The 144179-nt window shown below is 37.8% G+C and overlaps 1 protein-coding gene and 1 long non-coding RNA gene across 4 annotated transcripts; one reads left to right on the forward strand and one right to left on the reverse strand.

The window, feature by feature from the left end:
* Positions 1-7271: 7271 nt before the first annotated feature.
* On the reverse strand, positions 7272-106737 carry LOC114309877 (receptor kinase-like protein Xa21). 3 transcript variants are annotated; one of them, XM_082920531.1, is made up of 3 exons: positions 103888-106626; positions 7692-8065; positions 7272-7544 (listed from the first exon to the last, which is right to left on the reverse strand). In XM_082920531.1, the coding sequence occupies exons 1-2, from the start codon at positions 106559-106561 to the stop codon at positions 7722-7724; spliced, it is 3018 nt and encodes a 1005-aa protein (XP_082776657.1). In that variant the 5' UTR covers positions 106562-106626; the 3' UTR covers positions 7272-7544; positions 7692-7721. The 3 variants fall into 3 exon arrangements, with proteins under 3 accessions (XP_082776657.1, XP_028111555.2, XP_082776656.1); XM_028255754.2 differs by lacking the exon at positions 103888-106626 and adding an exon at positions 9217-11980; XM_082920530.1 differs by lacking the exons at positions 7272-7544; positions 7692-8065 and adding exons at positions 101873-102129; positions 102265-102638 and having other exon boundaries at positions 103888-106737.
* LOC145821096 (uncharacterized) lies at positions 72745-73398 on the forward strand. The gene is made up of 2 exons (XR_014363138.1): positions 72745-73011; positions 73096-73398. It is a non-coding gene; the product is annotated as an uncharacterized LOC145821096 (long non-coding RNA).
* Positions 106738-144179: the final 37442 nt, after the last annotated feature.

Genomic DNA, 144179 nt, shown 5'->3' on the forward strand with positions numbered 1-144179 from the left:
CTATCTCTGGACTTCAATCTCTTCGGCACACTACTTTCGGTCTCGTGGTAGGCTCGTTTTGATCTCTCTCCATGTGTTGTGTCAAAGCAAAGCACTTGCCCTTGAACATGTCGATGTTCTTTGGGTTCTGGGTCCTTCGTGTGATACGTTCTTCGGGACTCCTCTCGTCCGCCTTCCCTGGAAGGTCGGTGAGAGTGCCTTCCGCTCCTGGTGTACTGAGGGACTTCGGGGATTATTCTTCTTCCTCCCTTCTGGGTGTTAGTTGCTGGCATCGGTGTATCCTGCAGCGGGTATGGTGGCTGCATGACATTGTTTTGCATTATGAAGTTGACCACTGACTGTAGGTCTGCCAACTTGTTTGCCAAGTCTTTTACTTCATCATCCCTCCGTAGGCACCTATCCCTCCATTCCTGAAGGTTATCTTCATTATAATACTTGTTTTGGTCTGTCCTCTTCGAAGCGTCGCCCTCCTGGCCGACGTCTTTCTCTCCGTGGCCCTGGTCATGAGTTTCTGTATTGTTGTTGTCTCCTTCAACGTCAAGGTCAATTGGTCTGCCACTCCCAGCATGAGTGTCGCCCCCAATGTTTTCCCTCTGTCCGTTACTGGCCATCTATTCTTCTAAGTTCCCATAGACGGCGCCAAATTGTGTGAGTGATTTTCTGACCACACTGCCCGCCTAGTAATCAGCTGGAGAGCACCGGCAGAATAGATGGCTTCAGCAAACTTGTAACAGAAAGAAAAGGCTCCGGCGGTGGCTCTTCCACCCGGGGGCACTCCGACGATCAAGTCAGTATATCTCTCAAAGATAATCAAGTGCTAAACTCACTACTCAAAGCATAAAACTGCGTACCTTAGACCCACGGGGGTGCCTCTTTTTTATAGTTTACTCAATCCTAGTCCCACTAGAAGCTTGACTTCTATGGACTCCAATTCTGTACTTACTTTGGATTTCTCAAGAGATAAAGATAAACTCCCTAAGAGCTTTATCCTTATCTTAGCAAAGTCTTCTCTTTACTCTAGGACTCCTGTCCCTTATCTTTTATCCATGTATCTCGGATTCTGATATCTTCGGAGATAACCTCGGCCTTGCCGAGATAACCTCGGCGTCACAACCTGGATACGTGGCATCTCGGCTGACACGTCGGTGTCAACTTGCCACGTGTTGGTATTCAGAAAATACATCCCCACACATATTAATTTATCTCCTACTATCTCATTTAAACAGAAATTTTTTTTTTTAAAAAAATACTTTTTGATCCCAAATTTAAATATATATATATATATATATATTCAAACTCACTTCTCTCTTTCTCTCCCTCATCATTCCCTGAATTACCCAAATCCGTCCTCCTCCATCCTCCCTCGTCATCATCTTCCTCGTCATCATCTTTCCCACCACCACCACCATCAAGAAGCCCTTTGAACAACTGTACTATCTTGCTTTTTTAAATTTTGTTGTCAATATAATTTGGTAAGTTTGAATTACATTATGATATTAATATGGCTAACATATGATATTACAGTATAGTATAGTTTATTATGTAAAAAAAATAAATATATTTTTATAGCTTTCTTAGAAATAAAAATATGAGGTACTGATCAGTGATTAAATGACACTAGTAAGCAAAGTTTTTGGCTATGCCACTGGTTTTAGAATTATGGGCAATGATAGAGACCACTAACAGTGGTGCTATAAAGCAAACCACTAATGACGTGGCATTCACTTTTTTTTTTTTTTTTTAAAAAAATGGTGCTCTAAAGCAACTACTAATGATGTGGCATCCATTTAAAAAAAAAAAAAAAAAAGACACAACAACATTGTGGCATTGGGTTAGTGGTGGCACTAATTAATGCTCTCACTCATTTTCCTAGAATTATATTATTACCTCTAGTACTACCCTATAAAACAAAAAAGGCCCATTCCTATTTGAAAGGTCTAAAACTTCTTACAAAAAGGCCAAGTTAAATTAAAAAGTTCAAAATTTTGGGGTCCAAATTTGTATTTCAAAACATTCGAGACTTAAATTGCAAATATAATAAAACCAAACCTTTTGACTTTAGCTGGTTGGGATAGCGGTGTAAATCTGGCCCACCAATCCACGACCCAACCCGGCTACGCCGAAGCCCAAACCCAGCTCGAGCCCCCTGGCCTTGACCCAGGCCTCTGTTTTGAAGCTCGGCCCATTTGGCTCGAAATTGTTTTGCCTCCTATTGGCCCGGATCGGTCCGACCCGCCACAACGTTCAAATCCCTCCCCCCTAATGGTCAAATTTTTTGAAAACAAAACAAATGGTCATATGACCATTTCTCACAACAGTCTAATTTATTTATTCTTTTATTATAAAAATTTAACCCCTCCCTCCATTACTATAAATACACTACTCTCTCCATTTTATTTTCTCACAAACAAATCATTTCCTCAAATTCTCAACTCTCTCAATTAATTTTTAAGTCTCATTCCTATGTAGCAATTGCAATTGTGTAAGAAGAAATTTTTATCAGAAAAAACTTAATTTTTGTATCATAATCGGCGGTTGATAGCATTAATTATTTGAATTAACATTTATTAGTTACTCATTTTTTTAAACATTAATTGTTTGTTAACATATATTACTTCTTGTTAGTCATATTTGTTAGTTACTCATTATTTTAATTAATTGTTAGTTAATATATATTATTTTATATTATTAATATGTATCATAATATTCTTAATATTTTTGTCGATATTGATGAATATACACAACATGAATTAATTAATATATATTATTTTATATTATTAATATGGATCATAATATTCCTAATATTTTTGTCGATATTGATGAATATATACAACATGAATGTGTTAATTCTCCTTCTACTATGCCTCACGACCCTCTTCCGACAATATCATCGTCATCTAAGGGCACGTCTAGTACTATTTATGAGTATTTTGAAAGAGTATTTGTAGATAATCTTGATGATATAACTATAATTAAAGCAAAATCTAAATATTTTACAAGTTTACTTAGTGTTGTGTCGGTTACTAGTTATCTAAAAAGATATACTCACAAATATTTACAACTAATAGGGTGTGTTTGATTGGACGGACTGGAAAAGAGGGGATTAGAATCCATCGGACTTGAGTCCTAGGACTGTGAATCCCCCGGACTATTTGGTCGGATTGGATATGTATCCTGTGTTTGTTTTTTCATGGGATTAGATGTCTGGATAGGACTATTTTCAGTGAATCCAACGTTTGGTTGGACGGACTGGATAGGATAAATGAACAAAAGACTATTTTACCCTTTTTCAATTGTTTACTAAGTAATAGCAATATTAAACACATCTTTAATATTTTAATTATTTTTAGTAAACATTAAACATACTAATGGTTAAATTTTGTTTAAAGATATTTAAACATACTAATATTGATAAAAAAATTTTGACTGGTACAGATTATTTTTATTTAAACAAATAAAAATTTATTGTTGAAATTAAGCATACTAATGGTTAAATGTTTAAATTTTTATTTAAACAATTAACATTGAAATTATTTTGATGTACAGATTATGTTTAAACAATTAACAATTAACAATTAAATAAATGTTGATGTACAGATTATGTTTAAACAATTAACAAATGTTGATGTAATTAACAATTAACAAATGTAGATGTAATCAAATGTTGACGTATTAAAACATAATTTAATAGATGTTAAATAAATATACATGTTGATGTACAGATGTTGAAATAATTTAATAAACATGTTGATGTACAAATGTTTAAATGTTTAAATAAAACATAATTTAAATAAATGAAATTATTTATTGTTGAAATTAAACATTTAATTGTTTAAATAAAACATCTATTAAAACATCTATTAAATTTAAATAATGAAATTAAATAAAACATAAACAAAATTTTAAAATAAAACATCAATAAAATATCTATAAAAAATTATTTTAAAAAATTAAATAAATAAAACATTAATAAAAAGTTAGATAAAATTATTTTATTTTTAAATTGAGACATTTAAATTTTATTAAATTTTATTAAATATAATACATAATTAAATAGTAGAGGGTCAAAATTGTCATTTTTGCATCTAATCCAAACAGTGATTAGTCCCCCCAAAACAATCCCACCCCCCAGGACAGGATAGTCTCCCATATGGGGGACATGGAGTCCGGCCGGACATGGAGTCCGCCGGACTAAAAAAAAATCAAACGACGGATAAGGAGGGAGGCCGGACATGGAGTCCAAATAGTGGATAGTCCCCCCCCCACCTTATCCTCCCAATCAAACACACCGATGCTTGCACACTTGATGAATAGAAGGGCTAAACTAAACAAATATATCATACCTAAATTTTACTTTTATGTTTTGCCATGATTTTTAATGGTATTCATAGATTTTTAATAATTTTAATTTTACCTTTAAAATTTTTGAATTCATATTAATTTATCTCCTACTATCTCATTTAAACAGAAATTTTAAAAAAAATAAAAAATATACATTTTGATCCCAAATTAAAAAAAATATATATATATATATATTCAAACTCACTTCTCTCTTCCTCTCCCTCATCATTCCTTGAATTACCCAAATCCCTCCTCCTCCATCCTCCTTCGTCATCATCTTCCACACCACCGCCACCATCAAGAAGCCCTTTGCACTGAATACACCAAACAATAAAAATTTCAAACCCATCCAAAAAAAAAAAAAAAAAAAAAGAAAAAGAAAAATCTATTAATCTAATAATGAAAGTAAAACAAGCCCAAATCACTGAATCACAAACCAACGATCAAAGAAGGCCAGAATGTGGACGTTGTTTCAAACCAGAGCTCATTTCTAGTGTACCCACTAACCATTGCATTCCACTGATACAAATTCTTCCTCTGTAATTGATCAAACACCAATCGAGAATCTGAAGGAGACCCACAAATGGAATACATCGTAATGATTCGGGTATTGAGAACAAAGTCGTCTCTGAATCGGGTCGATCTCTGAAGCATCTCGTGGACTTTTCGACCTATTTCAATTTCTTTGTGGTGACCACATGCTTGCAATAACACATTCAATGCCTCGGCTTTTCAAGTCGAATCAACAGAGACATTATCGAAGTTTTGTTGCAACAAGGATAGAGCTTCGACAAGGTTTCCGGCGTGGCAAAGCCTGGTTAGTTGATGGGTTGAAGTATAAGTTGGAGTGAGAGAGTTTTTTGGGGATGCTTGGGTAGAGGGAAAAAGAGATGATTGTGGAATGCAAATTGAATGGATAGAGTTTTTGGCATTTGATTTCTGGGTGATTCTGCGGAAGGGTTGTTGGTGGTGGTGGCGGCGGCGGCGGCCGTGAGATAGGGATGAGAGTGGTGGCGCCACCAGAGCCATGTAGTTTTGTAGCAACTAGTCCCAGACCTTCAGGTACAATTCCGGGCTTCACCTGAGACTTGGAAGAGATGACACCTTCGCCGGAGAGCCACTGCCAGAAGGTTTGGATCGCCGGGGGTGGTGGTAGGTCAGATGCAGGAGAGAGCAGAGAGTTTACAGAGAAAGGAGTTTTGAAATGGAGGGTTTGTTTGTTTCTTGGGAAAGTTGTTTGATTTGGGGGATTTTTGGGAGAGGAAAGAAAAGCAGAGGAAGACGAAGGTAGAGAGAAGAGAGTGGTCATTATGAAATTTCTCAGGAGGAGGAGGAGGAGGAGGAGGAGGGTGGCGGAGGGAGTTGGGTAACTTAGACAATGACGAGAGAAAACAAGAGAGGACGAAGTTGCATCTTTATTTTATAATTTAGGGTTAAAATATAATTTTTTAATTTTTTTTTTTTTTTTTTTGGTTGAAATGTGATGATATGGACGATTTCAAAAATTTTGAAAGTAAGATTAAAATTATTGAAAGTAATATTATGTCATTGAAAGCCGAGGAAAAACATAGAGATAAAAATGAAGACGGCGTTTGATTTTGTTTTGAAAATATAATTCTAAAAAGAAATAATTTAATTTTTTTTTCAAAACTTATAACTAAACACATAATTGAAAAACACATCAAACTCAATTCAAAAACTATTTTTAAAATTTATAATTAAACATATAATTTAAAACTTTTTTTAAAATTCAAAACGAAACTTTTTTTAAAACACTATTTAAAAAAAAATCAAAAAAATAATTTGTATTTTGTTTTTTAAAATTAGTTTTAGAATCATGATTTGAATGTGGAGTGGTATTTTGAGATATGAATTTTAAAAGAAAAATATTTGTTTGGTTATGAGTTTTGAAATGAGTTTTGAGTTGTATTTTGAAATTTTTTGAAGTTATTTTTTTTAAATATTTAAAAATGTTGTTAATTTTATTTTTTTAAGTAAATATTTTATATTTTAAATATTAATTTATTTATTTTAATGTGCATTGTATTTCATACATTTGTGTGCTGTATTTTTTAAAATATTTTAAATATATTTGTTAAATATTAAAAAAATATTTTTTATTTTAAATATATAATTTTCATTTTAAATATTTTTATTTTTTATTTTATAAATATATTTTTAAATATTTTAATTTTTTAGTCATGTGTTTGGTTACGATTTGAGCGTAGAGTTTTGAAAGTAGTGTGAAGTTTTGAGTTATGTGAGTTTTGAAAATAATTCTTGAATTGAGTTTTGAGTTAAGTGTTTGGTTATGATTTAAGTATGGAGTTCTGTTTTGAATTTAAAAAATTAAAATGTTTATAAAATAAAATAAAATATTTAAAATAAAAAAATTAAATAAAAATTATATATTTAAAAGAAAAAAATAAATTTTTCTTAAACATTTTTAAATATTTAAAAAAAATAAATTCAAAAAATTTCAAAATACAACTCAAAATTCAAACACTCAAAACTAAAAATATAACTCAAAACTCTTTTCAAAACTCTTTTCAAAATTCAAAATAAATATATATATATATATATTTTCAAAATTTATAGCCAAACAAATTTTCTTTTTTTAAAACTCAGCTCACAACTCCACATATAAATTACAACTTCATGCTCAAATCATAATTCTAAAACTAAACCAAAAACAACAATAAACACTAAATTTAAATTCAAAATCTATCATAGAAAGGTGAGAAAAATCCACAAGAAAATTGAGTGCTTTTTTTTCCCTTTATTTTCTTGGGTACAATTAATAAATTTGCTGAAAATTGAAAGCATTTTGGCCTTAACAAGTTTTCATCTAGGTGGCTGAAGAACCGCTCAAATTGATGAGAAATTAAAACCAGACAATAATTGAAGCATGGTATCCAGCGAAACCAGACTTTACACTAATGAAATGATGACAAGTTATTCAGCGAACCGCAAAACGTTACACCAGAAAGATCATAAGAAGATAAGGAAAAACACATACACACTTAAAATTAAAGATCCCACATGAGCAAATTTTACATATTCAAATAAGAACTAAAATTGCAGTTATTTATCAAATGCTCAGCGGACGAAGACAATATGAGGACCATAGCAACATAGTCCCCCAATCATCCTCTCGGAGAAAATAGGGTAGTCATAAGAATGCTTTGGTTTACTAGTCTTTCCTGCACAAACAGAATTGAAACCAAAAAAAACAAAAAAACAAAAAACTTATGAGAAATCTAACATAGATTTTTTTAAAGGGGTAATAAATATGTTTTGTCTAGGAGACAAAAAGCTCAATTCTCAAATAGCATTGTTAGGAGACACACCTTTGGAGGTCATGTTTTCTTAGTCCTTGCTCAACCCAGCTTTTCGTAAGCATTTTTTATCTTACACAATTCGTTAACTACATATTGAATCTGCATTCGATCTCTTGGTGATTCCATAGAACACGCAATTCCAATTCTCAACACAGAAACAAGGTTGTCCTTGAGCCAACTTATTGGCTCATCTTCTGAAAGAATGCGAGGATCCACAATCTCCATCACTTGGTCAGGCAAAGCACTCTCAACGAAGCTATGAAGACTTAAACCATCCGTAAATACATTATCGGTAGGTTTTTTACCTGTTAACATCTCCAAGAGAAGAATCCCATAGCTATACACATCGGCTAGTGGGGAAGCTCTATTGCCCGTGGCATACTCTGCAAATTGATTCATGTGTTTGTACACTTTTAGTTTGCAAACTGAAAATCTGATTAATTCACAAAGTTGTAATCCTAAAATAATTTTTAAAATATAACCCAATTGTAGTTGGAAGAAACAATATGGTTGAGGGCATCTATTATGTTTTTCATTTTTTTTTCACATATATTAATTACAAATTTTCTTCTTCTTCTTCTTCTTTTGGTCTGTGCAAGTGAGGTAGGAAGGTCATAACGTCAAGAAAACTGCATGTAATATGTTATATTAGAAAAATGAACACTGTCTTTTGACCAAATCAAACATAAATGGGTCTAGCACAAACAGGTTGTGGTGGTTTACAGGTACAAGTTCAATGAATGGTCGGGATATTGTTTAGTCAAACCACTAGTGGCCTAGAAAAACTAGGGCCCTATTCTGGTAGTTTTACGTAGAAAAAAAAGGTTTTCTTTTTTTTAGGTTGAATATACTCGCAGACTCCTGCGAAATATAGGCAAATGCTCATATAACAAAGCTACAAGGAAATGAATCCATGAGTCTTTTACAAAAAAATCAGATTTTTCAAGGGTGCCTCCCACCCATTTTATGTGTGTGTGAATTTATATTATTGGGCTATTGCCCGCATTTTGAAACAATACAAACCAATTAATGTCCCAACAATAAATGTCTCTCTACACTAGACGATACACCAAATCATCCTAAAATGCCGTATCTTATATGAAACTAACCAGTAAAAATAGTCTGGATGAAACTCGAAATTGATGTTTTTTATGTCTCTGTTATATATGATGTAGGCTGGCAAATGATTAAACTGATTGTAAATCTTCAGGCTTAACTCACAACCTAGCTCAAAGCAGTACTTTCACTAGCTGAAACAACCAAGTCCAATGTCAACTTGAAAATTCAATCCAACAAACACTGTTTTATCAAAGGCATTGCCCATTTTGATTAGGAAGTTATGAGAAAGACATGTTTTGAAGACCAGGTTATACAACACATAAGGGAGCATTCATTGGCTTGTGTTTCAAAGAGCATTTAAAGCAAAAGGATATCAAAACAAATGCACAGCATATAGTAAGCCTGTAGGAAGGGTAATGTTTATTCCAGCGCTTTTGTGGTTGCATGATTATGGGGATTAAAAGTGAACCCATACCTGGAGCAACATAACCTATGGTTCCCCTTACTGCAGTTGAATTGCTCTGGTACTGAACCTCCTCATTTGAAACAGTGGAGATAATTTTTGCTAACCCAAAGTCTCCAACATGAGCAGTCATCTCATCATCCAAGAGAACATTACTTGGCTTCAAATCACCATGAATAATCGTCGAATCGCAATGACAGTGAAGATACTCAATTGCAGAAGCAACATCTATGGCAATGTTTAACCTATGAATAAACTTTAGATTGCTGGATTCTTCTTCCTGCCCTTCATTTTGGACTCCATCTTCATGCAGCCATTTCTCTAAGCTTCCATTGACCATAAACTCATATACCAAAGCCATAAATTCATTACCTTGGAAATCCATACTAGAACAAACGCTCAAAATTTTCAATACATTTCTATGCCGTATGCTTCTTAGTGCTTTGCATTCTGACATGAAGCTCTTAAAAGCTCCTTTGTGCTTGAGACTGAGCACTTTCACTGCCACTACTGTCTGAACCTGATTGAGAATTCCTTTGTAAACAGAACCATAGTTTCCAACACCAATTAGATTGTCCTTAGAAAATCCATCAGTGGCTTTGAGAAGCTCCGCATAAGAAACCCGTAACAGATGGTGCTTGAGCGATGGCATGGAAAAGGCTTTTTTTCTTGAAATGCATCGCGGATGAAGGAATATGAAAAATAAGCAAACCAACATTGTCAAGCATAACACAAGAACAACCACGATGAGTATGACCTTCTTCTTGTGAGAGAACTTATTGCTGTTGGACTTTGAGGACAGGCAAGGAGGAAGACTCAAGAGTGGAATGCCTCCACATAGATCATTATTACCAACCACTGAAATAGCACTTCCATTTTGAAAAACTCCTTTCATTGGAACTTTCCCATGTAGCTTGTTAAAAGATAGATTCAACTTTTCTAAGTGGAGCTCACCTAGATAACTTGGGATCAACCCCGATAAATTGTTGTGTGAAAGATCCAACTCTCGTAAACCCCTTAGCTCTCTCAAGCTTTGAGGTATCATTCCTTGAAATGAATTACCTTCCAAATGAAGCCATTCCAAGCTCAAACAATTGCTCAGAGAGTTTGGGATAGGTCCTGATAATCTATTATTGGACACATCCAAGTCTTCAAGATTTTTCAAAGACCCAACGTCTGATGGAAGACCACCAGTCAATCCGTTGTTAGCTAAGCTAAACAAAATTGAAATGGAGGAGAGTCTCATAATTTCAGTGGGTATTGAACCATTGAGATTATTATGAGAAAGATCTAATACCAACAAGCTATGACAATTGCCGAGACTCGGAGGTATGCTTCCATAGATATTGTTTTGCCCCAAGATGAGAATATTTAACGAAGTTAAGTTCCCCACTGAAGATGGTAGCTGTGTGAAATTGTTTTTGTCAAAAAGAAGGTTATGCAAGTTATAAAGTTTTCCAATGGTGGTAGGAATAGGGCCACTAAGTTGATTCCGTGCCATTTCAAAGACAGCGAGACTAAGAAGGTTCCCAATACCTGAAGGCATGCTGCCATGTATTTGATTGTCTACCATGGCAATGAAGAAAATCGTAGAAGAGAAATTAGCTATGGACTCGGGCATCGGACCTCTGAGAAGATTGACGCTCACGTCAATACTTCGTAGACTCGTGCAATTTGTTAATGACGAAATAAAACTGAGGTCATCTTGCAGCCTATTCTGATAAAGGGTCAAATATCGGAGGCTTAAAAGCCTTCCAAGATCTCTTGGTATTGGCCCCACAAAATCATTCAGATAGAGGGCTATTTGTTGAAGTCTGGATGCATTTGACAATGAAGTAGGAAGTGGCCCTATAAACCGATTCTCTGCAAGAACAAGATTGTTGAGATTGGGAAGGCTTAAGCCTATATCAGAAGGGATGTATCCATGAAGTTGGTTATGGAACATTTCAAACACAGAGATACTAGAGATGTTGTAAATGCCTGCAGGAATTGTACCAGATAGACTGTTTTCGGATAATTGGACAATTGTGAGGCCTTGAAGTTTGGCAATTTCCTTCGGAATATCTCCTTGCAACCCACAGTCTCTTAAAGAGAGTATTGAAAGAACTGAAAGGTTGCCAAGGGAAGGAGGGATGGTTCCTGCTAAAAGGTTGTTACGAGTTAAGCCCAAACCTCTAAGCTTTGACAAAGATCCTAGCTCGGCTGGGATGTTTCCAGTCAAGTTGTTGTCGATCAAGTTAAGGATTTCAAGATTTGAGCATCGGGAAAGGTTGGTGGGTATTTCACCGTTAAATGAATTATTGCTGAGTGTTATGTTTCGAAGCCGAAACAAATGACTAATCTCTTGTGGGATTGGGCCATGGAAGCTATTGTTTTGAAGGACGATGGTTTTGAGGAAGGAGAGGTTTCCAATATGAGGCGAGAGCGATCCTACCAGGCCTTGCGACCTTAGTTCCAACTTCACGACTCTATCAGGATGTCGACGACTGCACCAAATGCCATTCCAATCACAGTAGTGTACTGAATCATTCCAGGATCTCAAGGCCCCAATTGGGTCTTGATCAATTGCAGCTTTGAAAGCAATCAAAGCTAATCTATCTGTCTCATTCACCAAGCAAGTGGCAGGGGTGTTGCTGAAGAAGCACCACCACACACAGGCAGTGTAGAGAACACTAACCCACTTTGCCATTACTTTTTTTCTAATGAATCGAGTATGTTTTTTTAGGATGCTTTATGTAACTAAATAGTTTGGGTAATTCTTTTTATGGTTATTGCCCTTGTGAAATTTGAACCATTAGAAACGTTTGATAAAACAGAGCCATCTGAAAGACTTCGATCAACGTTTGCAACACGGCAGTAAATTGCCTAGACAATAAGCTACTAGACTTAGACCCATTGCTCTCCATGTTTGCTTGATTGCAGGAATTAGGTTGGATGGATTTTGAATATGATAAAATTGAATGGAAAGATTAATAATGTAATAATATTAAATTAAACATGTCAAAAAAAAAGAGGGTTTGTTTGTACACCTTTAAATTAACAGTACAATAATATGTATTATTTTATGATTTTGTGTGTTTTCATATATTTTAAGTGTTTATATAATAAGAGAAAGTCTTCTGTGAATGATCACCATATATATTTATATATATATATATATATATATTATAAAATATAATTTAGAATAGTTTGGATAATTCTTTTTAGGATAAATTATAAATACATCTCTTGAAATTTGTTTAAAATATAAATTACTTCTTGTGATTTAAAAAATTATAAATACTCATTTGTCATAATTTTTTAATTAACAAAATTAATTTAAAAAATAAAATTCATAATTACTCTCCTATATAATAAAATTAACTAAATTATTAATTGAAACATATTTCTTACATCATTAAAAACTGTTAATTGATTTCATGATTTATTATTAAAATAGACAATTTGTTATAAAATTAGAAATCTCAAAAGATATAATATAATTTTCAAAAGAGAAATTTAGCTATAAACCCCTTTTACCTTCCTTTCATTGTTAAAAGGACTAAGAAAAAAATTATACTTTCTAAACCCCCTCATAATTATAAAATCTTACATAAAGGACACAATTTATTATTTAAATATTTTATCAGACTATTATACCCCTCAACTAGATCTTTCTACCTTCTTCGTTCTCTCTCTCTCTGTCTCTAAACCCTAAATTTTTGATTTCACAACTCTGCTCAGAAACCACAAATGAATAACTATTGAATCGTCTCTACAATCTCCAGGTACAATCGATTCAATACCTATCTGGCTATGTTAAATTCACAAATCATTCAAATCTCTTCACATTTCGCGATTTTTGTTGATGTTTCTACATAAATTTATCGACTCTCATCCTTAATTTTGTTGAAATTGAATGAGGATGTCGTTGGAGATTCGAAAGCTAGGGTTTCGGAGTAGATGGGGGAGATTCGGAGTGTGGTGAAGATGGCTCAATTAGAAGCGAAGAAGAAACATGATGAGGTTGTTGATCAGATGCTGGCGATGTTGAATGCGAAGGCTGAAGCTTCGAGATTGAAAGAAGTTGAACAGAAGGTTGGGAATGATGTGGATGAGGAACAGTAGAATATATGTATATATATATATATTTGTGTGCATGAGTGTTGTTGAACACATGTATTCTTTTCATTGAGATTTGTGATTGTTGATTGAGTTTTAGAAGTTTTTCTTCTCAATTAGATATGTTGATTTGTTGATTAATTTGTTTTATTTTTGTTTGTTTGTTTGTTTTTTATTTATTTTTGTTATTTTTTATCTAATTTCATTTGACAGAACCAGAGTAAAATTTTACTCTGGTTCTATTGCTCTGTTTTTTTCATTTGACAGAACCAGAGTAAAATTTTACTTTTATACAGAGTAAAATTTTACTTTTGTGTAGAGTCTAACATTTTACTCATTTTTCAGAGTAAAATTTTACTTTTGTGTAGAGTCTAACATTTTACTAGTTTTTCAGAGTAAAATTTTACTTTTATACAGAGTAAAATTTTATTTTTAGTTTCAGAGTGTAACATTTTACTCTTATTCAGAGTAAAATTTGACTTTTATACAGAGTAAAATTTACTTTCATACAGAGTAAAATTTTACTTTTAGTTTCAGAATGTAAAATTTTACTTTCATACAGAGTAAAATTTTACTTTTAGTTTCAGAATGTAAAATTTTACTTTCATACAGAGTAAAATTTTACTCTGAAATATCTAGTGAAGATGACTTAATAGGAGAGCTGATAGATATGAGGGTAATATAGTAAAAGAAACAAGTTTTAAAATATTAGGGGGTTTTGAAAGTACTTATATAATTCTTGTCCTTTTGAAAGACAAATTAGATAGTGAGGGGGCTATCACCAAATCCCCCTTTTCAAAATCATAAGAGTAATTCATATTAAATCTTATAGGTCATGTTTGATTCACAAGATTAATAGTGAAGTATTAACAATCCTATTAAATTAGTGTAGTATTCACTATCCAATTGGATTAACATCCATTGGATTAATAATCCCACCCCTGCCCCATTACTAATAATCCTACAAATTTGTTTGATTAATTATTCATTGGATTAATAATCCTAAACCAAAATGTTAAAATAAATATAGGATACACTACAAGAAAATCAAGTTTTAGCAGCATTTTTTTTTTTGCAGCGGCCCGAAAAATGCTGCTATAAATGGGCTATTGTGATGGTTGTTGACCGCCATTACAAATAAAACTTTTAGCTACATTTTTTTCTTAAAGCGCTGCCATATATTTTTTTTGTAGTGACGGTTTGAACACAACCGCTACAATAAGCCAAGCAAAATAAAGGCGCCAAACAAATTCTAATTTCGCGCTTATCCGAATTATTTTTTTTGGTGAATAACATATCAGAATCAATCCCAAAAAACCGTTCAACTCCTTGATTTCAATTTTGTGCCCTATAGTCTATCAACACTTCTTTCACGAAGTATCATTGCGCCTTTGTTCATCCTCCACCGATGTATCGACGACGTCAAGCTACAGCACCACTGTGATTTCAAGGTCAGTCTGCTCTCTCTGTTTCTCTTTCTCTACCCCTCTCATTCTTCTGGTCTCTCAGTTTCTCTCTCTACCCATCTCTCTTTCTTCTTGTCTCTCAGATTCTCCTTTTCTGCTTTCACTGTCTTCGAACAAGTTTGGGTACTTGCCATTCCATTTATATTGCTTCTAATATCTCCAAAATTTCTCTATTATGAAGGATTTCGTGAACATGTTGAATGATTTTGATTTGGGAAAATAATTTAGAAAATAGATTGAACATGTTCTGTATTCTGATTATGATATTCACACATACACACACACACACATAATATATATATTTGATCATCTATGACATTCATATTTTAACCAATATAATTAGTGAAGTGAAATCTCATGCTTCTAATTATGAATAGCACTGAGGAATCATTATATATGCTAGGTATTTGACAAAATGCCACAATGGAGTAATAGTGTCTATCCTTTTCTTTATTGGTTTGTTCTGTTTTTGTTTTTGTTGAGAAAATTGTTGTTCATGAATTTAATGCATAGTTTGTAATGTTTTATTGGCTTAATAATGTGATTAGAGGAAATTCAACATTTATGTACGCCATTTTTTTGTTGAATCTAAAGACACAATTCTTGAAGGAAGTTACCAGCCATTCCCATATCACTAAAGACCTCTAGTGCTTCCAATATATGACTATGGCTTCTTTGCATTGCATAAAAAATGTATCAGTATTTACTTGAAACTAACATGAACATGCATACATCCACCTTCTTAAGCTTTAATAGCCAAACTGAAACAACAGAAAGGAAGAGACATTTTCATAATATAGCATTCAAAAATCAAATTATGACATCCATTTTCTGCTGTCTAGGACCTCCATACAAACATTACAAGTCAAAACATTTTATTGAATTACAAGTATCCAAGCCCATGCTCCTCAAAGCATTTGAAGTAAGGAGCATTGTGGCAGTAGTTTCAACTGTAAACATTATGTCCATGTGCTTCCTTTTCAGCAAGAGGAAAATTAAAAAAAAAAAAATTAAAGAGAATAGAGAAAAATATATATATTAGTTGCCAACCTGATACATGCTAAGAAATATATATAGGCCATCCTAAGAAATATTTAAGATTTTTTAGCCTTTTAGGGTATGTTTCCTTTTTACATAAAAGAAGTTTAGAAATTTCTTTAGAACCAATCTCAGATTATTTTCAAAAATTTACATAAAGATCAAAAGTTCATGTTGATGCCAAAAAAAAGTACTTCAGAGCACAAACACACTGGGACTAAATCTTACCATTTATCTATGTGCATGCACAAACACACTGCTGCTATTATGTTTTAGTGTTGCGATGGAATTTTTTGTGACTGAATTTATTGCTGGAACAGAGAAGAAACAGAGCTTGCTTTTATTTTGTACACTGCTATATTTGGCTAGACTTGATTGAGCTAGCCCCCACCTTTCATTCATGTATTGTTGCTGTAATTGTAAGCTTATGATTTATCAATAAAGATCTTTTTCTTTTGCTGATTTAAAAAAAAAAAATGCTCATTTAATTTGATTAATATGTTAGTTTTTTATTTAAAAAAAGTACTATGATGAGACAAAGACAGAAGCACAAAAAGTAGCTACTGCGCCTTTAACGGTTAACCGTGAGCACTATGTTGACCTTGTCGTGTATTGGTTTTCAATGGAAGGACAGGTATGCATAGATGTATGTTTTCTATCAAATAATACAATGTCATTATATCATTTTTTTTAACATACTCCCTAAAAATGGGCCCATTAAATAAATAAATTGAACAAAAATTGATTTCGTGGTTTATGTCAAATTTGATAAAGGATGTTAAATGTCAAATAAGATTTTGATATTTTTCTTAGAGCTTCCAACACTTTCTCACATGTCATTTTAGATTTACATTATCCTTAAACCCTTGAAGATGCTCTAACATTGTAAATAAACTGTTGACTTTTTGTGTTGATGGATAATGATTATTGACTGAATAATTGTTAATAATATAATATAATTGGTTGGAGCATAATGAGATAGATGTCACAAGTAACATCCTTGTCTTGAGTAGTCATCTCTTAAACAGAGGCTGCTGCTATTTATTGAATGATGTTGTTGTCGTATGATTTTTGGGTTCAGGGGGTTTGTGGCCGTAGTTGCATTTTGTTTGGCTCTATAGGGTGGTTTTGTTTATAATGTATTTTTTTTGTGGTTATGTTGGTTGTGATTGTGATGTTTTTGTGTTAGGATTTGTTAGTTAATTGGTTTTGTATTGCAAAATTGGCTGATGATTAGTTTTTGGGTGGTTGGTTTAGCATTTGTTTGGCTTGAGTGTTTCCATCAATTTAGTCGGGATTCGCTAAGCGCTTATGCTATTTTACCTTAGCTTCCTCTTTTGATGTAATTATGTTCTACTCTTTATAACATCAATAACATTTTCCTTTTGCTGAAAAAAAAAAAAAAAAAAAAAGGCTACCAGTGGTTTTCTTAGAGGTGTTAGAAGGTAAAAAACATTGTAGTTCTATATATCAACTCGTGTTTTGTAGTTTAATAATATTGTATTTGGAGACAATGACATATATATACTTCTTTAACATTTTTCATTAGAAGTACTTCACTAAAAACATTGGCCACCAGTGGTTTGTGATTTTGTGTGTCAACTCAACATATCATACCTGGGTTTTGTATTTTTATTCTCTATTTTGACGTGCTTAGGATATATCTTTTGGATTTATGAGTGAAGGAACTTAGTACGACCAATAAGGAAAGCCGGCGAGAGCAAACAAGTGCACAAACAGCAGGATTTAAAATTTATGCACAACATGCATATGATATGGTATTTCAAACTTCATTCCTTGTTTTATATTTTCAATTTGGTTAGTACATTGTATAATGATTTTATTCTCAAATGATATGATTGTTTCATAGGAACAAAAAGATAAGATTGCTCTAGATCGAGCAAAACTATATATACCGCTTCACAAAAGGAAGAATGGGACACTAGTCAACAAAGTGGCAGCTACAAAAATTGTATGCACACCTAATAATTTACATTTTCAAAATTGTAATGTGTTTGTGGCAAATAATCGCTCTCGCTCTTTGTATTCTTCATATTTTTTTTCCCAATTATGTTTTAGAAAACATTAGATGATTTGAAAACACTAGATCTTCAGCCCCTTCCCTGCAGCTGCTAAGTATCAAGTGATGCCCACACACCTGTTATTCATACATGCTCTGTCCTGTTTAGAATATTGCACCCCTTTCAGATTGTACTTTCTCCAAATTGCTATCCTCACTTTGACCAATTCTTTTAATTCATCCCAATCTACTTGCCTACCATTGAATAAGCAGTCATTTCTAGCCCCCAAATTTACCACATCATTGTTAAGGGAACTGTAGACACCCCATTTTTGACCGTCCTCAAGACTTGGACGTCACCGTTTGAACACTCAGTGATCATCCATGTTTGTGTTCGTCTTGAGTTCCCGGAGGTCTCGGCTTGCGCGCCTGGCCTCAGGATCTCTCGACTCGACTGTTTAGTGTCTGGTTTTACACCAAACACTTGTGTTTTGCCTTGGAGGGGCAGGGAATGCCTTTTGAGGCATCCCCACACACCACCGGCCATGGCCGGAGGCCACCGGCTGGTGTTTTGTTGCCATCGGCAATGTATATTGCCGGTCGGCATTGTTTGTTGCCGGTCGGCACTCCATTTTGTCAAAATGGCAATTTTGAGCAGCCGACTACTGTTCATCTACTTTATGTAGATATTTTGTGCCAGCTGTGATAGCTGGCACCCACTCTGTTCCCCTCCATACACGTGTATGGAGGGATTTCCCTCTAAGCAAGCTTGTTGAATAAGCTTTGCAAGAGGGACTTCTATAAGAGGAGGGGTCTTCTCCTTGTTCTAGGTTAGCAATTTTGGAAGCAAAACCAGAGCTCATACATATACATACACACCCTCTCTCTATATTTCCCTCTCTCTCCTCCCTTGTGTGTGTTTTATGGCCTAAAAGTGCATTTGACCTTACTTTTGCACTAATACACACACCATTACACCTTGCTCCGAGATTGAGGGGCTTTGAGGGTTGATTCTTGAGTTTTGGACTGATTTTGATCAAAAGAAGAGGGCTGGACCAATTGTTCTTCAAAGGATCTTCAAGGGTAATCACTTTGCTTTAGTTTCCCCAAACTTGCACTAGTTTTTTACCTATCTTGCTTGCTGATTTAGTTTTTGTGCATAACATAAAAAAGGCTTATATTTTCATGCTTAAGAACTTTCATTAAGGGTCTTTTGCGGTTCGAGTTCAAACTCACCCTCTTAGGCCTTATTTGGCCTTTTTGGTGCTTCCTTTGTGAGGCCTTGTTTGCTTGAGTGTTTTGGTCTTCTCACCACTGAAAACCAGTGGATTTTCAATGGTGAGGAAGGTGGTTTGAAGTCTTGTATAGGGGAGGGACACCCCTCTCCCTTCATTGCCTTATTTTCTTGCCTTTTGGCTAAAAGGGCAACATGTATGCTTGATTGTTTTTGGCCCTATTTCAGAACTTTTTGGGTGTCCTTAGGTCACATATGATCTCTGTTTTTGGTCGGATTTGTGCCCTTTTTCATGTTTAACATACTTGCTTTACATTCCTCTATTTGGCCTAGAAATGCATCTTTTGTTTAGGCCATGATTCTTGCATGTGTTAGCCTAATTTCATGAAGATATTGGCATTATTTCACCATGTTCAAGGTTTGTTGGCCATTTGTTTCAGTCATGCTTGCCATGTTTGGTGTCCTCTCTTTGTGTTTTGGCTTGTGAGCCTTGAGCATATTGGCCTCTAGCATGCGTAGCTTGGACCATCTTCATGATTTGGCATCATTTAGGGTCGTATTTCAGTCCATAAATCATGCTTGTATGCTTACATATGCGACCTCTTTCATGCTTTGAGGATATGCCCTTTTATGCCTAGAAATGAGCCTTGGTGCATGCATCTCATTGGAGCCACTTAAGTTGCCATATTAGTGGATTTTGGAGTCCATTTTTGCATGCTAAAATTCTGTTCTTACTTGTCTAATTCATGCCATGAATGGTCATATTGGTAGAAGTAAAGTGCCCCTTTTTGTGCCTTAGCCTTAGGTCCATTGGCTTGCATGTTGGCATGAGTGTTTGTCCATCATTTTGGGCACTTTTGGCCACTGTTTTGAGGTGGATTGAAGTCTGCCCCTTTACTATTTTAGGCCACCATTGCATGTTTGTCTCATGTTTGTTGCATGGTTGCTTCATGAGGTGTTGTAATATGATGATCCCGTTGCCTAAACCGTTTATGTTTGCATTGCATTTGCATCTTGCATGCCTAGCATTGCATACTTGCCATAATAGTTGTATGGCATTTGGCATGCCTTGGATCTTGATCTCATGTTGCATTTCTTAAGTCATGTTTGCATAACATGCATTGCATTACTTGGTTTGGGGTGTCAAACCAAGTGTGAGGGTTAAAGAGCGTTCATACTATAAGTGATGCAACGTGTCTTAACTCTCGGTCACCGGGGCCTTTGACTTCGACATGATAAGGCCTTGGTCCTCATTTGTGTGTTACATGCATTCTTATATCAAATGGCAAGCTTGATCCCTTGGGTTATCATGCACAACTGATGGCTCGAGGATCGAGGGCCATGCTTCCCTGAGTTCAATACATGATGGGGAACATGAGCATGCTTACATGTGCCTAAAATCCCATGCCATATGTTGTCTGTCCTCTGTTGCTGTCAAAACTGTCTTCTGCAGGAAGTTTCTGCCGACCGGCAGAATTAAGTGCCGACCAGCCATTGGTGAATGGCCGGTGACTCCAAAATCAGCCGACGGAAATTATACATTGCCGGTGGGAATTTACTCCAGCCGATGGTATTCTGCAGTGTGAAAGGAATCTGTCCTAGAACTTTGGAATTTTTCAGAGAAGCAAGACAGTGAAAACAGAGGCAGTAATGGTATGGTACGGGCTTTCCGGACAAGACGGGTTCGAGCATGCATCATTCGCGCATCCCGAGGCAGGGGCCGTGGCTACCTTTCTTTTTTTACATTCATTCTGTTAAGTAAATTAGAAATTCTGTAATAATTTATTTGTTTATTATTCGGACTGTAATATTTATTTGGTCCCTCCGAGTGAGGGCAATTGTGTAATAAGTGTGCGTGAGTGTGTGTATGTCTTCCAACCTCACGTCTTTCTTCCCTTTTATTTACCTGCTTATGATGGTAGATTAGGGCATATTTAAAATTAGCATACCTTATGCTATGCATGCGTGCATTCATGCATTTGTATTGCATGCATCAGGCTCGGTACATCACGCTAACTACATTTGTACTTCAATTCCGATTTGAATACATGCATCAATGGACTGCATTTCACATGCCATGCTTAGGTTAGTTGAGCCTACTCTAATTGCATCCTGTATGTGTTGCATTAGTCAAATTGACATGAACTAGGACCACGCATGTTTGCTAACTAGTTTATTGTTTTGGCACGGAGTACGATATAAGTATTTATGCTTTAGCATCTCGCATGAGTGTGAATGCTATCATGACAGCATGCTCATCATGTGGCTAGATGCTTATGTGATAAACTGTTTGAATGCTTGTGGGTGAAGGTTGGGTTGTTTGAGTTGAAAAACTCGTTGAAATCCGTGTTTTAGCCTACTTGCGAGTAGCAAATTCCAAAATGTTTTTCAAGACAAACGGATATGCAATGTTTATTTCCAAATTAGGCAATCTAGTCTATACTTGTATGCTGTGCGCATCACATAGTAAATCTAGGTTAATAACCGGAATAAGAACGCATAAAGTTTTCAAAACTAGATATCACGGTTAGTAGAGGCCGGTCTTCAGACCGGGCGAGAGGGGGTGCTCATAGCTGACCTTCCCCAATCGTACCCAAGCTCCCGAGCCGAGGCAACTTTGGCAATGACGGGCACGTGCCTTTGGCACCGAGTCAAGGTTTCCTAAATTCCCCATTTTAAAATATTTAGGTGGCGACTCTGTATCTGGCAAAGCAGTCCATGTTTGGCACTCCTTTTCAAAAAATCTGTTTCTCAAAACGATTTGCCGGATTTGGACTCTTTGGTTCAGATTAAGAACCGTGACATAAATCGAGTCCGAACTATAGCACGAGGCCCACGTGGGCGCGTCTACAGTTTCTGGCGACTCCGCTGGGGATTTTAGAGTGCTTGACTCGAACTCGTGATATCCTGTTTTGATTTCATTTATGTGTCTCTTTGCATTGCATGTGCATTGGTGCGCATAGGACACCGTGTTTGCCATCTGCCATTCCTGAATGGTTTGCCGGAGGCTTGTCTTGTCAAGGCATGACCATAAGGCTGACCGGTTATGGGCTCTGACAGCATGGGAACACAAACCCCGATTTTTCCGGGGCACCCTTTTTGACCATTCGACCTAGTGCATATCGAAATCCATAGTGACCATTCCAAGCTAGGACAGGTTGCTTACCCGATGTTAGGTTGTTTGAAAATCGCTGCGTGTGTAGTGAAACCCTAGCTCCTGACAAAATAAGACAGGGAAACCTTACCCCTCCATAGGGGTGTTTTGGCTCTCAATTATCTGTTATGTGTTGTTAGAGTGTGTCTCTACAGGGTGCATATATCAGTTTGCGAGTTTGGGCATCAGGCCTGCGGGCACCAGTTCAGTGTTTTGAGAATCAGTTATCTGCGGATATCAGGTTCAATTTTTGGGGACAGTGATTCTGGGGAACAGTGATCAGTATCAACGAACAGTGTGTTCGGCTTACCAACTGTGTATTATGAATGCCCAACTGTGCGTTGTATGTGTTTATTTTATGCCGTTATGCTGTCCGATTGTTTGTTTATTGCTTTATTTATCTTTTTGCTAGGTAGTTTAGCACCATTGCTTCCAACCCGGTAGATATTCCCCAAGCACTCTGGGTTAGACGTCGTCGGCTCCATCGATCTGAAGATCTGGTAGACGGGCAACCAGTGTACCACTCTCTACCCCCGGTTACTAGACGGAGGACAGCTAGGAAGAGGGCATCAGTTCAACAGTCAGTACAGAGGGCTTTGTCTACCCCACCTGTGTACAGTAGGGATCAGGGTTCTGCTTCACCCACAGAGAGGGAACATATACCGACAATTCAGTCAGAACAAAACAGTATGGCTAGTTTAGAGGAGATGGTGCGCCAACTCCAAGAAAGCATGAAGATGATGCAGCAGGATGCTGTTCGGCAGGCAGAGTTCACCAAGCAGCAGGCCACGGTTGTGAGCGAACAAGCAGAGTTAATCGTGAGGTTACAACAGCAAAACGGAGCATCTGTTTCGCAACAAGTTCCTCCCCCACCAAGGGTTCCGATACCCGAAGAAACACCAAATACCCGGAACGTCCAAGAGGATACCGACCTTCCAACGGGGCCAGCTCCGCCCCCGATTCCGCCACAACTATCCAAGGCACCCACGCCTGTCAATATACCGGACTCTCCTTTTGAGTTCAAAATTGACCCCACAGCCTTAAAATTGAGTAAGTTGGAAAAGATGTTCAAAAGATCCCAGGGAGTCAAGACCATCCCTGACATCGAAGATGGGTATACCGACGCAGCCGTGACGCTGCCTGACAGATTCAAGATGCCGCACATTGATCGATTTGATGGGTCTGGAGACCCCATGGTGCACCTAAGATTGTTTTCAGACATCCTAAGGCCAATGGGCCTCACTAGACTGCAGAAGCTGTCTCTATTTGGCCGGACCCTGTCGGGTGTAGCGGCCATATGGTATGCCAAATTGGAGGATGACGTCATGAGAAGTTGGGATGAGATGGCTGAGGCCTTCATCTTGCAGTACTCATACAATACACAAATCGAGATTACGACCCGGGATCTCGAGACAACGAGGCAAGAACCCAAAAAGAGCTTCTCAGAATTCGTAACCAGATGGCGGGCTAAGGCTTCGATGATGACCTTAAGGCCCACAGACAAAGACCAGATTCGGATAATTGTGCGCAATCTTCAACCGAAGCTAATGCAGAAGATGATTGTACTCCCCTTCCCTACCTTTTCTGACCTACATGAAATGGAGGTGCAGATTGAGGATGCCTTAAAGCAAGGATTGATTGATAATGACTGGGAGCAGCCCCGCAGAACTTTCAACCGTAACACTAATGCAGGCCCGAGTGGCGCTACAACTACCAGGACCTCCGAAGTGAGTATGGTCACCACCAACCCTCCCCCAAGAACCATGGTAGCCGTACCATTCTCCGGTGCGTCCGGAAGCAACCCATAAACAGTCAAATACCCACCCAAAAACACCAGAACCTTCGCTCCACTTTATATGCCCCTGTCCAAAGCTTTGGGGGTCTTAATCAGAAAGGGGCATTTGAAGCCCCTAGAGCCGCGGCCCTTACCAGAAAGACTCTCCGCTACCCACAACCCCTCTAAATATTGTGCATTTCACCAACAGCACGGTTATGACACCGACCTGTTCTTCCGATTGCGTCATGAGATTCAAGATCTCATCCACAACGGGGTGATTTTGCCTCCCGAGAAACCCAATGTTACCACAAACCCTCTCCCCACACATAACCAAACTCCACCACCCAAAAGAGTCAACTTCATCCAAGCCGGGGTTGTGCCTTACAATCCTAGCATCTATATCACTCCTTCCCACCTGCCTAAGCCGGAAGTGTTCCTTCCCGATTGCACCAATTTGTGCATGATGGACATCTCCCTAGCCCAACCTAAGGCAACGGTGGTGACTATTGAGAACAGGAGAGAGAAGACTTCAAGGGAGAAGAGGACTGTTGAGCCAGAGTCTGCGAAATCTGGGAGTGGTGTTGGGAATGCTTATAGTCCGAGTGACTACATTTTGTCAATAGGCCAAGACAGGCCAGATATGGAACTACCAACAGAGGGGGAGCTGTGTGTGATCCAAGGGGACAGTCTGGGATAGGGAACGGATGATGCAACGGCTGTGGAAGAGGACCTCGCCAAGCTCCAATTTTACAGTAACCAAGATCCAGAGGACTTAGCCGTCAACTGGTTCGATTATGAGGAATCAACAGAGGCTACAGGATGGCTAGACAACCAACCAGATGTGGTGGAGGAGTTTCAGCCGCAACAAGGCCCGGCAGGGGGCAAGAATATCAGTGGCAGCCGGAAGGGTTGAAGAACAGAGTGCATCGCCGGAGAGCGCCGGTGCCGAGAATTTCGCTCGGGATTGGAGAATTTCGAGTACGGGGATTATTGGACAGTCGGCTGCATTGACACAGTCGGAACAGGGGAGATTCGAAGATTTCGAGAGAGTCAGGAAGGCAAAAGCCCATGTGGGGATTGAGACTGCTGCGAGTACAGAAAAGGAGAATGCCGCGAGCATAGGAATAGAAGGTGCTGCAAGTATAAGAACAGTCATGCCAAAACCGGACAGGTGCCTGTCAGCAGCAGATGGAATGTGGTGGGAGGATGAGGATCTATGTCTTGCCCACACAGACGAAGATTGGGGGAGTAACCAACCAGATGATACCTGGTATATCGGCGAAGTCGATCACATGACTAGGAGTGGACGGTATTTCAAGCCTCCACACCTAGATCAACCAGAGGCGTCTGGAAAAGATAGGGAGGCAGAAAAGCAAAAGAAAAAACAACTCGAGGACGAGGCCGTATTGAGACAATTGAAGAAAATACAAGCAGACATCTCCATCTGGGGGCTGCTTATGGCTTCTCGAGTACATAGGCCGGCTGTCCTTTCAGCCATGGACAAAGCCAAGCTTTCTATAGACACCACGCCCGAACAGCTGGTGGGCCTAGTCTTTTCGGGAGGAGCTACCCCGATACTGACCTTTTCTGACAAAGAACTACCACCCGAGGGTGCGAACCATAACAAGCCACTCTACATCTCTGTGGAGTGCAGAGATAAATGGATACCCGTGGTGCTTGTCGACACAGGGTCCGCCATCAACGTCTGTCCGGCAAGGACAGCCTACGCGATCGGTCTGAAAATCGCGGACTTTGTGCCAACGGCCCAGGTGATTCGGGCGTATGACAACACAAGCCGGGAAGTAATGGGGACAGTTAAGATTCAAACAAAGGTTGGGCCGGGACAGCATGAGATAGATTTCCATGTCTTGGAGGTTCCTGCAACGTTCAACCTACTTTTGGGGCGGCCGTGGCTGCATCAGGTAAAGGCGGTCTCCTCCACCCTACATCAAGTGGTGAAATACCCCTATGGGAAGGGAGTAGCCATTGTTTTCGGAAAATCATCAATTCATCCGCCGCCGGAGGTATCTACGCCTGTTCTAGAAATCGAGCACGGTATGGAAGATGTGTTCATATCAGGTTTTACCTTGGCTGAGGCTCGGGTTGTACAGGACATTATGGCAGCTAATGAAGGGGTATATGTCAGTGCTCAAGCAGTCTATCTCATGAACAAGCTCTAGCACATCCCCGGGATGGGATTGGGAAAGAGCGGTCGGAAAGGCGTCGCGGCATTGGCCGAAGTGCCACACAACCCTCATACCTTTGGATTGGGTTATCTACCCACCAAAGAGGACTGGATAAGGAAAGGAAAGGAGATGGCCGAAAGAGCCAGAGAGAAACAAATGGGGAAGCCCTTTGACCTAATGCACCGGCCCATTCAGGGTACCCTAAACGGACGCTTCGTCCGGGAGAGGGAGGACTTTCCGTTCTGTGGCTTCCCAGAGCCGTGGCTGAACGCAGAGAGGAAGCGCGTACCGGGGTTTGAGATTTTCTTTGACCTGTAGTTACCTGAGAATGACATCGCCGAAAGGCAAGCAGATCTATCGGCTGAGGCTGAGCAGAGTAAGGAAGTGCAGTCCGAGGACGCTGAAAATGAAATGGGGGTAGCACTAACATGTCTACTTTCAGATCCTCCGATCGAACAGAAGTGCTTGGGGGATAACTCCTCGGTATGCATGATCGGGAATGAAACGGCTGTGGGCCTACCATCAACTATTTTGGATGCATCCATCGCACCCTCTCTCGTTTGGCAATATGAAGAGGGATTTTTATCTAGCAGCACCGGGTCAGGTAGTGAGCCGGAATCTGATTCCACCGAATCTTGTGAGTCGGAATCAGGTTCCAGCTCAACTGAGTCTGAGTCCGGTATTCCTGGGGGTGATAACCCGGATGCCACAGTCCTGTCTAGGTCGTCATTTTCTTTCTCTTTTGAGTCTGTTTTAACAGAAGAATCGGACGGCTTGGAAGTATTTAATGAGAATGAGGTGGATGTGGTTTCTGAGTATTTTTCTGTGCCTTTGATTTATTGCTTAAATCAGGATTTTCAAAATTTTGATGAAAACAACGAGGAAGAAATTCCTCCGATTTTGCAACGATTAATTGATCAAGAGCAGGAAAGATTTGTTAAACCCTTAATGGATGAAATCACTACTGTGAATGTTGGTACTGAGAAGGACCCGTAGCTGGTCCAGATCGGGTCCACGTTGTCTTCAGAGGAACGGGAGCGCTTAGTCGCTTTATTAAAAGATTTCAAAGACGTTTTCGCGTGGTCCTACAAAGACATGCCTGGAATCGATCCTGAGATTGTACAACACCGGATCCCTCTTGACCCCGAGGCCCGACCGATCAAACAGAAGCTTAGAAGGATTCGTCCGGACTGGGCCATCAAAATTAAGGAAGAGGTCACCAAGCAAATTGATGTAAGCTTCCTGTTGGTATCCGAATACCCGACTTGGTTGGCCAACATTGTTCCAGTGCCAAAGAAGGATGGCAAGATCCGAGTATGCGTGGATTTCAGGTATTTGAATAGAGCTAGTCCGAAGGACGACTTTCCCCTGCCGCATATTGATGAGTTGGTGGATTTTACAGCGGGGCATGCTTTGCTTTCATTCATGGATGGCTCCTCAGGTTACAATCAGATAGTGATGGCACTCGAAGACCGGGAGAAGACTGCTTTCACCATTAGTGGATTTTGGTGCATGCATCTCATTGGAGCCACTTAAGTTGCCATATTAGTGGATTTTGGAGTCCATTTTTGCATGCTAAAATTCTGTTCTTACTTGTCTAATTCATGCCATGAATGGTCATATTGGCAGAAGTAAAGTGCCCCTTTTTGTGCCTTAGCCTTAGGTCCATTGGCTTGCATGTTGGCATGAGTGTTTGTCCATCATTTTGGGCACTTTTGGCCACTGTTTTGAGGTGGATTGAAGTCTGCCCCTTTACTATTTTAGGCCACCATTGCATGTTTGTCTCATGTTTGTTGCATGGTTGCTTCATGAGGTGTTGTAATATGATGATCCCATTGCCTAAACCGTTTATGTTTGCATTGCATTTGCATCTTGCATGCCTAGCATTGCATACTTGCCATAGTAGTTGTATGGCATTTGGCATGCCTTGGATCTTGATCTCATGTTGCATTTCTTAAGTCATGTTTGCATAACATGCATTGCATTACTTGGTTTGGGGTGTCAAACCAAGTGTGAGGGTTAAGGAGCGTTCATACTATAAGTGATGCAACGTGTCTTAACTCTCGGTCACCGGGGCCTTTGACTTCGACATGATAAGGCCTTGGTCCTCATTTGTGTGTTACATGCATTCTTATATCAAATGGCAAGCTTGATCCCTTGGGTTATCATACACAACTGATGGCTCGAGGATCGAGGGCCATGCTTCCCTGAGTTCAATACATGATGGGGAACATGAGCATGCTTACATGTGCCTAAAATCCCATGCCATATGCTGTCTGTCCTCTGTTGCTGTCAAAACTGTCTTCTGCAGGAAGTTGCTGCCGACCGGCAGAATTAAGTGCCGACCAGCCATTGGTGAATGGCCGGTGACTCCAAAATCAGCCGACGGAAATTATACACTGCCGGTGGCAATTTACTCCAACCGATGGTATTCTGCAGTGTGAAAGGAATCTGTCCCAGAGCTTTGGAATTTTTCAGAGAAGCAAGACAGTGAAAACAGAGGTAGTAATGGTATGGTACGGGCTTTCCGGACAAGACGGGTTCGAGCATGCATCATTCGCGCATCCCGAGGCAGGGGCCGTGGCTACCTTTTTTTTTTTACATTCATTCTGTTAAGTAAATTAGAAATTCTGTAATAATTTATTTGTTTATTATTCGGACTGTAATATTTATTTGGTCCCTCCGAGTGAGGGCAATTGTGTAATAAGTGCGTGAGTGTGTGTATGTCTTCCAACTTCAAGTCTTTCTTCCCTTTTATTTACCTGCTTATGATGGTAGATTAGGGCATATTTAAAATTAGCATACCTTATGCTATGCATACGTGCATTCATGCATTTGTATTGCATGCATCAGGCTCGGTACATCATGCTAACTACATTTGTACTTCAATTCCGATTTGAATACATGCATCAATGGACTGCATTTCACATGCCATGCTTAGGTTAGCCGAGCCTACTCTAATTGCATCCTGTATGTGTTGCATTAGTCAAATTGACATGAACTAGGACCACGCATGTTTGCTAACTAGTTTATTGTTTTGGCACGGAGTATGATGTAAGTATTTATGCTTTAGCATCTCGCATGAGTGTGAATGCTATCATGACAGCATGCTCATCATGTGGCTAGATGCTTATGTGATAAACTGTTTGAATGCTTGTGGGTGAAGGTTGGGTTGTTTGAGTTGGAAAAACTCGTTGAAATCCGTGTTTTAGCCTACTTGCGAGTAGCAAATTCCAAAATGTTTTTCAAGACAAACGGATGTGCAATGTTTATTTCCAAATTAGGCAATCTAGTCTATACTTGTATGCTGTGCGCATCACATAGTAAATCTAGGCTAATAACCAGAATAAGAACGCATAAAGTTTTCAAAACTAGATATCACGGTTAGTAGAGGCCGATCTTCAGACCGGGCGAGAGGGGGTGCTCATAGCTGACCTTCCCCAATCGTACCCAAGCTCCCGAGCCGAGGCAACTTTGGCAATGACGGACACGTGCCTTTGGCACCGAGTCAGGGTTTCCTAAATTCTCCCATTTTAAAATATTTAGGTGGCGACTCTGTATCTGGCAAAGCAGTCCATGTTTGGCACTCATTTTCAAAAAATCTATTTCTCAAAACGATTTGCCGGATTTGGACTCTTTGGTTCAGATTAAGAACCGTGACACAAATCGAGTCCGAACTATAGCACGAGGCCCACGCGGGCGCGTCTGCAGGAACTAGTTTCCAATTTTTGAGAATCAACTGTTTGAATTTGGTGCCTACCCACCATTGAAGAAGCCCCTCTACAACAATATTTTATATATATGTTTGTACCAGGTAAAAAAGAACTTCATTGATGAGAAAATCATACATAACATATGTTAGTACATCAATAAAAGGGGAGGAGTGTAAAGGGCATCATGTAAGCCAACATTATCGCAACTAGATTGACACCACGAGGCCTACCTAATCATTTGTTAGCACCCCTCAACATTTGTAAGACACCAACAACAGCTACCAAAAAATAGGGAAATAAAACAGAGCTACCACCATCAATGGAGCTTGCACAACTGGTACTAAGCTATCTATCTATATATGCCTTATAGCTTGTTGATTCTATCTGTTACTATATTAAGTTTGGTTCTTGGTAGTGTTGAATAAATTGTTATGTAGTTATGAAGGGTTATCTTAATTTTTTTGGTTAATTCTATTATTGATATTGCTTTTTTAAATGTTTGAATAATCAGAATCATATATATGTTCTAGTTCTTAGATTGAACATAAAATAAATTTGCTATAAAATAATTAATCCCTAGAAGATCAATTTTCATGAGTGTCTAGTGAAAGAGATATGGAGTAATGCTCCAAGACCAACAAATAATCATTCATCTATGTTGTATTATGTGATTTATAGATTTTCAAATTGAAAATGATACTTATGCTCATTCAATCATTTTTATTACAGGAAACAAGACAATATGAAAGCATCAAAATGGAAATCGTTTTTCATTGCAGGAAATAGAACAATATGAAAACATCAAAATGGACGTCATTACTCCATTTGAACATTTTTCATGGAGGTCTTTATAAAATGGCATCTTGAGTAATTCTTTTAAGTACTATTGTCACATGACAACTTTATATGTACCTTTTGGAGTATGGTGTAGCTATTAGTTTATTAGAAACATTTGATCTATTTTGATATGACAAACTTATGTAATGAACCTTTTCATTAAGATGTTTTGAACATTTTGAGATTATGAAATGCAAACTCTTTTACCTTTTAGAATTATTGAGTGTTGAGCTATTAGAATAACATAGTGCATTTATAGATATATAATGGTGATTATGTAAGTAGGGATAAGTGGGAGACAATAATTAACGGTTAGCAAACCATTGAAAATTTCAATCTATATAATATTGGTAATTGAATAGTAAAACATAGCCCATAATTGCGATTAATAACCGCCGCTACAAATAAAATTCAAAAAAATTCTATGGCTATAGTGACAGTGTAAAATTGATGGAATAGAGTCAAAATATGGTAGCAGTGGACAAAATGTCACAAAAGCAAATGTTGTAGCAATAGTCAAACCGTCGCTATAAAGGTATATAAGCAATGGGTAAATTTGAGATATATGGACGTTTACAACTGTCGCTACATCAACCGTCGCAAGAAAAATATTTATACCAGTGGTTGAGAAAAGTGTCACAATAAACCTATGCTGACGGGGCTATTGCGGCAGTTTGGCCGCTGCTATTCAAACCGCTGGTAAAAGTGTGCAAGTTTTTAGCGACACTTTTTAGTACTTCTAGCGGCGGTTTTGGCCGCTGCTATATGTCAATTATTTTGTAGTGATAATTGGATCTACGGATTAATAATCCCAATCACATGCTTTAATCCACCCAATCAAACATGGCCATAGGGTATATTTGTAAGTTACCTTTCTTTTTATGCCGTGTTGTCCTTGTGAAATTTGAACCATTAAAAAGTTATGTAAATTATATACATATCCCATAAGATTTGCTTAAAATATAAATTACCCTTGTGATTTGAAAAATTATAAATATCCCTTATTTAAAAAAAATTATTTAACATAATTAATTAAAAAAATAAAACTCATAATTGCTTTCTTATACAATAATAAAATTACCTAAATTGTTAATTGAAACATATTTCTAACATTATTACAAGCTATTAATTAATTTGATGATTTATTAATAAAATGGGCTATTTGTTATGAAATTAGAAATCTCGGAGGATAGAATGTAATTTTTAGAACTATAAAAGACAATTTATATTTTAATCAAATCTCAAGGAATGTATTTATAATTTACCCTAAAAAGTTATTTGAAAGACCTCAAACAACATTTGCAATACGACAGTAAATAATTTTTTGGAAATTGCTATGGTGTGGGTGCATACCATATGAACCTTACTATAAAATGTATTATTTTATTAAAAAAATTCATAATATCAACATTTTGCAACACGCCTGTTAATTGTCCAGACAATAAGGTACTAGTAGACCCATTGCACTCAATTTTTGTTTGACAGATAAGGTTAAAATGATTATGAGTATGGTGAAATTGAATGGTGAAATTGAATGGTAATATTAAAAGCAAATTGAATTGTGGAATTGTTAATTGAAGACTTCGAACAACGTTTGCAACACGACAGTTAATTGCGCAGATAATAAGGTACTAGTAGACCCATTGCACTCAATTTTTGTTTGACAGATAAGGTTAGATTGATTATGACTATGGTAAAATTGAACAAGAAGATTAATAATAGGGTAAATTACCAATACCCTTCGAGGTTTGACTAAAATATGGATTCCTTTCTAAGGTTTGAGAAATTACATCCCGCCTCCTAAGATTTATGTTTACATAACAAATTGCCCCTTGAGGTCTATATTTGCATAACAAACAATTTGTTATGCAAATATAGACCTCAAGGGGCAATTTATAATTTCCAAAACTTCAGGAGGAATCTGTATTTTAATCAAATCTCGAAGAGGATGTTGGTAATTTGCCCTTAATAATATAGTAGTATTCAAATAAAGATGTAAAATAAAGAGTGTTTGTTTGTACACCTTTAAATTAATAATACTATAATATGTATTATTTTATAATTTTATGTGTTTTTATATATTTTAAGTGTTTATATAAAATTATTATAAATAATATATTATAATTTAACTTACATATATATATTATAATAAGAGAAAGGCTTTAGTGAATGATCACCACACACACACACACACACACACACACATATATATATAATATCAAATTATATATGTTATCCAAAAGACAACCTAAGAGGAGGGGGTGAATTAGGTTTTTACAAAAAAAAATAATAATACTCCAATAAAAATTATGACCAGCACAATAGATAAATATAGTTAATGAAATAAAAATAATTAAAACAAGCATTCTAACAACTATGTCAGTTAATGATTTTATCACAGTGAAAATGTGAAATATAGTTATGGCAATTTAAATAAAATAAAAAGATAAGAGAGAGAGAGGCAAACAAATTTATAGTAATTCAGCTTCAACCCAGCCTACGTCCACTCCTCAAGCTTCACTTGAGATTTTTCACTATACTCTAGCTTCACGGGGTGCTAGCAACCTTTTCATAGATGGAGCAATCTTCCACAGATTTTACACAGACTTTCTAAGTCAAGAACACTGAGTGTACTCTACTCTTACAAGGTTGAAAAGAAAGTGTTTTTGCTTTCACAGAAAGCTACAAGAATTATCTTTTAAAGATAGATGTAAATATGAAGTTCTGATTTTTCTGTAAACCTCACACAGGAAAGATGGGTTTAAAGCTATACGTCTCAGTGTATAATTTCTGAAAGATGATGTAAACAAAAATTGAAGAACACTTCTTAGAAAATTTTTCAGAGAATAGATGTGAGTGATTATAGATCAAAGAATATTTTTCTGATTTTTTTTGTTGTAACTTGTTTACATTAGAGGCTTTGGTATATATAATAAAACTTATAGCCGTTTATAGCCATTTATAGTCGTTATATTCATTTGAATTTATAGCCGTTTATAGCCGTTGTATTCATTTGAATATCTTCCACTCCATCATTACTAATTTGAATATCTTCCACTCCATCATTACAAATTTGAATATCTTCTACTTAAACCTTTTGAGCCTTTTGAACTGCTGCTGTGCTGGGCTGTTTGAACTTTTGTTTTTGGGTTGTTTGAACCTCTATTTTGGGCTGTTTGAACTCTTGATTTAATCAAATATTAAATACATTCTAACAACATTTAGGATAAAGGTTTAGGTGATAAATAATGGGACAAAATAAATTTTGATTCTATTTTTCTCTTTCAAATAAATTAAAACATAATTAAATAAATCATTAAAATAAATATTGATTCTATTTTTCTCTTCCAAATAAATTAAAACATAATTAAATAAATCATCAAAATAAATTTTGATTCAATTTTTCTCTTCCAAATAAATTAAAACATAATTAAACAAATCGTCAAAACAAATAAGTCTAACAATCTCCCCGTTTTTTATGATGGCACACAATGATATTTTGATTTGATTTGGGAGTAAGAAAAGCTCCCCCTCAAGTCATGCTCCCTGAATTCATTTCTAAATACATAGGTTAGCACATGTGTAATAAATAAGCTTTAATTAGAGACATGATATGAGACTAAGATATCAAACTATAAATACATAATCATCATATTAGTTTTCAAATAATACCATAATTTGAAAATAATACCATAATACATAATATCATAACAAAATAATACCATAATACATAACATCATATAATTTCTCCCCTTGTGACATTATCAAAAGGAAATCATAGGTCAGAATCTGGAGGAGGAGGAGGAGGAGGAGGAAAATGATAGTGATAAATGGTATCTATACAATTCAAAACATATATACATATATATATGATTCACGCGCCTCTCTCTTTTCCGTCGAAAATCTTGTCAGACATACGTCCTCGCTTTTGCGTTAGCCGACCGACAAAAGCGAGACGGGTCAATCAACGGCCTCGGCTCTTTCTCCCTTTTGTCTTTTTCTCCTCCGTCTTCTTCTTAATCACTCTCTTCTCCTTCGTCTTTCTCATTCATTTCCGTCTCTTTCTTCTTCTACGTGAGAGAGATAGAACAGAGAGACTGAGCAGAGCAGAAAGGCTGCCAAAAACGACCCTCTTGTCAATTACATCTCTCTCTTCTACTTCATGGCCTTGTCTCGTCCCCTTACTCTCTTTCTAGACCTGAATGATCCCGTAAGCGCCGTTGGGCTGAGTGCCCTGGCTCCTACTATTCCCAACCTTCCTATGATGTCGATTGAGCAAATAATGGTAGCTCAATCAGACATTGAAGCCAATCATTTTACACTGATGTCCTGTATGGAGACGGTGACTACAGTCACAAAATTGGTTCACCGACTGTAGAACAGGACAAGTGAGCTCCACCAGGTCAACGCCCAACTCTCGATGCTCCAACGCATGTACAAGGATGCGTAAGCCGAGATTTGCGCACTGAAGGCTGAAAATAAAGAGCTTAAACAGGAGACCACCTCCATGGCCCGATTTGAAGCAACGTCGTTCTTGGCCTTTGATAGTCAGCGGGGAGTCGTCGCTCTCGACGAAAGCACGGGGGCAGGGCCTTCAAGGGCCTCCTAAGGTGATAAAAAGAGGAAGAAAATGATGGAAGAGACGAGTAAGTAAGATCGGTGTATGGCTGTAAAAAAATGAAGGGTTTTTTTTTTATGTAAATATGTTTATTTTGATCGGTGTATGACTGTAAAAAAATGAAAGGTGTTTTTTTTTTTTTGATGTAAATATTTGTATTTTAATTTGTTTTTGTTTTTATGTTTAAGTACTGAAAAATGAAATTAAAAAGTAGAAAAAAAATAAGAAAATTAAGCCCAAACAAAATATAATAATGAGAAAAAAAATAAAAATAAAAATAAAAGAAATTAAACCTAATAGCAAAATAAAAAAATGAAATAAATTAAAATAAAATAATACCAGTAGAAATTAAACTTAATGAGACATTGGTGTGGCTGGAATGGTAATGCAAAAAAAATACCATGAGGGTTTTAAAAAAAAATCAATGTATGCAAAGTTAATTTTACCTCAAGATGCAGAACCCAAAAAAATTACACAGTTGAGAATAGTAAACTGTTAAGGAGAATAAATATATGAAGGACTTGAGAGCATTCAACTGATATAAATGTTTCCATATCAATGTAGCAATACGCATATATCATTTTAACAAAAATTCAAGTTTCACAGTTATAACAAAATTTTTTAAGTAGAAATCAACATTCCAAGCTTGCCATGAATAAAATTAAAGCAATTCTCGCTTAGGGGTTTTGTGAAAATATTCGCCAATTGCTTGTCAGTGTTTACAACTTCAAATACAATATCCCCCTTTTGAACATGATCTCTTAAAAAATGATGCCGAAATTCAATATGTTTTGTTCATGAGTGTTGAACCGGATTTTTGCTTAAATTGATGGCACTAGTATTATCACATTTGATAGGGATATGATCATAATGCAAATCAAAGTCCTCCAATTGTTGTTTCATCCAAAGTATTTGGGCACAACAACTTCCGGAAGCTATATATTCAGCTTCGGCCGTTGATAAAGTAACAAAATTTTTCTTTTTGCTTAACCAAGATATTAATGAGTTACCAAGAAAGTGACAAGTGCCACTGGTGCTTTTTCTATCAAGTTTGCATTTGGCAAAGTCGGCATCCGAGTAACTAATTAAATCAAATGCAACACCTCTAGGATAAATGAGTCCCAAATTTTGAATGCCAACAAAATATCTAAAAATTCTTTTAACAGCACTAAGTGTGATTCCTTAGGATTTGATTGATATCTAGCACACATATAAATACTAAACATAATATCAGGTCTACTTGCAGTTAAATAAAGAAGTGAGCCGATCATACCTCGATATTTTGTTTGATCAATGGACTTACCTTTTTCATCCTTGTCTAGCTTAATGGATGTGCTCATAGGTGTTCCAGCTATTTTTGAGTCATATATACCAAACTTTTTGAGTAGTTCTTTTGTGTACTTAACTTGGTTGATAAAAATTCCTTCCTTACATTGTTTGATTTGAAGCCCAAGAAAATAATTTAGTTCCCCCATCATGCTCATCTCAAACTCACCTTGCATACACTTAGCAAATTCCTTACACAAGGTTTCATTAGTAGTACCAAATATAATGTCATCCACCTATATTTGCACAATAATTAAATCATCATTTTTAGTTTTAACAAAAAGTGTTGTGTCAATCATTCCTCTAGAAAAATTATTTTCAATCAAAAATTTACTTAATCGTTCGTACCATGCACGAGGTGCTTGTTTCAAACCATATAAAGCTTTTGATAGTTAAAAACATGATTTGGAAAAGCATGATCTTCAAAACCTGGGGGTTGTTTAATATAAACTTCCTCATTTGTAAAACCATTAAGAAAGGCACTTTTTACATCCATTTGATAAAGTTTGAAATCTCTAAAACATGCAAATGCAAGTAACATGCGAATGGCTTCTAATCTAGCAACCGGAGCAAAGGTTTCATCGAAATCAATACCTTCTTCTTGATTGTATCCTTGTGCAACAAGTCTAACCTTGTTTCTTATAATTGTGCCAGATTCATCAAGCTTGTTTCGAAAGATCCATTTGGTACCGATAATGGTATGATCTTTAGGTTTTGGCACAAGTTCCCACACTTTGTTTCTCTCAAATTGGTTAAGCTCTTCATGCGTAGCTATCATCCAATGTTCATCGAATTCGACTTCTTGAAAGTTTTTAGGCTTAATCTGTGAGAGAAAAGCCAAGTTACTACAAATGTTTCTAAGCGAAGAGCGAGTTTCAATACCTTTTGTACGGTCACCTAGGATTAAATCTTTAGGGTGATTATGAACAAACTTCCATTCTCTTGGCAAATCATCATTGTTTCCTCCTTCTTCTTGAGGTGGGAGAATAGGTTGTTCAATCTCTTTGTTCAACTTACATGGTTGGTTCTCTTCTTTGTAGATACTTGAATCTTCCACATTTGGTTCCAAATCTATATTATCACTAACAATTTGCTTTTGAGCAGAGATGTTAGTTTCATCAAATGCCACATGTATAGATTCTTCCACAACAAGAGTTCTTTTATTAAAAACACGATAAGCTTTGCTAGTTAAGGAATAGCCAAGAAAAATTGCTTCATCAGATTTTGAATCAAATTTACCTAAGTTATCCTTACGATTATTATGCACAAAACATTTACAACCAAAAACATGCAAGTGACTAATGTTGGGCTTTCTATCATGCCAAAGTTCATAAGGAGTCTTTTTGAGAATAGGTCTAATTAATGCATAATTTAAAATATAGCATGCGGTGTGAACGACTTTGGCCTAAAAATATTTAGGAAGATTGTTTTCGCAAAACATTGTTCTACTCATCTCTTCTAAAGTTCTATTCTTCCTTTCTACTACACCATTTTGTTGAGGGATTCTAGGTGCTGAAAAATAATGTCCAATACCATACTCATCACAAAACAATTCAAATTTCTCATTTTCAAGTTCTCTACCATGGTCGGTTCGAATATCAGCAAAAAGAAATCCTTTTTCATTTTGAATTCTACGATACAGTTTTGTGAAAGAAGAAAATGTTTCATCTTTGTGTGCTAAAAACATAACCCATGTAAATCTTGAATAATCATCAACAATAACAAGACAATAATGTTTGCCACCTAGACTAGATGTCCTTGAGAGACCAAATAAATCCATATGCAATAGTTGTAAATGTCTAGTTGTGGAAATATGAGATTTTGATTTAAATGATGTTTTAGTTTGTTTTCCTTGTTGACAAGCACTACAAAGATGATCTTTTTCAAATTTAATTTTTGAAAGTCCAATGACCAAATCCTTTCTCAAAAGTTTAGCAATTAAATCCATATGAGCATGACCAAGTCTTCTATGCCATAACCAACTATTTTCATTATTAACATATAAACATTTAACATCACTAGCATAGAGATCATAAAGATGAAAAACATAAACATTATCATGGCGATTACCAACGAATAAAACTTTATGATCATTTGTGCTTTCAATTGTGCAATGTGATTTATCAAAAATAACTTGATTACCTTTATCACATAATTGACTAATACTAAGTAAGTTATGCTTAAGTCCATCGACAAGTAAAACATTTTCAATAGAAGGGTTAGGAGAAATACCGATGCTACCAATACCAATGATTTTTCCTTTCTTGTTGTCTTCAAAAGTAACAAATCCTCCATCTTTCGATGATAGTTTAGTAAAGAATAATTTATCTCCGGTCATGTATCTAGAACATCCACTATCAAGGTATCACTTCCCTTCTTTAGCTTTAGACTTAAAGCAAACCTACAAGATGACAATCAAGTATTGGTTTTTGGTACCCATAGTTTCTTGGGTCCTTCATGGTTAGTTTTGTTAGATCCCTTAATAATCCAAATCTTTTTAATTTCCATGTTCATATTCTTTTTGAATGGACAATAAGATATATAATAGCCTTTCTTTCTATAATAATGACAAGTAATATGAGGGTGTGTCATGAGAGGTGCATTTTAAAAAATTGTATTGAGATTCTTTTGTTTCTTAATAGGGTCATATCCAATACCCGCTTTATCAAAAACACATCTTTAATTTCCCAGAAGCATGTTGAGATTATCTTTACCTTTTACAAAATTTTCAAATATTTTTGTTAAATCATCAACATGTTTTTTAAAGTAGTTTTCTCATTAGATATAGTATCAAAATCATTTTTCAAAATAATTTTTTCTTTCTTTAATTCTTCTACATTAATAGATAAAGATGCAACAGATTTCTTCAACACATTATTTTTGGCACAAACTTTTCAAAATTCATCTTGTAGTTCATGGAATGCATTTTTAAGTTCTTCATAAAGAGTAGTTACCTCATCTTAAGTAGAGTCTTCATCTTCAAGAGCCATGAGACATAAGTTGGCTACTTCATTTTCAATTTCGTCACTTGAGCTTTTCATCTTCACTTTCTCCCCAAGCTGCTACCATGGCCTTTTTGTTTCTTTTGTAGTCTTTTCCATGATTCTTCAATTCTGAACAATCCATCTTCATATGTCCAAGATTTTTGCACTCATAGCAAATAATAGGCTCTTTCTTGTTATCTTTGTTGTACTCTTTCTTGAAAGGTCTTCTTCCTCTATAATTGTTTTTCTTAAAGTGCTTTTTGAGATTTCTACTAAACATGGCATAGCTTTCATCCTCACTGGTGTTTTCATGTTCTTCTTCATTTGATGAGGCTTTGAATGCAATTCCATTTTTCTTTTTGTTTTTAACATCCTTATGTCCTTTCATGGTGATCTCATGAGTCATAAGGGAACCCATAAGCTCATCTAATCCAAGTGTAGAGAGATTTTTGGCTTCTATAATGGCCGTGACCTTTGCTTCCCAATTCTTTGATAAACACCTAAGAATTTTTCTCACAAACTCACTGTTAGTATAAGCTTTGCCAAGAGTTTACAATTTCAGTAAATCTAGTAAACATACTTGAAATAGATTCATCAGAGTTCATTTTAAACAATTCATAACTATGAACAAGCATATCAATACGAGATTCCTTCACTTGGTTTGTACCTTCATACGTTACCTCAAGTTTGTCCCAAATTTCTTTTGCCGAATCACAACTTGAAATTCTATTATACTCCTTAGAGTCTAATCCACAAACAATGGTGAGTTTGGCTTTAACATTGGCTTGCAATAATTTATGATCCCTCTCATCACATTCATCTTCAGTTTTAGGTACACTAATATTGTCTACTAATTTGGTAGGAAATTTTGGGCCTTTGGTGACAATAATCCACATGCCATAATCAGTGGCTTGTAGGTATAGGGTCATCTTCTCCTTCAAATGACTATAGTTGTTTTCGTCAAACAATGGTGGCCTATTTGTGGCGTGTCCTTCAGCTAAGGTTGCCATGGATCGAAACTCCCAGATGGTTAAATCTAAAACAAGAGTCTAGGCTCTGATACCAATTGTTACCCAAAAGACAACCTAAGAGGGGGAGTGAATTAGGTTTTTACAAATAAAAATAATAATACCCTAATAAAAATTATGACTAGCACAATAGATAAATATAGTTAATAAAATAAAAATAATTAAAACAAGTGTTCTAACAACTATGTCAGTTAATGATTTTAGCACAGTGAAAATGTGAAATATAGTTATGGCAATTTAAATAAAATAAAGAGATAATGGAGAGAGAGGCAAACAAATTTATAATGGTTCGGTTTCAACTCGGCTTGCATCCACTCCTCAAGCGTCACTTGAGATTTTCTACTATACTCTAGCTCCACAAGGTGCTAGCAACCTTTTCACAGATGGAGCAATCATCTACATATTTTACACAGACTTTCTAAGTCAAGAACATTAAGTGTACTACACTTTTACAAGGTTGAAAAGAAGATGTTTTTGCTTTCACAGAAAGCTACAAGAATTATCTCTCAAAGATAGATATAAAAATGAAGCTCTGATGTTTCTGTAAACCTCACACAGGAAAGATGGGCTTAAAGCTATACGTCACAGTATATAATTTCTAAAAGAGGATGTAAATAAAAATTGAAGAACACTTTTCAGAGAATTTTTCAGAGAATAGATGTGAGTGATTATAGATTAAAGAATATTTTCTGGTTTTTTTTGTTGTAACTTGTTTACATTAGAGGTTTTGGTATATATAATGAAACTTATAGTCGTTTCTAGCCGTTGTATTCATTTGAATTTATATCCGTTGTATTCGTTTGAATATCTTCCACTCCATCATTACTAATTTGAATATCTTCCACTCCATCATAACAAATTTGAATATCTTTCACTTGAACCTTTTTAACCTTTTGAACTGCTGTTGTGCTGGGTTATTTGAACCTCTGTTTTTGGGCTATTTGAACCTCTGTTTTGGGCTGTTTGAACTCCTGATTTAATAAAATATTAAATACATTCTAACAACATTTAGGATAAAGGTTTAGGTGAGAAATAATGGGACAAAATAAATTTTGATTCTATTTTTCTCTTTCAAATAAATTAAAACATAATTAAATAAATCATCAAAATAAATGTTGATTTTATTTTTCTCTTTTAAATAAATCATTAAAATAAATTTTGATTCTATTTTTCTCTTCCAGATAAATTAAAAAATAATTAAATAAATCATCAAAATAAATTTTGATTCTATTTTTCTCTTCCAAATAAATTAAAACATAATTAAATAAATTATCAAAATAAATTGTGATTCTATTTTTCTCTTCCAAATAAATTAAAACATAATTAAACAAATCATCAAAATAAATAAGTCTAACAATATATATTATAAAATATAATTTAGAATAGTTTGGGTAATTCTTTTCAGGATAAATTATAAATACAACCTTTGAAATTTATTTAAAATACAGATTGTTCCCTATAATTTAAAAAATTACATTTAAAATATAGACTGCTTCCTGTAATTTGAAAAATTACAAATACTCTATTGTTAGAATTTTTTTATTTAACAAAATTAACTAAAAAAATAAAATTCATAATTGCTCTCCTATATAATAATAAAATTAACTAAATTATTAATTGAAATATATTTCTAACATCATTAAAAATTATTGATTGATTTCATGATTTATTAATAAAATTGACAATTTGTTATAAAATTAGAAATCTCAAAAGGTGAAATATAATTTTCAAAACCATGAGAGTGATTTGTATTTTAATTAAATCTCATGGGGTATATTTGTAACCTACCCTTCTTTTTATGGCGTACTATCCTTGTGAAATTCGAACCATTAAAAAGTTTGATGAAACTAGCAATGATACATTTCGTTAATTTTGGAGCTTTAATTGAACTCTAATGATTTGAAAATTCAAAAAAAAAAATCAAAATTAAAATATTATATCAATGGGTGAAGCCGACTCCCTAAAATTCCTTTAAAGCTCCCAAACATTTTTCTTGATGAAACAGAGCCATCTAAAAGACCTCGAACAACGTTTGCAATGCGACAATAAATTGCCTAGAATAAGGTACTAGACATACAATGGCGGAGCCAGAAAATTAAATTAGAGGGGGCACTTATTAATTACAATATTGAAAATTTTTGCAAAAATATATCACGCAAGTTTTTACGATTGATTTCGAGAAATATCAGAAAAATAATGTTATTTGTAACTAGTGTATCATGGATAATACAAAAAAAAATATGGATACTAGTCTTAAAATAAATTATATAATGTTAAAAAAAAATTTATACCAAATTTGATTAAAAATTCAATATAATGGTAATACCACGTCTTCATTGATATGTGATATCACAAACTAATAATACATAAACACATAGAAAGTGAACCTCACATGACAAATGTAACTAACAATACAATAAATATCTTTATAGTGAGATTACTTATACTTGCATGTCAATAATAATGACATCACCGTTACATTCAAAAAATTTCATAAATAATATGGTTTAAGTAGTCTCTTCATTTTCAATCAAAATAACCATTATTGTTCTCATAATTTTTAAAATGTCATTGACATTTCACCCTAATAATATTTTTATAATTTTTTTTATTTAACATATTTTCTTTATGTTTACAAAATTTAAAAAAAAAAAAATTCCCAAAATCTAGGGGGGGCACGTGACCCCCCTAGGCCTTACTTCCCTCCGCCATTGTAGACATAGACCCATTGCTCTATATATTTGTTTGAGATTATTTCATTTTTATCCCTATACTTTGTCATGATTTTCAATGATTCCTTCAGACTACTCTTATTTTCACGCGTACCTCCATACTATTTAAATTACTATCAATTTTCCCCCGGCTGTCAGATTTGAAACAAAAAACGTTAAAAAAAATTACATTTTAGCCCCAAATTTCAAAATAAAGATACAAACTCACATTTTCCTACCAGCAAACCACCACCACCAACCACCACTTCAAGCCCTTCTCTCTCCTTTGTCATAACTCCATTTCATTTCATTTTTACGTCGTTGGATTCAACTCACGGTCTAGTTTACGTATCACATCTCACATGTCTCGTTCTTCCTCTTTTTGCATGCTATCGAAGCTCCGAAAGTTGATAAAAAATAAGACTTGTTTTCTCGTTTTTTACTTTTCTTCGAGTCATCTTTCGGACTTCATATCTTTCTCGATTCTTGACGATTCTACTTCATTCTTTCGCCATTCTCTTCACCTCACTTCCAACTTCGCCTTACACTACCTCGCTTTCTCACTTTTTCGTGTAATGGGCAGCTTTGGTATGCCGAAAGTTGTCTGAAAACTAATTTCGAAAATTCTGAAACATTCATCTTTTGTTTCTTTCTCCTCCATCTTCCTCATTCTTCTTTTTCTTCTTCACTTATAACATGATGTAGAGCATGGTTCTAGGGGGCAACCGACCACCCGAACCACCAACTTCATCAACTTCTCTAACATCAGCACCCAAACCACCAACTTCACCAACATCACCACCCCGAACAAAACACACCAAACGTGACTTTCAATGTACAACCCACCGAAGGCTTGTCATCACAAAGATTTGTCGCAAATGAGGACCTAGTTTTTTGTTGTGATTGTATTGTATGAAATTGGTATTATTGTTTTAAAAGTGATGTTGTAAGTGAAAGTCATGTATTTGTATTCAAGCTTTGAGAAAACTATTTTCTCTCTCATCTATATATAGTTATATATGCTTTTTTTTTTTACTGTAATTTTTTTTTTTCTAATTTTAAATGGTGATTGTCTTGTTCATATATTTATTGACAATAGAGACAGTGATAAATTTTCAATTGAAATTAGAAAAAATATGATATGTTCCATATATTTAACCCACGCGGGTAGCTCAGTGATTAATAGCGTTGAATGTGGTTTTCTAATAATAGATAATTTCTTGAGGTCTCTTGGTCTAGTTTCATGAGGTGCAACACATTCGGACTTAATCATTGGTTGTATAAGATTTGGACCACGTTTGGTATGTTGAAAATTGGAATGGAATGCCAATGCCTACTTTAGTTTTGTATTATCTTCTCATCACTACCCGAACCACCAACTTCATTACCACCATGAGCATCACCATCACCACCACCCTTCAACACCAAACCCACATTTTTTACAAGCAAATTCCATTACTACTACCTTCAAACTCCACGACGACCATCATCGCGAGCACCGTCGCCATCGCCAGACCACCACCACCATCACTAGCTATCTTACCATCTAGAACCATGTTTCACATCATGTTATAAGTGAAGAAGAAGAAGAAGAAGAAGAAGAAGAAGAATAAGAAAGATGAAGTAGAAAGAAACAAAAGATGAATGTTTTGAAATTTTCAAAATTAGTTTTCGGACAACTTTCGGTATACCAAAACCGCCCATTATACGAATAAGTGAGAAAGTGAGGTAATGTAGGGCGAAGTAGGAAGTAAGGTGAGGAGAATGGTGAAAGAATAAAGTAGAACCGTCAAGAATCGAGAAAGATACGAAGTCCGAAAGATGGCTCGAAGAAAAGTCAAAAATGAGAAGACACTACAAGAAAAAACACTTTCCGCGACGAACATGTTTGGTCGCGAAAAGTACCATATTTGGTCGTGTGACAACCCTCACCACTGATTACTGATAAACCACTGATTACTGTTAAACTGAGACTGATTATGATAATTGACTGAATTGACTGAAATCCTGAACTGATTGATTGTTTGTATCTGTTTAAGTGCATTTATATCTGTTTGACTGTTAAACTATCCGTTCACGTTTTATGTTTAAACTGCAAATTGAAGGCCTTATCGGCGGCCGAATCTAAAATTGATTAGTGATACGTGTTAATCATAATTATTGTGATTTTATGGCATACTTTTTTGAAATGTGATTTGGTATGATTAAATTAGATTAAAATAAGTTAAACTACATGAGATGAACTAATTGCCACTTTGCTATGCCTAGTGGCCCACTTCATATAAAACATATTGAGCCTTTATCTCATAGCATTGCACCAGCCATTTTGAGTACATAACCGACCAAGAGTGAGAGAGAGTGAGGGAATTGAGTTCAACTTGATGGTTTGCTTGGAAATTGGAGGAATTGTCAGAGAATTTGCCAAATTGAGCTTCTAGTCTTGTGATTGAAGACCCAAGGTAGGGTATTCAACCTCTCATTGATGTATTTAAGTTAGTTCTTGCATGGTTCATTCTAAATTGAAGAGTTGAGCCTAGAATTGGTCCTAAAATGTTGAATTGTAGCATATATCATGCATGCATGCATGTCTACATTGTTGCATTTTGAGGTTGATTACATGGAATTTTGGTACATGCATGTTCATATTATTGTTATAGTCAATGTTTTCATCTTGTTTTTGGAAGTTGAGGCGCATTTGAGCAAGTAATTGAAGTTTTGAATTGGTTTAAACTCATGCATGTCATGTTTGAGTTATGTTCATGAAAATTGGTTTGAAATTGGATTCAATTGAACCACCTTTGGGCTTTGATTTCTCAAATTAATCTTTGAAACATGTTATATTATGAGTTTACAAGAGTTTTCCAGAAAATTGGCCCAAGAGGATCGAATTTGGTGTTTTAAAACTTGTTTTTGAACTTGAGGTTCAAATCTGGAAATTCCAGATTTTGGACTCACGCTCGAGCGGAGTGATTGGCGCTCGAGCGTGAAATTCTTGCATCCAGCACTTTACGCTGTTTTACAGTCCGCTCGAGCGGGGTATTGGACGCTTGAGCGAGGACTTGTGTTACACGCTTGAGCGGGTATCGAGCGCCCAATCGAGCGTGATTTTCACACATCTAGTACTTTTAGCATGTTTTACAGTTTGCTCAAGCGGGGTAACTCGCGCTCAAGTGGAGTATTGTGTTTGCCTGTACGCTCGAGAGAGTAAAACCACGCTCGAGCGGGACCTCTGTTTTCTGAAAATTTTGAAAATGTTTTTAAAGTACATCTTTGCATCCTCATTCCATTCTAGGCATTCTTAGGCCTAGTTTAAGGCATCTTAATAAGGATATTGATGTAGAACCACACCAAATCAAGATAGGGATTAAGTTATTATTTTTCCCAATTGTGCAGCTTAGTGTGTGTTCACTCTGTAACTGTGTAGGGTTGGCATCCGGAGACGCGCTCTAGCTTATCGGTAGCCCAGAACTCTGTGAGTAACAATGTTGTGAAGATATGTTCGAAAATGAATATTTTCTGAATGATCAACGGAACTGTTTTCTGAACTGTTTACTGTTAACTGAATGAATGTTTGTCCTCTATTCTGAACTGTATTGTGGCATCCTTAGCAACTACTGTTACTGTTACTGCTACTGTTATAGAGATCTCTGTCAGTTCCTATCTTGGAACTTCTGCTTACTGTTCTGATGGCCATCCTTGACTGTTCAGTCTTTCAAGACCTATTGTTTACTGTACTGTTCTGCTAATGAATGTACCACATATGACTGTTATGACTGAATGACTGATACACCGAATCAATTGACTGTTTTCAATACTGAAATGACATTCATTCTTAACCTCTTTACGCATTATATTATTAACTGGGCTTTAGCTCACTGCTCATATATATATATGTAGGTGTACAGGCACCAGACCGGAGCTAGGAGCGTGGGTTAGACTCCCTTTTATCAAAGCCAACCACTGTGCCTCACTGCGAGGTTCCGAGCCTGTCAAGCTAGGGCTTTTGGGGTGTTTTAGTTTTCTCCCTTCTTGATTATGTTCTGTATAGACTGAATGTTTTTGTACTGTACTGTTTTAGATAGAGATTAAGTCCCTGTCCTGAATGATTGTATATATTGTACATGTATATATAGACTGTTCTGTTATGAATGTGTATATATGTGAAAAGTCTTTTTGCATACAGACTGTCACAGCTCATTGAACATCTTTTAATTACTGTTTTGGCTTCCGCCAGCCCCTGTACTCTGTATCACTGTATTACTGTTAAGCAGGCCTTCGATAATCTCGGATTACTGGCCGGTTACGGTGCTAAACCCATAGGGGCGGGTTTGGGACGTGACAGGTCGCTAAAACCTTTTCACGACCAAAATATGTTGGTCGCGAGTTGGTCGCTAAAGCCTTGTGACAGATAGTTTTCTGCGACCAAAAAAGCCTTTGGTCGCTAAAAGTGACCAGTCGTGCCCAACTTTTTTGGCCGTGGAAAGTCCAATTCATATTAGCCAAAAGGGAACTTTTAGCGACCAAAAAAAGTGACCATTGGCGACCAACTTTTTTGGTCGCGGAAAGTCCAATTCATATTAGCCAATAGGGAACTTTTAGCAACGAAAGATAAGTTGGTCGCCAAAAGTCAGCGCCTTGACCCAAAAAAATTAATTCTTTTGCGCTGCCTAGAACTTGAACTCCTAACCAATGAGTCACCATGCACCCAATCCACTCTGCCAATAACATGCTTCTTGTTCTTATTTGGCAGAGAAAATATATAACCCATAAAAATTGGGTTATATATTATTTTATAAAACTTTTAATGCCTAAACAGAAAAATAGCATGTAATTACAGTAGTATCTGTTTTTTTTTTAAAATTTATCCCGCCATAACTTTCCGCGACCAACTTTTTTTTTGGTCACCAAAGGGTAATCTTCCGTGACCAAAAAAGCCTTTGGTCGCCAATAGTATACTTTTCGTAACCAAATTTTTTCTTTGGTCGCCAAAGGGTAATCTTCCGCGACCAAATAAGCCTTTGGTTGCCAATGGGTATACTTTCTGCGACCAACTTTTTTTTTGGTCGCCAAAGGGTATACTTTCCGCGATCAACATTTTTTTGGACACTAAAAGGTATACTCTCCACGACCAAAAAAGCCTTTGGTCGCCAAAGGGTATACTTTCTGCAACCAACATTTTTTTAGTCGCCAAAAGGTGATCTTCCGCGACCAAAAAAGCCTTTGGTCGCCAATAGGTATACTTTTCGCGACTAACTTTTTTTTTTGGTCGCCAAAAGGTGATTTTCCGTGACCAAAAAATTGTGGTCGCCAAAAGTTAGATTTTAGTCGTAGAAAGTAGACTATTTGCGACCAAAAAAAATAGGTGGTCGCCAAAAGTATTTTTTCTTGTAATGAGAAAAGTCTTTTTTTTTTTTATCAACTTTCGGAGCTCCGATAGCATGCAAAAAAAGGAAGAACGAGACGTGTGAGATGTGATACGAAAAATAGACCATGAGTTGAATCCAACAACGTAAAAATGAGGCGAAACGGAGTTATGACGAAAGAGATAGAATGGCTTGAAGTGGTGGTTGGTGGTGGTTGTGGTTTGCTGGTAGGAAATGGTGGGTTTGCATCTTTATTTTGAAATTTGGGGCTAAAATATAATTTATTTAACATTTTTCGTTTCAAATGTGATGGCAGGGGCAAAACTGATAGTAATTTAAATAGTATGGGGGTACGCGTGAAAATAAGAGTAGTCTGGGGGTCATTGAAAATCGTGTAAAAGTATAGGGGTAAAAATGAAATAATCTCTATTTGTTTGATGGATTAGGTTAAATGAATTATGAATATGATAAAATTGAATAAAGAGATTAATTTTTCGTTTCCAAAAATATTTTTTAGAAAATTCTACTTTCTTATTTTCCGTGTTATTTTTTGTTTTTATTGAATTTTTAAAATATTTTAAGCAAATTTTTTTTTTTACTTTTTAGACACCCCTAACATAAATAAACCTAAAAAGTAAAAAAATTGAAAAAAAAAATCTTTTAAAAATTCACTAAATACTAAAAATACAAAAAAAAAAAAAAAAACAATTCAGTACATTTTTTTTTTGTATTTTTATGTATTTATTAATTTTTTAAAATATTTTTTCACAAATTTTTTAATTTTTAAATACATCTAAGTAAGGTGCATGCAAAAAAGTAAAAAAAAAATGTTTAAAATTTTAAAAATATTCACTAAAAACAAAAAAAAAAAACACGAAAACCAAAAAATTCAGTTTTTAAAAAACTTAATTCAGAAAAGTCAAACCAAACACACTGAATAGTTTTTTGAAACAACTCATCAAAAAGGAGGTGAGTATTCATATAAAGGGATTTCACAATTTTTGTAGAGTACCATCAATTATTTTATATATCATTTTTTTGACAAAAATTAATGGGTCCAATAGTTAGATTAACAATAACATATTATTGGAGTTGCTTTTATTTTGTCATTTAAATAGTACATTATTTGATAATTGCTTTTTCTTGTCAATGACTGATGCTTATGTGCTTATAAGTTTGATTTTGACTTTTCTATGAGCATTCTTGTGGATAATTTATAATGTAAAAGTTTTTTTTTTATGTATTGAAAAGTTTTATAATGCTTATGTAAAAGTTTGATTTTTTTTTTTGTATTTATAATACTTATGTGCATAAAAAAATTTTTCTCTGTATTTGAGAATTATTTTATGTATTGAAAAGTTTTTGAAATAATTTAGTTTATTTATTATTTATTATTTGGGTTTACATTGAGGATAATTTGAGAAAGATAATGGGGTGTAATGAGAGTAAAATAAAATTTTAAATAATTAATTAAAGTGTACATAAAAATTAGGAGTACTTAAAATTTTTTTTAATGTAGATAAAATCCCCTAATTATAGACTTGAAACTACAGTCACAATGTTGTCTCAAAGCCTCTTTTTAGGCCCTAAAATTTCGGCCTTAAAAGAAGTTTATTAGCAAATTTATCTTCCTTTTTTCTTTTTTTTTTTGGGCTACATCGGAAATGATTAACAGATTTACCTTGACATTTGAAATCTATTCTCTTTTAACGCCACTCCAAAATTAAATTGATTAAAAATAAATTGATGAAAATAAAATTAAATCCTTAACTATGATCGACTTAATTCTAACTAAGATTTTTTTATTTTTTTATTTATTTATTTTTGACAATAGATTAGAAAGTAATTATAATTATAAAAAATATTTATATTATCAAACAAACTAGTTCACAATAACTAGAGAGTTAAATAAAGCCGAACACAATCAATCTATAAGTCTACCAAGCCCAAAGCCCAATACATACAATCCCCATAATGGAGGAGAAATAGATTTTGATTCTATTTTTTTTTTCAAATAAATTAAAATATAATTAAATAAATCATTAAAATAAATGTTAATTCTATTTTTTCTTTCACCTAAATTATTAAAATAAATTTTGATTCTATTTTTCTCTTCCAAATAAATTAAAACATAATTAAATAAATCATCAAAATAAAATGTGATTCTATTTTTCTCTTCCAAATAAATTAAAACATAATTAAACAAATCATCAAAATAAATAGGTCTAACAATATATATTATAAAATATACTTTAAAATAGTTTGGGTAATTCTTTTTAGGATAAATTATAAATACAACCTTTGAAATTTATTTAAAATACAGATTGTTCTCCATAATTTGAAAAATTACATTTAAAATATAGACTGCTTCCTGTAATTTGAAAAATTACAAATACTCTATTGTTAAAAAAAATTTTATTTAACAAAATTAACTAAAAAAATAAAATTCATAATTGCTCTCCTATATAATAATAAAATTAAATAAATTATTAATTGAAATATATTTCTAACATCATTAAAAATTATTGATTGATTTCATGATTTATTAATAAAATTGATAATTTGTTATAAAATTAGAAACCTCAAAAGGTGAAATATAATTTTCAAAACCATAAGAGTGATTTGTATTTTAATTAAATCTCATGGGGCATATTTGTAACCTACCCATCTTTTTATGGCGTACTATCCTTGTGAAATTCGAACCATTAAAAAGTTTGATGAAACTAGCAATGATACATCTCGTTAATTTTAGAGCTTTAATTGAACTCTAATTATATGAAAATTCAAAAAAAAAAATCAAAATTAAAATATTATATCAATGGGTGAAGCCGACTCCCTAAAATTCCTTTAAAGCTCCCAAACATTTTTCTTGATGAAACAGAACCATCTGAAAGACCTCGAACAACGTTTGCAATGCGGCAATAAATTTCCTAGATAATAAGGTACTAGACATAGACCCATTGCTTTATATATTTGTTTGAGATTATTTCATTTTTATCCCTATACTTTGTCATGATTTTCAATGATCCCTTCAGACTACTCTTATTTTCACGCGTACCTCCATACTATTTAAATTACTATCAATTTTCCCCCAACGGTCAGATTTAAAAAGAAAAACGTTAAAAAAAACTACATTTTAGCCCAAAATTTCAAAATAAAGATACAAACTCACATTTTCCTACCAGCAAACCACCACCACCAACCACCATTTCAAGTCCTATCTCCTTTGTCATAACTCCATTTCATTTCATTTTTACGTCGTTGGATTCAACTCACATTCTAATTTTCATATCACATCTCACATGTCTCGTTCTTTCTCTTTTTGCATGCTATCGGAGCTCCGAAAGTTGATAAAAAATAAGACTTGTCTTCTCGTTTTTGACTTTTCTTCGAGCCATCTTTCGGACTTCATATCTTTCTCGATTCTTGATGATTCTACTTCATTCTTTTTCCATTCTCTTCACCTCACTTCCTACTTCACCTTACACTACCTCGCTTTCTTACTTTTTCGTGTAATTGGCAGCTTTGGTATGCCGAAAGTTGTTTGAAAACTAATTTCAAAAATTCTAAAACATTCATCTTTTGTTTCTTTTTCCTCTATCTTCCTCATTCATCTTTTTCTTCTGCACTTATAACATGATGTAGAGCATGGTTCTAGGGGGTAACCGACCACCCGAACCACCAACTTCATCAACTTCTCTAACATCAGCATCCAAACCACCAACTTCACCAACATCACCACCCCGAACAAAACACACCAAACGTGACTTTCAATGTACAACCCACCGAAGGCTTGTCATCACAAAGATTTGTCGCAAATGAGGACCTAGTTTTTGTTGTGATTGTATTGTATGAAATTGGTATTATTGTTTTAAAAGTGATGTTGTAAGTGAAAGTCATGTATTTGTATTCAAGCTTTGAGAAAACTATTTTCTCTCTCATCTATATATAGTTATATATGCTTTTTTTTTTTTTACTGTAATTTTTTTTTTCTAATTTTAAATGGTGATTGGCTTGTTCATATATTTATTGACAATAGAGATAGTGATAAATTTTCAGTTGAAATTAGAAAAAATATGATATGTTCCATATATTTAACCCACGTGGGTAGCTCAGTGATTAATAGCGTTGAATGTGATTTTCTAATAATAGATAATTTCTTGAGGTCTCTTGGTCTTGTTTCATGAGGTGCAACACATTCGGACTTAATCACTGGTTGTATAAGATTTGGAGCATGTTTGGTATGTTGAAAATTGGAATGGAATGCCAATGCCTATTTTAGTTTTGTATTATCTTCTCATCACCACCCGAACCACCAACTTCATTACCACCATGAGCATCACCATCACCATCACCATCAGCACTACCCTTCAACACCAAACACACCTTTTTTACAAGCAAATTCCATTACTACTACCTTCAAACTCCACGACCACCATCATCGCGAGCGCCGTCGCCATCGCCAGACCACCACCACCACCACCACCATCACTAGCTATGTTACCACCTAGAACAATGTTTCACATCATGTTATAAGTGAAGAAGAAGAAGAAGAAGAAGAAGAAGAAGAAGGAGAATGAGGAAGATGAAGAATAAAGAAACAAAAGATGAATGTTTTGAAAATTTTGAAATTAGTTTTCGGTCAACTTTCGATATACCAAAACCGCTCATTACACGAAGAAGTGAGAAAGCGAGGTAATATAGGGCGAAGTAGGAAGTGAGGTGAGGAGAATGGTGAAAGAATGAAGTAGAACCATCAAGTATCGAGAAAGATTTGAAGTCCGAAAGATGGCTCGAAGAAAAGTAAAAAATGAGAAGAAAAGTCTTTTTTTTTTATATCAATTTTTGGAGCTCCGATAGCATGCAAAAAGAGGAAGAACGAGACGTGTGAGATGTGATACGAAAAATAGACCGTAAGTTGAATCCAACAACGTAAAAATGAGGCGAAATGGAGTTATGACGAAGGAGATAGAAGGGCTTGAAGTGGTGGTTGGTGGTGGTTGTGGTTTGCTGGTAGGAAATGGTGGGTTTGCATCTTTATTTTGAAATTTAGGGCTAAAATATAATTTTTTTAACGTTTTTCGTTTCAAATGTGATGCCAGGGGAAAAACTTATAGTAATTTAAATAGTATGGGGGTACGCGTGAAAATAAGAGTAGTCTGGGGTCATTGAAAATCGTGTAAAAGTATAGGGGTAAAAATGAAATAATCTCTATTTGTTTGATGGATTAGGTTAAATGAATTATGAATATGATAAAATTGAATAAAGAGATTAATTTTTCGTTTCCAAAAATATTTTTTAGAAAATTCTACTTTCTTATTTTCCGTATTTTTTTGTTTTTACTGAATTTTTAAAATATTTTAAGCAATTTTTTTTACTTGTTAGACACACCTAACATAAATACATCTAAAAAGTAAAAAAATTGAAAAAAAAAAATCTTTTAAAAATTCACTATATACCAAAAATACAAAAAAAAAAAAAAAACAAAAAAAAATACAAAAATTGAGTACATTTTTTTTTTATTTTTATGTATTTATTAATTTTTTAAAATACTTTTTCACAAAATTTTTAATTTTTAAATACATCTAAGTAAGGTGCATGCAAAAAAGTAAAAAAAAAATGTTTAAAATTTTAAAAATATTCACTAAAAACAAAAAAAAAAAACACGAAAATCAAAAATTTCAGTTTTCAAAAAACTTAATTCAGAAAACTCAAACCAAACACACTGAATAGTTTTTTGAAACAACCCATCAAAAAGGAGGTAAGTATTCATATAAAGGGATTTCACAATTTTTGTTTAGTACCATCAATTATTTTATATATCATTTTTTTGAGAAAAATTAATGGGTCCAATAGTTAGATTAACAATAACATATTATTGGAGTTGCTCTTATTTTGTCATTTAAATAGTACATTATTTGAAAATTACTCTTTCTTGTCAATGACTGATGCTTATTTGCTTATAAGTTTGGTTTTGACTTTTCTATGAGCATTCTTGTGGATAATTTATAATGTAAAAGTTTTTTTTTATGTATTGAAAAGTTTTATAATGCTTATATAAAAGTTTGGTTTTTTTGTATTTATAATACTTATGTGCATATAATTTTTTTTTCTCTCTATTTGAGAATTATTTTATGTATTGAAAAGTTTTTGAAATAATTTAGTTTTTTTAGTTTATTTATTATTTATTATTTGGGTTTACATTGAGGATAATTTGAGAAAAATAATAGGGTGTAATGAGAGTAAAATAAAATTTTAAATAATTAAACAAAGTGTACTTAAAAATTGGGAGTACTTAATAATTTTTTTAATGTAGATAAAATCCCCTAATTATAGACTTGAAACTACAGTCACAATGTTGTCTCAAAGCCTCTTTTTAGGCCCTAAAATTTCAGGCTTAAAAGAAGTTTATTAGCAAATTTATCTTCCTTTTTTTTTTTTTGGGTTACATCGGAAATGATGGAAGTGGGGACACTGCTGCGTAGCCCACGCAGCAGCGTCTGCTGTGCGGTGATTTGGGCCCATTTCGGGGTCCATTTTGATAATTCGAACCGTTCACATTTTAGAATACGTTAAATAGAATATGCCTTTAAAAAATCAAGTTAATCGGATATCGTTATCCATTCATCCACTCACATTTGAATCTACAAAAATAAATACAAATGAATTTTAACTTAATTAAAATGAATACAAATGTAAGTGGATGAATAGGTAAACGATATCCGATTAACTTGATTTTTTGCAGACATGTTCTACTTGACGTATTCTAAAATGTGAACGGTTCGAATTATCAAAATGGACCCCGAAATGGGCCCAAATCACCGCACAACAGACGCTGCTGCTACGCAAGCGTCCCCACTTCCGGAAATGATTAGCAAATTTATCTTGACATTTGAAATCTAGTCTCTTTAATGCCACTCCAAAATTAAATTGATTAAAAATAAATTGGTGAAAATAAAATTAAATCCTTAACTATGATCGACTTAATTCTAACTAAGATTTTTTATTTATTTATTTATTTATTTTTGTCAATAGATAAGAAAGTAATTATAATTATGAAAAATATTTATATTATCAAACAAACTAGTTCACAATAACTAGAAAGTTAAATAAAGCCTAAGACAATCAATCTACAAGTCCACCAAGCCCAAAGCCCAATACATACAATCCCCATAATGGCAGAGAAATAGACTGCCACTGCAAAATATATCATTATCCTCTTCGTAAAAGTTGAACCCGAAATCTCACACCACAAAAAGGATGTTACACAATCACTAGGCCACAAAGGGTGTTAAGAGCTAATTACCGACTTGAATATTACTACAACAAATTATACTTTTGGCAAATAAATTTATTAACTAAAATAATTTAGTTGCCAAAAGTTCCACAATAGGCAACTGAAAAAATGACTGGTTGGCATTAGTTTAGGGTTTAGGGTACTAAATATTTTTTAGTAGTGTTATAATATATTTTACCCACTAAAAAAAAAAGTTAGTCACCAAAGTGCCACAATAGGTGACAAAAAAAAACTATTGGTCGACATTAGTTTCGGATTTAGGCTACTGTTTTAGTTATGGTATATTAATTTTTGCCAACTAAAAAAAATTAGTCACCAGAAAATTTCACTTTTAATCTTTGGAGACCAAAAATTTGGTCACTAAATATGTTTTTTTGGTGATAAAAACAGTTGGTCGGCAATGGTGTCAAATTTTTCAGATTATCGCCCAATTTTTTCCCCAACTAAAATATTGTCTAAGCCTCGTTTGGGGACTTAAGATTTTAGCCAAAAAATCACTATAAGTTATATCACTCTCTCTACTTTTCTGCACATATTTTCATAAAAAAAAGTAAAAAACTAATTAAAATAGCTATTTCCCAAACGAAGTTTAATTATGTTTTATTTTTTTATTTTTCTAGTCTCTCTACTACACCCAAAAACCAGCAAATGTTAAACTCCTGGCCCCAAAGGCCCAAATTATGCACTTGAAACTACAGTGAAAGAATTGGGTTTACGGTCGCACATCGTTACATCGCCACCACCGCTCACCTAGCCTCAACATTGAGGTTTTTCGCTCTCAATGTCCCTCTTCCTCTCTCTCTTTGTTTCTCTGTCTCCTTTTTACTATTTCCCCATTTCATTCTGGCTCTAGGATTTATTTATTTATTTATTTATTTATTTATTTTGGCTTTAGGGTTTTGATTTATGTGAGATATGTAAATGAGTAAATGGGTTTTAATTTATGTGAAATGAGTAGATGGGTTTCATCAATGAACCAATGATTGAAAGAACATGTAATTTATTTATTTATTTTTTTAGTTTGTTTTATTACAAAAAATGGTATGACTCTACTAGAAGTAAGCATCTAGAAAATTGAAATACCTTCCTGGATGACAGATGGAAGTGTTTCAGCTCCCACTGTATATTGTTCAACTTTGGGTTTGGGTTGGCTTGGCTGCTGGCTCATGCAACTCAGATAGCTGGGTTGGGCTGGCTGTTTTTGTCCTGTTTTTAGGCCTATGTTGAGGTTTTTGGTTGCCGGGTTTTCGGCTGTCTATTATTGCCAGAGTGTATTGTTCACCTTTGAATTGGAATCTCTCCAATTTCTCTTCCTTTGTTTTGGGCAAATAACTTTTGAAATGCAATGGGATACAATAGAACAATGTTTTCAACTACTTAACTAACATTTACTGACATTGTAGCTGCTTGATAAATAGCATGCTTTCTTGGATGTTCCCTTCTAGTTGATTAAGGAGTGTTGATCTCTAAGAACAAAGTTTCCATGGTTTAGAGATCAGAGATTTGTCTTGATTTTTGAAGGATAGGTCGCAGGATTTGTTAGATACAGTGAAATAGAAGTTCATAAACAGAAGGTTTTGTAGGTGTGAAATTTAAGGCCATAAGGTAAGAAAAGGGGCTAGGGTTAATTTGGCTTGATCAGGTAGAGTTTTATGGTAGAAATCAGGACTGTTTTGAGGCTGTGAACCGTAATTTAAGAACAAAAAATTTATTGAAGAGAAAGGAATAAGAAGAATCTAAAAATATCAGTTTTAAAAAAAATACTAATAATAAATTACCCCTAAGGTAAAGTTGCATAAAAAGGGCACACAAAGCTCAAAAGCTTCACACTAAATTTCAAACTTGAACTCCACTATATTTAGTTTTTTCAATTTGTGTTGTGCAATATTATCACTGGACATATTTATTTACATGTCAATATATTCGAATTTGTGGTTGTGCGTGATACCAAAAAAAAAAAAAGCATGTAGCCATTTAAAGAGGTTTTTTTTAAAATTTTTAATTTTTATAATTATTGAGTATTTTAAAGAAAATTGAGTTTAGAAGATGATTGTAAAAGAGAGAAGAGGACAAATGAAGCATGTAGTACAGCGAAATCTTGCATACTCTTCTTTTTCATTGTACTTGATTTGTACATTGTTTTGATAAAAAAGAGTTAATAATTTACAAAATATCTAATACTAAAGACATATCTCGTGTCTCAACAAGGATTCCTATCCCATATTGTGTAATAGAAATGAGTAGCTTATAACAAAAATGTAAGAGACATAAGAGAACAAGTGAAGCATCTAGTGAAGAGTAATGTTGCATACTTGGTTCCCACCTCTTCCTTTTTTATTGTACTTGTTCTGATTATTAAGAGTTAACAATTTGACAAGGCATCTAATACTAAGTAGGCATATCTATACTTCAAAGGTAATTCATGTCCCATATTGTATGATCGCAATGAGTTACTCTAACTCTGATTGTGATATAGGAAGGGATTCTCTTTCGTGATATAGAAAGGTGATTCCTGTCTCATGTATGTAGGTAACTTATTACATTAAATTCAGTCATAAAATATAATTTTGATCTAAGAACTACAATTAACTTGATTTCAGTTTAAAGCCAAAACAAAAACTATTATTGACTTGATTTTTGTCTAAACTTGTTTTTGATTCCATTCAGACTTATTGCGTAAGTAACCCATTACATTGCTACAATCACATAATCAAATAATTTTCAACTTTCAAATTCAATTGATTTCTAATTCCATTCCAACCTATTGGCATAGATAAATAGGCAACTAATTCCATTGTTGCAGTCATATTTTTTATTGAACCTAAATGTTCATTCAAATAAAATGTTTGGTCATGCATCCATTAAAATCAAACCCACAATAATAAAGAGTCATCAACCTATTAAAAATAAAATAGAAATAAATTTTCAAACAGATGGGTTATATACCCATCATACTTGAAATTAAATTTATATTCAATTATTTTTTTTTATTTTTTTTATTTTTTTTTATTTTTGAACTGAAAACATAACAACAGAGCTTACAAGAGCTCAGAAGGAGCATCAACAAATGAAAGAAACCTCAAATGGGTAGTAGATGGCATAGACACCCAATCTAATCCTAAAGATCCTCTAAGGTAGTTCATTGCTGTCCAGTGGGCAGCCTGATTAGCAACCCTTGGAGTCCAGATGAACTTGTGACCTCTCACACTTGCCATGTTTCTAATATCCTGAACAATCACAGCTGATTCCCGTGGAGGGGCATCATCTGGCACACACAGAGGGATAGTTATCACCTTCAACCTCCACTCTTGAAAGATTGAAAGTATCTGCTAACAAGAAAGCCATTCTAATAGCATAAAGTTTCCCCCTGGACCACAGATGAAATTGAAATCTTCTTTGTGGACCCATCAATCAATCTTCCATTCTCATCCAGTAGAACTGCAACCACGGCAACCATGTTTGAGCATTTCGAAGTTGCACATCACAATTGAACTAGAAAGATCTTGGTGCCGGTGGTAGCCAACGAACTGAGGGGAGTGCAGCGAAGCAACAAATTCTGCCCATGCTTGGTGGATTAGATTGAGTGGAATTATGAGCACCGTGAGATTGAGTGAATAAATTATTAGTGTGATAGTATTAGATCGGAGATGTAAGATAAAATGTGTTTGTTTGTATACTAGTATAGTAGTATTAGTTAATTAGAATCAAATCTATTAAATTATATAAAAGTTCTCATTATATGAAAATTAACTTTGTTGTTTTTGTAATGTGGGAGCAAAATTGTCCTTTTATACCCCGATCTCATGGGATTTGATCAGCGATCTCACCCCTCCTATGGCAAAGTTAATCCCACCATGTGGGGAGATTCAGTCCCATGGGACTGCTAGTCCCATTCTATTTTTATTAACCAAACAAGAGTTATGTAGGGCTTACAAAATTGTTATTTCAATTTTATCATCTCTGTGCTAGTCTCATTCTATTTTTATTAACCAAACAAGAGTTATGTAGGGCTCACAAAATTGTTATTTCAACTCTATCATCTATGGTACGAAACGAACATGACATATTTGATTTGATCCCGTAATATTGTTACCTAGCTAGCTTATATAAATAATTTGAAATCGTCTCTAAAATAAAATGCAGAAAAAAAAAAAAAATGTCATGCCTGGTTTAATTAAACATGTGATATTAAGATGTTGGAAATAAAGTAATTCTCTTAAAATAAAAAAATAAAATAACAATTTGCATAGTTAGAACATTTCTAATGGTGTTGTTAAAATTATTCGTGAAAATGTGTTTTATGATAAAAAGAGTAAAAAGTAACACCCATTTATATGTGTCAAGGGTTTGTTAATTTTGGTCTCGTTTAGGAAGTAATAGTTTTAGTCTAAAAGTCAAAAAAATATTTTAAAAAATAAAAAATCTATAATTTATATAAAAAAGTTAAAGATTTATTTATTTTTTCATTTTTTGCACATCTTTTGATAAAAAATTAAAAAATCATTCTAAGCATATAAATTTTTTTTACTTCATATTTTAACTAAAAAATTAAAAAGGGATTTTTATTGATAAGTCCAATTTAGAAGTGTTTTAACCCAAGAAGTCCATGAAGGAATTTTTTAACCCATTTAGTCCCATGTATGTATAGTTTTATTCCATAAAGTCCATTTTCTTGATTTACACTATTTTCTTGGACATTTATGCCCTTATATTTAATTTTGATGCCCTTATAAATATTTTTTGAACGATCAGCAATTTAATGATGTGAACATTTATATTTTAAAATTCACATTGGTAGGAATGTAAAATTGGCCCGTGGGCGGCCCGAAACCCGGCCGCGAGCCGGGGCGGGCCCGGCCCATTGACAATGTGAATATTCACATTGACATATTAACATTCACATTAATATAAGTGTAAAATTGACCCCCGTCCCATGGCGGCGCGAAACCTACCCGCGACCCATGGTCGGCCCGGGGCGGTCCTGGTCCGGCCTGTCGACAATGTGAATATTCACATTGACATGTTAACATTCACATTGATAAGAGCATAAAATTAGGCCGCGGCCCATGGGCGGCCAAAAGCCCGCCCGCGGCCTGGGGCGGGCCCGGCCCGGCTCGTTGACAATGTGAATATTCACATTGACATGTTAACATTCACATTGATAGGAGTATAAAATTAGCCCGCGCCTCGTGGCTGCCCAAAACCCGCCCACGGCCCGTGGGCGGGCCCGGCCCGGCCTGTTGACAATGTGAATGTTCACATTGACATGTTAACATTCACATTGATAAGAGTATAAAACTGGACAGCAGCCCAGGGCGGGCCCGACCCGGCTCGGCCCGTTGACAATGTGAATATTCACATTGACATATAAACATTCACATTAATAGGAGTGTAAAATTGGCCCCCGTCCCGTGACGGCGCGAAACTCGCCCGCGGCCCATGGGCGGCCCGGGGCGGGCCCGGTCCGGCCCATTGACAATGTGAATATTCACATTGACATGTTAACATTCACATTGATAAGAGTATAAAATTGGGCCGCGGCCCATGGGTGGCCAAAAGCCCGCCCACAGCCCGAGGCGGGCCCGGCCCGGCCCGTTGACAATGTGAATATTCACATTGACATGTTAACATTCACATTGATAGGAGTGTAAAATTAGCCCGCACCTCATGGCAGCCCGAAATCCGTCCACGGGCCGTGGGCGGGCCCGGCCCTGCCTGTTGACAATGTGAATGTTCACATTGACATGTTAACATTCACATTGATAAGAGTATAAAACTAGACAGCGGTCCAGGGCGGGCCGACCCGGCCCGGCCCGTTGACAATGTGAATATTCACATTGGCATGTTAACATTCACATTAATAGGAGTGTAAAATTGGCCCCCGTCCCATGGTGGCGCGAAACCCGCCCGCGGCCCATGGGCGGCCCGGGACGAGCCCGGTCCGGCCCGTTGACAATGTGAATGTGCACATTGACATGTTAACATTCACATTGATAAGAGTATAAAATTGGCCTGCGGCCCATGGACGGCCAAAAGCCCGCCTGCTGCCCGAAGCGGGCCCGGCCCGGCCCAGCCTGTTGACAATGTGAATATTCACATTGACATGTTAACATTCACATTGATAAGAGTGTAAAATTGGCCCGCAGCCCGTGGGCGGCCCGAAGCTCGACCTCAGCCCGAGGCGGGCTTGGCCCGACTCGTGACAATGTGAATATTTATATTGACATGTTAACATGCACATTGATAGGAGTGTAAAATTAGCCCGCGCCCCGTGGCTGCCCGAAACCCGCCCACGGCCCGTGGGTGGCCCGGGGCGGGCCCGGCCCGGCCTGTTGACAATGTGAATATTTACATTGACATGTTAACATTCACATTGATAAGTGTGTACAATTGGCCCGTGACCCGTGTGCAGCCCGAAGCCTGACCTCAGGCCGGGGCGGGCCCGGCTCGTTGGCAATGTGAATATTCACATTGACATGTTAACATTCACATTAATAGGAGTGTAAAATTGGTCCGCAACCCGTGGGCGGCTCGAAGCCTGATCGCAGCCCGAGGCGGGCTTGGCCCGACCCGTGACAATGTGAATATTCACATTGACGTATTAACATTAACATTGATAGGAGTGTAAAATTTGTCCGCTGCCCGAAGCTCGCCCGCGGCCCGGGGTAGGCCCGGACCCATACCCGGGCCGCCCACGGGCTTCAGGCCGCCCGTGGGACGAGAGTCAATTTTACATTCTTATCAATGTGAATGTTAACATGTCAATGTGCATATTCACATTGTCAACAGGCTGGGCCAGGCCCGCCTCGGGCCGCTCCACGGGCCGTGGGCGTATTTCGAGCAGCCACGGGGCACGGGCTAATGTTACACTCTTATCAATGTGAATGTTAATATGTCAATGTAAATATTCACGTTGTCAACGGGCCGGGCCCGCTCCCGACCCGAGGTCGGGCTTCGGGCTGCTCACGGGTCACGGGCCAATTTTACACTCTTATCAATGTTAATGTTAATATGTCAATGTGAATATTCACATTGTCAACGAGCCGGGCTGGGCCCGCCCTAGGCAGCGGGCGGGTTTCGGGCCACGGGCCAATTTTACACTCCTATCAATGTGAATGTTAATATGTCAATGTGAATATTCACATTGTCAACGGGCCGGACCGGGCTCGCCCCGCGCCGCCCACGGGCTTCGTGCCGCCCATGGGACGCGAGTCAATTTTACACTCTTATCAATGTGAATGTTAACATGTCAATGTGAATATTCACATTGTCAACAGGCCGGGCCAGGCCCACCACGGGCCGCCCACGGGCCGTGGGCTAGTTTCGAGCAGCCACGGGGCGCGGGCTAATTTTATACTCTTATCAATGTGAATGTTAACATGTCAATGTGAATATTCACATTATCCACGAGTCGGGCCGGGCCCGCCCAGGGCAGCCCATGAGTCGCGAGCGGGTTTCGGGCCGGCCACAGGCCGCGGGCTAATTTTACACTCTTATCATTGTGAATGTTAACATATCAATGTGAATATTCACATTGTCAACGGGCCGAGACCCGCCCCGACCCGGGCCCGGGCTTCGGGCTGCCCACGGGTCATGGGCTAATTTTACACTCTTGTTAATGTTAATATGTCAATGTGAATATTCACATTGTGAACGGGCCGGTCCGGGCCCGCCCCGAGCGGCGGGCTGGTTTCGGGCCGCCCACGGGCTGCAGGCCAATTTTACACTCCTATCAATGTGAATGTTAACTTGTCAATGTGAATATTCATATTATTAACAGGCCGAGCCGGGCCTATTTTTTTGGCCTGTGGGCCGGCCCGGCCCGACTCGAATTTTTTCGGGCACCCACGAGGATCTACATGGGCCGGGCCCCTACACATTGACGATATGAACATTTACGTTGACGGTGTGAACATTCACATTAAGGGTATTTTGGTAATTATGTCACCCATAGGACTTATTGAAATATAAGAAAATAATGTGAACTAAATGGAACATAAGTAGATGAAAAGTGTATTTTGGTCTTCTTATCTCAAATTGGACCTAATGGAATAGTCAAAAAGAATATGGGTTAGATGGAATAAAACTCTTAGAAAATGAATTTATCAAAAAAGCTCCCAATTAAAAAATTACTAAAATATTGTATTTCCAAAATAAAATCACGTACTATACTACTTTGGTGTCCCAACCTCTGTCCCACGCCTTTTACACGATGCAGGGAATTTGAATATAAGTTTAACACTGTTAGTTAACAGAGTTATGAACATTAATTAAAATTCTTAATAATTTGAAAAACCCTACTGTGATTAAAACTCTCAATCGGAGAAGACTATTACAATTCAGTCTTTTCGTTGTATAGATGATCTGAAGCCATCCCACAACTCCTTCGATTCATTCCGAAATCACAGTCCAATATATATAAAAGCACAAACTGCATATATATATATATATATATATATATCTGCTACGTGATCAGAAGGAAGACTACAGATGATTAATCTGATAGATTTTACATCAGGCATGGAATTGAAGCTCTTGTTTTCACCGAGTTCGACGTCTATTTCGTGACATAGATGATCAATTGCTTCTCTTTCAACCTCTTGGCCTCTACCCTAGGTAATAAATGTTGGCTATGTTATTATCATCCCATGTGAGTGGCTAACCCACCTTAGAGAGAGTGGGGTGGTTGGAGACCACTTTAGAGAGAGTGGGAGTGGCACCTCCCCACTAACCAATCCACTCACCATTGCTGTCCAGCTTCCTTCCCTCATGATATGTATAAATAGAGGTTGAGAGGAGAGTAGACAATAGAGAGAGAACCAAGTGAGGAAGAAAACCGTGAACCAAAGAGTGCGAGAGATGTGAGGCGGAGAGACCGTCTCCCTCGGTGTGAGCGAGGGAGACGGGTGAGTGGCTGAGTGAGGAGAGTGTGAGCTCCTCCTCTATTGTAATCTTTCTGTAATCTCCTCATTGGTATAGTGATAACCGGTTACTCTCCCGTGGACGTAGGCATTGGGCCGAACCACGTAAAATATTGTGTCTCCTTGTGTGTGGGTGTGTTTTTCTGCTTGTTTTGATTTCTATAAGGTCTTGGGCGGGATCCCAGATCCCAACAAGTGGTATCAGAGCCTCGTCGGTGGCGTTTCGGAACAAAAACAGCGTGTTGTTTGAAACTGCCCAGAAATCAAGTTGCTCGAAATCAGGTTTTGAGCATACCAGGAGCAAGGTCTCGAGAAGAGGAGTCCAACCATATAAAGCAGACACCCAGAGGAGGCTCCACGCGCCCTCACGCCCCACCTGAAGAAGGCGCGTGAGGCCCAGTCTCGGCACGCGCCTCCACGCGCCAGTGAAGACAGTCGGCGCGTCGGCCCAGTCTCAGGCACGCGCCACACGCGCGGCGAGAGGAAGAAGGTGACTGAGCAGACGCGCGTCCAAGACACGCGCCAGGCCCACGCGCACGCCATGTGGACCCACGTCGGCAGCGACGTGTCATACTCTCCGCCACGTGTCATCCACGTGGCTGCCACGTGTCTGCCACGTCAGCAGTGGTGTTGACCAGTCAACCAGAGGCAGGGAGGGATCCAGTGCTACGCGGCAATGGTGCAGCCGCAGGAGGAAGGATCCAGTGCTTCGCGGCTACGGTGCAGCCGCAGATCTGAGGCGTACAAAATGTTTTGGCTAGATCGAAGCCATTTGGAGTCCGTTTTTGGTGATCCAATAGTGGTTTCCGACTATTTGGAGTATTCCGGACACATCCGTTCGGTCAGATTTTGGAGATGGAGTTTCTGTAAAAGGAAGGCAGATTAAAGTGGCAGACGGCGTCAGGGGCAGTGTACGGAATATTCTGTTGGTACACGGAATATTCCCTGAACTTCTGAAAATTGTAATTTGGCCCAGAATTTTCAGAAAATTGTGGTGTGGCCCAGCTTTCGGGGATAATTTTCAGTGAGGTCCCCGGAAATGCAACGAAGGTTGGTTCTAGCTAAATGGACCGCTCCGGACGCAACCGCGAGGTCAAAATAGTGAAATTCTGAACGGTTTGGAAAGATTGTCAAAACATGGGTGTTTGCCATCTTCAATACTCGAAGGAAGGTTGCCGGATATTATGGAATGTTGCGGATTCACTGAAGAGGTTAGAATGGGCAGATTCTGACCAGATTGGACAACCAGATACAGATTAAGATAGATCATAGAAGACCAGAGGAGATCAGGCTTGATCAAATGGCAGATCGAGGGAGATCAGGATTGGTCAGGGGCGATCAGAGGATTGCAGACATGATTATCTCAAAGGTCTAGGAAAGTTCTGTCAAAAAGACACTGTCTAAGGAGACTGGTTCTTAAGTGGGACCGGTTGTGACCCCACCAGTCTTTCCTGGGAACTTTCCTGGTTGTTGAAGTGATCGGAGGATCTGGTTCAATCAAAAGAGAAGACCATTCATCGACGGATAGATGGTTTGGCAACTAGTACAGGCTCAGGGAAATACTGTGGCTGTTGGAGCTACTGTATACGAGTAGGTACTAATGGTAAGTGGACATGTAGAACAATAGTTGCAGAGGAACATCCTAAGCGCAGAAGTTTTTAATTGCAGACATGCAACAGTGCAAGGGTACGCTAGAGTGTCGTACAGAGGCGCGAGAAGAGTGTGTAGCAGCGGGTTGTTGACAGTTCACAGGAACTTTCAGACAGAGAAATTGAGACAGGTAAAACGCAGGAGTGCGTGCCAAGGAGTGGCAAGTCTTATTTCTCTATGGTGGTTTCTTTAGTTCCATGGCAGCAGATGATAGAGTTGATGCAGATCTCTCAAGCAAGCTTGACGCAGGGAGACCAGAAGCCATGGGTGCGAGCACTATGCACGGAGTTGCATAGTGGTAACTTGTACAGAGCGGTGGAAGTTGTCTTGGCAAAAGGGCTAACTGTCAAACATCAGTACGGACGTACAAGTGAGACAGAACTGAACATCAGGGATTGCAGCACAGACAACGGGCGTATGAGATCGCTGGGAAGTTGTTCTGAAGTGCAGAAAGCAAAGGCTGGTTGTTCAGAAATAAGCTCCGAGCAAGGAAAATTGAGGATGTTGATGTGTCAAACTCTGAAGTTTTCTAGTTGCTCCAGTGTTCATCATGCAAGGAGTTGCACGGTAATGCAAGGGTATCCCGAGCAGGGGGTGCAGGACATCCAATCAGGGGGTGTCAAGATATCTTGGTTGCGCAAGTTCAAGCATAGCAAGTGAAGATATCCGAGACAGGAAGCGTGGAAGAGATTTGTGGGAGATAGGAGCAGAGGCTCTCTCCAAATCAGAGAGTGGTGTGAGTTGAGTTGAGGATGTAGGATTCCCTCCTCTTCTTGTATCTCTGGTGTATTATCTCTAGCTTCAGGGGATGTAGCGTCTCAATGAGGAGATGAAGATTCTGTTGAAATTTGGGCGTGACAAGATTAGCAGCAGTGTGTGCAGTTTATCACCTCACATGGGTTGAGGGGGTGATTTGTTGGCTATGTTATTATCATCCCATGTGAGTGGCTAACCCACCTTAGAGAGAGTGGGGTGGTTGGAGACCACTTTAGAGAGAGTGGGAGTGGCACCTCCCCACTAACCAATCCACTTACCATTGCTGTCCAGCTTCCTTCCCTCATGATATGTATAAATAGAGGTTGAGAGGAGAGTAGACAATAGAGAGAGAACCAAGTGAGGAAGAAAACCGTGAACCAAAGAGTGCGAGAGATGTGAGGCGGAGAGACCGTCTCCCTCGGTGTGAGCGAGGGAGACGGGTGAGTGGCTGAGTGAGGAGAGTGTGAGCTCCTCCTCTATTGTAATCTTTCTGTAATCTCCTCATTGGTATAGTGATAACCGGTTACTCTCCCGTGGACGTAGGCATTGGGCCGAACCACGTAAAATATTGTGTCTCCTTGTGTGTGGGTGTGTTTTTTTGCTTGTTTTGATTTCTATAAGGTCTTGGGCGGGATCCCAGATCCCAACAATAAATTCCTACCTGAACAATTTGATCTCTTCTTCTTGTACTTCAGAACCATTTCATTTAAATATGTTTGGTTTTGCTGTTAAAATCATAAAGAATAATTTATGTTATTAACCTTTTCTCTCTATTATTAAATTGCCTTCCATATTAATTTCAAGTTTAGAGTTTGTATCTATATTTCAAGTTTAGGAAATAAATCTACTTCATTGCAGATAGAATTTTCTATGGACTAATTTTCGTGTATGTCTAGTTTCAATTTTTCTGTTGATAAACAATATGGGCACAAATTTGTATGAAAAAGGAATTTGCTTATAAGAAGATGAAAATCTTCTCATCTTTTTTGTAGGTTGTTTTGTGTTCAAATTGAGTTATGACAAAATGTTAATTATTAAACGATGATTAATCTTTGCATAAAGGGGGTTTCAATGTTTTTCTTTTTCCTTTTTTTGCTCTGTTCTTTGTTTCTATTGGTATGCTTGAATTTTCCTTGTGGTGAGGCCACTGCCTTTGTCTCTCTTATATTATATTGGAGCCATTAGTGTATTCTATTTATCAAACTGCAATAAAGTATTACAAGAGAGAGGGAAGAGAAAGCCACAGCTTTGTATCTCTTGTATAATAGTTGGACCCAACCAACAAAAATAAAAGGAATACAACCACAAAGCCACAAACCACTCTGTTCTACATGCTCTAATCTTCCAATAATTGATGTATAGAAAAGAACATCAAAGAAGTTCTCACAAGCATCTTTTCTGAGCCTTCATATAATTGATTCCACTCAAGCATGGAATAAAGTAGACACATAAAAGTCATTGAACTATATTATATAATGTTACAATGTATGTATTAGTGTCAATTCTTTTGAATGGTCTTTTTGAATTTCTAAGATCAAGATCTTTGTTAAAGTTCATAAAATTCCTTAACGTATTGTTCTCAATTTGTGTTAGTTAATATATTTGCATAAAATAGCTCTAATATTATTTTTATATATATATATATATATATATAAATTTGGCCCGTGTTTAGATATGACATTTCTCCTATGATTATCAAATCGTTCGGCAAATTCACAAATTTGATCATGATATATATTAGCTGTTCGATGCACTACAGATTGGGAAGTAGCTAATGTGTGACGAGGCAAGGAACTTTATTGACATTACTCTCGCAAGAAATACAAGTACACTAATTTTGTTTATGATTCATCAAATTCTTTATTGCTTCACAAGCACAAGCTGTCTTCCACCCACAACAAACATGGGAAATGGGCATAGCAACCCAGCCATTAAGAGGACTTGATCAAAAGGTCTCGCTTAATTGAAGGATTTCAATTGTATTTGTTCTTCTTCTTTATTTCAACAATAATGCAAGAATATGTAAGACTAGTGCTTCTATATCCTAGTGTTGATTCTTTTATATATATTTTTCATTTTGTTAGAAACACATTACATATCTTGTTGGACTGGCCTCGTTTGGGATGCTTCTGTTTTAGCCAAAAAGCCAAAAAGTTACCAAAAAAGCCAAAAAGTCACCCTAAAAACCTATATACACTAGCTGCACGTGAAGGCTGCCAGCTGTAGTGTAAAATGACGGTTTTGCCCCTTTTTCATTTTGTTTATCTCGTTTTCACCCCTGCCTTTATGTCAAACATTGATGGGGATATCAGAAGACCTACTCTCCCACAGGGTATAGTAGCTACGGCTGTGCAGCTACATCAAACGGTGAAGGTGAAGATGAAGATGACCCTTCGTTCAAGGCTGGATCATAGTAGAAGCTCTGATCTGAAGAGAAAGAGGAACCAAGAGACGACGATAGTCCGCCAAGGCAAACGGAAAAGCAATCCCTCCTCAGACGATCCCCCCAACTGCAAGTATGCTCTCTCTCTCTCTCTTCAGCCTCTCTTGTTTCTATTTCGCTATGGCTTCCCAACCATCGTACGCTGCTTTTGGTTTGTATGTATGTATGAATTCTCTCTCTCTCTCTCTCGCATGCTCTCTCTGTCTGTGTGTGTGTGTCTGTCGCTCTGTTTGACCATTGTCGTTCTCCAATTTCTCTTCAACATTCGAGTTGGGTAAATTTTTTCAGAAACTGGCCTATTATGTTGGGGGTTTTAGGGTTTCTTTCACATACCGGAAATAGACAATATTGCGGGTTGTCCGTTGGTGGGGGGGGGTGTGGATCTCATAACCATGACTTCTCTACTCTGGTTTTTGTATATGTGAACAGTCTGCCCTCTCTCCCTCTCGCTCTCTGTTTGTCTTTGTCGCTGTGTGTGTGTATCAACCGTTGCCTCTTTCATACGCATTACGTGTTCTAAAACCAAAAATTACAACGCTTTTTTGGGGGGGATTAACAACAAAGTCCCCTAAATACGATGAAGTATTATGATTAATTTTCCCCTAACAAGAAAGCCTCCTAAATAGGACGAAGTAGTCTGTATTAATAGAACAAGTTGGAAGTATTCTGTCTATCTCTGTGGTTATAATTGTGCAATACGTTGACATGAAATTTTCATTTATACGATTCCTATAAATTTGGTGAAATTAGCTACAAATGCCACCATTGTGATTTCTACGAACACATCACAATAAAGTTGGTGAATAATTGGTCATTTTCTTTTGTTTATGTGGCAGTCTGGTTGTCCCTGTTAATCTTTTGAGTAAGGTGGATTCAATCCCTATAATGAAAAAGGAGGGGGGAGAAAAAAGAAAATTTGTCACTAGAAAACAACGAATCATACGAATTTCCACAACAAACTCATCTTCCATATGTCTAAGTGTTTAAACAATGTACTTCAGCAAAAGATTTTTAATCTGTTCAAGGTAATGTTGATTTTTATGTGTTTAAAATTTTCACAAATGTTTAATCTGTTTCAAATTTTTAAACTGTTTAAGATTTCTGTTTAAGGTCATCTGTTTAAGGTAAGGTAATGTATGCATTTGATGGAGCCATATTTTTAGGTAATCTGTTTAAGGTTTTTAATCTGTTTAAAATTTGTAATCTGTTTGCATGCGTTTAAGATTTTTAATCTATTTAAGGTTATCTGTTTAAGGTAAGGTCATGGAGCTGTATTTTAAATTCACAAAATAGTTTAAAGGTCTTCATTTTTTTGCTTGACGCTTTCTTATTTTTCATTTTTCTGCTTCACGCTTGCCTCATAGTGTTCATGGAAATGTGATACGATTGTTAGAAAGTGCTAAATAGATGGAACATAGACATGAATTCAGTAGCTGTATAACTGTGAAGTTGGTGAGCATGATTTCCATGATCCGGATGTTTGTGTAACATCTATTCAAGTACTTTTTGTAGATCTTTATGCATATAAATATGCATGAATATAGTCTATTTCTTTCTAATCTAATACACATGTACATACATATATATGTAAATGTGCATATGTTTTAACATGACATAACATTCTATTTCTTTCTAATCTAATACACAAGTTTGTAGTTTCAAAAAAATCCTGGTATGAGTTTGACATTCCGTTGAGTTGCTTCAGTCTTTAGTAATCGCCATGTTCGTTGATGCAAACCATTGTGCTGCTTGGTACATAGTTGCCTTAATATATTGACCTCAAAATCGCGTTGGCTTTGCTTAACTACTGTATTTCCTGACAAATATTAGTTGGCTTCTTGTGGTTATGCCTTAATTAACATTGTCCTAAATACAATACAACTGCTAATCCAAGGATGACTTTGACTTGTAATGCTATCAATATATGGTTAATGCTGTGGTGGGATCTTACGTTATTATGTTGCCTTCATACCTAGCTAGTTTTTTGAGACTGCAAATTTTAATGTTGCCCAGATAGATGCCTCGGCACAATGTTTCCTAAAGTGATAGATTAATTGCATCAGTATGTGTGCATGGCCATTCCAGCGTGATGAATGGTTGTCTTTATGCATGGTAATTGATTGAGGATTTTTCATTTCTCCCATTTCAAAGAGGTTAATTGCATCAGTATGTGTGCATGGCTATCAAAGAGGTTTCTTCTGATGTGTGTCATGTGCTATTTTGGTATTATTGGTTTGCCATGATTCTGTTTTTTTTTTTTTTACTTTGATTTTCAAGCTCTTTGCTTGTTGTATGGTGAATCATGATTAATATTTTAATTTCTCGGTTTTAAATCTGTCATAACAAAGCACAAGTGTAAATCATGTTCAAATTATGAAAGGCAAAGAAAAGTCTGACACACTTGAAAACTCAATCAACTTATGAAGTACTGACACTTCAAAATAGATGTGTTTGTGTCAATGTATGGGGCACCAACATGCTAGGGATACATCTCTGTGTTGGACACATCACGTGGAATGAATTATTTGTTTTTTTTAACTAGACAGTTCACAGATACGTGTCTCCTATGTTTAAACATGCCTCAAATCATATTTGTGATATTTTTTATTTGATTTAGAAAGATGCATTAAGATCAAACTAAAATATATAAAAACAAAGAGTATTCACTGAGAAAGTAAAAATACACCTACATACATTAATGTTGTTTACATCAGTGTCTCCTACATTTATATTTATATACATAGCAATAGAAATTTAAAAAAAAAAACTAACAGATTTTTTTGGCTGTATTTCTATCTTGTCTTGCCGGTATCTTAGTTTTTTACAAAATTCCTGTCTCTGCCTCCGCGCTTCTTAGCATTCAACCACTTGCACCTAAATGACTAGGGAAACAATCCTATTCAAAATGGAAGAATATATGTTCCCTTTTGTAAATATAATGTTGTGTTTTGTTTACACAATACACTTATCCCATACCGTAAGTGTCACACCCGTTTACCTGTTTTGTTGTGTTTGTCATGTCATCGAACACGTCATCACAGACTACATGGCCTCGTTTATGTCCACTGCGACATCAACACAACGAGGCCCTATGTGTGCTTGTGGGTACGGGCACTGTGTGGTCAAGATTTCTCGGTCCGCCAAAAATCCAGGACGTGCGTACTACCAATGCCCTCGTGGAGTGGTAAGTACAAGCACCTTCACCTTCTTTGGGATTATTACCTTGTCAATCCGTCACTAATAATTTCATAACTTTTTTCAACCTCAGCCATGTGTTAATTGGATTGGGTGGTGTGACGAATATGGCCGACAAACGGCTGCTGAGAATGACAGAGACAATGTTCGTCGTTTTGAGGCGCGTTTGATTGACATTGAACAGAGTCTGCGTGTACTTAAAGTTGTCACATGTTTTTTGTCCATCATCGTCGCTATCGTGTTGTTCCGTATGTAATATATGTATCAGTGTTTAGATGGTTACTGTACTATGGTTTCCGTATGTGATATATGTATCCGCGTGTTGCTTGTTACCGTACTATGCTTTCCTTATGTAATATATTACTTATCCGTGTCATTCTACTATTGCATTTGTGTTGGACAAACATAATAACATATGGTTAACACAACTACAAGTAATGCACACAACAAACTAATAAGTAATGCAAATTATAATGTTCTATAGTTGCATGGCTTCAACTCGATCCGGCTCTTGTACCCCTTCCGGGAAAGGGAAGGGCCCAAAACCTTATCACAAAGCCAATTGGGACTGGGAGAACACACGTATCTACTTGGAACTTGTTGTCAAGGAAATAGACGCAGGTAACAGGCCGCACATGTCAATAAATCCGAATGGGTACCAGTCTTTGGCTAAGACTTTTGAGGCAGCGACTAGGTTGACACATAGCATGAAACAACTGAAAAATAGGTACAACCAACTAAAGGCGGAGTGGCGTGCATGGTTGAAGCTAATGGATAGCCGCAAAGGCCCCACTGGAATTGGGTTCGACCAAGAGACTGGCTTCATCAATGCGTCGGATGAATGGTGGGCTACAATGGAGAAGGTAACGACTTGAACTCATGTTTACATAATTTTGTGTTTCATGATGTCGTTGAAATTGAATCTGCTGCAATTCAAGTATTCATACAGACATGTTGAATTCAAATACATTTGATTATACGCCTTAAGTAGGCATACCAAACAAGACTATTTACATCTGAAGTGCTAAACTGCATACTTTCGGGAACCTTGTACCAGATATATGTACAGTTCAATGTTGATTGAGGGAATATAATGATGCTCACTTTGTGGTTACACTAGTTTTGGCATGACATGTCATGTGTTTTTTGTAAAACCTTTGTTTGATCTTCTTGAAAACTTTCCTCAGCATCTCAGTAATGTTGAAATGTATAATTGTCAAGAGTTGATTTCACTTTTTACTTTGTGGTTGCCTAGACCGTCTCAGATTTCTACCTTAATTTTTCTTTCACAATTGGATCTATCATCATGTGTTTTTCTGTTTCACTGCTTTCTCCATTTTCTGTCATTGATGTAATGAACTCCAGCAATGTGTAATGAATGATGACAAGATATGCTTCTATTTTTTTAAGCCTATACTGTAAGATCCTGGGAATTACAATTTCACTTTGCTATCATATAATAATCTGTCCAAAAAAATAACAATCTGTTACAATAATCTGTCCAGTAAAATTTTCCTAGACAGATTATATGAACCCTTATCTGTCCACTACAACCCTCTTATATCACCTTGTTGGTTTTATTGGTTCTTCTTGGGGGGGGGGGGGTTTAGGCCTTGTCTCATCTTGGTTTGTCTCATTTCTGGATTTGGTAAATGGGTTATCTGAGAATTCAGAATAGTATTGATGGTTTTGGCACTTTGAATTATGGGTTTTTATTAATTTGTTACTTTTTGGGATTGCGTATATGCAATTTTGATCATTTCTGTGGATTAGATCTTCCATTAGGTATGCCCTATTATGAATATTATTTTTACATTGCTGTGTTGAACATTGTTCCTGGACAGATTATATCAAAATATGTCTGGACAGATTATATCAAAAATATGTCTGGACAGATTATATTCCTGGACAGATTATATCAAAAATATGTCTGGACAGATAATCCCTGTCGGACAGATTGTATCAGATTTGATTTAATAAAATTAAATTACCTATTAGCAATGTGTAATCATAGAATCGCCCAGACAGTTGGACAGATCTGTTATTAGGCAGGACTGTCCAGACAAATCTATTGTTCATAATGCCTGATTAATACTTGCTGAATGTTGGTAGTTTAAAATTTTTTTGGTTCATTCATAATGCACAGATTCCCAGATTCATAAGTTATTCATTTTGGTAATGGTGTACTCCCATTGTATTGTATTACAAGTTGACAGAGTGTTGCAAGTTTAGAACAAAGAGGTTGGATCATGAGGAATTAATGCGTCGTGTTTTCACGGGGGCTGCGGCAACGGGAAAAAATGCTTGGACGCCTGGTGAGATGCGGAACCAGCTGGAGGTGGAAGGGGAGTCCGATAGTGCAGACTTCTCTATGGACAGCAACAAATTGGGTGCCTCTAAAACTGCAAACTTGATGAAATCTGCAAACATTACCGCATCCGGTAGTGGCAGCAAAAGGAGGCACTCATCTGTCACAGCCGTGCAGAAGAAGCGAATCACCGGGGCAGAAGCATTGGCAACAAGCATGGATGATTTGGTGAATTCGGTGAAGACACAAAGTAAGGAACTCACTGTTAACCATGTTGTCGGTGGATAAAGTGTCGCTATGGCCGAAGCTGTGGGACGTCTTTATGAAATTCAAGGACTTGAACAAACTAATCCACTGCTCCATTTCGGTATTTCCCTTATGGAGGTACCCAATAATAGGGAGATGGTTATGAGTATTCCTTCTGATGAAGGCATTATCGGCTGGCTCCAGGTGAAGCAACAAGACAAAGAGAGGACGACAGCAGCTCCAACTCTTGCAAGCACATTGCGTAATCAAGGACTTCGTTTCTAACTATGCTTTGTGTTGGACTTCTTATGCGTTATGTGTTGGACTTCTTTTCGCTTATGCGTTGGACTTCGCTTATATTTGCTAAAGGGCTGCGTTTTAATGAAATGCTTTGTGTTGGACTTCTTTTCGCTTATGTTCGTTTTGTATTTGCTAATGACATGATGTTTTCAACTATGCTTTGTAAGGAGAATTGGTAGGGAGATGGTTATGTGATTCCTTTTCTTTGCCTGGTTTTCTAATTATGGATGTGCATTGGTTGGGCATGGGCTATGGATTTTACAATTTTAAATTTCAATAAACCATGAATCTGATTACACTCTTCCAATTTGTAGCTTCATAGTTATGTAAACAGTGGTTGTAAATCAATTGTGCTGGACCATTTGAACAAAAGCATTGCTACTTGTAGAGAGACATGTCCAGTTTACTGAAGCCTTCAACTTAAAAACTGGAAGTTAGACCCGTTGTAAGGTACTAAAAAAACAAAATAATTTAAGTTATTATTTTTGTATATTTTAATTTAACATTGTGTTTTTGTATATCTCATTGCAATTTCTGTATTGCTTATTAGTCAGAAAAAGGAAAAATTAATTTTTGCTTATTTATACATCAAGTAAATGTCTTCACCATTTCACCATTGCTAACAGAACTACTTTAATACAATAGAAGGTCTCAGAAGAATTTATGCAAATGAAATAAATTGATTATTTATGCATTATACTCTTGTTATTGACAGCCTTTACAGTTGACCAAACAAAAATTAATTTTTGCATGTTTAATTTTGGCAGAGTAGTAGTCTGTCATGTTATGCTTCTGATTTTATTTGAAGTTATGTGATTTAGGCATGGAAAGCGACGATGACACCGATGCACGGATGCAGGCAATGTGTGATGATGTCGCGGCGCTCGCAATCGAGTGGCAGACTGAAATGAATAATAATTATGTTGAAGCGTACAGAATTGCCTCTGACTACTACAGGGCGCACGTGCTTAAAGTTCCATGTCGGACGTCCATCTTGACGGGGAGGGCATGGATTTTGGAAATGTATAATGGACATAGTGGCAGATTTCGCTATGAACTGTGCATGCCCAAAGTCGTTTTTACCCGTTTATGTGCCACACTAGTGAATGACTTCGGGTTGCATGTACCTGAGCGGGACCACGGCTTGCACGTTGAGGAGAGTGTTGCAATCTTCATTCATGTTCTAAAAAACTTGCCTAACCGCGAGCTTCAAGAAAGATTCCAACACTCTGGTGAAACAATATCACGCCATTTTCATAATGTTCTGAAAGCAATGAAAAAGTTTACCGTCGCGCACTGTCGGCCGCCCACAGATTTCCAAAACAGGAGGGATCCCCACCTGCAGACCCAACCACAGTATTTGCCGTTTAAGGTGAGAAAAAAATGCAACAATTCGAGTTTTTTTTCCGCAAAATTCTACGAAGATGTGACTTCAAAAAATTGCGCGGCTATAATGCATGTCATCATGGTACTAATACGTTGCCTACTTGTTCGAATTGTGCAGGATTGTTTAGGTGCCTTGGATGGGACACACGTGTCAGCGTGCATAAAGGAGTCGGAAGCATCCCCGTATTTTAGCCGAAAGGGTTGCCACACTCAAAATATTTTGGCAGTGTGTGATTTCAATATGTGTTTTGTCTTTGTGTCATGTGGTTGGGAGGGTAGCATGCATGACAGCCGGATTTTAAACATTGTCACCGAGGATCCGCAATATAATTTTCCAACTGCAGTGGATGGTACGTACGCACAGTTTATTTGTTCAATGCCATAACTTGTTAAATTTGTTTGCCCACACGTGAAACAAATATGTATTAATATGCACACATTCACAGGTCGCTATTATCTAGTGGATAGTGGATACAGTAATAAGAAGGGATTTCTCGCACCATATAAGGGCAGCCACTATCACCAACCACACTTTCAATGTCACAAGCCAAGGAATCGTGATGAGTTGTTCAACTGTGCCCACTCTTTATTGCGGAGTGTGATTGAGCGAACATTTGGTGCTTGGAAGTCGCGGTGGAGATTCTTGCACAACATGCCTCGGTTGACTTTCGTAGAGTCCAGATGCCGTTGGTGGTTGCATCTATGGCATTACACAATTTCATACGCAGAAACTGCGAGGATGATGCGACCATTGCTGCTGTCAGAAATGCGGCAGAGTACACGTATGCCGATATTCCCGATCGCGCATATTTGGCTGCCCTAGACGAAGCCGTCATGGCTACGGACGAGGACATTGAAATGGCAGAGGTGCGTCATCGGATAAGGGCTGAGTTATACCAAATTTGGCGCAATGGTAGGTAGTCGGACAGTGTTGTTTAGCATGACTGCTTTTAAATGTTTTTTGTAGTATGTGTTTTGTGAAAACCGTCACTAATGTCTTGTTTTGTACTTTTGTATGCATAACGTACAAAACTGTTTAGATATTTGAAAATGTACGAATTTAAAAAAAAAAACTTTCGAAATCGTCGTACTTTGCATGCGTGTATGGGTAATGCAAAATCCCTATTTCACGGATTGTCATAACGAATTTCGTCGCACATATTACATGCATTAACTGTAAAGTCTATAATTGTGCCCAATTATATCACGTAAAAAACATGGCACAAAATTGTCTTCAACCAACTAAAATAAAAATTAGTATTTCAGAAATAAAATCAAAAAATTAATGTATTTGAAAAATCTTCAAATAAACTACTTTCAATATTGGAAATTGACAATAATTAAAATTTTATTTTCCAAGTTTCATCTATAACACCACAAACATTACCAACGAAAGTGTCAATGTTATTCATTACGAAATTTGTTTTCAAAAATGTTATGGACATCAAAGAAATTACCATGTGTGTGGACCGGACATCTATGTCAAATTTTTTTTAAAAAAAATTTGAAAATTTACCAAGTTTACAAAATTGAGAATTTTTGAAAGTATGGGTGTGTGTGGTTTGGTTTTGGGAGATAAATTTATAAAAAAAGAAAAAAAAATTGGGAAAAGCATTTACAAATTTTTTGGGTTTGCTTGGTTGTATATTTTGGAAATAATTTCTCAGTGTGGGAATTTAAAAAGATTGTGTACTTGAGTGGATGTGTGTGAGAGACAAAAGTGATTTAGAAGGAAAGCGGAGAATAAAAAAATGATTGATTTATGTGTAGGACATAGAAAATGATTTTGAATTTTTTTTTCAAAACCAGTAAACCAAATACTATTTGTAGATTATTTTCCCTATATTTCTTTTCCAATTTTCAACCAAACAAGGCCTACATGTTGCATATGTGTTGGTGTCAAAATCCTGAAATTAAAAAAAAAAAACAAAAACCCAAAAACAAAGAACACAAAAAAAAAAAAAAAAATTAATTAAACAATACATCACAATAGAAACCCAGAAATCTAATTTTCCAATTACATATGTGGCCACGTGTGATACTTTGACATTGGTTGCACATGAGTGAAAAAGTGTACAGTACTTTGTCATATAAAAAAAAATAAAAATAAATAAATATTGGTCAAAAGTTCCAACGGACGCTGCATCTGTCTCCATTTCCCAGGCTTTGATTTCCGTGCAAGGGCAAAAATGTCAAGTTTCAAACTTTTATTTTTTTATATTACTTCTTTACACATTTTTTTCGTAAAAAGTCAAAAAGTTCATCCCAAACAACTTAGTTTTTTTTAGCTTATATTTTAACTAAAATGAGCATTGTTTTATTATATGAACTGATAAAATTCTTGTACTTTTGCAATTAAACAGGTTCTTAAAACTGTTACTTAGCGCGCGCACACACAGAATATATATATATATATATATTTGAAACTATTTGGAATAATAATGGATTCAAAGAGCAAAAAGTCTGCTTGTCATTGTATAAAAAATTCAAAACATAAATTTTTTCACTAACATAAAAGTAGAAGTCACTCATCTTCCCAAACTTATCAACTTTTTAGATTCTTAAAAAAAAAAAAATTGTAATTTCAAATGGCTAAGTTTGGCTAAAAGGTATATAATAATTGGAAATAAGTTTTATTTTTAATGTTTTCTTAAAATTTCAATGGCCTGTGATAATGTATTTATTAAAGAAAATAATGGCACATAAACAAAATCTATGGTTTTTAACTTTGTTATATGGCTTATAAAAATTACACATCTAGTTGAACTTTTAATGAATTTTTTGATGCACTCACTATGTATGAGCTTAAACTCCAAGCTTCACAGCTTATTCACAAAATATATCAGAACAAAGTCTCTTAGACAAGAAGAAGGTATAGAAGGAAAAATTCAGTATTGAAAAATATAATAGCACCAATCCAAAGATTAAAAAATTAATAAAGCTAGTGTTCATTTTCAAACAAAATGTAACAAATATGTTTCAACATAGCCAAAAGAAAAATAAAAAAAATAATAAAAAAAAAATCCAAAACTTTCCACAACTTGAGCATCCCAATATAAAGGCTTTGACTCCATGAAGTCCAACTTCTCCACTATCTTAAACTACTCCATGGGACAACATTGCATAAATTACTCCTTTTCTTGACCTTTGTACTGATAATTTTTGAAGCAAAATTCATCATATCCATGAGGTGATACTTGTGCTTCTATAATGTGATAACCTAACCCATATTATGTTTAATTATGCATATAATTATGTGTTTGATATGAATTTGTAATTTTAAATATATGAATTATGTGAATTTAGAATAATATCTGTTGAATATATCTGTTGCAATTGGAACTTTGAATTGAAAATTGAAAGTCTTAGAGGTGTGACAAGCCAAAACCGACATCATATTTGTGATTAGCACGATTTATAGAGCTTACGGTGAAATTTTGAAAAATTATGATTTGTAATGTTTTAATTAGCCTAAATTATATATCTCTAACTTCTTGGGTTCTTCATTTTGTTGAGAAACTTGCTAGATAGTGAGTTAGAGAGAGAGGAAGAGGAGAAGCTAGGATTTTACAAGGGATTCAAGGGGCAAACCCTAGATTTGAACTAAGGTATGATAATCTACTTATAATCTTTGCATATAGTTCATCTTTTGCTTGAAATCAAGAAGAAATTGGGAATTTTGAGCTAGGATTTTAGGTTGTGTAATGGATTGAACTAAATGCAAGAAATCTCTTCATATTTGTTTGATTTGAGTCCAATCTTGTGATTAATGCATGAAATGAGCTCTAGATTGTGCATACAACAAAGATTTGTTGAAGGATCATCCATGTTTTTTTTATTTTATTTTATGTGTTTGAGCTTGATCATGAAATTCATGAAGTTATGAAAAAGATGAGACCTTGATTTTGTTATTGACTCAAGATTGATGTGTTTGAGATGTAATTACCCTTGAATCATGTTAGTATATCATGTTTTTGGGTTAGTTTTTCATGTATTTGGGGTTGATAATGAGCTTGGGAAGTTTGCATTTTTGTGTCATTTTCGGACTGTTTGATTTTGCCTAGACTGCACGAGCGGCGACGGGCACCGCACGAGCGGCCACAAGCTTCGAACGAGTGGAACATGAACAAAAATAGGGAACTGCATTCTTCTTAACACACCGCTCGAGCGGCCAAGACCACCGCTCAAGCGGCCCAGTTGCCACACGAGCGGTCAAATTGGGCGCACGTGTGGCCAGCCCTGTTTTAGCTTATACTTGGTAACTTCAAATAGGTATATCTCACACATCCGGACTCCGTTTTAGACGATTCTTGAGCTTAAATTCAAGCCCCAGAAGTCTAGTTTCCAATGATGGTAGTCCCACATCTAAATTCAAAGTACACAAATGGATATGCTCAAATTAGTGAATATTGTTTATTTTCTTTTAACCGATTCATGCCATTTCCTACCCTAACTAAGTTTCATTTCGCTTCTTGCTATTTCCTTAAACCTTAAATATGTAAACATGATAATTTCAAAGAAAAACATATGAAATTGTTGTAGGATACATTAATTTAAGTCATGAACAGTTAGGGCCGTTTAAAGTACATCTTTGACACAAGCTTTATATGTGAATCACATGTAGAGAAGTTTAGCATTAAACACTTGAAAGGGATTAAAGAATGGGGAACGATTGAACGGTTATGTAATGAATAAATCGATTGAGTGAATTGAAGGCAATGTGTTTTGAAATGTTATGCTTGATTATGTTTTTGCAGGCTGAGTCGTTAAGGAGCATCATCTGACCAAGCACTGTGAGTAATTTCTTTGTAACGATATTTTCATGTGAAATACTTTGGAATTATGAAACTTATGCTTTGTATAAATTATGTGCCTTGATGAGTGTTTCTGAAATGATAAATATGCTTGAAATCTTCAGAGTAATTATGTTATGGCAAGTTTCTGAAAGAATGTTTTGATAAGAATGAATGAGCTTCCTTTTGAGCAACGATTATGATAAATTGGGAAAATGTATTTTGACCCTTAGTAACTGTTATTTGTCTATGATCCGTCTTGGACGTTTTGTATGAACTAATGATTCATTACTAACGTTCTGTGTGATGTCAATCTTTAATGATTGTTTTGTATAGCTTCGATAGTAATCGTTTTGAATGAGCCATCAATGTGATGTTCTATAAAAGCCATATAAATTATGTTCTGCACGAATATGGCTGTTTCGAATGAGGTCATTCTATATGAATGTTTTGTATGGTAAATTCAACAAGTTAAATAAGGCCTTCGGGTACTCCGCTACGACTTGGAGTTATGAAAGGATTGATAAGCAATGTTTGATACTTTGTGATTTGAAATAAGCTTTAATGTGATTTGGAATTAGACTTAAATGTACCATTTGATTGAAATGAAGGAACTTCATTAATATTATATGACATGTGCAATGTGGACCTAAGGTCGTTCTGTTTCCGCTTGTTATATGATTGGGCCTGAGGCCGCTTGTTATATGATTGGGCCCGACGCCGCTTGTTGTCTTATTAGGGCCCAACTTGTTATCTGAATGGGCCCGAGGCCACTTGTTATATGATTGAACCCGAGGCTGTTTGTTATTTGATTGGGCTCGAGGCCGCATGTTATCTAATTGGGCTCAAGGCCGCTTGTTATACGATTAGGCCCAAGGCTGCTTGTTATCTGATTGGGCCCGAGGCCGCTTGTTACCTAATTAGGCCCGAGGCCACTTGTTATATGATTAGGCCCAAGACCACTTGTTATGTGTTGGGCCCGAGGTCGCTTGTTATCTGACTGGGCCCGAGGCCGCTTGTTAAATGATTGGGCCCGAGGCCGTTTGTTATCTGATTAGGCCCGTGGTCGCTTGTTATATGATTGGGCCCGAGGCCCCTTGTTATCTGATTAGGCCTAAGGTCGCCTGTTATATGATTGGGCCCGAGCCACTTGTTATCTAATTGGGCCTGAGGTCGCTTGTTATCTGATTGGGCCCGAGACCACTTGTTATATGATTGGGCTCGAAGTCGCTTGTTATTTGATTGGGCCCGAGGCTGCTTGTTATCTGATTGGGCCCGAGGTCGCTTGTTGTATGATTGGGCCTGAGGCCACTTTTTATATGATTTGGCCCGAGGCCACTTGTTATTTGATTGGGCCCGCGGCCGCTTGTTATCTGATTGGGCCCGAGGCCGCTTGTTATATGATTGGGCCCAATGCCACTTGTCATATGATTATGGCTATTTTGAGAACCTTATGATCATCTATTTACATTGCTTTGCTGTATTATTACTCATTGAGCTTCGCTCACCCAATATTGTGTATTCATGTAGGTGATCAGCAGCATGGAGCACACCCCTAGAGTCAGTTTCAGGAGCCATTTTGTGACCCAATTAAGTCATGCTTTCGAGATGGAGTTTTGTTTATGACTCACTCCACACCTTGACCTTATTTTTTTTTTTTTTTTTGCCATTATGGTCTTGGGTTTGTGAACAATATGTGTAAATTTCTTGTGGCACTTATATTTTTGCTTGGGTATGTAAATGTGTTAATGTGTTATGAGGTTATCTTCATAATTTTTGCTCATGATTGGCACAGCTCAATGGACTTCTCTTTATTATACGCTTCCATTTATGGCCTCATTAGCATAAATATTATGTATGATCGTTTGAGGCCTTTGGTAATCTATGGGTTATTGGCCGGTTATGACCTAAACTTTTAGGGGCGGGTTCAGGTCACAATAGAGTGGTATCAGAGCACGAGTTATATCTCACACACGTGTCCATTTGAACTATAAGAGTTGTAGAACGGAATTGAGGATTGCATTCATCTGTTAAATGTTCATTTATCTAATAAGTATTCATTGTGCAATATCTGACAAGCATACAATCATCTGTTACGTATGCATTATTTGGTACGTGTTCTGTATGTTACTATCTATCAAGGATATGATCAATTACGCACCCAAGATATGTGAAATTTGAATATGAGAGCATGTGCTTATGTGTAAATATGCCTGTTTGTATGCGTAACTTTCTGTATCTGTTAGAAAATAGTGAGAACAAGAGGGGACGAACTAGAGAAGTCAACCTCCTTAAGACTAGACAAAATAGAAAGACTAATACATGAGATGGCAGAAAGTTTGGAACGACAACAACAACGGCAACAACCGCTGCCTCTAACCCCAATGCCAATACCGTCTATGCATGAACATCAAGCGGATGACTGAATTATCATATTGACAAAAGAGGTCAAGAAAATGAAACCACCGCTTTTCCATGGAGGACTCCGAAACTCAATCCAAGAGAAAGCTAATGCGTTGAAATTAACAAAATACGTTGAGGTGTTAGATCGGGCATTGATGTTTGAAGTTAATATTAACCGATCTTCTATATGGAAGGAAAAAAGACAAAGTACTGATGAGAACGAGGAATTTTTAAAGACTAAGAAATTGATGTTAGGAATGTCAAGCCAAGATGAACTCGCCCAAAGAAATGGTTCAGCATCGATTTGTTCTGAATGTGGAAAAAAGCACCGGGGAATCTATTATTGAATTTATGGAGCTTGTTATAGGTGTGGTAAGATGGGCCATACAGTGGGAATTGTCCTCAGGCTGGACAGACTATGAATAGACCTACCGCTAGCTCAGCTGGATTAGTGCCAATGATGAGACTTGTTACTACAAGACTGAATACTAATCAAGGTACTTTTATTGATGTGAATGATTACCTATGTGTTACTTAATTTTGGACTGATATATTTACACCTTTCCTCGGAATGATTGTTATGTTACTTATTCCTATTGACTAGACTATCGAAACTATAATTCTATGATGATTATGCGACTTGGTTGAATATCTCGGATAGTAAACTCCATGCTATACTTAATTGTGAACCTGCACGCCTACTTGTGGACTTATTTGAGAACTATTATATTGAATACGATATGATACCCATTGATATGACTTTGAGATGATATGAACCATCATGATATGACTATGATATAATTGTGAGAATTGATAAACTTAAAACAAATTGTGAGACTGCCCATTCGTTTATCTAGATGATTTGATTATGACCTTTGGGACAAAACTTTGTTTGAGAATGATGGGATATAACTGCATTTGATCTAATTACGTTACAAGGGAACTATGAATTGTTTATAAATGAATGGCCAGGTTATGTCTACTAAGGGAAATGATAAACCGATAACTTGAATCTGTTTTGAAGACTTTATTCGGACTTGCCAATAATAGACTATCCGATATGAACAATATATAAACCCATACCTCCGATTGATTGGGAACATATCTTAATACCATGGGTTTGATGGTTTTAGAGAATGGTTGCATCCAGGTCACTGTACTTTAAATCTGATGTCGGGGGAATTGTTAACAACGAATTATATTGAAAGTGAACACTATTTGGGATCAAAAACCTCAACTACGTGGGAGTATATGGACTTAATATGTTTTACTAACGACTACTTTAGTACTACCGCACTATACAATTGATTCTATGGGATATTGGGATATAATACATCAAATATGTGTATTGGTTGATCATTGTGTATGATAAGCATTTTAATACATTGTATATGTATATTATTTTGGAGGAGATAGGGGATGGACTCTACTGATACAGCAAATTTGTGTATCAATTGAAGTATGAAAGTGTTTTTATATGAGCGGTAGTCTCATGGAATTTGGTTGGCTAGATAATGCACCATGTTTATGATTTTAAATTGATTGAGTAAAGGACGGTGGAATGAAATTGCAAAATCATGAATTTCTTGTGCCTTATGTATTGATAGCAAAGTGTTTATTTCTATTAACTATCATTATAGAAATGTTATGTTATGTGTTGGTTGTGGCATCGCCGTGTGAGTGATGGATGTTGCTAGTGTTATCTTAAAAAGGAATGGACAATAAATTCTTCCTAGTTGTTATGGTCTTTTAAGGGCATTGTCAAAAGGAAAATGTTGAGGATTTGATTTAATTTGAATGATATGAGAATTTCCAAACAAGTAGTTTTTGGCAAATAAACTGGGAAGGATTATATTTTATGGGTGGCATCGTGTTTGTGACAAATGCTTACAAAACTTTTGAGTTTCACTTGGAAAGTACAAAATTTATTTCGGAATGTCAACGTTGAAAATTTGACTATCTCGGAGAAATGTCTCATGAACAAGAAAATGATTTTTCTTATATTTATACAAAAGATTTGCTTTGGTTGCCTTTTTGGGAATTATGTTGTTGAGTAGTGACTTAGCTTGAAACGCTAGTCGGATGTTGGTGAATTGTTTTGTGAAAGGTTTGGCTTTGTTAAAACTTTTTGTGCCTGAGTGTTGTCTTTTGGAACGGGTTTCCTTGGTAAGCCTTTCTATTGGTGAGAGCTAACCGGAGGTTTGTTGCGAGAATAGTTTATTTCCTAGTACTCGGGTGTTGGGTGCTGTGTGATCTGTTGGCCTTGTGCTTTTGGCGTGTTCTTAATTTCGGGGACGAAATTCTTTAAGGGGGGGAGGTTATAGTGATCCCGGTTTTTCCTCTCATGTTTACTGTTTTCCGGACTCAGTTCCGTTGATAGCTGTTGTTGTTTGTATTTCATTTCCGTCCCTTAACTCTTTGTATTTGAGTTTAGAATTGTCTTGGGCGTGTTTCGAACAGGTTGGTTGAGCTTTTGTCCTAATTCTTGTTGCCCAGGTTTTTAGTGATCCGCTCGAGCGGATCGCTTCGCGCTCGAGCGGAGTTTGTATCCTTTCAGCATTTTGTGCGTTTGCAAAAGTACTGCAGGTTTGTTTTTCACGCTCGAGCGGAGTTCCTTACGCTCGAGCGGGCTTTTTTACACTTGAGCAGGTGTTCAATGTCTGTAAATATACTAGAAGAGGGTAATCTACGCTCGAGCGGGTTTCCCTTTGCGCTCGAGCGGGTGTGTTTTGTAGTTGTGTCTTGGCGCTCGAGAGGGTATTCTTGAGCTCGAGCGGGTCCAGTTTTTGTGCTTGACGCTCAAGCGTCCTATTATTCGCTCGAGCAGACTAGTTGTATATCAGATGGTAGCCGGGTGATTTTAAATCACTTTTCACACTTTCTTTCTCTCTCTTACTTTTCAAAACCTCTATTGGAGAGCACCTCACTCTAAAACTCTAACTTCTCTCTAGGGTTTGATCTAGTAGGAGTGATCTTCTATCCTTGGGCCTTTGTAAAAAGTGTGGAGCTTGTTGGGGCTTTGTTTTGATCCAAAAAACTTTGGGATTGGAGCACTTCTGAGTTTGGCTCTTCTTCCCCTTGGGTTCTCCTTTTGAGGTAGGGATTCTCCTTGTTCTTTTTCAATACTCTGTCTATAGATAGACATGTGGTAGTTTTGTATTGCATGGAAATCATATCATGTTGAATTTCTTTAAAAACCATGTGAGGGAACCTAGGGTTGGTTGTTTGAGAATGATTATTTTATCATTAATAGTTCTTTGGGCTAATTGGAGTGTAAATTAGCATGTCATTGTGGAAAGAAGAAAAAGCCCTAAATTATGTTTTGATTTGGTAAATTAAATTGGAGGGTGCTTGATTAATGTTTATAAGCCTCTATTGTTAATATGAGTTGGGTGAAGGTGTTAATGCTTAAGGGATTAACTATGGCTTTGGGGTTGTTTTGAAAAGAATGTATTAAATCGAGTCAAGTTATGGCTTATTAATGAATGGAAATGGGTTTTGTGAAATGAAAAAGGGGTTTTGGAATTGGAAAATCCTGGAAGTTGATCTTAGAAATGGGAAATGAAATGTTAACTCTACGTGAGTTTTAGAAAATAAATATGAGAATTGGATTATTGCATTATGAGTGTTGAATACACACATTTGGGGGTTTTACCCTTACCTATTGTACTAGTGTCATTGTTGGGTTTAAAATCTCACGAGAGTTGAGTCCTTATAATCGATGTATTAAAATCATGCATCTAGAGGTTTTGTCCTTGGTCATCGGTGGAGGATGACATGGTTGTGTTGAATTATCATGTATGCATTACACCTGTGTTGATTGAACATTGTATGTAATGAAGTGCTATGATACATTATATAGGTATAATTGTTAGGGAGGAGATAGGTGATGTACTCCAGTGTGTGGGAGGAGATAGGGGATGTACTCCACACATACCTATGTATTCATATACTTTAACACATTGCTTATGTATCTTGATAGTTTATGTGTATGTATTACACTTGTTGGTTATACTCTGCTGTATTGTGATTATTGGTGTTATACCCTGCGCTTACAATCAGAGGTACCGTTACCGTCCAGCTAGCGCCTGGTAAAATGGCATACTGTTGTGAGAGTTGCATCCTTGGCTTCCTGTGCATATAGCCGGTAGAGCAGAGCTTTATTATTTTGTCTCAGTGTATCTGAGTATATCATGAATTGCGATGATTACAGTTTTGGAGGGCCGAGTTGCCTCATTTGTTGATTATATACATGTTGATGATTTGTTATCTCCTTTCTATTAAGGGCATGCATGTATAGATATGAATGTATTGGGAATAAACCAAAATGCCATTTTGAGATTTTGGGAAAATGTGAAGGAAATCGAGTATTTTGAAAATATGTTTTGAAAAGGGGACACCTGTTGTAAGTATGGAAAACGGGAGGAAAGTAATGGGCTTAGAGAAATTGTTTTTCTAAGTTGTTATTGTTATGAAAGTTTGGGAACAAGGGGTAATGAAATGAAAAGAAAGATGAATCGCTTATAGCGTTGAATGAAATGGATGTTTTCGAGAAAAGTTCATACTTATGTATATTTTGTATAAACTTCCACATTACTATTCTAGTATGAGATTGAGCATTCATGATCATAGCTATCTGTAAGTTGTTATTGTTGAGGGCCATGTTGAGATCCCTACTAGACTATATGTTCATCCCACGTTGTTGAATCTTTTTCAAGTGTTAAGCAGGATGTGCTACAGGATATGGATCTTCTTATTTGTTGCCCACGGGGCCTCTTTGTGTTGGCGGAATGCCATATATGTAAAAGGGTTACACCCTTCTTCTTGATTCTTTAATGATGTAAGCCTTCGGGCATTTTATTCAGTATGCTCATGTTGTATTTAATTTGCATTCGGATGAGAGAATTGTTATTTATTTCTACTCATGGGACTAAAGAATTTATTTCCGCATGTTATCTCTGAACTTGAATTAAGTAAATGAATTTGGTAATGACTTCGAGAAATAAAAAGTGGAGCGTGACACCCTCCCAAGCCTGACCCAAGCCCAAGCCCAAGCCCAAACCCAGGCCCACCGGCCCAGCCCGAGGCCCGAATACCCCTTAGGCCTGGGCCTAATTTTCTGGCTCATTGGCCGGCCTGAATTTTGGCAGGAGACCGCAAGGCCCCCACATTGGTCGGGCCAAATTTACACCCCTATTTATGTCTAATGCACAAGGAAAATAAAAATTTTAAGATCAGGCTTTTTTTCGATTTGAGATTGGACGGGAGCGTGTTGTCAAATCAGATTTTTATCAATAGTAAATATATTTTTTAAAATAAATTATTGACAAAAATCTAATCTGATCAAGTAGTCATCGATATCCGATCAATGTGATTTTTTTTATAAGAATAAATATTCGACGAGCTCTATACATTATACGGTTAAGATTATTAAAACAGAACCTGTGATGGGTTTCATAGGTCCAACAATATCGTTCAATCTACAAAATAAACTAAAAACAAACATGATCCAAAATTTTAAGAAAGCACAAAGATCTAAAAAATTTAGAAAAAAAAGAAAAAGAAAAAAGGGAATCTAGAAGGAACAAAAACAACTAATAGATGCTTGCACAATTTTACTTTTATATTTTGCCTCAATTTTTATTGATTTTCATAGATTTTTAACATCAGTAATGATGTCATTGACTTACATCGGCGATGCCCTCAGCACACGTCAGACAGTGCTTTCATCAGTGCGCATGTCAGTACGTCAGTCCACGTGTAGAAGCATGTGGCTTTAGCTATCAGTGCGTGGGGCCCATGTGCCACCTCTCGAACTCAATTTCAGCTTGATTTTGGCATTATTTAACTCGATTGTTCAAGAGGAATCCAATGATGGGCTCAGTTTTTTATTTTGATGAGTCTAAAATAGGAAGTGTAATTCATTCTCTCTTTAGTGAGAGTCAGAGTGCAGCTTCTCTGCACTTCATCTTCTACAATGAACCACCAAGAATACAAAAATGAACCACTCTTAGGGTTTATGTTTTCTCTCAATTCGTAAGTAGAAAACATGCAAATAATATATGGTTTTGAAGGTCTCAAAAGAAGGAACCCAAATATATAAGTTTCATATCATGAAAACGAAACATGTTAAAACAACATGTAATTAAAGTTTCGAAAATACAAAATGGGTCTTCATTTTTCTCAAAATTTGACCACATGATTTCAATGAAACTTTGCAAATATGCTCTACGTGATATGAACTACAACATATATGAATTTCAAGACGATCGGAGATAGTTTGAAAATCATCAATTTTCTTGCATGAAGCATACATATACATATTTTAATGATTATATATATAGTTTAAATCATATTTTATGCATAAAAACACGAAAACACTCAAGATGGCTTTGATACCAATGTAGAAATATCAATACGCAGTGGATTAACGGATTCAATACATACTTGAATATCTTGAATCTGAAAAGAATGAACCTGATGAGTGAATCACGTGGCTCCAAATCACTGACTGAAATCCCAATAGTGGAGTGATACTACAAAGCGAGCAACACCCACACAGTTACAATACAAGGGCTTGTGTCTAGTTCTCTAGTGGCAGAGAGATTGAGAGAGCTCAAATATTTTATGCACAAAATATTACATTCTGCTTATTATTCCCACTCCCATAATAATTCGTATATAGTATCAAAATATCATCATTTAGTTGAGATGAGTAACCACTCATCCTTATCCTACATAAGATGGGATGATGTGCTATCCTTGTCGATTAGGATAGTTCTGAATTTAAATTCACATAGGTCTCTTATGGGACATGGGTACTGAGAGGGAGATTAATGATATGGACTTTGTGCCAGACAGATTTGGGCCGGACAGAGTTGTGCCGGACAGATTTGGGCCGGGCAGAGTTGTGCCGGACAGATTTGGGCCGGGCAGAGTTTGGACTGAGTGTGTGCCACCCCGGACCGAACAGAAACTGCTCGGCCAGGAAGTGACCGGTCGGACCAGGATGCTCGGTCCGAGGATGGTCGAAGCTAGACAGACCGAGTGACCGGCGCCCGGAAAGGCGTGGTCAGCCGAGGTAGTTGATTGACCGGCAGGAAGGCCGACCAAAGGAGGTACCCGGGCTAGGCTTTGCCGGGATGCCGCCTAGCCCGGTCCTCCATGTGTTTGTCCGGTTAGGTGCATGGGTATGAAGCATGGCATGGCCGTGGTAGAGCAGCTCGGCTGCCGAGCTCCAGCTGTGAAGTCAGGCAGTTGAGATTAGGTGATGTTCAGCAAGGTCTATGCTGACAGATGGGATAGCAGAGCCACGTGTCAGGAGATGACTGGGAGTGGGTAAGGGGCTCAGAAGGTATATAGGCATGTCTGCGCCCCCCATACGCGAGACACGAACACTCTGTAAGGAATTTCTTACACTCAAACACTCTCTCCCTTCTCTCTATCCATCCTAAGGTGTGTGCTAACTTGATCGTCGGAGGGTTTTTCCGGCCACACACCGCCGGGTAGCTCACCGTTACTTGCTCGCAGGTGATCGGACATCGACGGAGCTCGGAAGAAAGGAATACGGGCTTGCCGGAATATTTGCTCCCCGTACAATTGGCGCCGTCTGTGGGAAGCTTGACAGACAAAACCTTGTCTTCCAGGTTCATCTGATCGCCGTCCATGGGGAACAACGACGAGTTTCCGTTGTCCGCCATCGACGGAGCCACCCCGGAGTATACCCGAAGGAGAGAGGGACCTCCTGCTGTCCACCCAATGGCTGACTTGGGAACGCCCACTGGCGGACAGTCGGGAGACGCGCGGGATAAGCACGGAAGAAGTCATGGTCATTCACGGAGTCCAGACGGTCACCGGCGGAGGAGAGACTCACACGCCAGACGTCTGGAAAATAAGTTGAGGGACCAAGACGGTGTCATCCGGCGAATGGCGGCGGAGATGGAGGATCTGAAGCGGCATGTCAAAGGGAAAGGTGAAGCTAGAGTGGGTAACCACAGTGAGCGCACCCCATCCCGCCGTTCAGGCAGTCAGAGGCAGCGACGCATTCCATCCATTTCTATTACCAGAAGTTACCAGGTTGGTGATTCCGACGTGCATGCAGAGAAGTCTAGCGCGCAAGACAGCATCTACCGGCCCTCACGTCCGGTGACGACTTCGAGGTACTCTTACTCCGCTCATTCAGAGGATTTGCGGGCGGTCTTAAAGGAGCGGGTTCGGCGGCGCGAAGCTCAGAGGATACCGGCATTCCAGCGGCTATCCTACGGGGTTCACGCCAGCGAAGAGGTCGGAATGCCTCCACCCCGCCAAGCAGCGCCACTCCTAGTGGATTCAGATTTGGCCAGGTTGAGTGCCACCCCTTTCTCCCTGGAAATAGAAACTACACCGCTTCCGGCAGGCTTCCACCAGCCAAAGTTCGCGCTTTACGACGGGAAAACCGATCCTTACTTGCATGTGAGCCACTTCCGACAGGTTATGGCCGGACATAGGCGAAATGACGGACTTATGTGCCTGATCTTCCCGTCAAGTTTAGGCGAGCTGGGATTGAAGTGGTTCGAGAGGTTGCCGGAAGGGAGCATACAACGATGGCATCAGTTGGCCGAAGCCTTTGTGACGCGCTTCAAAACCAACACAAAAACACCAAAGGAAGTCGATCATTTACTTAGTGTCAAGATGGAACCGAGCGACACACTGAAGGCATACAACTCGAGGTATTGGGAAACCTTCAACGAGATCTTGGATTGCCCGGTCAACCTTGCAATCACGCAATACAAGCGCGGTCTCCCGCTCGGACATAGGCTGAGGGATTCGCTTACAATGAACCAGCAGACATCCATGTGGCACCTAATACAGCGCATCAATGAGCACATCCGAGTAGAGGATGATGCGGCGACGTCCACCGCGGAGACAACCTCGATGGCAACGAGCAAATGGGCGACTGGGTTTTAAGGAAGGTCATGGGCAACGCACTAGTGCCGGGTGATGGCAAGCTAGCAAACTAGGAGGAGCCTTACAAGATAACCGGGCAAGGGGGCATACAACTTAGAAGATTTGGATGGCAAAGGCGTACCCCGGCCATGGAATGCGGCCTTATGTAATTTTTTGAGGGGCTTGTTTCCCCTACACTTCTGAATGCAAATACTCTTTTTGTCAATGTAATAGAAGTGAATTACTTTTGCTGAAGAGCTTTGTTGTGTCCGAAATAATAGTGGATAAGGGGCCTACTCTTCTGTTCCAGCCGAGATGTTTTACTCCGGCTGAAGAGTTGATGATTTGCTCAACTGCGAGGTTCCAGCCGAGATGATTTACTCCGGCTGAAGAGTTGATGATTTGTTCAACTGCGAGGTTCCGGCCGAGATGATTTACTCCGGCTGAAGAGTTGATGATTTGTTCAACTGCGAGGTTCCGGCTGAGATGATTTACTCCGGCTGAAGAGTTGATGATTTGTTCAACTGCGAGGTTCCAGCCGAGATGTTTTACTCCGGCTGAAGAGTTGATGATTTGTTCAACTGCGAGGTTCCAGCCGAGATGATTTACTCCGGCTGAAGAGTTGATGATTTGTTCAACTGCGAGGTTCCAGCCGAGATGTTTTACTCCGGCTGAAGAGTTGATGATTTGCTCAACTGCGAGGTTCCAGCCGAGATGTTTTACTCCGGCTGAAGAGTTGATGATTTGCTCAACTGCGAGGTTCCAGCCGAGATGATTTACACCGGCTGACGGGTTGATGATTTGCTCAACTGCGAGGTTCCAGCCGAGATGTTTTACTCCGGCTGAAGAGTTGATGATTTGATCAACTGCGAGGTTCCAGCCGAGATGTTTTACTTCGGCTGAAGAGTTGATGATTTGCTCAACTGCGAGGTTCCAGCCGAGATGATTTACACTGGCTGACGGGTTGATGATTTGCTCAACTGCGAGGTTCCAGCCGAGATGTTTTACTCCGGCTGGTGAGTTGATGATTTGCTCAACTCCGAGGGTCCAGCCGAGCTGTTGTTGCTCACCAAGAAGCAAGTCGCGGAGCGGACCTTGCTCGCTGACCTTGGAAGTTCCTTGCCGAGCTGTTTTTGCTCGCCAAGAAGGAAGTCGCGGAGCGGACCTTGCTCGCCTTCCTCGGAGTTCCTTGACCGAGCTGATGTTGCTCGCCAAGAAGCAAGTCGCGGAGCGGACCTTGCTCGCCGACCTTGGAAGTTCCTTGACCGAGCTGATGTTGCTCGCCAAGAAGCAAGTCGCGGAGCGGACCTTGCTCGCCGACCTTGGAAGTTCTTTGCCGAGCTGTTGTTGCTCGCCAAGAAGCAAGTCGCGGAGCGGACCTTGCTCGCTGACCTTGGAAGTTCCTTGACCGAGCTGATGTTGCTCGCCAAGAAGCATGTCGCGGAGCGGACCTTGCTCGCCGGCCTTGGAAGTTCTTTGCCGAGCTGTTGTTGCTCGCCAAGAAGCAAGTCGTGGAGCGGACCTTGCTCGCTGACCTTGGAAGTTCCTTGACCGAGCTGATGTTGCTCGCCAAGAAGGAAGTCGTGGAGCGGACCTTGCTCGCTTTCTTAGTGCGGTCACCATCTTGCATATTGAGGACTGAGGAAGTATTACCCCGATCAGGATAGGTAATCCCAGTCACGCTTCAGCGGACGGAATTAAGGGGCAATTGAGAGGGAGATTAATGATATGGACTTTGTGCCAGACAGATTTGGGCCGGACAGAGTTGTGCCGTACAGATTTGGGCCGGGCAGAGTTGTGCCGGACAGATTTGGGCCGGACAGATTTGGGCCGGGCAGAGTTTGGACTGAGTGTGTGCCACCCCAGACCGAACAGAAACTGCTCGGCCAGGAAGTGACCGGTCGGACCAGGATGCTCGGTCCGAGGATGGTCGAAGCCAGACAGACCGAGTGACCGGTGCCCGGAAAGGCGTGGTCAGCCGAGGTAGTTGATTGACCGGCAGGAAGGCCGACCAAAGGAGGTACCCGGGCTAGGCTTTGCCAGGATACCGCCTAGCCCGGTCCTCCATGTGTTTGTCCGGTTAGGTGCATGGGTATGAAGCATGGCATGGCCGTGGTAGAGCAGCTCGGCTGTCGAGCTCCAGCTGTGAAGTCAGGCAGTTGAGATTAGGTGATGTTCAGCAAGGTCTATGCTGACAGATGGGATAGCAGAGCCACGTGTCAGGAGATGACTGGGAGTGGGTAAGGGGCTCAGAAGGTATATAGGCATGTCTGCGCCCCCCATACGCGAGACACGAACACTCTGTAAGGAATTTCTTACACTCAAACACTCTCTCCCTTCTCTCTATCCATCCTAAGGTGTGTGCTAACTTGATCGTCGGAGGGTTTTTCCGGCCACACACCGCCGGGTAGCTCACCGTTACTTGCTCGCAGGTGATCGGACATCGACGGAGCTCGGAAGAAAGGAATACGGGCTTGCCGGAATATTTGCTCCCCGTACAGGTACCTAAACCTGGGTCCGAAACCCGACCCATTTACCAACAAATAAGACTCATGCAACACATTAGATGTCAAACAAAATATTGTATAAAAATGTAGTAAATGTACCATTATTGACATAATAAGCATGATGGTGTCATATTTTTATTTTTAGAAGCAAAATTATTATTTTTCTCCTTATGTGGAGACTCATATCCTCCTTGTGTATCTTCCTTGTGCGAATTTTCTCTTTATCCCTATTGAGATTTGTAATGAGTTGAATCCAATTAAATTTGCCCTTATTATAATCATTGTTATAGTTGTGGTATCGTGAACCATTTTATTTAAATTGGTGAAAACAAATTATATTACTTATTGATTTCGATTCCGTAAGGCCCACTTCGCAATTTTTTTTATTTATTTTTTAGTTTTAATTATTCTTGGGTCTTGAGTATTAAATAAGATGTAAATTTAATTTTTGAAGCTTATTTGATTAGCCCAATTATATTGTTTTAGTTCATATTTAATTTGTTAATGGTGTGGACCACCTTGAAACTATTTAAATTATTTTATTCTTTAATCTCAATTAGAGATTGATTCTAAATTATTAAATTGCAATCATTTTGGACTCAATTGATTGAATTATGACTCATTTGTAACCATCTATTATTATTATTATTGTTGTTGTTGTTGTTGTTGTTATTATTATTATTAGAGAGTTACGAATGTTTAAAACGTACACCATTAAACGAAATATATTTGTGGTGAGAAAACAATTATATCATTATATTGTTTATGTTACAAAATATTACAGTGTTCCTAAAATACACCTTTATATATATATATATATATATATGGGTGTACATTGATTAAAAAAAAGACTGAGGCAGCAAGCCCACATGGAAGGGCTGCCCCATCCCAATCAACTTCACTTCTTTCCAATTGTAGAGCTCTCTCTCTCTCTCTCTCTCTCTCTGATTTTTTTTTTTCTTTTTACATTTATCATGTAAAATCTTTGATCCACCAAAATCTATTAGGTTTTAGAGCTTAGTTCTTGAGGCCAAAGTGAAGAGCTTGGCGAAAGCAACGTTTTGATCGATGGATATCGAAATCCGACAATGTCAAAATTTGGGATTTTTGCTTCTTCTTCATTCTACCTATTGAGGTAGGGATTTTCTAAACATTGTGTATGTATTTTAACTTTATTATGCGTTATTTTAATAGTGTGATGTTTGAAAATATTAGGGTTAGGGTTTTGTTAATGGTATATTAAATGCATGAAAATGGGGAAGTTCTCAACTTTTATATTTTTGAAAATCTCTTGTTAGTTAAGTGTGATTAATTGTATAACTCATGGATTTTGAGGAATGTATTTTTTATTTTTTATTTTTTTATGAGAAATCCCCAAATTTTAGTAAAACCTTAGAAATTTAAAATGCTAAGATTAAGATTTTTGGCTAAATTTGTGAAAAGCTAATAAGAGTTAAGAACATATTTTTATTTGAACAAATGAGAATTTGAAAGAGGTTCAAATGGATGAGATTGATGACAATGTTGTTGGGAATTTTGGAAACCATTGAGGTTCTTTTTAGAAATTGTTTAATTCGAAATTATTGAACTCTTGATAAATATGAAAATTATTTATCATGTTGAGGTATTGAGAAATGTCGGAAAAAAATTATGTTATTTTTAGCATTTTGAATATTCTTGGTGAATTATTGAGTTTGAATAAAAAGTAAAGATTGATGAAATTTTTGGAAGTATATTATGATTCTTGATTGAGTTGGGAAAAATGATATTGAACATGTGATTGTTACTCCTATATTGAAATTATTGAAGATATGAGATTATGAGTTATATTTGTCTCTTAAAATTTATATTGTATATAGAAATAATTATTTGGGCAACCAGTGCAAGGTTGTATTGATTGTTATAGAAATTACATGTGAATTAGGCAAATTGAAATATTTGCAATTCATACATGGCATTAAACATTGCATACTCATAATTTAATCCTTGCATTGGATTTGAGAAATTGATTTTCAAATTGATTCATTGAGAATATTTGAAATGTGTTGAGTTACGGGGTCAATACGTTTGGTAAGTCTGGATAGAAGGTGTAGATTGGTATTGTTTAAATTGGCCTGAGTGTCCAGGGTGATAGACCGAAAATACGCGCAGAGTAGGTACTATGGGCCTTTCGGTTAGGAGCCGGTAAAGTGGAGATTGGTAATGCTAGTTTTGCCTACTTACAGACACCAACCTAGTGATTACCAATATCATATTTACTGCCTATTGTTTTATCAAATGGATGATTGAATTGGTTATGTTTTTCGAACAAGTGCATGGCACGAGAATTCCAAAATGAGAAATGATTTTTGGTATTGGCATCTCGTAAGCATTGCACCTCATGATATTGTTAAACTGTATGCACTTTATTTAGATTATCTCTATTGGGCTTTATGCTTATCCCTTAGTGCAAACCATTTTTCAGGTGATTGTGGTGTGCCTCCACTAAAGTGAAGGCGTGGAGGATTTTTTTGGAGCGCAAAGCTCGGTTGTTCATTTGTTTTGATTTTGCAAACCAAGGGCTATCTATGTATGAGTTTGAAAACCACTTTGTTGTAACCGAACAAAACCTTGGAACTTGTAGCCATTAAAGCATAAATTTGTATTTAGATTGTTTTAACTTACTGCTATCACATGCTATAGATTCATATCTTAGGAATGATGAAAATATTAATGCAAGCAGTCACTCTTCTCGTTAATTCTCATGTTGAATATTACTAAGAGAAAAATGAGAATTTAGTATGAATATTAATCATTGAAATGCTTATAATACTCAATGTTTATGTATGTAAATAATTGGAAGTAATGGGGTTTAGACTACGTATACGAGTTAATCTAAATCTATCGGATGTCAATATTTTCGGGGCGTTACAAGATTTATTTTGTACTATCAAATGTGCAATGTATTAAAGTCTCGTGTTTTTCCATAAATAAATATAAAAAATAGAATTTAGTTGAGAGTTACATTTTTTCTAAGTATGGAATTTTTAGAAGACTTTATTTATTTATTTATCTATTTATTTTACCACGTGTTTTTGTCTATTTCACTCTTTTTAATAATCTAATAATGAAAGTAATAATGAAAGTAAAACAAGCCCAAATCACTGAATCACAAACCAACAATCAAAGAAAATGTGGACGTAGTTTCAAACCAGAGCTCATTTCTAGTGTACCCACTAACCATTGCATTCCACTGATACAAATTCTTCCTCCGTAATTGATCAAACACCAATCGAGAATCTGAAGGAGACCCACAAATGGAATACATCGTAATGATTCGGGTATTGGGAACAAAGTCATCTCTGAATCGGGTCGATCTCTGAAGCATCTCGGGGACTTTTCGACCTATTTCAATTTCTTTGTGGTGACCACATGCTTGCAATAACACATTCAATGCCTCGGCTTTTCGAGTCGAATCAACAGAGACATTATCGAAGTTTTGTTGCAACAAGGATAGAGCTTCGGCAAGGTTTCCGGCGTGGCAAAGCCTGGTTAGTTGATGGGTTGAAGTATAAGTTGGAGTGAGAGAGTTTTTTGGGGATGTTTGGGTAGAGGGAAAAAGAGATGATTGTGGGATGCAAATTGAATGGAGAGAATTTATGGAGTTTGATTTCTGGGTGATTCTGCGGAAGGGATGTTGGTGGCGGCGGCGGCCGTGAGATAGGGATGAGAGTGGTGGCGCCACCAGAGTCATGTAGTTTGTAGCAACAAGTCCCAGACCTTCAGGTACAATTCCGGGCTTCACCTGAGACTTGGAAGAGATGACAAGTTCGCCGGAGAGCCACTGCCAGAAGGTTTGGATCGCCGGGGGTGGTGGTAGGTCAGATTCAGGAGAGCGCAGAGAGTTTACAGAGAGATGGGTTTTGAAATGGAGGGTTTGTTTGTTTCTTGGGAAAGTTGTTTGATTTGGGGGATTTTTGGGAGAGGAAAGAAAAGCAGAGGAAGACGAAGGTAGAGAGAAGAGAGTGGTCATTATGAAATTTCTCAATCGGACGAGGGAGAAGGAGGAGGAGCAGGAGGGTGGCGGAGGGATTTGGGTAATTTAGACAATGACGAGAGTAAAGAAGAGAGGACGAAGTTGCATCTTTATTTTATAATTTAGGATTAAAATATAATTTTTAAATTTATTTTATTTATTTATTTATTTTTATTTTTATTTTTATTTTTTATTTTTTTGGTTGAAATGTGATGGTATGGACGATTTCAAAAATTTTGAAAGTAATATTAAAATTATTGAAAGTATGTTACTCCACCGTCCCAAAATATTAGTCCCTCATTCTAATTTTCATTATCTCAAAATATTAGTCCCTCTTCAAAAATCAAGTTTAAAAATAATACAAATTTCCTATTTTGTCATTCTTTTAAATTAATAAACAATATAAAAAGAACAATTATGATATTGATATTCTCAAAAAAATGTACTATTAAAAGGGTAATTTTGAAAAATTAACATTTTTAAAGTGCAATAATTGTACTATAAAAAAAAGTTAGATTCCCCAAAATGGACCATTATTTTAGGACATAGGGAGTATGTGATTGAAAATCGAGAAAAAATATATAGATAAAAATGAAGACCACGTTCAATTTTGTTTGGAAAATATAATTCTAAAAAGAAACAATTTAATTTAATTTTTTTAAAAAAAAACTTATAATTAAACACACATTTGAAAAACACATCAAACTCAATTTAAAAATTATTTTCAAAACTCATAATCAAATATACAATTTAATTTTTTTTTAAAACTCAAAACTAAACTCTTTTCAAAACACTATTAAAAAAAAATCAAAAAAATATTTTTTATTTTGTTTTTTAAAATTAATTTTGGAATCATGATTTGAGTATGGAGTGATATTTTGAGATATGAATTTTAAAAGGAAAAAATTTGTTTGGTTATGAGTTTTGAAATGAGTTTTGAGTTGTATTTTGAAATTTTTTAGATATATATATTTTTTAATATTTAAGAATTTTGTTAATTTTATTTTTTTTAAGTAAATATTTTATATTTTAAATATTAATTTATTTATTTTAATGTGCATTGTATTTCATACATTTGTGTGTTGCATTTTTTTAAATATTTTAAATATATTTGTTAAATATTAAAAAAATTTATTTTTTATTTTAAATATATAATTTTCATTTTAAATATTTTTATTTTTTATTTTAAATAATTTATTTTATTTTATAAATATATTTTTAAATATTTTAATTTTTTAGTTATGTGTTTGGTTACAATTTGAGTGTAAAGTTTTAAAAGTAATGTAGAGTTTTGAATTATGTGTTTGGTCATGAGCTTTGAAAATAATTTTTGAATTGAGTTTTGAGTTAAGTGTTTGGTTATGATTTAAGTGTGGAGTTGTGTTTTGAGTTTAAAATATTAAAAAAAATTAAAATGTTTACAAAATAAAATAAAATATTTAAAATTAAAAAAATAAATAAAAATTATATATTTAAAAGAAAAAAATAAAATTTTCTTAAACATTTTTAAATATTTAAAAAAAATAAATTCAAGAAAATTTCAAAATACAACTCAAAATTCAAAAAATCAAAACTAAAAATATAACCCAAAACTCTTTTCAAAACCCAAAACTCTTTTCAAAATTCAAAATAATTTTTTTTTTTTTTTTTTCAAAACTTATAACCAAACAAATTTTTTTTTTTTTAAAACTCAACTCACAACTCCACATTTAAATCTCAATTTCATGGTCAAATCATAATTCTAAAACTAAACCAAAAACAACAATAAACACTAAATTTAAATTCAAAATCTATCATAGAAAGGTGAGAAAAATCCACAAGAAAATTGAGTGTTTTTTTTATTTTTTATTTTCTTGGGTACAATTAATAAATTTGCTGAAAATTGAAAGCATTTTGGCCTTAACAAGTTTTCATCTAGGTTGCTGAAGAACCGCTCAAATTGATGAGAAATTAAAACCAGACAATAATTGAAGCACGGTATCTAGCGTTTGAATTTAAGAACCACAAAAGAAACCAGACTTACACTAATGAAATGATCAAAACGTTACACCAGAAAGATCCCACAAGAGCAAATTTTACATATTTAAATAAAGAACTAAAATTGCAGTTATTTATTAAATGCTCAGCCGACGAAGACAATATGAGGACCATAGCAACATAGTTCCCCAAGCATCCTCGGAGAAAATAGGGTAGTCATAAGAATGCTTTGGTTTACTAGTCTTTCCTGCACAAACAGAATTGAAACCAAAAAGAAAAACCTATGAGAAATCTAGCATAGATTTTTCGGAAGGGGTAATAAATATGTTTGGTCTAGGAGACACGAAGCTCAATTCCCAAATAGCATTGTTAGGAGACACACCTTTGGATATCATGTTTTCCTAGTCCTTGCTCAACCCAGCTTTTCGTAAGCATTTTTTATCTTACACAATTCGTTAACTACATATTGAATCTGCATTCGATCTCTTGGTGATTCCATGGAACATGCAATTCCAACTCTCAACACAGAAACCAGGTTGTCCTTGAGCCAAATTATTGGCTCATCTTCTGAAAGAATGCGAGGATCCACAATCTCCATCACTTGGTCAGGCAAAGCACTCTCAACGAAGCTATGAAGACTTAGATCATCGGTAAATACATTATCGGTAGGTTTTTTACCTGTCAACATCTCCAAGAGAAGAATCCCATAGCTATACACATCAGCTAGTGGGGAAGCTCTATTGCCCATGGCATACTCTGCAAATTGATTCATGTGATAGTACACTTCAGTTTGCAAACTGAAAATCTGATTAATTCACAAAGTTGTAATCCTAAAATAATTTTTAAAATATAACCCAATTGTAGTTGGAAGAAACAATATGGTTGAGGGTATCTATTATGCTGTTTTTTTTCACATATATTATTAATTACAATTTTTCTTTTTCTTTTTCTTTTTCTTTTTTTTTGTCTGTGCAAGTGAGGTAGGAAGGTCATAACGTCAAGAAAACTGCATGCAATATGTTATATTGAGAAAAATGAACACTTTCTTATGACCAAATCAAACATAAATGGGTCGAGCACAAACAGGTTGTGGTGGTTTACAGGTAGTTTCTCTACAAGTTCAATGAATGGTCGGGATACTGTTTAGTCAAACCACTAGTGTCCTAGAAAAACTAGGGCCCTATTCTGGTAGTTTTATGTAGAAAAAAAAGTTTTTTTTAGGTTGGATATACTCTCACGACTGCTGCGAAATATAGGCAAATGCTCATATAACAAAGCTACAAGGAAATGAATCCACGAGTCTTTTACAAAAAAATCAGATTTTTCAAGGGTGCCTCCCACCCATTTTATGTGTGTGCGAATTTATATTATTGGGCTACTGCCCGCATTTTGAAACAATACAAACCAATGTCCCAACAATAAATCTCTCTACACTAGACGATACACCAAATCATCTTAAAATGCCGTGTCTTATATGAAACTAACCAGTAAAAATAATCTGGATGAAACTTGAAATTGATATTTTTTAGGTCTCTGTTATATATGATGTAGGTTGGCAAATGATTAAACTGATTGTAAATCGTTAGGCTTAACTCACAACCTAGCTCAAAGCAGTACTTTCACTAGCTGAAACAACCAAGTCCAATGTCAACATGAAAATACAATCCAACAAACACTGTTTTATCAAAGGCATTGCCCAAGTTTAGTAAATTTATCCCTATCTAGTTTAAGAATTTCTATTTCTTAATCAGCAGAGTCTAGAATTAAGATAAACTGAGTTAGCTTTGGAATATGTTTTAATTAGGAAGTTACGAGAAAGACATGTTTTGAAGACCAGGTTATACAACACATAAGGGAGCATTCATTGGCTTGTGTTTCAAAAAGTATTTATAGCAAAAGGATATCAAAACAAATGCACAGCATGCAGTAAGCCTGTAGGAAGGGTAATGTTTATTCCAGCGCTTTTGTGGTTGCATGATTATGGGGATTAAAAGTGAACCCAAACCTGGAGCAACATAGCCTATGGTTCCCCTTACTGCAGTTGAATTGCTCTGGTACTGAACCTCCTCACTTGAAACAGTGGAGATAATTTTTGCTAACCCAAAGTCTCCAACATGAGCAGTCATCTCATCATCCAAGAGAACATTACTTGGCTTCAAATCACCATGAATAATTGTCGAATCACAATGACAGTGAAGATACTCAATTGCAGAAGCAACATCTATGGCAATGTTCAGCCTATGAATAAACTTTAAATTGCTGGATTCTTCTTCCTGCCCTTCATTTTGGGCTCCATCTTTGTGCAGCCATTTCTCTAAGCTTCCATTGACCATAAACTCATATACCAAAGCCATAAATTCATTACCTTGGAAGTCCATACTAGAACAAACGCTCAAAATTTTCAATACATTTCTATGCCGTATGGTTCTTAGTGCTTTGCATTCTGACATGAAGCTCTTAGAAGCTCCTCTGTGCTCGAGACTGAGCACTTTCACTGCCACTACTGTCTGAACCTGATTGAGAATTCCTTTGTAAACAGAACCATAGTTTCCAACACCAATTAGATTGTCCTTTGAAAATCCATCAGTGGCTTTGAGAAGCTCTGCATAAGAAACCCATAACAGATGGTGCTTGAGTGATGGCATGGAAAAGGCTTTTTTTCTTGAAATGCATCGCGGATGAAGGAATATGAAAAATAAGCAAACCAACATTGTTAAGCATAACACAAGAACAACCACGATGAGTATGACTTTCTTCTTGTGAGAGAACTTATTGCTGTTGGACTTTGAGGACAGGCAAGGAGGAAGATTCAAGGGTGGAATGCCTCCACATAGATCATTATTACCAACCACTGAAACAGCACTTCCATTTTGAAAAACTCCGTTCATTGGAACTTCCCCATGTAGCTTGTTAAAAGATAGATTCAACTTTTCTAAGTGGAGCTCACCTAGATAACTTGGGATCAACCCCGACAAATTGTTGTGTGAAAGATCCAACTCTCGTAAACCCCTTAGCTCTCTCAAACTTTGAGGTATCATTCCTTGAAATGAATTACCTTCCAAATGAAGCCATTCCAAGCTCTCACAATTGCTCAGAGAGTTTGGAATAGGTCCTGATAATCTATTATTGGACACATCCAATTCTGCAAGATTTTTCAAAGACCCAACGTCTGATGGAAGACCACCAGTCAATCCATTGTTAGCTAAGCTAAAGAAAATTGAAATGGAGGAGAGTCTCATAATTTCAGTGGGTATTGAACCATTGAGATTATTATGAGAGAGATCTAATACCAACAAGCTATGACAATTGCCGAGACTCGGAGGTATGCTTCCATAGATATTGTTTTGCCTCAAGCTGAGAATATTTAACAAAGTTAAGTTCCCTAATGACGATGGTAGCTGTGTGAAATTGTTTTTGTCAAAATTAAGTCTATGCAAATTATAAAGTTTTCCAATGGTGGTAGGAATAGGGCCACTAAGTTGATTCTGTGCCATTTCAAAGTTGGCGAGACTAAGAAGGTTCCCAATACCTGAAGGCATGCTGCCATGTATTTGATTGTCTGCCATGTCAATAAAGATCGCAGAAGAGAGATTAGCTATGGACTCGGGCATCGGACCTCTGAGAAGATTGGTTTGCATGTTAATAAATTGTAAATTCGTGCAATTTGTTAATGACGAAATAAAACTGAGGTCATCTTGCAGCCTATTCCCACCAAGGAGCAAAGTTTGGAGGCGTAAAAGTCTTCCAAGATCTCTTGGTATTGGCCCCACAAAATCATTCACATAGAGGCCTATTTCTTGAAGTCCGGATGCATTTGACAATGAAGTAGGAAGTGGCCCTATAAACCGATTCTCTCCAAGATAGAGATTGTTGAGATTGGGAAGGGTTAAGCCTATATCAGAAGGGACGTATCCATGAAGTTGGTTATGGAACAATTCAAACACAGATATACTAGAGATGTTGTAAATGCCTGCAGGAATTGTACCAGATAGACTGTTTAGGGATAATTGGACAAATGTGAGGCCTTGAAGTAGGGCAATTTCCTTCGGAATATCTCCTTGCAACCCGCAGTCGGCTAAAGAAAGTATTGAAAGAACTGAAAGGTTGCCAAGGGAAGGAGGGATGGTTCCTGCTAAAAGGTTGTTATAACTTAAGCCTAAACCTTTAAGCTTTGACAAAGATCCTAGCTCGGCCGGGATGTTTCCAGTCAAGTTGTTGTCGATCAAGTTAAGGATTTCAAGATTTGAGCATCGGGAAAGGTTGGTGGGTATTTCACCGTTAAATGAATTATTGCTGAGTATTATGCTTCGAAGCCGAAACAAATGACTAATCTCTTGTGGGATTGGGCCATGGAAGCTATTGTTTTGAAGGACGATGGTTTTGAGAAAGGAGAGGTTTCCAATATGAGGTGAGAGCGATCCTACCAGGCCTTGCGAGCTTAGATTCAACTTCACGACTCTATCAGGATGTCGACGACTGCACCAAATGCCATTCCAATCACAGTAGTGCACTGAATCATTCCAGGATCTCAAGGCCCCAAATGGATCTTGATCAATTGCAGTCTTGAAAGTAATCAAAGCTAATCTTTCTGTCTCATTCACCAAGCAAGTGGCAGGGGTGTTGCTGAAGAAGCACCACCACACACAGGCAGTGTAGAGAACACTAACCCACTTTGCCATTACTTTGTTTCTAATGAATCGAGTATGTTTTTCTAGGCTGCTTTATGTAATTTAGAATAGTTTGGGTAACTCTTTTTATGGTTATTGTCACTTGTGAAATTTGAACCATTAAAAAGTTTGGTGAAACAGAGCCATCTGAAAGACTTCTGAAAGACTTAGAACAAGGCTTCTGAAACACTTAGAACAACAGTTAATTGCGTAGACAATTAGGTACTAGTAGACCCATCGCTCTCTATTTTTGTTTGGCAGGTTGGATGGGTAATGATTATGATAAAATTGAGTAAGAAGATTAATAATATAGTAGTATTAAATTAAAGATGTAAAATAAAAAGTGTTTGTTTGTATATCTTTAAATTAATAATAGGATAATATTTTATATATTTTAAGTGTTTATATAAAATTATTATGAATAATATATTATAATAAGAGAAAGTCTTCCGTGAATGATCACCGTATATGTATTATATATATTATTAAATATAATTTAGAATAGTTTGGGTAATTTTTTTTAGAATAAATTATAAATACATCTTTTGAAATTTGTTTAAAACACAATTTGTTCCTTGCGATTTGAAAAATTATAAATACTCCATTGTCAGAATTTTTTATTTAGCAAAATTAATTAAAAAAATAAAATTCACAATTGCTCTCTTATATAATAATAAAATTAACTAAATTATTAATTAAAATATATTTCTAACATCATTAAAAATCATTAATTGATTTCATGATTTATTAATAAAAGGAACAATTTATTATAAAATAAAAAATTTCAAATGATACAATGTAAATTTTAAAATCATAAAAATTATTTATATTTTAATTAAATCTGATAAGTATATTTATAATTTATCCTTCATTTTGTGGCGTATTGCCCTTGTGCAATTTGAACCATTAAAAAGTTCTATGAAACAGAGTCACATGAAAGAGTTCTATGAAACAGAGTCACGTGAAAGACCTCGAGCACGTTTGCAACACGGCAATAAATTGCCGAGACAATATAAGGTACTAGACTTAGACCCATTGCTCTTTATGTTTATTTAGATTAGGTTGGATGGGTTATGATTGTAGTAAAATTGAATAAGAAGATTAATATTATAGTAATATTAAGGTCTCGTTTGGGAAGTGGCTATTTTAGAGGTTTTTTAGCTTTTTGACTATTTTAGTACGCTATTTTAGTTTTTGTGTTTGGGAAGATGAGATGAATTTTTATTTGAGTTGTTGTATTGAAAAATGTGTTGAAATGATATTTAAATTTAAAATGACAAATTTCTCCCTAAGATTATAATTTTTTAAATTGATATAAAGGGGCAAAATCGTAAATAACCAAGTGATGGAACATTTTGTCAATGTGACAGTGTAGGCTGTCCAGCAGCTGCCCCTATTTTTTTTTTTTTTTTAATAAAAGGGTTGATTTGGGGGCTTTTTGGCTTATTTTTAATTTGAGGCTATATTAGCCTCAAACCCATCTTCCCAAACACCCCCTAAATTAGATATGTATATGTTGGTTTTTTGGCTTTTGAAGGTTATTTTTGTAATTGTGAGTGTGCCAGCAAGGATCAGTCAGTCCTTACAGAATATTAATTGCCAACCAATTATCAAACGATTGTATTTTAGTTCTTACAGCCTCAATGAAGAGGACTTTTACTGGTGACTTTGTTTAGGAGAATTAAGCAAATAATGATTAAATTAAGAATAATTGTAGCATTTCATTAAGCAAAATGAAAGACTTACAAAGATCCAAATCAGCCTTGTAGAGGTTTACAGCAACAAGCTACTTGAAAACTACTCCTATGAACGAAATGCAGTGCAGGAATTTGAAGTACAGAAATGTAAAGAAGAAGAAATATAAAACTGGAAAGGAAATAAAGTAAAATAAAACTAATTTTTTGGATCTGAGTCTGGGGGGATTTTTTGCGGCCTTCTCTGCTATTTATACTTCTCAATGACAACCATCGAACTGCACTTCTAACCGTCGAACCGCTCCTCCATGATCGCTGATCATGTTGCCTTATAGCTAGCTCCACTATGCCAATACCTACAGTTAGGCTTCCCTCCTGATTTTGAATTTAAATATGAGTAACCGTTGAAGCCACATCACTTTGCATCTCTTTGCTGATCCAGTGCTACGTAGATCTTATGAAAAACCAATACTAACTGCCACGTGTACGATCACGATCGAAGATTTGAATTGTTTTCCCGTATTACCCTCAACCTGCCACATGTTGAACTGTGATTGGCTTTATACAAAATATGTAGCCAACATTACCCCCCGCACTAATATACCCAATACTTGGTGATATTAGTGGATCAAGGTATTTTTTACCCACGTCTTAGAACGTGCATGGGCTTTGTATTTTTCAGAAATGCAACCATCATTCATCCATGAAACATTTGCATTAAATTTACTTCTAACCCTTGAACACTCCCACTATCTCAGAATTCGAAAAGACTAGCTCAGCTCTCATGGCTAAATAGACCTTTTCTTATCTCGATCAAGCATATGAAGAGTTGTTTGATGATGCTATTCGTCCTTGAAAGAATCTTCATGCATTGATTAGCCATCTTTACCCACCTTCCTATATTTAATTCATGGAAGCTTTTGCAAACTATCGACCTTTGGACTATGGACCTGTCATTCACAATTCCTTAACCCAAAATTATGCAAACATGGATATTGGAAGCTCTTCTTCCAACCCAAAACCTTCTGCATGGGATGAAACTGCTGCTCCTTCTTCTTCTGGGGCTTCTGGTTGGAGAAGCTGGCCAGAACCTAAGGAGTCTAAGTTAAGGGAACAAATCAATCATCATTTTGTCGAATTCGTTAATCCTCTCACTTTCCCTCCCTTTGCTCGGAGTTCGGTGGTTTACCCATATGTACCCATCGACCGCTGACACTGTTTAGAAGATAACTTACTCGTAGCATGGTACACGTCTTCCGTGCCTACGAAGATAGTTTAAGCCACCCCTCGTCCAGAAGAGGCCCAAAGATACAGCCCGTTATTCTTAGCTCAAAGGGCTAAACTTTGCTCTTCTGACTGGCTTGACATTGTTAACAACCGCCAATTTCCTCCTTCTTTCGAGATGGAAGCCCCTGCGCTTCCTCTCCCGCAAAACGCTCACTGGATAGAGGAACTAAGACTTACTCTCTTTGAGGACCAGTTTCTCCTCTCTTATCATCCTCCATCTCCACTTACCAAACATCAGCGACAGCAAGCCCAACTTCTGCTTGCGGCCTTTTCTCACTTGCCTTTCAGTGTTCTTGAGGACAATGTTTCTCTCAAGAACTTTCGATGGGCTTGTGATGTTATGACCCGGGGTCATGTCCTCAACCCTATTGCCCAAGCAGAGCTTCAAATGTTTTTAGACCAGCTCCCATCATTTCTTCATTGGTACCACATTTTTGTGGCCACCACTCGATCCTTGGATCAAATCTCAGCCCGTCAAGTTCATACCCAGTTTGAAGCAGAAAACCTCATCGATGAATATAATGATTTCAAGAATAAAGACTCTGCATACTAGGATGACTTGGACATGGATGAGATGGAACAAGGGTTAAGGGAAACAAAATTCGAAATAAAGGCTGAGAAACTATTTTATCAAGTTCGAGCATATCAACTTCATAAGCCCAGCCTGGAGAAGATAGAAGATAGAATAAAGAAAGAATAGAAGTTCATTGACCACAGTTGGAGCAAATTTTATGACCTTGTTATTTATTCTATTTCTTATTTTTATGAGCTTGAATATGTAGCCAAAGAAGGCCTATGATGTAATTGCTCTTATTTTAATAAAGCCAAGATGTTTTCTTTTTAATTGGCATGGTCTAATTTTACCCTATTTGTAAAAGTCAAACAAACTTAGGGCTTCGAAGTCAACAATTTCATCCTTCGAATCTCATTTCGATCATTCCCAATGGCAATACTGACAAACCAACTTGAACTTTTCCAACTTATGGAGTGTAATTAGCAACTTTTACCGGTTTCCTTTTAGAATAAAAGCTCCGAATTCACCAATTTTGCGTTTCGAAATTTGATTTGATCATATCCAATTCCCCAACATATGGTTAACACAACCAAGGACTTTCAAATCAATTTTGTTTCGAGCAAACAGTCTATATTTTCCAAAGTATGGAAACCTTTGCTAAGTACTGCACTATTTTATTTGGAAAGAGTAATTTCTTCTATATACTATCAAACCAACTATTGGTTTGAAACTTAGAACAAACAATTTCTAACCGAAAAGTGTTTCAAGTTTTGCTTTGAAAAATTTTACTCTCATTTGGAAACCTACAAACAGGCCCGTAATCCTTTTGAAGCAAACAAATACCTAAGCACTCTTTCACCGTGAGGCATGGAATGTGCTTCGAAGTCGGCTTCCTATTTTCGAAGCCGTTTATCATTTCATTTTGGCACCAAAATTTGGCTTCGAAGCCAAATGTTTTATTTCGAAGCTGACATTAGTATTTGAGATGTGTTTCCCTCAATAACTATCAATATAGAAAGAAACTTTTCTCATCTATAACTTTAGTACTTCTTTGTGAATTCCGTCCGTGCAACACGACTGGGTATATATTTTTCAGATACAAAAGTTTTAAAACCCTTTTATTTCGTGCTTTGAATTCACCTATTTGCCTATCACATAAACCCTTTATCTCTACTGACCTTCCTTTTTCCTCTACTCTCCTTTCCAACTTCGTCTCCTGAGAGAACTCTTCTATCAATGGCTTCTTCTTCTCTGAAAATACCGGTCATGGAGCGTGCGAGTCCATCTGTGACCTTGAAAATGATTATTGACGCAGAGTGTGAGAAGTACAAAGCCGGTGAGAAAAGTGCCATAGACGGACGCATCTTCATTTCTCATCGTCATGAGCAGCAAGAGTATGTGCTTGGGCCCATCTTCAGGGAGATTCCTATTGAGCTTCTAGCTCTATATCCACGTCTAGAAAACCATTGTCTCCTTTACGAAGGTGGTCTTGACTGGGGAAGCTGGAGGATGAATCACCCCCATCGCTGCTGGCCCACAGTGAGACCAGAGTGGCAAGAATGGTTTGATCGGGTTGTCCCTGATAGGATTCTGGATCTTCAAGAACTCTGCTTTTTCGACGTCCTCTAATTATCCAGGTTCACCATTTCAGAGGACCCTTTCTTAATACCTGCTGCCCTTTGCTTTTGGAATTCTGCTTTTAGTTTCTTTCAATTCAGATATGGGATGATGCCCCCTACTGTTCTTGATATCTGCCATCTATTAGGATTGTCCACTATTGGTCCAGATTATCCTGACCTCAAAACCCCTTTTTCCCTCTCCTCTCTTAACTCATCCTATAGTGACTTTGTCAAGACTGAGAATAAAAGAGACGGCCCTGTGACTGATAGGGAATTCTTTTCTTTTATATTATATTGGCTTTGCAAGTTCCTTTTCTGCACCTCTTCTTAGAGGATCATGCCTAAATTCGCCCCTCTTGCCAAAGCTCTTGTTTTACAAAGAAAGGTGGCCTTAGCTCCATATGTCTTAGGTCATGTATATAGAGCTTGTTCCCTTTTTTGTGAGAAACCCTTGGATGCCAATCAAGGAGGTTCATTTTGGATACTTCAGCTTTGGCTTTTTACATATTTTATTGAGCTAGAATCTAAATGCCTAAAGTTTTTAGAGCCAAACCCTACTACTCATGGCATGAGGTTAGCCAATGTTTCACTCTATCCTTCCACCTTCGCTTTTTACTTTTCTTTCTTCCACCAACTCCCAGCCTCTCTTTCTTCCCACAGCTTCCGTCTCTTCGAACCTACCAACATTGGCCCATCCTGGTTGAGATCCTTTCTGAGTGATAGGTTCTGCTCTTCACCCCAACACAAGAACATATGGGCCTCTATTCTGATCCTTACAGAGTTATTCATTGGGACTATGAACCCCAGAGCTTACAAATGCATTGCTGAGCCCTATTGTCCTGCCCAATTTGCTAGGTAGTTTGGTTTCTCACAAAGGGTCCCAATACCTCTCTGCAGCCAGACCAATTTAAGTCTTACCAGCAGGGACTTAAAGGTTTGAATATCCATATTAGAAGAAGAAACTTCTAAATTCATCCAGGACTTGATTGACTTTGAGTACTTCCCTTTCATTCCTCAAAGTAACATATTGAAAAGGTGCCAGAACTGGTGGGTGACCAATATGGAGGTACACTTGGCCATTCCTCCCCAAGACCTATTAATGGTACTGGACATACCTCAAGCCAAATCGAAAGGGGCTGGAGTTGTTATTTCTTCCATTGCTCCTACTACTATAGTTCGTGTACCTGTCACCACAGAGCCTATTCCTGCTGCCTCAACTCATCCCAGAGTTACTCGAGCTGCCTCGAAGAAAGGTGTATACCCTTGTTTCTTTTCTCTTCTTCTCCTTTATAATGCTCTTACCCTTACTTGTAATTCATTCTTTGGTGTAGGTGGTGCAGATGCTTCATAGGGAGATTCTCCCCCAAAAGGTCCAAGCTTTAAATATTTTCAGGAGCAAACAGCAACAAAAGAAAAGAAAGCTTTTACTTGACCCTGAAGAGGAGGCACCTGGAGTTCACGCAGCAGAAGCAGAAGAGGCAGAACAAGAGCAAGAAACACCCTTAAAAAGAAGAAAGAAGATGGCTGTCTCTCCTGCTGATTTCATTGGAGATCCCATCCACGAAGCATCTGCTAAAGCAGTGCAAGCAGAGCATTCCAAAGAGCTCATTGTATTCCAAAGGGCTGAGAAGAGGAAGCAATAGCAAATGCTCAGGAATGAAGCCACCACCGCTGATGCACTCCAAAAAGAGGTTGCAAGAAAAAAACAAGCTGCTGGACACTACACTCTTCGCAGCTTTCCAATCATAACCACTACTTCTGAAACCAGTAAGTTCCTTTGTACTTCTATTCATCTTTCTCAAATTCTCAATACTGAGGCTTGACATTGTTTTGTATTTCTTCTTTTGCAGCAGCAACTACTTTGCCTATTCTTCCAATAAGGATTCCTTCAGTTTTAGTTGAAGTTGAACAACCTCAAGATGTGAAGCCTATTCAAATAACACTCTTATTTCTTGGCCCTATATTTTCCATACCCTTCTTGAGGCCAAGTATTCCTACATCTCTTTCTTCTGGCTTAATTCCATATTTCCCTCATTTATCTTTCAATTCTTCTCAATTTGATTTCCCTTCAAGTCTTGCTTCTCCTTCCTCTCCTAAAGAAATTCCAGCTGTTACTTTACATTTAATGATGGCTGATTCCTATAGAAAGGGTACTGGTAACTCTCCAACTCACGGTCCATTATCCTTGCCTAGCTCCAGTCCCTCTTCTCTCGACCTACTGGTAGCCAAAACTATAGAGACTGTTAAGGATACTCCACCTTCTTCTCCTATTCCTATGCAGTCATTTCTTCCTTCTACCAGAGCTCTTTCTGTACCCTCCATGTCCATGGATGAGGTGGGCATCTTCGAAGCTAGGCTAGCTAGTCTCTTTGACATACCTTTCACCTCTCCAATGGCTAGCAATGAGACTGAGCCATTAGTTCTAGCTGATTCTCTGCTAGAAATTTTTAAGAGCTCTTCCTCCTGTGGTAAAACTTCCTTGTCTTCAATAGACTTGGACAGCTGTCTGGAGCTGCTGACATCCTTTTTGAGGATTCCTTTCGAAGCCTTACAAAGGCCTATAATAAAAAATGGCTTCCTCTAGTGTTGCAAGATTATTGAACAATCCAGCATGACTGTCTCAAGTCATTTATCTCAGGCGGCAGCCACTATTGATTTTTACATCAACATTTGTCATGCTGCCAAGGCTGCAGAGGAGAAATTGCTGAGAGATCAGAGTTTTGTTTCCAAAATACACGCTGAAGTATCAGAACTGAAAGAGCAACATTCCTCTGTCTCCCAATTTCAAGCCCAACTGTTGGAAAAGAAGGCCCAACTTGAGGAAGAGTTATCAGTAACCAACCAAGCTTTAGATAGAACTACCACCAAGTTGCAAATTATTAATCAAGAGCTAGCTGATTGAAAGCAAGAGATGACCACAGCTATTCAGTTGTTCCCATCCCTAAAGAATAGAGCATCTATTGTAAAAGAACAACTGAAACATTGTACTGACTTTTGGGCCAATCTATGGCTAAATGTACTTAACTCATTATGAAATAAAATCCTTATTCATTATTTGAGTGTTTTCATGTTCTTTTACTTAGCATTTATTTTATTCCTTGTGTTTCCCATATAGTTGGAAAATAAGGCTTCAAATATCTGCCATTAATCCTCTTGGGATGTACATATCCATTCAAAATTTTCAAATGATATGCTCTCGAAGGCAAGACTCTATGAATTTGATATGGTCCTTCCCAGTTAGGTGACCATTTGCCAAACTTGTGGCTTTTAACCCCTATTGGGAGTATTGTCTTTCATACCAAATCACCTTCATCAAAGCTAATGTACTTGACCTTCTTATTATAGTTTTTGGCTGCTTTCTTTTTTTGGAAAATAATGTTATTTAATGTCAGAATTCTAGCTTCATCTATACTTTCTAATTCTAAGCACATACTCTGATGGTATTGCTCAAAATCTAACTGATCCTGGCATCTCACCCTCAAGGACTTAACATTAATTTCCACAGGTAACACCGCATCATGCCCATATACTAAGGCATAAGGAGTGATTCCTGTACTTGAACTTGGAGAAGTTCTATAAGCCCACAATACATCCAACAACAATTTATGCCAATCCCTAGGATTGTCTTCCACAACTTTCTGTATTCCTTTTTTCAAAGACTTATTGGATGATTTAGCTTGACCATTGGGTTGTGCATAATAGGGGGTAGAATTAACAAGGCTAATTCCAAACTCTGCCACAAAAGACTTTACCATTTTTCCATCAAATACAGTCCCATTATCAACAGTTATAGTCTGTGGGATGCCAAATCTGTGAATCAGTTCTTTGATGAATCCAATCACTTCGATCTGGTCTACAGCCTTGTGTGGCTTAGCTTCGACCCACTTAGTGAAGTAATCTGTGGCCACTAAGATAAAACAATGATGCTTTGAAGAGGATGTGTGTATTTTCCCCATCATATCCATGGCCCATCCTCTAAATGGCCAAGGCTTCACAACTGCATGCAGGTCAGTTATGGGCACGTGCCTTATTGTGCCATGCTTTTGGCATGCCTGGCAACCTCTAGCATATTCTATGCAGTCTTTAGGGATAGTTGGCCAATAGTAGGAATGTCTTCGAAGCGGCCATCTCATCTTCACACCAGGCTGATGAGCACCACAGATGCCTTCATGAACCTTAGCCATAGCTATCAATGCTTCCTTTGGACCTAAACATTCCAACAATAACCCATCTCCTCCCCTTTTGTAGAGAGCATTACCATACATTATGTATTGCATAGACTGCAATTTAATTTTTCTACTGGCTTTCGAAGATGAGCCATCCAGATACTGCATTATTGGATGCCTCCAATCTTGTTCTTGTAAGTCATTATGATTGACTTCCAGGACCACATTCCTTTTATTTAACGGTGGTATTACTTTCTGATACATTGTTTGGCTTATGTCCCTTTGAGCATTATCCCTTCTCTTGAAATTCTAAACTTTCTGAGCCACATCATTAGCTTTATTATTCAAGAATCTTGGAACATAAGTTACATTTGCTATCTAAAATTGAGAAAGCAGATGTAATGCAACAATATAGTATGGCAACATGTTTATACTTTGACATTTGAAAATCCCTTTCACCTGGTTAACCACCAATTGAGAATCTCCAAATATATCAACTACATGAGCTTGTAATATAATAAGTATTTCCAGTCCCATTATTAAGGCTTCATATTCAGCTTGATTATTGGAACAAGTATTTTCATCAACTCTGAAACCATATGTGGTTTCTACTCCTTGTGGTGACTTAATTACTACACCAATTCCAGTTAAACCATTGGCTTTTGATCCATCGAATCACATTTGCCATGGTTCAACATTAGCCACACCAAGTTCCATCATCTCTTGGCTTTCTATTTGACATGGATGTTCTGCCAAAAAATTAGCTAAAACTTGTCCTTTTACTACCTTTTAGGGGACATATTCTAAATGAAATTCTGATAAAGCTAGTATCCATTTATTAATTTTTCCCCTCAACATGGGTCTAGATAACATATATTTAACCAAATCTATGGTTGCAATTACCAAGACAGTTGTAGGCAAAAGATAGTATCTTAATTTCATTGTAGCAAAATACAATGCAAGGCACAGCTTTTCTACAGCTGAATATTTACATTCACAAGAATTTAGAAACCTACTAAGGTAATAAACAGCTTGCTCCTTGCCTTCTTCATTGTCTTGGGCTAGGAAAACTCCCAGCAAATCTTCTGCTGCAGCTATATACAACTTCAAAGGCTTATCACCCTTTGCTGGCATCAACACTGGAGGATTGGCCAAATAGGCTTTGATTCATTCGAAAGCAGTTTGATGCTCTGCTGTCCACACAAATTCCTCTTCATTTTTCGACCTTAATAAGGAAGAAAATACTTTAGTTTTCCCTGCAGTATTAGAAATAAATCTTTGAAGAAAATTAACATGCCCAAGGAATTTTTGTACTTCTTTCTTACTTGATGGAGGTCTGGCTTCGATGATAGCTTTGGCTTTGTTCTGATCAATCTGTATTCCCTTTTTGTGTACTACATAGCCTAAGAGGTTTCCAGCTGATACACCAAAAGCACATTTGAGAGGATTAAGCTTCAATTTAAGCTTCCTCATTCTTTCAAAAGCTACTTCCAAGTGAAACAAATGTTCCTCCATGGATTGGGATTTTACTACAATATCATCAATGTAGCACTCTAAGTATCCTCCAATGAGGTCATGAAAGATAGTGTTCATAGCTCTTTGATATGTAGCCCCAGCATTCTTTAGACCAAATGACATTTTAACCCATTCGAAGGTGCCAATGTTCCCAGGACATCTGAATGCTGTCTTACGGATATCCTCTTCTGCAATGCAGATTTGGTTATAACCAGAGTGCCATCCATCATTGATAAAATTTGATGCCCTGCTGAACTGTCTACCAATAAATCTACTATGGGCATAGGATACTCATCCTTTGGAGTTGCTAGATTCAGATTTCTGAAATCAATGCATACCCTTATTTTACCATTCTTCTTGATTATAGGCACAATATTGGATAGCTATTCAACATACCTGACTGTCTTAATAAAGCCTGCCTTAAGGAGCCTAAGGATTTCTTTCTTGACCTTCTGAATCACTTCAGGACTCATCCTTCTTGGTTTTTGCTTGTATGGCTTGAAATTAGGCCTCATAAGGAGCCTATGTTCTACTAATGATCTATCCAATCCTGGTAGCTCATTATAAGACCATGCAAAACAATCTTTATATCTCTTCAAGACCACCAACAACTGGTCCCTGTCAAGAGCATTCAACCAAGCACTCATATAGGTGGGCTACTGTATAGAACATTCCCCTAAGTTCACTTCCTCAAAAGGGTCTTGCATCTGAGGACTTACTGATGCTTCTTTTTTTATTTCTTTTACCTTCGAAGCAATCTCCTTGCTTTGTCCTGCCTCCAGTTTCTTTGTTTCAACATCTTTGCCCTCCTCCTTATAGACAAAATCTGTCCACAAGGCCTCTTCTTCTTGTATCTCCTAGAATTTTGTTTCAATGTCCAATGCGCAGTATTTTCCCAAAGCCAATACTTTGACCTGTTGCTACTCCTTCTTATAGCCAATTACTATGGCTTTTTCCTCTTGCTCTTGTATCTTCTGGACTATTGATTTTATGTCCAATACTGAGAACTTAATTACCGCCAAAGACCTGGCCTCCTGGGTTCCATCCTTTTGCCTACAACCAGGCATCATTGTCATCTTTGATGACAAACTCCTCATTGGCACTTTCTTGGACTAAGTGATTCAGGTGTGCTAATTCCTCATCAGCCGTCACTTCGGCTGATCCATCAGGTTTCCTCAGTACACTGAGTGGTGCCACTCCTTCAGTATACAATTTGGCCTCTGCAAAATCTGCACAAGCTATGAAGGGTTGAGGGTCTACATTGATCTCCTCTATTTCTCCACTGCCCAAGCCATCATAATTTTCTGATGTAGAGAGGAAGGCACACACTTGTTGGTGTGAATCCAATCCCTACCAAGTAGAGCATTGTATTTAGCATTGTTGTCGATAACGAAGAATGCAGTCATACAGTCCCTGGTTCCCACACTCAGGTTGATGGGAAAAATGCCTTGAGCCATCTGTTTGTCTCTAGCGTAACCAGCAATGGTTGTACTAGTTGGGATTAGTCTGGGGTTCCTCTTTCCTAGTTTCTTCAAAGAAGATTTTGGAAGCAGGTTTACTGCTGCCCCATTATCTACCAACACTCAATTCATTTGTATCCCATCGAAGAAGGCCTTGATATACAAGGGTTTGACATGTTGTGTCATAGATGTCGTGGGATACTCAAAAGGGTATGAGAGGTTAATACTCACCTCTTCCTTACTCTCATCTCCAGTTTCCATTGGTATGGCCACTTCGGATTCATTTTGCACCATACTCACTTGTGAGTCTTCACTGGAAACTGGAATTGGATTAATTTCTTGACCTTCTTGGTTCTCATATTCAGCTTGGAATTCTTGTGGTAGTATGTGTACCATATTCACTGATACTGGAGGAAACGAGCCAAATTGGATGACTGATTGTACCTGTTTCTCTTCCTGGTCAACTTGTTCAATTATTTCAGAAGCATCTTCCATGATGCATTCTGGTACTTCAGTACTCGTAAATTCCTTCGAATGATCTGTTTCTGCTGGTTTTTCAATCAAAAATATTTGTTCAGTCATGACGGCTTCAAACATTTCTTCTTCAATTGTCTCCTTCCTTTGGCCTAGGCCAACTTCTTCCTCTGTCTCACTATTACTTTCCATCAAAGCCTTTTCCAGTCCTGCCAATCTGGATCTCTCTGTTGCTTTCAGTTCGGAATGAACTTTGGCCAATTGCTCTCTGCTGCAACTCCTCTTGTCTTGAAGAGTTGATTTTGAATTATGATATGACTTTAAACTTTTTTCTCTTGCTGCTTGGCCCTTTGGCTAAACTAATGAAGAGCTTTCTCCACTTTCTTTCTGATCCTTTTGGTACTGAGTGTACCTTCATTGGATCTTCCTCCTTTGGGATCTAGAGATCACTGGGACCATGTCTGGTTCCTTTGTTTTTGGATGCTTTAGTAACACCAAATTATGTGGAGCTACCAAAAAGGGTTTAACCATCCTGCCCTGATCTCCAACAACATTTCTTTGGGTAGGTATTTCCCTTGGTTTGTTCTGCATGACAAAGCAATCTGGAACTCCAGGTACCCATAAACCTACTGACCCAGTTGTCGAACTACCTCTTTCTTCCTTCGAAGCCAATTTCGAAGCTGGCAGTGAAGACCACTGCTTGGCTCTAAACCCTTGTTTTAGGCCTAATTCAAGCCTCCCATGAAGGTGGCCATTTTCCTTTTTTGTATGAGGTTGGTCTAGGGGGCCAATCTCTGGATTTGATCCCATGACCTTAGCCCATTTCAGGCCTCCTTTCAGGATGATTGCCCTTTATTTTGTAATAGTTGGGTGGTCTGAATTCATGTACAGGTCTCTTGCCCTTGGACTGCATTCTCGTGGCTGCTGGCTCAGTCATGAATGGCTGCTGTCTAGTACCACTTGGATATGATCTCTTATTATAGGCATTGGTTGGTTTAGGACGCCACTGCACATCCTTGTAATATTGCTTCCTATCAATCGGAAGCCTTTTCAACCACTTGTAGCTCAACCTACACCTGGGACACATTCTTTGCATGACAGCTACCTCAAAAGAATCATCATCCAGTGGCTCTTCATCAGAGTCTTCTTTCTGACCTGCAAAGCCTTGCCCAACAGCTGGTAAACTTCTAGCATCTGTTTTGACAGTAGTTTGGCTGGCAACATGCATTTGCACATTGACCTCTTCCAATTCTTTTAAGGACAAGTTCTGCAAGTCTGACACAATAACATTGGCTGCCATTTCTCCGATTTCTGGGAATGGATTAGTGTCAATCCCCATGGCCTTTTCTGCTTTAGCTGGGAATTTTAAACTCCCTTTTCGAATCTGCTCTTGGATCCTGTCTCGAAAAATAATGTAGTTTTTAGTTGAGTGAGACCAAGAATTATGCCATTTACAGTACACTTTTCCTTTAAGTTCCTCTGGAGACGGAATTTTGACTCCTTTTGGTAACTTCAGAAAGTTGGCCGCAAGCAGATGATCAAAAATGTCATCTTCCTTTGTTAAATCGAAAAAAGTATTTCCTATGAAGGTCTTTTTTTTTAAACTACTGGTCAATTGTTGTGTCTTTATGAATTAATGCTTCAGAAAGCATAGGTTCTTTTCCTACAATCTCTGCTGCATCAATCTCATAATTAGGATCTCTATAATACGTCTTGTATGATGCATTACTTCGATCTTGCTCTTCCTCTAGTAATGCTTCATACCTAGACACCTTATAGGTTAGTTCCACCAAGTCTTTAAACTTAGTTCAGTCAAATTTTTTTTGAAGCCTAAACTCTAGACCATTTGAGCCAACCTCACGAATTCAGGCTCTGGTAAGATGATCCTATATTTGTTTCATGCTCTTTTGAATCTGGCAATAAACTGAGTAGCCTTCTCATCAAGCCTTTGACTCAATCTTGCCAAGTCTGCCATAGACACTTCTGGCTCTATTTGGAAGAATTGGGCATGAAATGCCTCCTCCATTTGTTGCCAAGTTTGGATAGAGCCAGGTGTAAGGTTAATATACCATACAAAGGCTTCCCTAGTTAGAGAATTTGGGAATAATCTTAACTTCATATAGTCATTATTAGTAAATTCACCGCACTGAGCAGCGAACCTAGCAATATGCTCAACTGTTGACTGGTTTCCATTCCTATAAAAAAGGGCAAAGTCTGGTATCCTGAAACCTCTTGGGTATTCATGTACCCTATCTACCTATTCTGGGTATGGTTTCATGTACACAGGAGTCTGAACCCTCTAAGCCATTGGTCTACACATCTCTCTAACAATATCAACAATTTAGTCCCTAGGGACCATATTTTGTGCTCGTTGAACCACTACTGGAGGAACAAACACAGGATTTGGTGGACAACCTTGTGCCTGGGGTCCTCTTGGTCCATAGGGTGGTATGTTTGGGATTGGTTGTCCCTGTGGTGCTGGCTGCTGTTGAGGGTATAGGTGACCTCTCTGAGCCTGTCGTGCGAAAGGACCTGGGAAAAGTGTTGGAACAGGTGTTGTGTTTCTTCCAGTTGTAGGAAACCCTTCCAACCCCCCGGGTATAAATTCGAAAGAGGCTCATACCAAGACTGAGGTGATGGTCTTTCATAGTTTTGGTTACTAGTTTGACCATTAGTATGTCCATTACTCTGCATAGCCTGTTTATCTCTAGCCAATCTTTGTTGAAGGACATTTGTAACTTCCTCTGTATGCCTTGCGTTAGTTGGTTGATGAGTGTTCATTCGATCCAAAAAAGATGTTGCCCATCTTTCTATGGTGTTCATTAACTGCTGTCCCATAGCATCTACTAAGCCTCTCCATGGATTCATTGGCTGAGTAGATGGAGTAGTGGCTGGTCCAATTCCTTGGCTTCGTCCAATACTCTGAAGATGTGGTACTTGCTCCGAAGTGCTGGTCTGTTCGACCATAGGTTCTGATAACACAGGTGTAGACGTCCCCGAACGTCCCGGGAGAAATCCCGTTTTGTTCATTTGGGCTTACTACAGTTCAGGACTCAATGTCACGGTCCTGTATCTAATCTCGCAGAGTGCAATGCAAGACCAATGAATCATCAAAGAGTCCAAATTCGGCAAATCGTTTTGGAAAACTGATTTTTAGAAAGAAGTGCCAAATATGGACTGCTTTGCCAAATACAGAGTCGCCACCTAAATATTTTATTTTGGGAGAATTTAGAAAACCCTGACTCGTGCCTAAGGCCACGTATCCGTCATCACCAAAGTTGCCTCAGCTCGGGAACTTGGGTACGATTGGAGAAGGTCAGCTATGAGCACCCCCACTCGCCCGATCAAAGATCGGCCACTACTAAGCATGATATCGAGTTTTGAAAACATATGTGCTCTTATTCTGGTTATTAGCCTAGAATTACTATGTGATGCGCACAGCATACAAGTATAGACTGGGTTGCCTGAATTGGAACAAAACATCTCATGTTCGTTTTGAAAAACAGTTTGAAGGTGCTACTCGCAAGTAGGCTAAGACGTGCATTTTGCCATCCTCAGGTGGGCTTAGAAAACATGATTTTGCCACTCTCAAATAGGCTTAAAACTCTCATTCAATGCATTGTTCCGATTCAAATAACCTAACCTCCACCCACAAGCATTCAGGCAATTATATCACATAAGCAAATAGCCTCATGGTAAGCATGCTATCATGGCAGTCACTCACATGCATGCAAGGATGCTAAAGCATAAACACTCACCGAGTACTCCAAGTCAAAACAGAAACTAGTTAGTAATCAATGTATGATCCTAGTTTATGTTAAGATGGCTAATGCAACACATGCAAAATGCAACTCAAATAGGCTTGGCTATTCTAAACATGGCATATGAAATGCAACAGATAACATGTATTCAACTTGGAATTGAAATACAATACAGTTAGTATGATGCGCCGAGCCCGGTGCATGCAAGACAGATGAATGGATGCAAACATGCGAGCATATAGATGCTAATTGAAGCATGCCCTAAAACTAACCATCATAAGCTGGTAAATAAAAGGGAGAAAGATGTGGGGTTGGAAGACATACATCACACACACGCACACTTATTACAACATTGCCCTTCTCGGAGGGTCCGAATAAATTTTACACAACCAAAATGAATAACTAATTATTACACAACACTAGCTAATTAACAAATTAACTAAGAAAGCGAGTAAACTAGCATGCAATGCTACATGAAGTAGATTGCCTCAGCTCTGTTCGGAATGATAAAAGATGCATGCATGCTCGAGTCGCCTTGTCGGGAAATCCATCGCGATGCCCCAATTTGCCTCTGTTTACAATTGACCCCGGAACACTGTACACAACTCCATGGGAACTTGTAGGGATACTGCTGACCAGTTTTTACTGCTGGCTTCCGGTTTGTTGCAACAGAGAGCAAGAAAGGGGCATGGCAAAGTATTTTCGACATATGTATGCACAACCACTCTCCCCGTCATTGCACGAGCTCTAGGGAGTGTAGTCCTCGATCCTCGTGCCACCAATCATGCATCTCGATGCATGGTGGCTGAGGAGTCGAATTGCATGACTCGATGTAAAATGAATGCACATATAAACACAACAAGGCCCAAGCTCCATCATGGGTAATCCAGAGTGTCGGCGACCGAGAATCGAGGCACGTTTCGTCACTTGGAGTACGAAACGTCCCTCGTTTCCCGTGTTTGGGCTAAACCCTACTCCAAACACAATGCAATACACATGGCATACATGAATGCAACTCTAACATGCAACCTAAACACAATGCCACTAAATGATGCAAACATGCAAATGATGATATGCAAACACGCTACTAACATACACAATGCTATGGAATAATCGATGGCATACTTAATGCACACGAAAACTATATGGCATACGCAATGCACACATAGAGACTAACAATGAAATGATCAAGGCATACATAATGCAATGGTCAATCATGCAACAACATGGACTAAATGGCATATACAATGCGAGATGGACTTAAACCACGATAAGTGAGCCTCAGCCACACCCAAATCAGTGGCCAAACATGATGAAATTGAAGCAACAACACACATGTAAACATGCACAAATGCAAGGGACCAAACCTAAGGCACAAAGTGCAACCCCACCAAAGCATGGTAAGCATGAAATATGGCATACAATCACATATTTTCTAGCTCTGAAATGACATGCAAGATGGTCCCGAATCATGCAAACACCTCACACAATGCATGCTAGATGGTCTGGATACTGAAACTAGTGAAGTGCATTACACTAGAGGTACACAAAGCAATGCTCAAATGGAAAAACCAGCCCCAAACAGACCCTAGGTAGGTCCAAGACAGTGGGAATATGGTCTAAAATGATGGCTCAAAAGGCATGGAAATGAAGCTCATGTAATGGTCCAAAAACGAGGCATTTATGCACAACTCTCAAACGCATTTAAAGAGTGGAAAACATGGGAATATGGCATACATATAAGCTCTGAAATATGATGCACAATGCCCCCAAATCATGGAAACACCTCAACACAAGCATGCAATAGGCTCCAAAACTCAAAACTAGGCAAGGGTATTGAACTATAACCATACATAGCAAGCATCATTCTACCATGAGGCATAAAAACAGAGTTAAGGCAGTCCAAAACATGCACAAAATCAGTTTAGGGCATGGCCAAAAAGTGCTAGAATCAAGGACCAAAATAACATGCAATACAAGCTAGTGAAGAGGGTTTACACTACAAGTATATAAAGCCTTCAAGAGGCCACTAAACCAGCAAAATTCAGGGGTATGACATGCCAAATAAAGCCCGAAAACCCACTGAAATATGGTCTATGCATGCAAGAATGATAGGATCCTTTGATAGGCTATGAAAGGGATTGCTCTACACATGCAAGAGGCAAGAAAAAAGGGGACCAAACCAGCCATGGAGAGAGGCTAGGCAGGTCCCAAAAGTCACCAAAAAGTGCCTGAAATAGGCCTCCAAATGATACAAACATATGCTCCCTTGATATGCTATGAAGATGGTTGTTCTACACATGCAAGATAGACACCTAATATAGAAAAATGGGCTCTGGGCAGAGCCTATGCAGGTCCTAAAACCCACCAAAAATGGCCTGAAACATGCTCAAGAAGTGTACAAATAAGGGCTCCTTTGTTAGGCCAAATATGCTAGTAAACAAGACAAGGGGTGAGAGGGTCACCCCTCTCTGATTTTGGTGCTCAAAATAGCATGCTAGCCACTGAAAATCCACTGGATTTCAGTGTCTAAGAGGCCAAACAAAGGCCAATGCAAAGGCTTAAGTGCATGGCTCAAAACAAGGTGAAAACAAGCATGCAAGGGGGTAGATGACCCCCAACAGAAAAATGACCTTAAAGAAACATGCAAAGGACCTCAACATAAGACTTTTTTTTAGTTTATGACAAAGCTCAAAAATGCTTTCAAGTAAGGCTAAAAGATGAAGCAAAATAAAGCCTTAAAGAGGGAATAGGGTGTTACCCTTGTAGCTCAGCAACTCCAGCAGCTTCTGGACCAAAAATGCAACCCCTTAGCCTTTGAAAACAACCTCCAAGAACCTCCAAGCAATGGTGGAAGGGTTAGGCTGTGGAGTTGTATGCAAAAGGGTCAAGAACTTCACTCTTTAGGGCTCAAAGTAGAGAGATACAAAGAGAGATATGGTGTATGCCTCTCAACAATTTCTGAACCAAGGCCAAGGAGGGGAAGGCCCTCCTTTATAGGCAAACAAGTCTAAAGCTTCTCAAAGAAGCTTCATACCAAGGGAAAAAATCCTCCATACATGTGTATGGAGGATCCAGTCTGTGCCCTCCAGATGGCACAACTGGAATCAACTCACAAAGACAAAACTGAGGGAGGCAGGCCGACTAGTTCAAGTGGTCGGCCGACCACTTTCCCTGGTCGGCCAACCAGGTCAAAAGGTCCAAGGTGGTCGGACATCCCCTATGATGAAGCCCCAGAAGTTAGCTTTTCCATGGCGCCAGCCTTGCATTAAAATTCCAACTGTGTAAAAAGTTATGCCTGTTTTGGTGAAGCCACGCAGATTTAGTCCAACCGGATTGATGCACTACTTCAACTAACTATATCTCCCCCGTCCGGACTTGGCTTTAGGTGATTCTTGAGTGCAAAATGAAGCCCCAGAAGTAAGCTTTCTAATGGTGGTGGCCTCATAGCTGAAATCCAAGTATGTAAATGAATAGGCCTGATTTAGCGAGGACTGCTTGTCCCTCTCTTAGCGATTCATGTCCATTTCTCCCCCAACTGGGTTTTTTCTCTCTTCTCTTCTTTTCTTCAACTCCAAATTTTTCAGAGATTTCATCTCTCTTTCGTTCATTTCTACTTTTCCCTTGCTCGGTTTACTGAAATGCGCGACATTTAACAAAATGCGAGCATCAGAACATCGTAGAACTTTATTTCAAAACATTTTGAATGAGAGGTTTCAAGTCTAAAATATTTTGGTCAAGATTGTTTTGGTCCAAAAAAAAAAAAGGGTATAAAGTTGAGATTTGACTCTCTCCTTACTGAAGAAACTAAACCTTTCCCCTGCACACCTTTCTCCACCAAGTAAACCATCAGTAGTGCCTAAGTCTTAAGGGCGGTCAAAAATGGGGGGTCTACAACAGGTACTTCCACAAGATGTGTTATCACATTATCCTCTGGATTAGGTATTTCTATCTCTCTTTCTACGCCTTCTTCCAAGTGTTCATTTTCTCCTTGTCTCCTACGTCTAGCCATTTTAATTAGTCCCACTGGGCGTGCCAAAAATATATGTTGGCTTTTTGGCTTTCGAAGGTTATTTTTGTAATTATGAGTGTGCCAGCAAGGATCAATCAGTCCTTACAGAATATTAATTGCCAACCAATTATCAGAGGATTGTGTTTTACTTCTTTCAGCCTCAATGAATAGGACTTTTACTAGTGGCTTTATTTAGGAGAATTAAGCAAATAATGATTAAATGAAGAATAATTGTAGCATTTCATTAAACAAAATGAAAGACTTACAAAGATCCAAATCAGCCTCGTAGAGGTTTATAGCAACAAGCTATTTGAAAACTACTCCTATGAACGAAATGCAGTGCAGGAATTTGAATTACAGAAATGTAAAGAACAAGAAATATAAAACTGGAAAGGAAATAAAGTAGAATAAAACTGATTTTTTGGATCTAAGTCCGGGGGGATTTTCTGGGGCCTTCTCTGCTATTTATACTTCTCAATGACAACCATCGAACTGCACTTCTAACCGTCGAACCGCTCCTCCATGATCACTAATCATGTTGCCTTATAGCTAGCTCCACTATGCCAATACCTACAGTTAGACTTCCCTCCTAATTTTGAATTTAAATATGAGTAACCGTTGGAGGCACATCACTTTGCATCTCTTTGTTGATCCAGTGCTACGCAGATCCTATGAAAAACCAATACTAACTGCCACGTGTACGATCACGATCAAATATTTGAATTGTTTTCCCGTATTACCCTCAACCTGCCACGTGTTGAACTGTGATTGGCTTTATACAAAATATGTAGCCAACAATATGTAAGATAAATATTTGGTTCTTTATTTCTACTGTTCGGCCGCTCTCTTATAATTTGGTATTAGTGCCACGTTTGTTTCTAATTTCGCTATTTCTTTGTAATTCTTCTCTATTTCGTTCTCTGCCAATTGATTCAAGTCTTCTTATCTTGTCTTACATATCTCCTGTAGCTCGGCCAGGCATTAGTTCGTGTCTGGCCGGTCTTCTGCTTGGCGGCGTGCGGTTCGTCATGATCGGCGTTATCGTAACTCGGCCGTACTAACGGGCAAATCTCCCCTCTCAATTGCCCCTTAACCCCATCCGACCTAGTCGTGACTGGGGTTACCATGGTGACCGAGCTAACCGATGAGTTGCGCCATCACCAAGCCGAGCATGATTGGGGGCATATCTATTGCCGAGCTATCCTGTTTGGTCGGCCATTTTCTCCGCAGTCTCATCAAAGGTCGTACAGCCGTACTGACAGCCGCGTTTCCAGTGTCACATGGCTTCACGCCATTGGGTCGCGCAGCCAGCTGTCCTGCATGCGCAGAATTCAAACGGCGCAGCCGTTTGGGGTTCGTTTCCCCCTCTTTTGTATTCCAACAAAGGGCTTACAACCCTTCACTTTTCACCTTCTCTTCCGCACAAATCCTAAACCACTCAAACCTTCGAACCCCCCAGACCTACTGCCATTGCTGTCTCAGTGCTACATCCTCCATTTCATATCCTTTCGAAGGCCACGATCAAGCTCTCGAGGTCGCGTTAAACCTCGCATCTGTCCCCCTGGTAAGCTACACTACCTTCCCTTGCATTTTCTGTTTCTGTTTCTCGAAATTCATTATACATGTTCTTCGATTCCGTGCCAGTGTACTTTGTGCGTTTTTTTTTTTTGTGACCACCAGAGTCCCCTTTCTTTGCTTAGAACCTGCAGACCCTAGGGCAAATGGGAACTTTGAGAATGGAAGGGGCCTCTGAGCCCCCTATTCCACCTTGGTTCAAACGAGTTCGCCCCACTTCTGGGATGAACAGTTTAAATCTGGGTAGAACCGAGCTAAACGCTCATTTAGATCCATAGGTAGAGCTATAGCCGAGCAAAAATTGGTTTGTGGCTTCTTACCGAGGTCGCAACCGAACTGAATACTTTAATTAGATTGGTAAATAGGAACGCACCGAGCTGAAAACCCTAGCCGAGCTGAATACTCCATTAGATCTACAAATAGGAATGAACCGAGCTAGGGAATCGACAAAGTGGTCTAGCCGAGGTAGGGGTCGAACCGGCCAAACACTAGTGACCCTTTCATTGAGCTAGTTGCAATAAGAGCCACGCAAGTTTTGCCGTGCTAACCCTTCGAAATTATTTTTAATAATGCAGAACACACTAGGACCGTCCAGGCCAGTCCAGAACCATCATTGGTGGAGCTCAAGGTCTGAGCAAATACACCATCCTTTTTTACCGAGATAGTCAATAAACCAAATAAAACCGAGATAAATGGGGAAGTACCGATTTATGGTTAGCTCGCCCGGCGCGATGGCGGAGTTTCGAAGGGAGTACAACATCCCCGATGACGTCGTCTTAGAGCTCGCCTAAAAGGGAGACACCCCTTGGGGGGACCTAGACCGGTGCCCCTTTACCGTCGTATCAATAGTAGAGGGAGGGCTCCGCTTCCCGGTCCAGCCTTTGATCTGCGAGTTTTTGAGGCAGACAAGGCTTTGCCCGACCCAAGTTTCAAATAACACTTACAAAATAATAAACGGGGTCGCCGAACTGAACCGGAGGCTCGGTCTCAATCTCGGTCTGGCTGAAATTTTCCATCAGTATAGTCTTAGTAGAAATAAGAGCGGGTTATGCTGGTACCTCAAAGTGAAGAAGGGCCGAGCAAAATTAATAGAGGGTAACCCGGACAAGGAGACCAACGACGACTTCTTGTGGGTGTCTGGTCGCTATGAGGACACCGAGGCACCCATACCGGGATGGTATATTAGAAAGGATGGTATATTAGTTGCTCGGCTGACCGCGCTATTTTCATTATGCATTAATTACTTTCCGCGCCGATCTAACACTTGTCTTTTTTTTTTTGCAGATAAGCACCTAGCAGTAGACTACCACCAGGCCAACCAAGAGGCCATCAGAGCCCTGCTGCGCCATCCTACCGAGGAGAGGGAGGCTTCGAAACTGCTCGGCTTCGAACAGACCTACAACTACACCGCACCGCGCAAGAGCCGGGTTACCGACTTTCTGCGTGAGCCATCTCCAGAGCCAGATCCAAACCTACCACCGATCAGGCTTGTTCCCCTCACCGCCGAGCAAGAAATGGCGAAGATTAGGGCAATCAAGTCCATGATTACTGGTGAAGAGGGCGAGTCCCAAATACCGGAGGCAACCGGGGGGACGTCCTCCACACCCGCCGGGCAACAAGAAGGGGCAGTTCTGGCACTTGCCAGCGAGCAACCGGCTGGTCGGTCCAAGAAGCGGCAGAGGAAGGAGCAAACCGGGCCACGTCTGGCAGATGAAGATTCTACCGATCGCGTCTCCACCGAGCTCGGGGACCAGACCGAGCAACCGCAAACTGGCAGATCCAAGGGTCCGACCACCCCCCCGGTCTGGGCACCCGAGTTCAAATATCATGGCCGAGTAGTTTCTGCTGAAGACTCGGTCTACGCGGATAAGGACTACTCGCTTGGTTTCAATTTGACCAAGGGGTTGATCTTGCCCGCTGATATGAAAAAACATGACGAGCTTTCCGACCTCAAGGTCCTCCGTTCGGCGGCAAAATCCATAGTGCTGGTAAGTTCTCCACTCTTTGCTTCGACTGTTTGCTCGGTGATTGCTCGATTTTTCGAATATTGACGATCTCTCGCTTGTTTTCAGGACGCACAAAAGAACTATTTGGCCCACGACCGAATGATCAAAGTGTGGCAGAGCCTGCGGGATGCCATAGCTGAGAATAAGGAACAAAAGGCCAAGATAGCGAAGCTTAAAGCTGTGCAGGAGGCAGTCAAGGCCGAGCGAGATATCCTGAGCCAAAAGGTTGACCGAGCTAACGAGGACAAACTTTGGGCCGTGAAGTCGACGAAGGATCGATATCTCGCCGAGTTAAGGAAATTGCACAATGCGCACAAAGCCGAGAAGGACAAGGCCGTAGATGATGCAGAAGACCGGGGATACGTGCAGGGCGAGAAGACCTACGAACGGCAGGTCCAAGCGACCAAGGACATCTTTTTCCAGTACGGCTGGAAAGCTGCCGTGGAGAAAGTTGGTCTTGGTCAGGATTCTGACATGTTCATTAATCCGCCTGCTGCCTATATCCCAGTCTACATGCAGGCACACTCCAAGGCCACCCAAAACTGGTTCATCGCGGAGGCAAGGAAAGAGGCCGAGGAAGAAGCTGCCGCCGCGAAACAAGCCGAGCAAAATCCTCCCGAAGCATCTCCAGATGCGGAGGAAGAGGCTGATCGGGATGTTGCCGTGGTGGAAGGCACTGACGATGACGCCGAAGAAAACCTGCCCGAGCACAATGTGGAGGCCAAGCAAACTGTGCAGGTTGCCGAACAAACGGTTGACGTAGAGTTGGATTGACCATGTCTTTTTTTTTTTTTTTTTGTGTGTAACCAGGCTCTGCCCCCCGTCCTGTACTTAAATTTCCTTTATCAATGAAAATTTCCGACTTTTTGCTCGCTCATCTTCTATTTCTGTTCGGTTTGCATCTGCATGGATTCCTCGATTCAATTGTTGTCAATTCACAACTGCCAAGTCGGCTGTGCCGTACAGTTTGCCGAGCTAAAATCCCCTCAAACGTTTTCTAACCAGAACTAGTAGTTCGGTTCCATGAACTTTCAAATGAACTGACATTTTAACTCTTCCGAGCAAAATCTGCTCGGCCTTAATTCGTTTGTAATTTTCATGTAATTTCGATGTGATCGAGCAAATTCAGCTCGCCTTTTAAGTTGGGTAAGCCGCCAACATTTCTTTTAGGCCGAGCAAATTCAGGTCGGCTTCTTATTGGTTGGACAAAACTCCAACATTCTGAATTCTGCCGAGCAAACTCCGCTCGTTTTCCATATTGGGCAAGACACCAATACGTCCACTGGGCCGAGCAAAATCAGCTCGGCCCTCACACTGGGCAAAACACCAATGTTTCAGTTGAGTTGGTCATGATGCCAACATTTCAACTGGGCGAGCAAAACCAGCTCGGCCCTAATGCGAATGGGGCCATACGCCAACTACATCGTCGGACAATGCACCAACTGTTTGTGCGGTCTGCATTCATTCCGGCGAGAGGAAATCAGTCCGGTCCCATTCAGGTTGGTCTCTTGCCCCTGGTATTCATAATTGCCTTGCGTCCTTGCGAATCCATTGTACAAAGACGTAATTCCAAACAACAAGAGGGCTATTTTTCATTACAAAAGCATTGTTATCCTTTACATTAAGTGCCAAAAGGCTAAAGGTCTAAAAAAGCTAAACAACACAAGCAAATTACATCTTAAAAGTAAAAGACCTCAAGGTTGGCCGTATTCCATGGTCGGGGGACAGCCTTGCCATCTATATCTTCCAGATGGTATGCCCCTTTACTAGCAAGACCAATCACCTTGTATGGTCCTTCCCAATTTGCACCGAGATTTCCTTCGCCAGGGACCACTGTGTTGCCAAGCACCTTTCTTAATACCCAGTCCCCAATCTTGAACATCCTGGGGTGCACAGCCTTGTTGTACTTTTTGGAGAGTTCTTGTTGATAAGCCGCTATGTGGATCAATGCTCGCTCCCTCCTTTCTTCAGCAAGGTCCAACTCCAATGCCACCGTTTCACTATTCAGATCTGGCTGGAAACTTTCAGAGCGGATGGTTGGCATGCCAATTTCCAATGGGATGACGGCCTCCATGCCGTAGGCCAAAGCAAATGGTGTTTCTTCGGTTGACCGCCTTGGCGTAGTGCGGTATGCCCAGAGCACATTAGGGAGTTCTTCAGCCCGCTTGCCCTTAGCCTTCTCAAGCCGCTTCTTCAGCCCGTCCAGGATGGTCTTGTTTGAGGCCTCTGCTTGACCATTTGACTGAGTATAGGCCGGCGTCGAATTGTAGAACTCGATCTTCAACTCTTCGCAAAATCCGCGAAAGAGTTTACCATCAAATTGAGCGCCATTATCCGAGATGAGGGCCTTGGATATACCGAAACGGGTGATCACGTTTTTCCACACAAACTTCTTCACGTCCTTTTCCCTTATGGTCGCTAGTGAGTCAGCCTCAACCCACTTGGTGAAATAGTCGGTGGCGGCGATGAAGAACTTACGGTTGCCTGGTGCAACATAATAAAATTACCTAAATTGTTAATTGTAACATATTTCTAACATCATTAAAAATTGTTAATTAATTTGATAATTTATGAATAAAATGGGTGATTTGTTATGAAATTAGAAATCTTGAGGGATAAAATGTAATTTTTTTAATAATAAAGGAAAATTTATATTTTAATCAAATCTCAAGAGATATATTTATAATTTATTCTAAAAAGTTATTTGAAAGACCTCAAACAACGTTTGCAACACGACACTAAATTGCCTAAACAATAAGGTACTAGACTTAAACCTATTGTTTGACATATTAGATTAGATGGATTATGAATATAATAAAATTGAATAAATAGATTAATAATATAATGGTATTAAAATTAGATATATAAGATAAAAAAGTATTTATTTGTACACTTCTAAATTAATAATGCAATAATATGTATTATTTTACGATTTTATATATTTTTATATATTTTAAATGTTTATATAAAATTATTATAAATAATATATTATAATTGAACTTTATAATATATATAATATTATTATAATAAGAGAGTTTTCGGTGAATGATCACTGTATATATATATTAGTGGGTTGGTTTGAGAAGTGGGTTGGCTTTTTGGTTTTTTTGGCTATTTTAGCCTGAGCTAAAAAGCTTGGTTTGGGAAGGGCTTTTTAACTTTTTGATTTTTTTGACTTTTTTTGTGAGAGAAGAGTGTAATGATTATGGGTTGGATGTGATGTTTTGTTTGTTGTGGTTAAAATAGTCTATTTTGTCTTTTGTGGCTAAAATAGCAAAAAAAGTCCACAAAATCCCTTTCCAAACGGTGCCAGTGTTTGTTCGTACCGGAAGGCACGATATAATTAATAATGAGATTAAAATATAAATCAAAATAAAATTATTAAATTAAATCCATTTAAGAAACATAATATTAAGATTAATCTGGATAAATTACATTAAATTGGATAAATTACATTTTAAGATCAAGTATTATATACACATTTATTATTACAGAACATTTACAAATGGTAATATTAAAAGCAAATTGAATTGTGGAATTGTTAATTGCCCAGACAATAACGTACTAGTAGACCCATTGCACTCAAATTTTGTCTAACAGATAGGTTAAATCGATTATGACTATGGTAAAATTGAATAAGAAGATTAATAATAGGGTAAATTATTAATACTTTTTTGAGGTTTGATTAAAATATATATATTTTTTTTGAGGTTTAAGAAATTACATCTCGCCTTGTGAGGTTTATGTTTACATAACGAATTGTCTCATGAGGTTTGTGGGGACAATTTGTTATACAAATATAAACCTCATGAGACAATTTGTTATGTAAATATAAACCTCAAGAGACAATTTGTAATTCTTCAAACCTCAAGAAGAATCAGTATTTTAGTCAAACCTTGAAGGGTATTGGTAATTTGTCCTTAATAATATAGTGGTATTAAAATAAAGATGTAAAATAAAGATGTAAAATAAAGAGTGTTTGTTTGTACACCTTTAAATTAATAATATAATAATATGTATTATGTTATGATTTTATGCGTTTTTATATATTTTAAGTATTTATATAAAATAATTATAAATAATATATTATAATTTAACTTAAGAGAAAGTCTTCAGTGAAAGATCACCATATATATATATATTATAAAATATAATTTAGAATAGTTTGGGTAATTCTTTTTAGGGTAAATTATAAATACATTTCTTAAATTTTTTTTAAAATACAGATTGCTCCCTATAATTTGAAAAATTACAAATACTCTCTTGTCAGAATTTTTTTATTTAACAAAACTAACTAAAAAAATAAAATTCATAATTGCTCTCCTATATACTAATAAAATTAACTAAATTATTAATTGAAACATATTTCTAATATTATTAAAAACTGTTGATTGATTTCATGATTTATTAATAAAATTAGGGATTTGTTATAAAATTAAAAACCTCAGAAGGTGAAATATAATTTTCAAAACCATAAGAGTGATTTGTATTTTAATTAAATCTCATGGGGTATATTCGTAATTTATCCTTCTTTTTATGCCGTACTATCCTTGTGAAATTTGAACCATTAAAAAGTTTAATGAAACTAGTAACGATACATCTTTTTAATTTTGAAGTTCTAATTGAGTTTTAATGACGTGAAAATTTTTTTAAAAAAAAAAAAAAAAAAAAACCAAATTCAAAATATCATATCAATGGGTGGAGCCCACCCTAAGATTCCTTTAAAGCTTCCAAACATTTTTCTTGATGAAACAGAGCCATCTGAAAGACCTCGAACAACGTTTGCAACACGGCAATAAATTACCTAAACAGTAAGGTATTAGACATAGACCCATTGCTCTCTGGCCCCGTTTGTTTTGGAGCGTAAAGAATGGAATGGGATTAGAATAGAAATGAGACTATTTAGTGTTGTATTTGTTTGTAGAATTGGAAAAAGAATTAGGATGAAAGAGGGGATTAAGATGGAGGTTGGAGGGGGGATTGAAATGAAAGAGGTGGAGGTAGTATTAGAAAAATAGTGAGGGGATTATAAATTTTTTTAATTTTTTAATGTTTTACATATTGGGAATTTTTTTTGAACATTAATGTTTAATTTTTTGTATTTGTTTTATTATTTTATATAAAAATAATTTAACAATTCCTACACTAACAACTATCATCAAAACAAATATAATTTTATTTAATCCACTTACTATGAATCCCCTCTATTCTATTTCTGAAAACAAACAGGGCATCTATATTTATTTGATGGATTAGGTTAAATGAATTATGAATATGATAAAATTGAATAAAGAGATTAATAATGTAATAGTATTAAATTAGACATTGTTTATATAAAATTATTATAAATATTATATATATTATAATTTAACTTTATAATATATATATACACATATAATATTATTATAATAAGAGAGTCTTCCGTGAATGATTACCATAAATATATTATTATATACTAAATTATATATATTATAAAATATAATTTAGAGTAGTTTGGATAATTCTTTTTATGGCGCATTGCTCTTGTGAAACTTGAACCATTAAAAAATTTGATGAATAAGAGCCATGTGAAAGACCTCGAACAACAACGTTTGCAACTAGACAGTAAATTGCCTAGACAAAAATGTGCTTAGACTTACACCCATTGCTCTCTATGTTTATTTAACAAATTAGGTTAGATGGTTATGATTGTACTAAAATTGAGTGAGGAGATTAATAATATAATTGTATGAAATTAGATATATAAGATAAAAAAGTATTTATTTGTACACTTATAAATTAATAATACAATAATATGTATTATTTTATGATTTTATATATTTTAAATATTTATATAAAATTATTATAAATAATATATTATAATTGAACTTTATAATATATATATATAATATTATTATAATAAGAGAGTCTTCGGTGAATGATCACCGTGTATATATATATATATATATTAGTGTATGTTCGTACCTAAAGGCACGATGTAATTAATAATGAGATTAAAATATAAATCAAAATAAAATTATTAAATTAAATCAATTTAAGAAACATAATGTTAAGATTAATCTGGATAAATTACATTAAATTGGATAAATTACATTTTAAGATCAAGTATTATATACACATTTATTGTTACTGAACATTTAAAGATTCATTTAAAGCTTCCAAACATTTTTCTTGATGAAACAGAGCCATCTGAAAGACCTTGAACAACGTTTGCAAGACGGCAATAAATTGCCTAGGCAGTAAGGTACTAGACATAGACCCATTGCTCTCTGGCCCCGTTTGTTTTGGAGCGTAAAGAATGGAATGGGATTAGGATAGAAATGAGACTATTTAGTGTTGTATTTGTTTGTAGAGTTGGAAAAAGAATTAGGATGGAAGAGGGGATTAAGATGGAGGTTAGAAGGGGGATTGAAATGAAGGAGGTGGAGGTAGTATTAGAAAAATAGTGAGGGGATTAGAAATTTTTTTAATTTTTTAATTTTTTACATATTGGGAATTCTTTTTGAACATTAATGTTTAATTTTTTGTATTTGTTTTATTATTTTATATAAAAATAATTTAACAATTCCTACACTAACAACTATCATCAAAACAAATACAATTTTACTTAATCCCCTCACTATCAATCCCCTCACTACTAATCCCCTCTATTCTATCTCTGAAAACAAACAGGACATCTATATTTGTTTAATGGATTAGGTTAAATGAAATATGAATATGATAAAATTGAATAAAGAGATTAATAATGTAATAGTATTAAATTAGACATTGTTTATATAAAATTATTATAAATAATATATTATAATTTAACTTTATAATATATATATATATAATATTATTATAATAAGAGAGTCTTCCGTAAATGATCACCATAAATATATTATTATATATTTAATTATATATATATATATATTATAAAATATAATTTAGAATAGTTTGGATAAATCTTTTTATGGTGCATTGCTCTTGTGAAACTTGAACCATTAAAAAGTTTGATGAAACAGAGCCATGTGAAAGACCTCGAACAACAACGTTTGCAACTAGACAGTAAATTGCCTAGACAAAAATGTACTTAGACTTACACCCATTGCTCTCTATGTTTATTTAACAAATTAGGTTAGATGGTTATTGACATGGGTTAGCCCATAAAGGTTATAGCCCGCCATTTAGGGTCCAATACATAATTCAACTACCAAAGCCTAATGTTGCTGGAACTCAACATGGCATCAAGAACCAATGACATCTAAACACGTGGCAAGAGAAGGACAAGCCACATAAGCCGACAAAGATCCTGCAAAGTTATTGCACTGCACATCAGCCATTAATGAAGCCCCTTACAGCATTTATTGCGATAATCCCTCCCCGTCGAGACAAAACGACCTCACCATGAACAAGGCAAGCTAGAGCATAGACTTTCGGCCAAGATGACAGGTCGGAAGGGACAACGAAATGATTACTAGAGGATATAAGCAGACGTCGAAGATAAGAAGAAGGTTAAGCTTTCTATCTCTAATCTATCTCTACATTCCATCTCTCTTTCTAACTTGCTCGTCGGAGGGTTCGCTGGGGGACTCTCCGTTCCCTGTTGAACTCTTGTGCAGGTTCCTCTGTGGGCTTGGTACGTCGGATACTGGTTTGGGAAGCGTGGATCAGTCCGATTCGTTCCATCTGGAACACACTGTAACATCAGTTGGCGCCATTTGTGGGAAACCTGCTGCTCCGTGTGCCAGTTGTGCTCATTGTCGCCGGAGACCCTTTCCCAAAAACCCTTCCTTGCCACCCACCAAGGTGGATGGTCACAACTAGATCCATGGCTTCTCACCACAATGTTGCCGGCCACCAAGCCGACCCTCCTAATCCAAACAACCACCCACAGTATTTCACCGAGCTCACCAACAGCATTAACCACCTAGCCGAGCAAAACCAAGCCCTGATTAATGCTCTACTCCAAAGAAACCTTCCTATGCTTGCTCCACCGCCTCCAGATATCCCACCCAACCAAGAACGAGCTCCGAGCCATACTATCCAGCAGCCCCATCCACCCAACTTGGAAGGCTTGCGACCCCCTCCCCCAAATATAAACCCGCCACCCCAGGGCCCACATCCATCGGTCCAGGTACCAACACTAGAGGGAGAGGCCAGTAGTGTCCAGCCCCTGCTGCATTCCGGAGGTGACAACGTTCCACTATGGGATGCGGAACTCTGAGCCATGAAGCTCCAGCTCCAAGGAGTCATGCAGAACATACATCATAAACCATCCACCACAGCCAACTCACCATTCGTTGCCTCTATCAGGGACAAACCTCTACCTCCTAAGTTTAAAATGCCCTCGATTGACTCTTTCGACGGTACAACGGACCTAGTCGACCACTTGGAGACCTACAGGACTCTCATGATCCTCCATGCATTCCCTGATGAAATCATGTGTCGGTCTTTCCCCGTAACACTTAAGGGGTCAGCCCGACTGTGGTTTAGTCAGCTACCGACGGACTCTGTCTCTACCTTTCAGCACCTGAGTGACTCCTTCCTCAGCCACTTCATTGGTGCCTAGCGCCAACGGCATCCAGCAACTCAACTCCTTAACATCCGTTAGACGGAGGGAAAGTCACTGCGCAGCTTCGTCACCCGCTTCAACACCGAGGCCTTGCAGGTGGCAGAAAATGATGACAAGGTCATTCTCACGACTTTCATGGCCGGTCTACGATCATCTGATTTCTTTTTTTTCCTCTCCAAAAACCCCCCGACCTCCATGGCAACCCTACTTTCCAAAGCCCAAAAATACATGAACGCCGAAGATTCCCTAGCCGCCCAACAGGATCCTACAGCCAAAAACCCAACCCCCAGAGCGAACAGAAAGGACTCAGAAACCAGAAACACCCAATACACTCACCAAACACCTCAGTATACCGACCGACCACCCTGAGCTGACCGGTCGGCGTCAACCCGACTGCTCGGCTAGTTCGAACGATACACCCCCCTCAACTCCCCCATGGAACAAGTCTTGAACTAGATTCAACGAGATTATCCTCTAAAATGGCCGTAACCGTCACGGTCTCCTTCCAACTGGCAAGACCAGTCCAAATACTGCCGCTTTCATCAGAACCACGACCATAATACGGAGGAGTGTGCTAACCTCAAAGACCAAGTTGAGGGCTTGATACGTCTGGGACGTCTCAGTCGGTTCATGGAAGCCCGTCCTCAGCAGAGGCAAAGGACTGAACCCATCAAAAACAACCGCTGGCGCACCCCTCCTCGACAACTCGCAACAGAACGTCCTCACCATGAACAAGGTCATGATCGGCCCCCACAGCAACCCCGGGACAAGGTAACCCCGCCCCCCCTGTTGGAGAGATCATAGTTATTACTGGTGGGCTTGCTTGTGGAGGACTATCCCGCTCGGCTCAGTGGGCAGAGCTTAGAAAAATAAGGCAGGGGTTGGACAAAGAAGTTGCCACATTGGATCGCCCTTCCAAACAGCCCAAGCAGTGGATGGAGCCCATCACCTTTATGGAGGCCGACTGCACAGGCATCCGTTACCTCAATGACGACCCCTTTGTCATCTCTGCCCTCCTCTCCAATTACAAAGTCAGACGGGTTCTCATCGATAACGGCAGTTCTTCAGACATCATCTTCCTAAATGCCTTTCGCCAGCTTAATGTTGGGAAGAAAGTCTGTCCCATCTTTAAACCCCATTGGTCGGTTTTATTGGAGATCGGGTGACCTCCATCGGCTCCATCGATCTTCTCATCACAATCAGAGAATACCCGCGGCAGAACACAAAGTTGCTCACCTTCCTCGTTGTCGACTGTCCCCCTGCTTACAACATCATCCTTGGCCGCATCGCCCTAAATGCTTTCTAAGCTATCACATCCCCTTTCCATCTTGCCGTCAAATTCCCCACCGACCTTGGGGTCAGCACGGTGAGGGCAAAGCAGATCGTGGCCAGAGAATGTTACGTCGCTTCACTTAAAGAGGTCAAGCTAAAGGAGGCTATAATCATCGAAGGGCTCGACGTCAGAGACGAGGATGAGCTGGTCAGAGGGGAACCAGTGGAAGAGCTTGTCGAGGTCCTCATCGATCCCACAAACCCGACAAAAACTGCTAAGATCGGCAGCCAACTATTATCCCAGGCCAAGGCCGACCTTACGACCTTCCTGATTGAGCACAACGACGTATTTTCTTGGACCCACTCCGACATGGCAGGTATTGACCCCTCCTTCATCACCCATCGTCTCAGTATTGAGCCCCATTTCCGACCCTTCTGCCAGAAGCAGTGCATCTTTCACCCGGAGCGCAATACTCTTATTGCTTCTGAAGTAGATAAGCTCCTTGAGGCACAATTTATCACAAACGTGGACTACCCCAGATGGCTGTCAAATGTGGTCCTGGTCCGTAAAAACAATGACAAATGGAGACTCTGTGTCGACTACTCCGACCTCAACCGAGCTTGCCCCAAAGACAGTTATCCCCTTCCTCGCATAGATCTGCTTGTTGATGCCACGGCCGATCATCAAATGCTCAGCTTCATGGATGCCTTCTCTAGGTACAACCAAATTCTGATGCACCCGTCTGACCAGGAACACACCTCCTTCATCACCGACCGGGGAACCTATCATTATCGTGTCATGTCATTTGGGTTGAAAAATGCCGGAGCCACTTACCAACGGTTGGTCAACACCGTCTTTCATCATCAGATAGGCCGGAACATGGAAGTATATGTCGATGACATGCTAGTCAAGAGCAAACTCTCCACTGATCATCTGGCCGACCTGCGAGAGACCTTTGGCACCCTACGAAAGTATCAAATAAAGCTCAATCCGGAGAAATGCGCCTTCGGTGTAGGATCTGGGAAGTTCTTGGGTTTCATGGTCAGTCAGCGGGGCATCGAAGCTAACCCTGAAAAGATCAAGGCCTTGATAGAAATGCAGTCACCCAGAATGGTTAAGAAGGTTCAGAGGCCTACTGGCAGAGTCGCTGCCCTCAACCGCTTCATTTCCCGCGCAACGGAGAAGTGCCTCCCCTTCTTCAAAGTTCTTCGGAAAACTTTTGAGTGGACGACCAAGTCTGAAGAGGCTTTCCAACAATTGAAGCAGTGCATGGCCAACCCTCACGGGTGAGCCCCTTTTTCTTTATTTAGCCATCTCTAGCACCGCAGTCAGTGCGGCCCTCATCCGGGAGGATGGTTCAGTACAACGCCCGGTTTATTACATTAGCCGGGCTCTCAGAGGCACAGAACTAAACTACCCACTACTAGAAAAAATGTCCTTGGCCTTGGTCACTGCCTCAAGACGACTCTATCCTTACTTCCAAGCCCATTCCATGGTGGTCCTCACTGACCAACCCTTGAAAAAGATAATGCAACAACCAGAGTTGTTCGACAGACTCATGCAATGGTCGGTCGAGCTCAGCCAGTTTGACATCTCCTACCGACCTCGAATGGCGATCAAAGGGCAGGCCGTTACCGATTTTATCCTGGAATTCACTAATCCCACTCCAACCACAGCCCCACCACCCCCGCGACCCCAGATTGAGGCAGAAGACCCCCACTCTTGGACCCTCAACGTCGACGGATCATCCCGCAAAGAAGGCAGCGGGGTTGGTCTCATCCTCACGTAGTTACTTCAAGTGTGCTCTCCGCTTCTTGTTCAACGCAAGCAATAATGTGGCTGAATATGAGGCATTGATCGTAGGTCTCCACCTCACCAGAGACATTGGTGTCAGCCATATCCAAGTCTTCAGCGATTCCCAGCTCATTGTCGGACAAATTATGGGGGAATTCGATGCCAAGGAAGACACAATGCGGGCTTACAGGGATATTGCACTCCCCCTTGCTCGCCTCGTCAACACTTTCCACATCAAGCACATCCCTCCGACGGAAAACTCCAAGGTAGATGAGATGGCTCAATTATCTTCTGCAGACCAGTCAAACCTCAGCCATGGTGTCCGCCTCGAGTACCTGGCCCACCTTGCCATTTCCCCAAACCAGCAGCAAGTCCACTTCCTCCAAAATGAACCTATTCCATGGGCGGCCGACATCTTGCTATTTTTGACAACGGAGGAACTGCAAGACGACAAACAGTAGGCCGCCAAAATCAGGGCCCGGTCGTCCAACTACATTCTCATCAGCGGCCTCTTGTACAAACCTGGCTTTTCACGCCCATACCTGCGATGCCTCAATCCTGCTCAAGCGACCTACGTGATGAGGGAAGTCTATGAGGGTATATGTGGTAATCATTCGGGTGCCAGGTCACTAGCCCACAAAATACTTCACACCGGTTATTTCTGGCCTACTCTCAATCAAGATGCAGCTGAATTTGTCATGACCCGAACCCGCCCCCGTGGGTTAAGGACACGACCGGCCAGTAATCATGAGACTACCTACAGCCTCAAACCGAACCAAATGTATTTTAACAGAGTTAATGGGGGCTAAACGGAAGCAAATTTGAAACTTTGTCCATAGAGCTGTGCTTAAGTGCACACCATAACATTTCAAACATTTATATGTTAATAACTCACATCAGAAAATGTACTAGCACAAAACACTGTACATACAGGATCATACAGATTTAAGTTAGTCAAACCCAAGACTTATATACAAAAATGGTCCGATGTTTTCGCCAACAAAACAAAACTATAAACAGAGGACAAAAGGGTGAAGACAATCTCGTGCGTGAGACGTTTGGGCTGACTCCTCAAAACTCTGACTGTTTCTCACAATTTCATCGGGGCTGGTTTTGGACATCCCTTGGCTCACCTACATGTACATGAATGAGCGTGAGTGAATGCCCAGTGAATAATATCAATTAAAGAAGATACATAAGCAATCATTGAAACAGTTACAGCAAACGGCCTTTGGCCCAATCATTTATATCTATCGGCCTTTGGCCCAATCGTTTATGTCAGTCGGCCCTCGGCCCAGTCATTTATGTCAATCGGCCTTCGGCTCAATTATTCATGTCAATTGGCCTTCGGCCTAACCATTCGTATCAATCGGCCTTCGGCCCAGTCATTCATGTCAATCGGCCTTCGGCCCAACCATTCGTATCAATCGTTGTCCACCATTCAGATTAATGAACTTACATATAAGTAACAATTGGACAACAATATATTTCAAATATCTTGTTAAGATATTACTCACAGTGATCGGTTTGTGGATTTGCCCTGGAGCTCGACCTTACACATTCCATGAACACAAAAGGGTCACTAACAATTCAATCCGTTCTAAATTCACATTTTCCTCTTTAGGCTTTATTCTTATCTCTTTAACTCATTTACAATGTTTAACACATGCCTAAGAGTGCTTGCAAGTGAAAGAGAACGAAAAACGAAACACAGAATGCGAAAACAAAATTTCAGAAAACAGGGTCCCCGCTTGAGCGTGGACTACCACGCTCGAGCGGACCCTTAAGGCCTGCAAAAGTACTAGTTGCATGAAAAATAAGCTCGAGCGTGAAATAAGGCGCTCGAGTGGAAGGCCTGTCTACAAAGCTCCTCGCTCGAGCGTGAAATACCCCGTTCGAGCGGACACCAAGTCTGCAAAAAGTACT

This window comes from Camellia sinensis, chromosome 3 (genome assembly GCF_055761805.1).
Source record: "Camellia sinensis isolate YWXY chromosome 3, ASM5576180v1, whole genome shotgun sequence".
NCBI classification, from domain to species: Eukaryota; Viridiplantae; Streptophyta; class Magnoliopsida; order Ericales; family Theaceae; genus Camellia; species Camellia sinensis.

Excerpts from the sequence above, each read along its gene's own strand:
- LOC114309877 (XM_028255754.2), bottom strand. The coding sequence starts at position 11,893 with ATGGCAAAGTGGGTTAGTGTTCTCTACACTGCCTGTGTGTGGTGGTGC. Across the intron at positions 8,066-9,216 it reads CATAGGTTATGTTGCTCCAG|AGTATGCCACGGGCAATAGA; the intron begins GTATGGGTTCAC and ends ATCAATTTGCAG.